Below are 144,179 nucleotides of genomic sequence, written 5' to 3' on the forward strand. Positions count from 1 at the left end.
CTTGAATGTGTTCGGTTCGGAAGCATTGACTTGACCTTCATCCACGTACTAGTATTACCTAAAAGCAGGAAATATTAACAAACATAAGTATATTAAGATCCTTAGAAGTTAGTATAATCGAAACTACGCTAAAAAACGAATTCGATTAACTAAAGTATACAAAATTCAACAAAAGTGTCTGGGCTCTACCGTAGCTTACGGTAGCCACCGTAAGCTACGGTAGCCACTGGGCGATATTAGGCTACCGTAAGGCAGTTGAAAACTACCGTAACATTTTACTCGCTACCGTAAGTTACGGTAGCTACCGTAACTTACGGTAGCTGCTGCATATTCTTCGTGTTTTGCTGTTTTGACCCGTTTGTTCCAGTTTCGCACTTTTAAAACATCAAAACACAATACGGGATATTACTTCGTAACAGAGTGACCCATCTTTGGGTTCTTTATGTTCAACACTCACGCTCCCATTACTGGTTTGCGTGTTTAATACGTTATTACCCGTCACCCGGGCTTATAGATTACGGATAAGGTACTCCCATTATCCGGTTTGTACCTACCCTTAATAACCCGTTTTATTTGCCATTATGAAGTCCATCATTCAAGCAAACCAAACCACTCAATGACTTAAATCTTCACATTCTTAATTACCAACAAATATCAATGACAAACTAATTTACAATAGTAATGAAGCGTTAGCCACATACCTTAAAGCTTTCCTTTCAAGCAAGTGTCCGCACCGGCTTGACTTCCCGACGCCTCACTCGTGTTGCCTAAAATACACAAGCCAATTATCATTAGAACCTTTCGGTTCATAACTTAAGCTTGTTAACTTAGCCAAATACCACAATTAGTGTCTATCAACTTCTTTTAGGCGTTTTATCAAGCATCTTGTGTGCATACTTCACAATTAGCCATATCATTCTTGTTATTGAAGTTTTGTAACCACAAAAACCCCTAATTAACAAGTAGAATGATTACTATTCTCTTTTTACATCTAATTTCTGATTATAACTTGTTTCAACATCATTATTTACCTTCAGATTTCATGAGTTCCGATTATACATCAAAAACCCTATTGTTCCTACTTGTGCATTCAACCGATTACCTAGTCATAGCGAATGTTCTACTCATATTTATCAAAACTTCACTTGAAATCATGTAGATTATAATTTTTTAACACAATTTCTGCAGATTATTACTCAATTATGCATCATAAACTTCATCAAGAATTCAATACACAAGTATGCATCAATTCCCAACATACCTTATGAAGAGAAAGTGTTAGGCACTCTAATTCAGCAACATGCAAATCAGAATCATGTGATTTAAGGGTTGAATTTGATGGGCAAGATCAAGAACTAGGGTTTTAGTCCCTGTTTTCTTCCTCTGGTCGCACACACCCACGCACGTATGTGTGTGTGTGTGATTTTCTTGATTTTTATTTATTTTACTAAAAGCCAAGTTTCCCACTTTTGCTGAATTAGTCCTTCTAGTTTTCTTTATTTGACTAATATTAAACTATCATTTTCTTTCTTACTTTTATTATATGGCATTTTAGCTATTAACTATTTTTGGGGTGTTACACGAGCTGTGTATCCAACCGTGGACAGTCTGATCAACTTTTCTTTCTAAAAGATGAGTTGTTGTAAATAGTCAAAAAAATAGGATTGATGTGTGTAAAATGCAACATATAAATCACATCAATTAAGGCATAAAACTAACCCTTTTTTAGTACTAATGTTGGTAAAAGAGTGTTTTTGTCTTCCTTTTGTATTTTCAGGATGAAATGAGCTCAAAATCACAAAAGAAGCAAAAAGACAGCTAATTCTACCATAAATACAAGAAAAAGGAACAAAAGTGGATTGCCCGGACCCTCAACGGCACCTCCCAAGGCAAAGGAGAAGAAACAGAGTCTGAACACGCCCCGTGTCCAGCGAACACGGGGGCGTGCCCAGGAAGCAGCAGAAAAGACAAACCAGTAGAAGCTTCCATTGCCCACCACGGGGCCGTGTCCAGCGGGCACGGGGGCGTGGTGAAAGTACAGCAGGCGCATTAATTGTAATTCGCAATTACAATTAATGAGGAGAGAGAGTGTTAGGCGGGCACGGGGCCGTGTCCAGCGGACACGGGGCCGTGTCCAGCCTTGTGTTCAGCCTATAAATAGAGGGGCTTGGCTTCATTCTCTCTCATCCCTTGGCACACCACCTCTCTCACACCTCATCCACCACCCACCACCACCATAACACCATTATCCACCACCATCATCCATTGTCCATCGTAGAGTGTGTGAGTCGTCTCGGGATCCAAGATTGATCGTAAGAGTTCTTGACAATCAAGGCCATGTTTGCCTAAGTCTCTTACATCACTTGGTGAAGACAAGTGTTTAGTATAATACTTTTTATTTTAAATCTTTTGCACTTTTTATTTGGTTTTGTATTAATGACTTTAATAACTAGTTACTTATGTTGAAGGTGATCTTTCCTTATCGTTTGTCCGTGGTGTCTTGGCATTATTTTACTGTCTATATAAAATAAAAGATTTTCACCATTCATATCTCCACGGTCTATATGGAGGTATGTTGGCTACCTGGTCGGGGGTTAAGGGAACGGTTTGGTAAGGGTCTTGCCCTTGTTCAGCGTTTAGAGGTCCTGCTTGGGACCTGGGTCAAATTTAGTAGGATCTCCTTCAATGCCCATAGGTATTGGATGGCGGGGATCCAAACTCTTTGACCCTCTCATAAGTTAACTACTATTAATACTATAACCCGGCTATTTAGGACTGTATCCCTGCTGACTCAGACTACTTAGCCGAGGGTAACGTCACCGCCAGAAGCGGGGCCTACCACAATTTGCATTAATAACTTAATTCATTATCTTTCAATAATCCGACCCTTTAGGATTGTATCCTTGCTGACTCAAATTACTGGGTTGAGGGTAACGTCGCCTTCAAAAGAGGGGCCTACTACAATAACTAAGATAATCTCTTAAACAAGTGCAAAAGTGCGAAAATAATCAAAGGTTATACTAATACACGTGTCGGATCCAAGTGATTCATCTTGTCTATCTGTTTTTATTTTATTTTTATTTTCAGCATTTAGTTAGTTTTTATTTTTCTTAGTTTAAACATTTTTCTAACCTTTTTGATTTGATTAGACGTTGAGGATAAACCGGTATTAAAAGCTCTTGTGTCCTTGGACGACCTCGGTATCTTACCAACACTATACTACGTCCACGATGGGTGCACTTGCCCATATGTGTGTTTAGTGTTAGTAAATATCGTGTTTTATAAATTTAAAACTTGGCTAAAAGTGTAAAAAGGGGCTTAAATATATATCTAAAAACATATATACACTGACACGCATCAAGGATTTACTGCCTAATTAGATCTTTATCAATGTGAGAATCAAGTCAAATAAAATAAGATTGCTCTTGACCATTAGAAGTAGATGGATGGACACACGCAAAAGCTTGAATAGTAAGTGATATTTTCTTGAACCTTAGTTTTGGTCTACATTCTTCTTTAATTAAGGGAGTGGCACCTGTAACACCCCGAAAATTTTAGATCAAATACTAACGTGACACGTGTCTGGAAACCTTCCACATAATTCACAGTGTTGAAAGGAAGGGTTAAAAAACCATAAAATTACTATAAATTTAAAAAATTGAGGGGCTAAATCTACCTTAAAGGCAGATTTTCTAATTCAAGGAGGTCCTTATGAACTGTAACCAAAACTCTTACGGTCCGTAAGGGGTATTCAAATATTGTGTGCGCCTGAGGTCCCTTACGACCGTAATGCATACCCCTTACACTCCGTAAGTGGTGCACTGACAGCAGAAACATGGCTGGACAGCAGCCTTTTTCATCCTTGTACCACCTTTCATAAAACTTGCCACACTGCACCACATCATGACACTGATGTGTGAAAAATGCAATAAATAAATTACATCAAATGAGGCATAAAACTATCTCTTTTTTTAGTACTAATGTTGGAAAAAGTGTGCTTTTGTCTTCCTTTTGTATTTTCAGGACCAAATGAGCTTAATTGAACAAAAGGAACAAATATGCAGCAAAATCTAACAAGAAGACAAAGAAAAAGGAATAAATGTGGCATGCCCGACCCCTCGACAGCATCTTCCCAAGCAAAAACAAAGAAACAGAAGGCTGACCACGGCCCCGTGCCCAGCGGACACGAGGGCGTGGCCAGATACCTGCAGAAAGGACAAAGCTATATAAGCTTCTATTCCCAGCACGGGGGCGTGCCCAGCTCAACACGGGCCGTGGTCAACGCTAAGATTCGCAGAATCTTGCAAATCTTAATAGTACAGATACGCTTCTACACACGGGGTCGTGCCCAGCGAACATGGGGGCGTGTGGAGATAGTGCAAACAAACTGCAGTTAATGAAGAAAGAGAAAGAGAGTGGACACGGGGCCGTGTCCGGGCTTCTGTGCAGACTATAAATAGTGGTGCTTCGTTCACATCAAAGGTATCCCTTGGCAAACCACCTCTCTCCCACTTCACCACCACTACAGCACCCACAACCACCATCATCCATCATCCACCTTAGAGTGTGTGTAGTAGTCTCGGGATCCAAGATTGATAGTAAGAGTTCTTGACAATCAAAGGCCATGTTTGCCTAAGTCTCTTACATTACTTGGTGAAGACAAGCATTTAATGTAATACTTTTGATTTTTAATCTTTTCGCACTTTTTATTTGGTTTTGTATTAATGACTTTAATAACTAGTTTCTTATGTTGAAGGTGAAACTTCCTTATCATTTGTCCGTGGTGTCTTGGCGTTATTTTACTGTCTATATAAAATAAAAGATTTTCACCATTCATATCTCTACGGCCTATATAGAGATATGTTGGCTACCTGGTCGGGGGTTAAGGGAATGGTTTGGTAAGGTTCTTGCCTTATTCAGTGTATAGATCCTGCAAGGACCTGGGTCAAGCTTACTAGAACCTCCTTCAATACCCACTGATATTGGATGGCGGGGGTGCGAATGGCTTGATCCCCTCATATGTAAACTACTATTAATACATTAACCCGGCTACTTGGGATTGTATCCCTGCTGACTCAAACCACTTAGCCGAGGGTAACGTCACCTTCAAAAGAGGGGCCTACCGCATTACGCATTAATAACTTAATTAATTATCTTTCAATATTCCGACCCTTTAGGATTGTATCCTTGCTGACTCAAACTACTGGGTTGAGGGTAACGTCACCTTCAAAATAGGGGCCTACTACTATAACTAAGATAATATCTTAAAAAGTGCAAAAGTGCGGAAATCATCAAAGGTTACATTAAAGGCGAGTCGGATCCAAGTGATTCATCTTGTCTATCTGTTTTATTTTATTTTATTTTCAGCATTTTTAGTTTTTATTTTCATGTTTAAAACCTTTTTCTAAAACATTTGATTTGATTAGACGTTGAAGATAAAGCGGTACTAAAAGCTCTTGTGTCCTTGGACGGCCTCAGTATCTTACCAACGCTATACTACGCTCACGGTGGGTGCATTTGCCCATATGTGTGTTTAGTGTTAGTAGAATATCGTGTTTTATAAATTTAAAACCTGACTAAAGTGTTAAAAATGGCTTAAAATATCAATAAAAATATATCACGCTACACACGCATCAACACCTAATATGACACTAATCATGCTCTAATCACACCTAAGGACACTTGGCACATTCTCAGGAATCTTGGATTGGTATAAATAGAAGTATACGTTGCACGTTTATATTCACGCCTTCATAATCCACTCTAAAACACTTATTGTGGAGTTGCTTATTGTCACACCCCAACCGATGGCGAAAACATCGGGATGAGACGAAGTGTGTATAGATTGCTAGAGACTTCATAACACTATGTGACAATATTTAATTAAATTCAAATTTCATTGCAAGTGCTAAATTGTCATACAATATTCAAAACAAAATACAACATTGTTTCAACAAATAACATAACATTAAAAGATAAATAGATTAAAGGTGTGTATCTAGTCCACCCTAAACTTGTTTCATCATTCATCCATACTTCAATAATCAACCTGCAACATGTATTAAAATAGAGTTTCAATGCAAAAGCATGAGCGAGTATACAAGTTTGTTTACATAGCATAATAGAATAAAAGGCTCAAATCCAACATGATTCATAATATGTGAATTACTAGTATGCAATTTTGGCGTACACTGTGATCAAACCCAAGAATCCAACGCATAAAATAACCTAATCCCAATTGATAGCGGGATGGTAAATGTTTAACTTAACAATACCCCAAGTTTAACGGGCGGTGCGTAAATCCTATAGCGCTATAATTGTTAAGGTGGGCTAGCAAAGTTAATGAGCATATACGTTCCAAATCGTTCAAATAGAGCATACAAGAATCATAAGTAAAGCACATTAGTTTCATGTTTGTACAAGGATTGAGTATGTTTAGTTTAGTTTAAAGATGTTTGCATAATTATACATGTTGCATCCCAAAGTGTAAAGGGGAAAAAGGGATCGAGTATACTCACGGTTTACAAGTCTTGACTTGAAGGTCCGAGAGTAAGTTTGGAGTGGATTAAGTTGGAGCACCTAGCCCTTCTACACGGGGAAACATAGGTGTGTGAGTTTGGCGTTCAACGGAAGATTATAAATTTGGAGTTTAACATAACATAAAGTATGATATTAAAAATAATCATCTTCAACTTATAACTCTTATATGACACTATGTAACCACTAGGGTTATATTGTATTTCATGGGTAGTACACCCATTAGAATCATATCGAGACTTTAGGTCTTAGATGATATCCTACTACTTTAACATATAAACACAAGTTTAACATTAAAGGTTCGAATTGGGGTATATATATTTAGGTTAAGTATTACGTATTATTTAGTCCAATAATTCATGTAGGAGGTAGAAGATTAGGATCTTCGTTTAGGCACCTCGAGTTAACATGGATGTCATGTATGGAGTAGGAAGACAAGCTTCCATTTAGGAACCCCTTGAACGTTCACCACTTCACTTGATGTAAAGACAACCAAGGAGGGTCAAGAACTAGGATTAATACAAATTTGTAAATAATCTAAACTAAGAGAAATCGTCAAATCATGTGAGGATTTTATGTTGGAGCAACCCAAGTTGTTCCACAATCACTCTACATCAAGATCTAAGCTCGAACATGACTTGTGGGTAAAATACCCTAATCAAAACAGAAAGTTATGAGATTTAATCCTCTGATTTCAAGTGTCTCAACCTTGCTTTTAAGCTTAACCAACCATGAGATAGGTTGTAAGCATTGGGACATAGGTATGAGATGTGTTAGACACAAGTTGGATAAGTTTAAACAAAGATTTCATGAAAACAAAAACAATCAGTGGACTTTGGAGCCTTTTTGCCGGAGTTCCAGGGACTTATTTACTGTGAAAAACCCATGGAATCAAAGTTAAGGTCAAACCAAGCACATAGGAAAAAGAATCAGCAAAAACGGACAAGAAACGAGTGAGATATGCTCACTTTTGTGAAGATGCAACAATCTGCTCGAACCTTCTGAATTAACACGAATTTGGGACTGATTTGGAGGTTTGAGAGTGTTTAGAAAAGTGAAATAGCTTGGATTAGGATTGGTATTTATAGGGAAAAAGTTAGGTTAAGTTTAGGTGAGTATTTAATGCCAAAATCGTGTTTAAAACTCAAAAAAATGTCAAAATCGCGCTCAAACAGACCCGCTGGAGGGTCTGTTCGCGCTGATCAGGCTTGAGTGAGGGAGTGCTTAAGAATTAAATGTGCAAAATAGAAACCATGCGAAGGCAGTGGTGGAGTGGTGTGCGCGTGTGTATTTAAGCCGGGTGACCCGGGTTCGAGTCTTGGCATCCGCTTTTTATTGTTTTGATTTTTTAAACAGTTTCAAAAATTGCAGAATCAGTCCCTGAAGTTTAGTTAACTGAATTAACTAGGTTTTAAACTCCACTAACTAGAATCCATTAACTACTTTAAAATAATGTAAAAGAAAATTAACTTTGCAAATGATTAACTAATTAACTAAATAAATAAATAACTATTTTATTAATTAAAATAAAAAAAAGAAAAAAAATGTTTCAACGGTAGTCTAATTCACGAAAATTTTCCGAGGTTTCAAAAATTAGGATCTAAAATTTAAAAACGAGTCGGATTTTGGGAATCAAATTTGACGGATGTTACAGTCTCCCCTACTTTAGGAGATTTCGTCCTCGAAATCTAAGAGGAAGATTTTTGAAAAGATGACATCTAAAGATTCAAAATAGAGTATAGATGAGACTTAATCATAATGTTTGTATAAGAAAATTGTTTTCATGAATATGTCACATAACATATAGTTTTCAAATAATTTCACATAGCGTAACATGAGTTTTCACATAGTGTAACATGTAAAATGAAAGTAACGTTCAAATATAAAGTTTAATTGAGAACAAAGAAGAGTTGGTAACTACGAAGAAGAGTTGGTCAACTAAGTGTGTTTACACGTAAGTAAGAATGGAAGATAGTTTAAAGCAAGGAAGTATTTTAGGTTTCGAATGTTTAAACATACTTGATTACAAGTTGGGTTCGTATAAAAGACAAAGGATAATAGAGAATAGTGGGGGTATAAAAAGGGAACGATTGACTCTAATAGATGAATGTGAGTATAAGAATGCCATAAGTATCTGATAAACGAAAGTAGTGTGTTAAGAATGAGGTCTCGTCGTGGATAATCGGATATAATGCGTTTGTGAGTTGTTTAAAGTTTGAATTAGGTCCAAAATGTCTGCAAAACACTGAATTTCTCACGACACGTTTTACGAAAGTTTGGTAACATGGTGAAAACACTTATGTATATAGGATGTACCAGCGGCGTATCCACCATGTTTCGACCATATTACGTCCGTTCCGTATTCGGTGTCATGTTACGTTCCGTGTCTTACCATTCGCAGTAGTACACTCTATGGTTCTCATACGCCCATCGCTATAATCCCGTGTGCACCCGCGATTATATTGATTGTCGCATGATCCGCATAGCTTGTACTAGTTGAGTATGAATCAGGGTATACATAAATTTTGAAAATAAAAATTGTATGTGTAGAGAAGTGTAGTATATAAGTGTGTTTGTGTTCCAAATAGTATAAGACCAACGCAAGCGAATCCCTCGTGTTTCATTTGCGTACAGGTGCGAGTGTATAAACTTTGTGTATAACTAAGGGCATGAGCATAGCATAAGTTTAAGTATGAATACGCATGTGAGTATAAACGTTAAACATTAGAATAAGAGCACGAGTATGAGTATAAATATAATCATAAGCATAAATGTGTAAATATGCATATAAGTATAAATGTAAAATGCATGAGCACGAGTGTGAATTTGAATATAATATGAGTGTAATGGCATGAGCGTAAATATGAGTATAAATGTGAATATGTATATAATTGTAAACATAAGTGTATGAGTATAGATGTAAGTATAAACGTAAATTACATGAGCACGAATATAAGTGTAAACATAAGTGTATGCGTATAAATGTAAGTTTAAACGTAAATTGTATGAGTATAAATATGAACATTAATATAAGAGTAAACATAAGTGTGTAATTATGAATGAAAGGTGTGAGTAGGAACATAAGTGTAAACATGATTGTATAAGTATGAATAAAATGTATAGGTATGAATATAAGGGTAGACATAAGATGTATAAGTACGGATATGAATATGAGTAAGAAATAATGGTTTTGTATATAGTATTAATCGAAATATACGAATTTAAGCACGTAAAAGATTAAGAAGGTTCGAGTAAAAAGGAGAAGAAAACGAGTGGTATGCGTGTGATTGTTTGAGATATACACTAAAACATGTAAGATGATGTGCGTATATAGTTGTTTGAGCAAACTGTGAGGTTAAAATAGATTGAGTTGTCATGGAATGTAAAATCTAGTTTGTAAAAGTAAAGGGAGTATAAAACATCCATTGACTATGTGAATTTTACCTTGTAGACGAATGGGAATGCTACTATGGTTTTAGAAGGATTGATATAGTTGAAAATCGTTGGTTTCTATGAAGTTTGCTTGCCCACAGGTTTAGAATTTAATTGACGTATCGAGTGAGGTTTTGAAAAGTTCTAGGGATTAATAAGTTTGTATTGTTTTAAGTAACTTTGCATAAGAAAAATTGAAGTTTAGAGATTCTTGTGAAAAATTTGTTCCTTAGAAAAAGGAATTTGGTACATGAACTTAGTGATTGTTGAAAAATGTTTCATTGGTTTTGAAAAGGAATTTTAGTAGATGATTAAATAATATTGGTAATATTTTATAGGTGTGTGCGAAAAAGTTGATTTGATTCTCAATTGAGAATAACAATCTCTAGTTTAATGGCGTGAGAGGAGCGTGTTTCAATGTTTACGTTGATTGGTGAATTTGTGGGCAACGGATTTATTAAACCGATTAGGCTGACAAGTAGTATTTCGTGAAATTTTTGAAATCGAGGAACACACGTTTATGGTAACATTTAAAATTTTTGTGTATGCGAGTGATGTGAAAATAGATTATAGAATAAGAGGTATGTTTAAATAAATGAAGTATTTTGAAATACATGATAAATGATTTAGGTATAAACATGATCGTGTTTACGTAATATAGTCTATTAAAGAAAGTATTGGTAACGATCACCTAGGTAAGGGAATCACCCCAAATCCGTTGGTGAGGTCGTTGTAAGATGAGAAAAGAAGCGGAGTTAATCGTCAAGGTAAGGAAATCACTCCTATCTTGATGATATGTCTCCACTCGTTGTTAAAAAGTGTAAATAAAATTACGTGAATTCATGCATGCTAATAATGTATAATCGTATGAAAAGTAAGAATATGATGTGTGCGCAAAAATGAAATCTCAAAAAATTGTTCTAAATTGACAAAAGATCGAAAACAATAAAGCGTAACTCGTGTAAAACTTAGATGGTTCCAAAGGGAACATTGACTAACCAAAGTAGTCGAAAGATCTTTTGAAATTGAGAAACATGCTTTGGCCTAATAGGTGGAATACTCTCGCCGATACCTCGGCTAACGGTACTCACCCTTCCAGTTACTACATGTTCCGAAATCCATCGAAAATTCGAGACTTGGCGGGACTTTTGAAAATCAAGGAGCGGAACTAGTCGACAAGGTGCGGGTTTCACCCCTAACTTGAGGATTTCGTAACCTAAGTGTGGTTGGCACTCGTCGAGTCAAAATTTAATTTCGAATCTTTGACGAGGGTCCACTGGAATTTGAAATGGAAATTCTCCATCAAGGTGGGGTTTTCACTCCTAACTTGGTGGCGAATTTCGCGTAAAAAGAATAGATGGATTGAGAGTCGTTCACCAAATTGTGGGTTTCACGCCTATTTTGGTGAAGTCGTCACGTTTGTGTATCACGAGTGGTTTTGAGTTTAGTATAGACGAGTAAAATGCCATAGGAAGGCGTATGTTTGAAATATTAAATCAAGTATAACACATAATGCATTTCAAAAATTTAACACATAGGGTACGTTTTCAAGAGGTTAACTCATAAGCAACATTTCAAGAATAACACGTAAAGATGTTTCATACAAATAGCATGTGAAGCAAATATGGTCGAATCTGGTGCTTAACTATAGACTAGGTCAAAAGCATGGCAATTTTCCTAATTCCCTATAGTTATGGCTCTGATACCAATCTGTCACACCCCAACCGATGGCGGAAACATCGGGATGAGACGAAGTGTGTATAGATTGCTAGAGACTTCATAACACTATGTGACAATATTTAATTAAATTCAAATTTCATTGCAAGTGCTAAATTGTCATACAATATTCAAAACAAAATACAACATTGTTTCAACAAATAACATAACATTAAAAGATAAATAGATTAAAGGTGTGTATCTAGTCCACCCTAAACTTGTTTCATCATTCATCCATACTTCAATAATCAACCTGCAACATGTATTAAAATAGAGTTTCAATGCAAAAGCATGAGCGAGTATACAAGTTTGTTTACATAGCATAATAGAATAAAAGGCTCAAATCCAACATGATTCATAATATGTGAATTACTAGTATGCAATTTTGGCGTACACTGTGATCAAACCCAAGAATCCAACGCATAAAATAACCTAATCCCAATTGATAGCGGGATGGTAAATGTTTAACTTAACAATACCCCAAGTTTAACGGGCGGTGCGTAAATCCTATAGCGCTATAATTGTTAAGGTGGGCTAGCAAAGTTAATGAGCATATACGTTCCAAATCGTTCAAATAGAGCATACAAGAATCATAAGTAAAGCACATTAGTTTCATGTTTGTACAAGGATTGAGTATGTTTAGTTTAGTTTAAAGATGTTTGCATAATTATACATGTTGCATCCCAAAGTGTAAAGGGGAAAAAGGGATCGAGTATACTCACGGTTTACAAGTCTTGACTTGAAGGTCCGAGAGTAAGTTTGGAGTGGATTAAGTTGGAGCACCTAGCCCTTCTACACGGGGAAACATAGGTGTGTGAGTTTGGCGTTCAACGGAAGATTATAAATTTGGAGTTTAACATAACATAAAGTATGATATTAAAAATAATCATCTTCAACTTATAACTCTTATATGACACTATGTAACCACTAGGGTTATATTGTATTTCATGGGTAGTACACCCATTAGAATCATATCGAGACTTTAGGTCTTAGATGATATCCTACTACTTTAACATATAAACACAAGTTTAACATTAAAGGTTCGAATGGGGGTATATATATTTAGGTTAAGTATTACGTATTATTTAGTCCAATAATTCATGTAGGAGGTAGAAGATTAGGATCTTCGTTTAGGCACCTCGAGTTAACATGGATGTCATGTATGGAGTAGGAAGACAAGCTTCCATTTAGGAACCCCTTGAACGTTCACCACTTCACTTGATGTAAAGACAACCAAGGAGGGTCAAGAACTAGGATTAATACAAATTTGTAAATAATCTAAACTAAGAGAAATCGTCAAATCATGTGAGGATTTTATGTTGGAGCAACCCAAGTTGTTCCACAATCACTCTACATCAAGATCTAAGCTCGAACATGACTTGTGGGTAAAATACCCTAATCAAAACAGAAAGTTATGAGATTTAATCCTCTGATTTCAAGTGTCTCAACCTTGCTTTTAAGCTTAACCAACCATGAGATAGGTTGTAAGCATTGGGACATAGGTATGAGATGTGTTAGACACAAGTTGGATAAGTTTAAACAAAGATTTCATGAAAACAAAAACAATCAGTGGACTTTGGAGCCTTTTTGCCGGAGTTCCAGGGACTTATTTACTGTGAAAAACCCATGGAATCAAAGTTAAGGTCAAACCAAGCACATAGGAAAAAGAATGAGCAAAAATGGACAAGAAACGAGTGAGATATGCTCACTTTTGTGAAGATGCAACAATCTGCTCGAACCTTCTGAATTAACACGAATTTGGGACTGATTTGGAGGTTTGAGAGTGTTTAGAAAAGTGAAAATAGCTTGGATTAGGATTGGTATTTATAGGGAAAAAGTTAGGTTAAGTTTAGGTGAGTATTTAATGCCAAAATCGTGTTTAAAACTCAAAAAAATGTCAAAATCGCGCTCAAACAGACCTGCTGGAGGGTCTGTTCGCGCTGATCAGGCTTGAGTGAGGGAGTGCTTAAGAATTAAATGTGCAGAACAGAAACCATGTGAAGGCAGTGGTGGAGTGGTGTGCGCGTGTGTATTTAAGCCGGGTGACCTAGGTTCGAGTCCTGGTATCCGCTTTTTATTGTTTTGATTTTTTTAAACAGTTTCAAAAATTGCAGAATCAGTCCCTGAAGTTTAGTTAACTGAATTAACTAGGTTTTAAACTCCACTAACTAGAATCCATTAACTAGTTTAAAATAATGTAAAAGAAAATTAACTTTGCAAATGATTAACTAATTAACTAAATAAATAAATAACTATTTTAATAATTAAAATAAAAAAAAATGTTTCAACGGTAGTCTAATTCACGAAAATTTTCCGAGGTTTCAAAAATTAGGATCTAAAATTTAAAAACGAGTTGGATTTTGGGAATCAAATTTGACGGATGTTACACTTCTGCTTAGGAGCCTCGTATTTTAAGTTCTAAAAGTGTTCTTCAACACTGGTAAGTTTTCTTCCTAGTCTATTTCATTTCATAGGCTAGCTATTAGCCGAAAGGCAAGCAAATTGACTTTTGTTTTGACTTTCAATTATGACCATTTTGGTTAAGTCAAAGTTCAAATTGAACTTTCAAACGTGACTGTAATAATGAGGGCATTAATCCTCTGAGATTATATGTAACAACTCCCCAACGAACAAATAGGCGAACCAGATTGCTCAAGAGAATCCATAACAACTATACGTTACCAATATTTTTAACATTCATTGTCCCATACCAACGACCAAATATTCAACACATAATTATTACAGACAACGACTTCTCAAAAGCAAAACAAGTCCGACAACCTATATTTCTATTAAATGAGTTTCTAGACTGCCTATCTTGATTCAGCATAGCATAACATCCAGTCAACCTATCACATACGTTAAAATAAAGTCAATACATAAAGTAATGGTGAGTACACAAGTTTGCATAGCATATAGTATAAAAAGCGTTTACGCATAACCAGCATGTAACACGTAACGGGTGAAGCATGTAACTATCAAACAATGATTACAACTTAACCACGAGACTGCGTTGTAGAGTATGCGCGACATGTGTTCAGCGAACACGTGAAGTAAAGTAATGTGATCCCTAGCAACCCCTGTCCACGACAGGTGCTGAGTCCAAACTATAGTATTATCGTTGCTAGAGGCGGTATAGTGTAACACTGTATAGCATAGTACAAAGTTCACGTATAGCATGCGGGAGCGGTTAGCGTTCATAAAGTGTTTGCGTTGTGTGTTGTGTTTTAATATAGAATGTATGTAACATCCAAAAGTGCGTTAAACGAAAATGGGTTCGGGTATACTCACAGTGTCTGTTTATCAAGTAAACACAAGCTGAATTGGACTGAAGGGAGCGCGTTGAGTTAGCCTGTGCACGGAAACAGTAGCATAAGTCGTTGAGCAGAGTGTTGAACAGTTTAAGTGTTCGACAGGTGATCCGAACGGATGGTCATCCGGGCGGATGGTCATCCGGGCGAATGGCCATTCGAACGGATGGCCATTCGAATGAGATGCGTTTGTTTGTAAATTGTTAAAGTTCAAAGTTTAGTCAAAACGTTTAAATATTGGAAATTATAAGGGACAGGTCATCCGGTCGGATGGTCATCCGAACGGATGGCCATTCGAGCGTGTTGATCTGCAACTGAAGTTTTGTAGAATTTTTCAAAGTAAAAGCTTTTAAGTTAACGGAGATGGCGTGACGACGTGTCAAACAACGGAAACATACCAAATCCAGTCCATTCAGTCGGATGGGTACCATCCCTTCGTACAGACGAGCTGTTCTTGGTGAAATTTCATGTTTAACCCGTTAATCGGTCCATCTCTTCGGTAGGAATCCGTTTTCAAGCCGGCTTTCGACTAAGGAACGAGTCGGGAGTCTGATTGAGTCCATATTCCATCAATTTTGTGTAGAAAAGTGAAGAAAAGTCGAAAACAGGTGAAAAAGTGTTGAATCTTTCAAAGCTTAGTTGAAAAGTGTGAAATCTTTTCAGATCTGGAACAAATCTTGATCAAATGATGTTCCACAACAAGTTGCATAAGCAAAAGGAGTGGAAAACATCTTCAAGAGGTCCAAATCAGTGATTTCAGAGGAAAAGTTAGTGTTTGTGTGTGATTTTGATGAAGAAGATGATGTAGAAGTGATTAGAGATGAAGATTGTACAAGATTTTAGATGAAAAGCTTACAAAATGGCCTTGATTCGCGATCGAAAGTGACTGAGAGCGTGTGAGCGGATGGAAGTGTCAAATCAGAGAAATGAGGGTGTACGGCGGTATTTATATAGTGAGGGCGGAGGTTTAAGTCGGTTGCGAGAAAGACGGCGTCAGATGGTTCATCTAGTCGAATGGCCATCCGGTCGGATGGTCATCTAAGCGGATGTCCATTCGGACGGCCTGGTTATGTTAGTTAGTTTTCCAACTTTCGTTCCGTTTATTAAGCGTTGCGTTGCGTTGCATTTAATCGAGTTGCGAGTAAGCGTTTGAGCGTATAAGCGTTGCGTTTATAACCTCATAATATTTATACAAATAATCACAAAATTAACACACATAACATAAGCAAATCCGCGTCTCGAGTTTGCGTTGCGATAGTGTTTAGTCTAAATAAGCGATGTAAAATGCGATAAAATGCGCTTAAGTAGTAAGTGTTGTAAAATAGCGTTTAAAATGTGATAACTGCGTTTCGAATAAGCGTTGTTACATGCACGACGAGACCCAGCACGAAAAACGAAGGAAACGATAACAGGACTCTTAGCTAGGCATTTCCTTAAGTTGCATGCATGAAACACATTATGTAGACCTGCCATTTCTTCTGGTAACTTTAGCTGACAAGCCACTGGACCAATTATGTTAATAACTTTAAATGGTCCAACATATCTTGGGCTAAACTTTTTCTTTCTTACCGAATCTGACTATTCTTTTCCATGAAGATACTTTTAACAGTACTTTGTCTCCAACTTGAAATTCTAATGGCTTACGTCGATGATCAACATAACTCTTTTGACTATCTCGGGTTGTCTTTAATCTTTCCTTGGCTTGAATTATCTTATCGGTTGTTTCTTGTGCAATCTCAGGACCTGATAATAGTTTTTATCCTATTTCTGCCCAACATACAGGCGTTCGGCATTTTCGTCCGTATAGTGCTTTAAATGGAGCATAATTAATGCTTGTATGATAACTATAGTTATAAGAGAATTCTATTAATGGCAAATGTTCATCCCAACTTCATCCAAAGTCTAACACATAGGCTCTGAGCATGTCTTCCAAAGTCTGAATTGTCCTTTCACTTTGTTCATCAGTTTGAGGATGATAAGTTGTACTTAAATTTAGTCAGGTTCCCATGTCTTTGGAAACTTTCCAAAAAATGAGAACTAAAACTACTATCTCTATCGGACATAATGGATAAAGGAACTCCATGTAACGAGACTATTTCATCCACATACAGTTTAGCTAAACGTTCCATGCTGAAGGTTTCTTTCATAGGTAAGAAATGTGCAGACTTAGTTAATCGATCCACAATCACCTAGATTGTGTCGTTACTTTTTCGTGTTTTGGGTAGTTTGGTAATAAGATCCACTGTTATCAATTCCCATTTCCAAACGGGCATCTCTAATTGCTGAAGTAATCCCGAGGGTTTCTGATGCTCAGCTTTATATTGTGAACAAGTTAAACACCTAGAAACGTAACTTGCTATGTCCTTTTTCATTCATATCCACCAAATTTTTTTCTATAGGTCTTGATACATCTTGTCACTTCCAAGATGCATCGTATACTTGGATTTATGAGCTTTTTTCCAGAATTCGGTTTCGTAAATCTCTTTGGATAGGTACCCAAATTCTTTTCTTATGGAAATTCCAAATTCCATCTATTCCTTTTTCTAATTCTTTCATCATTCATTTTAATCCTTCAACATCATCCTTGATTGCTGCTTCTTGAGTATCTTTCAATTGTTCCCTTAATTCTATCTACAGATTCAATTTGAGAGCGCGTACTCTTCTTAGTTTCTCATGATACTTACGACTTAAAGCATCAACTACTATGTTAGCTTTACCTTCGTGATATTGGATATCACAATCGTAGTCACTGAGAGCACTTCTTGTAACCAGAATTCACATTTTGAAAATTTAGCATAAAGCTTTTCCTTCTTTAATGATGTTAGAAGTACATGTAGATTCTTAGCATGCTCTTCCTTGTTCTTGGAATGAATCAGGTGTAGGAAGGAAGAGATAGATGGCAAAATCGCGATCAAGGTGGAGAAAGGTGAAAGTTCGAACTTTAATTCTCCATCACTACAACCTAAAGACCAATCACCTCATTCCCTTAATTGTAGCAGTTGTTTAACCTCCTAATAACCGATACGTTCATCTTAGTTTTTTCATTTTTTTTGAATCTTATTTAAATTTTATTATTGTAGTGAAATTGACAACCCCACTACATCACGTGGGTTCCATCTAGTACTATCAAAATGCTTAATAAAATACTAGTGGGGAACCCGCGCGTTGCGGCGGAGTTGATAATATGGGTGTGAATATAATTCAAACCTTAACGCGCTTTGTGGTGGGGTAAGTTTTCAATGGCTACAGGAGATGATTAAATTAGGGCATAGTGTGTTATGTACATAGTTTGGCATAACAAAATGTTTAGAGGGGTCTTAAGTTTTCATTAAACATAGGAAGAACAACTATTATAAAGAAATGCCCAGTCTCCTTAGATTTAGAAACTTTCGGCTAGAAATGCTGATCTTTCCAAAAAAAGCTTGGGCCTGTTTTTAAAGACTATAAATTTAAAATGTTAATACGAATTCAGAAAAGATAGAGAAAACAATCCACTACAACATATTAGCTAAATGTACGCGCATTGTTAACATTTTTACATAAAAAAGTGAATATAGTGAGGTTTCTTGACGCTTCTAAATAAAAATAAAACTAATTAACAAAACTTAAAAGAAACTTGCGTGTGCTTCGCCGATTCATTACTATAAATTGGAACCTCAGCTGAATGTTCCTCTAAATACAGAGGAGAGGATGATATATTAGATTAATTACTCGTATATCAACATAGAAATATCTTGATTAAACCCTACATGGAATGCTAGGATTCCCCTTTCAATCTGTAAAAGAAGAATAATAAGTTGCATAAAGGAATGCAAAGAACATAATTAGTAGTGCCTAGTTATTCTTTGAATCCGTTACAAGTTGCATAGAAAGCTAGTTAAGATGAAGCATTCAATAAATGCCAACCCTCAAATAACAGTTTTCAATCAACCAATCACAAAGTAAGTTTGGATTCAACAATAAGGCTAAATTTCATTACTTTTGGAATAGATGAATAAATGTAGACCAGCAAAGGCCTACTCTTAGGCTGCGAGGTATGGGGATCGTCCCCGGTTCGTTCTGGTCCAGCGCCGGGTCAAACACCGCCCCGCCCCCCCTCGCTTCGTCATCACCGTCCCTTTCCAGACGTTGGTGCCGGTCCACAAAAGGACAAAAATCATCCCTCCTCCTCTCTCACACACCTATACATACAATATATACGTATACGTTTTAGGTCCATCCCCCATTTCCATACCTCCATCCTCTTTGCCTCATCCTCACACCTATCCTACGTGGATCCTACATGGCGGATCATCCTCCAAGGGAGGACCATCACCATACCGCATAGCCTTATGGTATGGATCCATTGGTTATTTAACACACATTTTATATTTTAATTTTATATTATTGTTTCTACAGAATTTATTATGTTGCATTAAATTTAATGTTTTTTTTTTTGTTTTTGTTATCTTTTTTACTTTGAAACTTTAAAATTATGCTAAGTAATATTTGACTTCACATGGAGATTAATGGAAGTACTCTCGCAAGATTCTAGAACTAGATGAACATTTGTTAAGGACAGTCACTATTTGAATAGAACTTAGACTATCCCCGAACTTCGCGGGTAGAAAAATTTACTTTATATTAATCGAGTTATGTCATTAAATAAAATAAAAATACATGTTTTCAAACGTAATTTTTTTATAATTGTTTTGAATTGAAAGTTGTAGTCAATGGGTTGCGAGTAAGGTCAGAAACTTCGGGCAAGAATCGGAGGCAGAAACTTGCCTCTCTGAACGACCCATGAAACAAAAAAAAAACTTTTATTTTTTATAATAAAATATACACATGAAGTTGTTCGAACCTGCAAAACAAACTCATTTAATTAAATTTAGAAGTTAATTAAAAGTTTAAATTAGAAAATATAAACAACAAAAACTTTATTCATTAAAATATACACATGAAGTTGTTAACCTGAGCTTCTCCAACATCTCTGCATCATCGACATCGCAGAGTACATCCAAAATCATTTAACATCCTAAACCTGTAACAACCACCCAGATAAGAGACTTAATCTTCCAAGTACCTCGAATGGTTTGTCGGATCGTTCAAAATCCAGTATGTTTAACGCAACTTCACAGCTCTATGAAACAATCGGCTCTGGATCTTTGGAGAATTCCTCAAATAGAGATATACATTGGTCATCTACAAAAATGGTTTATTAAGGTCAGAAACATCAAGTTTTTCATAAAAGTGTCCCGAGTCAACCCAACACAGCCGTTTTGACCCTAAAAACCATGTTTGACTACCTTCCCAATATAGTCCATTTTCCACAAAATATTATTAAAAAGTATAGTAGATTTTAGAAACATGGTTACCTATATTTTTTGTTTTAAAAATGTGGCAACTCTCTCTCTATCCTCTTTTCTGTGTGTTAAATTATTCTTTTTTTCTTTTTCCTTTCAGTTTTTTGTTCAGAATATAATTCAGATTATAACAACCTCTCATTTTTTATACTTAAATGTGAATCTAATTGTTCAAACTTATTTGTCTACAATCAACAAAATCTCATATAACCAGCAATTTCATGCACAATCAAAGGTGTCACAATCAAACACAAACATAATTCAATCTACACATTTCTCAAAACACAATCTCTAACATCACTAACCTGTAGCAATAATTCAAAACCCTAACTAATGTGTTGTGCACTCACTAATATCGGCTACACATGTCTCACTTATTCATCTTCACAACTTCAAACACATCTTATCTAACACCTTATGCCAATCAACAAAATCTCATATATACATAAACCTTGAATATTACTCAAACACATCTTATTTAATGAATCAAAATAAAAACACATAAACCTTGAATATTACTCAATTTATGACTACTATCCCACAAAACAAAACTTTGTCAACAAATTATACTAACTTATGCAATGGTAAACCATAAAAATAACAAATTAATTTAGATGATTAGCCTTGCAGAAAACCCAAATCGGGAAAGTTTACCAGAATTGTTAACGAAAAAAGCAGACTCAGATTGGGTTACTCAAGCGGATATTAATCACGAAAAAAATCAGACTCAGATTGCCATTACTTCAAAATTTAAATTTAAAATAATGATTGAGTTCAAAATTTAAAATTTAAAATCTGAAAATCAAATCACTAATATCCAATCCCGTAAATCAAGCAAACTTATTAGGAAAGTCTAACCTTTCAAATTTAAATTCAATTTACAGTTTCGAAATTTAAAATCAAACACATTAATGGCAAACTTTCAAATCTAATAAGTTCTGTTCAAACTTATTTGTCTACAATCAACAAAATCTCATATAACCAGCAATTTCATGCACAATCAAAGGTGTCACAATCAAACACAGACATAATTCAATCTACACATTTCTCATAACACAATCTCTAACATCACTAACCTGTAGCAATAATTCAAAACCCTAACTAATGTGTTGTGCACTCACTAATATCTGCTACACATGTCTCACTTATTCATCTTCACAACTTCAAACACATCTTATCTAATACCTTATGCCAATCAAGAAAATCTCATACATCAATCAGCGATACAATGCACAATCAAATACCTCACAATCAATTTCAAACATCAATCAATATACAAAATTTCTCAAGGCACAAATTTTAATATCACTAACCTAATGCGCTACTACTCAATAATGTGTCGGTGCCATGAAAAAACATCATAACCTTAACTAATGTGTTAACTTACCAAGGATCAAGGCTGTATATTTTCCCAATGTTGTTTGTCCGACGCATCGTCACAAATCTAACAACCGAGTCAATCAAATTATTAGTTAAAACCCAATAAACAAAGTATACTAATATCCAATCCCGTAAATCAAGCAAACTTATTAGGAAAGACTAACTTTTCAAATTTAAATTCAATTTACAGATTCGAAATTTAAAATCAAACACATTAATAGCAAACTTTCAAATTTAAATTTAACATAATAATTGACTTCGAAATTGAAAATTTAAAATCAAACACAATAATGGTTTATTTCAAAATTTAAATTTAGAATAATGATTAACTTCAAAATTTAAAATTTAAAATCTAAAAATCAAATCACTAATATCTAATCCCGTAAATCAAGCAAACTTATTAGGAAAGTCTAACCTTACCAAGCAAAACCAACCGACATGGTACCAATTTACAGCAATAGCAAGCATATCTCTGTCCAACATAGTTGCAGCCAAAAACTCCGGACCATCCAAAATAAACACCTAATGAATCAAAATAAAAGCACATCCCTAAAATTACAAATAATATAGTCAAAGCATCTCATAAAAAAACATCAGGATTTCAAAGCATTCAAAATTTAAAATCAAACACAATAATGGTTTACTTCAAAATTTAAATTTAAAATAATGATTGACTTCAAAATTTAAAATTTAAAATCTGAAAATCAAATCACTAATATCCAATCCCGTAAATCAAGCAAACTTATTAGGAAAGTCTAACCTTTCAAATTTAAATTCAATTTACAGATTCGAAATTTAAAATCAAACACATTAATGGAAAACTTTCACATTTAAATTTAAAATAATGATTGATTTCAAAATTTAAAATTTAAAAATCAAATCACTAAGGAAACATACCAAAAATATAGGATCATATTACTCAATCAACTTTAACAACGAATGAGAGTTGTTTTTAGGAAACGAAGACTATTTAAAATTTAAAAATCAAATCACTAAGGAAACGAAGACTATTTACAGAAACCGAATCATAATTCCGAATACAAAAATAATCTTTAACAACAGTAATCTGTTTATAGAAACAAAAACAACTTTAAAATTGAAATCAAAGGCATCTTTAAAGAATTAACAACTAACTAAATACAAAATTTATAACTCAATGACTCACGATAAATCATCATCAATAATTTTAACACATTGACATATGGAAGTTGTTCTCCCCACAATAAGGTTGCAAAATCATATGGTATTTCCTATCAATCGAAACAAAAAAAAAACATATAAGTTGCAATAACTTATTGTGTGCACAAAACTGAAAACTTAAGAAACATACCAAAAATATAGGATCATAGTCCCCACTCAACTTTAACAACGAAGGAGCGTTGTTTTCATGATCCATAACTGCAATGGAAGTAACCACTGTTTTAAAAAAAATATAACGGTAATCTATTTATAGAAACAAAGTCTATTTACATAAACCGAATCATAATTTCGAATACAAAAATCATCTTTAACAACACTATTCTATTTATAGAAACAAAAACAACTTTAAAAAGAAATTAAAGACATCTTTAAAGAATTAACAATTAACTAAGTACAAAAATCATAACTAAATACAAAAAATTATAACTCACAAAACAAACCATAAGAACTTCAAAAGATAATCACATAAAATTTCAAATTAACACCTAAAGACAAAAATAAAAAAGAAAGACTATACATATCAAAAAACAAACAACACCAACAAAACTGAACTAACCTGTTTTTGGTCGATGAACAATTCGAAAAATATAGGATCATAGTCCTCAATCGACTTTAATAACGAAGGAGCATTGTTTTCATTATCCATAACTACAAACGAAGTAACCATTGTTTAAAAAAAATATAACGGTAATCTATTTATAGAAACAAAGTCTATTTACAGAAATCGAATCATAATTTCGAATACAAAAATCATCTTTAACAACACTAATCTATTTATAGAAACAAAAACAGATTTAAAAAGAAATTAAAGACATCTTTAAAGAATTAAAAACTAATTAAATACAAAAATTATAACTAAAATACAAAAAATTATAACTCACAAAACAGTGCAAGATATACCTTTTCTTCAACTTCTCATAGGAACCCATTCAATAGTTCCTTGTAGGGGAAGGAGTCTGAAAGAAGCTCTTCACCTAAAATTACAAAACACAAAAAGTTTGTGAGATATGCAACTCGAGTACAAAAACAATAGTCAAAGACTCGAAGCATCCCTAAAATTACAAATAATATAGTCAAAGCATCTCATAAAAAAACATCAAGATTTCAAAGCATACAAAATTTAAAATCAAACACAATAATGGTTTACTTCAAAATTTAAATTTAAAATAATGATTGACTTCAAAATTTAAAATTTAAAATTTAAAATCTGAAAATCAAATCACTAATATCCAATCCCGTAAATCAAGCAAACTTATTAGGAAAGTCTAACCTTTCAAATTTAAATTCAATTTACAGATTCGAAATTTAAAATGAAACACATTAATGGAAAACTTTTAAATTTAAAATTTAAATAGAAACCTTAATTCCAGAAAAATTATCATACTAAAAATAAATCACTAAAATTTAAATTTGAGGTTTCAAAAAAAAATCATTAACGAAATTTAATCTGTGACAATCAAAACAAGGATTTTTTTATTAGTACTCAACAAATGATCGTTAAATAATTAATTAAAAGCGTAATACCATATAAGAAAACAAATATTATATATATTTTGATAAAAAAATAAATTATATACATCAAAATTATTTGTCATTCTATTGTAGTTTCCATTTTACTTAAATATGATTGTTAATTAATAAAGAAACAAATTTATCTAAAATAACTTTGATATGTTATTGCATTATAAATGGAAATATTACTTTACAAAACTTTGGAAATTACGAATAGACAAAATCGACCAAATAATTTAACATAAATAAATTATCATTGTTTTGTTAATTATTATAAATTTTATAAGTTTCCTAAAATTAATAATAAGTTAATAAAAATATAAGATATACATCTAGAAATAAGTCAACATACAAATTCAAACATCAACTTATTTGGTAATTTGACTGTTATGTTTTATCGTGTGTAAGATATATTCAATTGTTGTATTTTTTAATAAAAATATATAAAACTAACATTCGTATTGAAAAAAATACATAAGTAACTATCATAATTCGAACAAAATATCAAATCAGAAATACTCACATCAGAAAAACTATGGAGGACAGACTCGGTTCAGAAATAAATATCTATAACTGCAAAGGAAGTAAGCAATTTAAAAAAAAAATATAACTGTAACATATTTATAGAAACAATGTCTAATTAAAGAAACAGACTTGTAATTCAAATTTCAAAAATTAACCTTAAAAAACAGTGGTCTATTTATAGGAAAAAAATAAATTTTAAAAAGAAATTAAATGTTTCTTTAAAGCTAAATTGAACAAATGATAACTGAAAAATCAAAGAATATGAACTTCAAAACATTGATAATTTAATAAGAATAAAACACACTATATATATAAAAAAAATATGATAAACTAACCTCTGTTGCTTGACGAATGGTGGGATTCAAATTGTTATAACGGATGTAAAGAATCACATGAAAAAAATACAACAACCAAAATCATTAACTGCGATAATTGTGGAATAGATGATTAAGAAAAACCCGGAAACTTGATTTTATACATAACAAAAATCAACAAAAAACATCTGATGTAGATTTTGGTTTAAGAAAAAAATAAACATGTTCAATCTCTTAGATTAAAGATGTATACTACATAAACAACCGAGTAAAACAACATACCTTCAAGATTTATGGTCTGATCTACAAAATCAAAAAAAAGAAGTTAATATAGTTAAAAAAATTAAACATGTTCAATCGCTTAGATTAAAGATGAATACTACATAAACAACAGAGTAAAACAACATACCTTCAAGATATATAGGCGGATCTACAAAAAATCAGGAAAAAAAAGGTTAATAGAAGTAGAAAGATTAAACAAAATAAAACATCATAAAATCTTTAAAAAATCTGAAATGACTATTAAATCCTGAGACTACTTTTCCAGCTTTGCTTTCAAATACAAACCTTCATTGTTCTCACAATCACCCATACGCGGTTTAGTGGAAGACTGAGAAGAACATAAATCCACATCATAAACGGCATCCAAATTACGCTTAAGTTCATTCTCCAGCATCTTCTACCCAATATTGTATTAAGATTCTGATAGTAGTTAAAATATAAATGAAAGCGTATTAAGATTCTGATAGTAGTTAAAATATAAATGAAACCATAATTTAAAATGAACAACAAAATATAAATAAAAATTTAGTTGATAAAATTAGAAAAATTAAAATAATAAATTTTGCTCACTTTTCCTTAAATGTCAGTATCTGATCAAAATTGTCGTTAAATGAAAAGCCGTGTACCATCAAAATTTGTAGATATCCCCCATTTACCTGTTATTAAGTAACATAAATACACATCACATTTACTCGAGATATTGAAGCTTAAGATTGAGCCATTTTCAAATTAACATGAGATTGAACACTTACCTTGCATAACCCAACTTTGATCAAAACAAAACCTCAATTGCAAATAGAAAACTGTGACAATCAAAATAAGGATTTTTTTATTAGTACTCAACAAATGATCGTTAAATAATTAATTAAAAGTGTAATACCATATAAGAAAACAAATATTATATATATTTTGATAAAAAAAAATTATCTACATCAAAATTATTTGTCATTCTATTGTAGTTTCCATTTTACTTAAATATGATTGTTAATTAATAAAGAAACAAATTTATCTAAAATAACTTTGATATGTTATTGCATTATAAATGGAAATATTACTTTACAAAACTTTAGAAATTACGAATAGACAAAATCGACCAAATAATTTAACATAAATAAATTTTCATTGTTTTGTTAATTATTATAAATATTTATAAGTTTCCTAAAATTAATAATAAGTTAATAAAAATATAAGATATACATCTAGAAATAAGTCAACATACAAATTCAAACATCAACTTATTTGGTAATTTGACTGTTATGTTTTATCGTGTGTAAGATATATATTCAATTGTTGTATTTTTTAATAAAAATATATAAAACTAACATTCGTATTAAAAAATACATAAGTAACTATAATAATTCAAACAAAATATCAAATCAGAAATACTCACATCAGAAATACTCACATCAGAAAAAACAATGGAGGACAGACTCGGTTCAGAAATAAATATCTATAACTGCAAAGGAAGAAAGCAATTTTTTAAAAAAAATATAACCGTAACATATTTATAGAAACAATGTCTAATTAAAGAAACAAACTTATAATTCAAATTTCAAAAATTAACCTTAAAAAACAGTGCTCTATTTATAGGAAAAAAATAAATTTTAAAAAGAAATTAAATGTTTCTTTAAAGCTTAATTGAACAAATGATAACTGAAAAATCAAAGAATATGAACTTCAAAACATTGATAATTTAATAAGAATAAAGCACACTATATATATCAAAAAAAATATGATAAACTAACCTCTGTTGCTTGACGAATGGTGGTATTCAGATTGTTATAACGGATGTAAGGATCACATGAAAAAATACAACAACCAAAATCATTAACTGCGATAAATGTGGAATAGATGATTAAGAAAAACCCGGAAACTTGATTTTATACATAACAAAAATCAACAAAAAACATCTGATGTAGATTTTGGTTTAAGAAAAAAATAAACATGTTCAATATCTTAGATTAAAGATGTATACTACATAAACAACCGAGTAAAACAACATACCTTCAAGATTTATGGTCTGATCTACAAAATCAGAAAAAAAGAGGTTAATATAGTTAAAAAAAAAATTAAACATGTTCAATCGCTTAGATTAAAGATGAATACTACATAAACAACAGAGTAAAACAACATACCTTCAAGATATATAGGCGGATCTACAAAAAATCAGGAAAAAAAAAGGTTAATAGAAGTAGAAAGAACAAAGATTGAACATACCTTTAAATACAAAGGAATAACATAAATTCAACATCAGATCTTCATTCGGAACATATAATAACGAAGATTTAAGTTCGATTTGGTGTACGGAATAACATAAAATCAACATCCGATCTTCATTCAGAACATATAATAACAAAGATTTAACTTCGATTTGGTGTATTTACCTTTGATCTTGATTCAATGTTGAAAATCCGGTGAGAAGATGACGATTCTAGAAGAAAGAGAAAAGAGAAAAGAGTAAAGTTGTGGTAGGTATGTATGATTGTTATGACAATTCACATAAGTTTTATATGATCCGAATATATTCCGGAAAAAAAACCGACCCAATACATAAAACGGATCCCGCCTCTTTTCTATAGAAATTGTGAATGTAGAAAGCAAAATGGGATTTCCCTCCCAAACCAAATTGCCACATCAGCCTACATGGCCAAAGACAAATGCCACATAGCCCAAATCCATCTCATTTATATATATATATATATAGATAAGTTTCTCTCTCTTCCACCTACACAACCCAATCCAATCCAACTTATCACTCTCATTCACAACCCAACCCAACCTAAACAAATATTTTATTATATAAATATGATAATAACTATTGTTTATTATACAAAAAAATGTTTAATTATAAAAAGAAAAAGAAAAACTATTATAATAATCACTTGTAGATTGCAACCAACGTTTGCAGCAACGACCTAGTTGAGTAACTATTCCATATTTTTACATTTTAAAAATTAAAAAGTTATTTGTCTTATATACAGGTGGCAACCGGTTGCAAAAATAAATCATGATAGTGGATAGTCTTAATGGCAATAATGTAATTTTGGCCTAGCAATAAATAAGTGGCATTTTATAATTTTTCATGGCATTTTATAATTTTTGGTTCGATATACAAAGTATTTACATTGTTTACCTATACAATCCACTTGGAATAAAATGACCGCCTATGCTACACACAATGATTTTAACTTAATCAGGTAGTTTTACAAACTCTCCTCAATTTTCATCATGAGTATTTTGATAAACTGGCAAGGAGAGTTGCATATGACAAATGATCTTGTTAAATCCTACATCTATGCGATGATATACAAGGTTTTATGCTTTTTTATCACTCATTGTGCCATCTATAAAAAAAAATTAATTCGGCCTTCTTAAGTGCAGTACCTGCATATCCTAGTAAGAGCTAATATAACAATTTGATACCTGACATAAGACGCAACAGCCCATACAGCAGCCAGAAACAAGTGCATCACACATCCGCAGCATGAATATTTCGTCATATAAAAGAATATTATGATAGTGTGAGACATGAGCAATAAACAAAAAACAGAACATTCTAGAATAAGTTCATAAATAAGTTTTCAGGACTCTATATTACAGCACAAGTGCCTTTTGTAATATATAATCTAACAGCCTATGAAGTATAAACAACAGTAACACGCATCCAGTAAACACCATCACCCTCCTATGGCTAACAATGATTTTTAAAACATTGCGAAAACAGAGTTACGTTTTAGACAAACAAAGGGTAGGCATCAGACGAGTTACACCCCCAACATATAAACATCATTAGTAGCTCAATTTGTTGTCTCAGATTGAATGCCTTTTTCAATTTTACCATGCTTCGCTATCAACTTCACTGCAACAGTTCATGGTAAAGAGACAAAAAGTAATCAGAAGAAAACAAATACGACTACCGGCTATCATATAACTTTTGTTTCTTAAAATCGCCCAAACATGACAGGGTATACGACATGACAAACATCAAAACAGGAAGTTTGAATCACTTAAAAGTAAGAGATACCTGGAACTGCAATAGCTGAACGTCAGTCAGATGGCCGGAGGAAAGAAATCCGAACTCCTAGACGCCGCCCCAGCAACCTTCTGTTTTCATCGATTGGGAAGAAGATCCCATCGCCTTCAGAAACCACCGTCCGCTTCCCTACTTCTCCCTCTCTCTCACTCCCGTTTCTCTACTTCCTTTACTGTACCTGGACCGCCATTTATATGCCTATGACCCGTGAAAAGGTCTGTTGTAGCAATCGATCAACCAATTGAAGCCCTTAGACAAATTCAATGAAAGAAAGCAATGGTATCAAATGAATAAACCATCTCATTTGAATATGATATATCCAAACCAGACAAAAAAATATATATAAGACAGATTGGTTCCACAATATATATGAGTTCAATTTACAGGTAGTGATGCTTACTTTTCATCGAAAAATCATAAAATAAATAAGAGAGATTAAAAAAACTTACTAAACATTAGAAGAAAGTTGTAATGATTGGGGTATGGAGATGGATTTCAGCATTAGTGAGTAGCTAATTTCCATCTCCAATTTTACCCGTATGTGCAGCTAATTTTTTACAGTTTACACAAGCCATCGTCATCACCAAAAACCTCTCATATCCCGGTCTCAGTTGTATGATCCTGTATTTGTATGAAATCAAAGTAACCAAGTCAGAATCACACACCTAAATCTCATGGACGAATGGCAGAAGAGAAGAGCAAAACTCAAACTTGATAATTGGGAAATCAAGTAAGAACTTTGTGGCTGATTTCAATGGTCGACTTCTTAATATGAGGGGTTAACAAAAACGGACAGGGCCATTGAAGGAATGACGATTTAACTACTAGAATTGATAATCACATGTGAGTGTAGGGTTCAATTGAATGCGTTTAAGGGTTTCACAATCAATTGTAACATTAATATACGTATGTATTATAGATCTTATTGTTATTATTAAAACTGTTATCTATATACATTGAGTTGTTGAGTTATGAAGAGAGTAGGGGTAGAAATGGAACAAAATGGTTAAAAAATAGGCATTTTAACTTGGCCTTTCATATGCCATCTTACAAATTGCAAGGGAAATTACAATTTTAGACATGGGAAATGCTTATATATAGTATATTGATATTGATATATTGATTGGTGTTTTCTATCACGTATCAAATGCATTTATATATGCATTAATGATAATAAATTTCCATACACGAATATAAGTCGATAAGTTATAATACACGAATTCTGAGTCACATAACCTAATTGCTATTTTTATTAAAGATAACACTAGGCCGTCGAGAGTTCATTTCGTCCCAATATGACAAAAAGTATGAGTCAAACCATTAGCTATAGTTTCAGATAACTGATATAGGTAGGTCGTATGGTTTTAACGGTTTGAATATTCTTTTTAAACCTTTGGTCTGTATTTTTTTTTAAACAATAAAGATAGTTTAATAACATGATACATATATAAATAACTACATATTTCATTAGTGAAAAAAATAATTAAAGAAGGTTTGATTGAATTAAATCGTCGTAAACCATAAAAAAAAGAACCACATAAATCATAAACATCTAAATCAGCCGACTTAGTTTGATTTAAGCGTTACATGTAGGGCTGCAAACGAACCAAACGTTCGGCGAACAGTTCGTGAACCGTTCGACAGGCAGTTCGTTTGTGTTCGTTTATTAAACAAATGATCACGAACAATAAATTTCGTTCGTTTAGTTAAATGAACAAACATGAACAGAGGCCACATTCGTTTATTTATGTTCGTGAATGTTCGGTAACACGTTCGAATGTGTTCGAAAGTTCATTATTGTTTTTAGTTTTTATATTTTATTTAAATACTTCAAAATTCCGACAAATAAAATATTTAATAAGTGTTAGTATATTATACATTATGTTGTTCATGAACGCTTGCTTGTGTTCGTTTGTTTCCATTTGTGTTCATGAACAATAGTTTGTGCTCATTAACGTTTGTTGCCTAAAATTAACAAACAGACACAAACGAACACGAACAATTTCATTTCGATAACAAACGAACACAAACATAAAATCTTGTTCGATAAATGTTCATGAACAATTCGTAAACACATATATTCGTTAACAAACGAACACGAACAAGATATTGTTCGTATTCATTCAGTTTGTCTGGAGCCCTACTTAACCTAACATGTAAAAAACAGTTTTTGATTTTCTTAAAATTTATTTATTTAATTATTATTATTCCATATATAAATTAGCAACTTTCTTGTGCATTATGACTTGTACATCATGCTTTCGAACTTTTTCAAACAAAAAAAAAACTTCATTTTCCACTTTAAACCTTAAAATTTTTTCTTTTACATTTTAAGCCATTTCAAATTTTTACTTTTAACTCAAACTTTTTCATCCTTTACAATTTAATATAATACTTTATTATTTACAACTTTGGTCCTCCATACTTTTTGTCTTTCGCAAGTTTTTCGTTTTACGTTTCGTTCTAAATTTTGCGAGTTAACATGTCGTAGCGACATGTGAGGTTCAATTTTTTTGCTCTATTTTTCCATATTTGACAAACCCGTCGCAACGCGTCCATTTTTTCCTTTTTGAAAAGTTCGTCGCAACGGGCGGGTCCTAGATCAACTAAGTTATTATTTTCTACGTTTTATGTTTCTGATTAATTTCTTCGCATTAACACACTGTAACGGGTGTGCGTGGTTCAACGATTTTAGTCTGCTTTTCGTTCAGTGTAATTTTTACCATTTTATCTACTTTTTTTACGATGTTGAGAGTCGATATCGTTGTGGCATTGGTGCTACTTGGCACGGTTTTACGAACGTTTTTAACCTATTAAATTTTTTACTAATATTTTGTTTCGGTTTACCCGTATACTTCCTTTACTTAAAACTATTTTGTACATGCATATTTTATGTACGGGTATGCATAAATATGATTTGTTCTACATTCCGACGTAAACTTTTTTTTTTATAGACGAGTCAGGTCAAATGTAATACGTTTTTTGTTTAAAGAAACCATTTTTACGTGCATATTTTTATGTACGTTTTGGTATAAATTCAAGTTGTTCTACGTTTCGACGTAAACTTTTTTGAGAAATGATTCAGGTCAAATATAATATGTTTTCGTGTTTATTTTATGTATGTTTCGTAAAATTTGTTTTGAACCGAGCGGAGTCAAATTATGGTTTCTTTTTCTCCCCTTTTTTCGAAAGCTCTAATTAATCCCTTTTGATTACATGTGCATATTTTCCTTCATACCCGTTACATTTTCTATGTATGAGTTGGGTCACATATAATACGTTATGATTGTTCGATATGAATTTGATTTACTTTACGTTTGATCCAATCACAATGCTTATACAGGTTACATTGAGTTCAACTGGATATGTTGAAATGTGTGTTTTCATATGGTTAATGCATCATATAACGTTTTGAGTAATCCATTCAATGTTTACGATGTATCCGCTCCGCAACGCGGGCGGGTCTTAACCCTAGTTATTAATTAATAATTAATTTATTTTGAAAAAGGTGAGGAAGCTAACCTAAACCAACGGCGGGTATGCCACCAGCCTTAAATCGCAAACCCTAACTCACATCTTATATATGACATCACCTCAACCCACATCAAACGTACATACATTTTCTAGAGACAACAAACAAACCTTTCGTGTTTCTGCATCTAATCTAGGGTTTCACCTTCATCAATTTCCCCCAAATTTACATCTATAATTCCAAATCTATAACTACCGATCGTCTACCGTCATCATCTCCGTCACAGATCTAACAAATCTCGCCCTAATTTTTGCTTTTTCAAACAACAATTTTGTGCATAAATTGATAAGATGAATATTCAATCAATCGAACGGAAAAACTTGATGATTGTTCACCGATCTGTATGTATATGAATCTGTAAACAACAACAACGACCGGAATAAATCGAAGAAGACGAGCGATAAATTTATAAATTATCGGAAAATTATCATAATCGTCCGATAATTTATTTTTATTTTTACATTTTTTATTGATTTTTTAAACATTTTTGAAGGAAAATGTATAAATCGGTGGTGGCTGTGTATGACGGTGAAAGAATGCTTGGTGATGTTGAGGTTTATTATAATCCTCATCTGATGAATCTGAACATGAGAGAGAAATTGAAGGATAAAATCAGGATATCGTATTATTCTACACCGAGTGAGAGATGCTCGCCACTTGCTGTTCTGCATACAATCACTTCACCGCCAGTTGGAGTTTGCTTGAAATTGGAGTGCGTCAACAACATCAATTTGAACTCGCAACTGAGTGTTTTGCACTCTACTTGTCTCAGGGAGAATAAGGTATATTTGCACAACCTCAAGCAGAATAACAAAAAGAAGACATCACTACATTCAAATTCAAATTATAATTGAAATTGAAATTGAAATTGAAACCCTAATTTGAGTGTAAACTTTTTATTGTGAGGACTTTGGTGGACAAAGATGAGACTCTTGAAGAAAACCTAAAATTGGAACTTTGAACAGTTTTATATATATTTACTTTGGATTGACTAGATGAAGAACACACATAGTAAAGTTAGGGTTTCTGATTTTATCTGAATTTTGGACTGGTGTTTATGTCTATCATGATAATTACAAATATAATTGTATTTCAATTTTAACCAAGCACTGATCTTGGCTATAATTTTCAGTTTGGGAAGAGAAACAAATGGAAACAAATGAAAAACTAGTTTATAATTTTTGATTGGACTGTAATAGTGTAATATAAGTGAAGAACCAGTTTATAATCCTGTAAAGGACTGATTTGACTTGTAACTTGCAGTTTTACTTCATTTGGACTCATGGATGTTACTATCTAGAGAGAACTCTTGATTGAATGTTTTGTTAGGAGTACATGCACTTGTAATCTGGTTTATTCCTCTTGGAATAATTTGGTCCTGAAGAATAAACTATTTTTTCTTCAGATTATGCTGAGTCTAAAGAAGACTCTTAATTGGTTTACTGGAGAAACATTATCCAGCCATGTTTTATTTTATTCATTGACACATTGAATCAGGTTGAACAATGAAATTCCAAAAGAAATTAAGTATGGATATTTTTTAAAAACAGTCCCCTTCTCTTTTATTTAGGCAGTGTCATGAATTGGTTCAACCCGTTTTCCTGATACTTCGCTGCAATACAAAATATATTTAAAGCACAAGCAGGGTTTTATTGACTTCCTATAATTACTAGCATTTATACGTTATTTGCATTGATGTTCGTTTCACATATTGTGTGCGATCTTATTTAGTTATTAGGGCGTAAATGTGTATCTTTTTTTCGTGTTGTGCGTATCTTGAAATTTATGCAAGTGTATTTTTAAGTGATTTTGTAACATTAAGTGACATTATTATTATTATTATTATTATTATTATTATTATTATTATTATTATTATTATTATTATATTCTATTTATTTGCATCTGAATGTGTTGTTTACTATGTGCCCATATGCAGACTGCTGTTGTTTCACTTGGTGGGGATGAACTACACTTGGTAGCCATGCGTTCTAGAAGAAACGAATTATTACCATGTTTTTGGGGATTTAGTGTTGCACCGGGACTTTATGAGTCATGTCTTGTCATGCTAAACCTAAGATGTCTCGGCATTGTTTTTGACCTTGATGAAACTCTTATAGTGGCCAATACTTCAAGATCATTTGAGGATAGAATTGAAGCTTTACAAAGGAAAGTAAGCTGTGAGATTGATCCACAACGGATTGCTGGTATGCTTTCCGAGATTAAACGTTATCAAGATGATAGAAATATCTTAAAGCAATATGCAGAAAGTGATCAAGTTGTTGAAAACGGCAAGATAATTAAAGCACAGTCCGAGGTTGTCCCTGCTCTGTCAGACAATCATCAAACCCTTGTTCGCCCACTTATAAGATTGCAGGAGAAAAACATCATTCTTACCCGTATCAACCCACAGGTATATTTATTTATATGTACACATGATCTTGCTTATTTATTTATTAAAAATATCCTGATTGAACTTTTGTGCGTTTAAGATCCGCGATACGAGTGTCCTTGTGCGATTGAGACCTGCATGGGAGGATCTTAGAAGCTACTTGATAGCAAGAGGACGAAAACGATTTGAGGTTTACGTTTGTACAATGGCTGAAAGAGATTATGCTTTGGAAATGTGGAGGCTTCTTGATCCAGATTCAAATTTAATAACCGTAAAAGAGTTACTGAATCGTATCGTGTGTGTGAAATCTGGTTAGTTTGTGTTTCTTCACTCATTTTATGTAATTGCTATTTAAGCAAATAATGGTTATACTTATTTCTTATTCTAGGTTTGAAGAAATCACTTTTTAATGTTTTCCAAGATGGAAACTGTCATCCTAAGATGGCATTAGTTATTGATGATCGTTTGAAAGTGTGGGATGAGAGAGATCAGCCTCGTGTTCATGTTGTTCCCGCCTTTGCTCCATATTATGCTCCTCAAGCTGAAGTATGCGCTAACTACACTCTTCATTTATTATTTATTTTCTTCCTTTAAAATGAGAATTGTGTTTATACTTATAGTGTCCTTATTCTATTATATTCATTTGTTATATACTTATATTTTTTAGGCAAACAGTGCTGTTCCTATCCTTTGTGTTGCTAGAAATGTTGCTTGCAATGTCAGAGGTGGTTTTTTCAAGTAAGAAAGTGATTTTTGGTTAATATTCACTATTCGCTAATGCTATAAAGGTATTTCTGTTGGTTAATAATAATACGTTCTTTCTTTGAACAGAGAGTTTGATGATGTTCTTCTGCAACGAATCAATGAAGTTGCACATGAAGATGAAATCAAAGATATATTGCCTCCAGATGTGAGCAACTATTTGATTTCTGAGGATGATGCTTTGGCTTTAAATGGGAACAAAGAATCACTCGGTTTTGATGGAATGGCTGATGTTGAAGTGGAAAGAAGATTAAAGGTAACTCATCTTTTCACAACATTGTTCTTTTCATTAGATGTGTCATTTTTGTTTTCGTAAGTAGGGCTGCAAACAAACCAAACGAACACGAACAAGAACTTGTTCGTGTTCGTTTGTTAAGATAATTTGTTTTCACGAGCACTTACCGAACGAGATTTTATGTTCGTGTTCGTTTGTTAAGGAAATGACACAAATAAACGTTGATGAACACAAACTAATGTTCATGAACACAAATGGAAACAAACGAACACAAACAAGCGTTCATGAACATATATAATACACCGACACTTATCAAAATTTAATTTCTCAGAATTTTGAAGTATTTAGATAAAAATTAAAACTATAAAACTAATGAACTATCGAACACAATCGAACACGTTACTGAACGTTCACGAACATAAATGAACGAACGCGGCCTCTGTTCATTTTCGTTCATTTAACTAAATGAACGAAATTTCTTGTTCGTGTTTGTTTGTTTAATAAACGAATGAACACAAACGACCTTCCCGCCGAACGTTTCATGAACTTCCCGCCGAACGTTTGGTTCGTTTGCAGCCCTATTCGTAAGTAAAACTTGTTTTAACGTTTGCTGTTGTGAACCATCCAGGAAGCTATAGCCTCATCAAATATAGCTCCGGCTATTGCTTCAGCAAATATAGCTCCAGTGATACCTAAACTTGATTCGGTACTCAAGACAACTTTCCAGTACAATACCACACCTGCATCAATGCCTATTGTGCCTCCAGGTCCAATCGTCCAATACCCCAATAAACAACTGACACCTGTACTCGAACCATTAACTCAAGTGACCCATCAAGAAACAAGCTTACACAGTTCACCTGCACGGGAAGAAGGTGAGGTGCCAGAATCTGAGCTAGACCCTGACACAAGACGCAGACTTCTCATTTTACAACACGGTATGGACATGAGAGAACCAACCACCACTGAACCACAACCACCTCAGTTTCCTGTAAGACCACCACCTCCAATGCAAGTTTCTGCTCCTCGGGTTGAGCCACGTGGCGGTGGGTGGTTCCCAGTGGGTGAAGAAATGGGCCCTAGACAGTTGAACCGGATAGCACAACCTCCTAAAGAATTTCCTTTACATTCTGAAGCTATGCATATTGATAAAAAACACACTCTTATGGCACCACCCTTTGTTCATAAGGTGGAAGCTTCTGTACTGCCTGAGAGAATTCTTGAAAATCAGAGGCTTCCTAAGGAGGTAGTTAATGTTTCTACTATTTTTATTCATTTAGTTTATCATGCTATATATATTTATATATGAATATATACATATGTGTATTTTCAGGTTCTTCAGAGAGATGATAGCTTGAGGTTAAGCCATTCACCTCCTGTTTACCCCTCGTTTCCAGGTAAGCTAAATGATTTTTTTTTTTTTTTTTTCTAATCTGAGTTCAGGTTTAGCGATGTAAGGTTCGTTAAGACTAGTAATTAACGAGGGAGTAGAGGTGTACAAACCGATTTTTTCCAAACCAAACCAGGTTTTTTTTGTTGTGGGCAAACCGGTTCTTTTTTTCAAGCCGGTTTGGTGATAAAATCAGTTTCCAGGGTTCAAACCCCAAACTGGTTAAACCGATTTCGGTTCGGTTTATAAACCGGTTTGGGATAAAAAACGGTTTTTAACCGTTTTTTACAACCAGTTCGGTTTTGAAACTGGTTTCAAAGATCGAGAATACGAACCAGTCTACAAACTGCCGGGTCGAATCAGGTTGAAAGTTTTTTTCTGGTTTCGATCCTGAAACCGGTTTTTTTACATGTCTATGAGGGAGTAGAGATGGTGAGACTGACATAGCGACAATGATTACTATCTTGCTTCAGGATCTTGATAACACACTTTAGAAACAAAAATTCTACAATCACCCTAGGTTGGGAAAGAATCTCGATCTTGTAGTTGCTATTTTGTTAATTCTATGAACTTTTGCATATTATTTAATTAATTAGAAATGTACCAAGATGTGGAAATAAGTGTTTTTTTTTTTTCGAATAATGGAATTGTATTTTGAAGGAGAGGGAAGTTCTATGGGCCAATCATCATCCAGCAACAGAGATATGGACATTGAAACAGGTGGCAATGATACTTTTGCAGAATCCCCTGCTGAATATCTACATTTTATCGCCTTCAAGTGCGGAGCCAAGGTACTAGAGTAACGAATCATTGTTTACCAAATGTGTTTCAAATATCCGTTATGTTAACGATCATGATATTCAGGTGGAATTCAGGCCGGCTCTTCTCCCTAGCATTGATCTGCAGTTTTCTTTTGAGGTATTGGAAGCCCATTTTAAACTTTTAATGTGCTATGTTGTCAAAGACGCAAGGCACAGGCGAGGCGCATCGGCCTCGCCCGGAGCCTAGGCGCAAAAAAAGCGTGGGCTTTTTTAAGAAAAGCACACATAGAGAAAAAAACATAAAAAATATGTTATGCTTTGAAAATAAATAAGATTCCACATATAAAATAAAAAAAAACTATTATATATGCCATTTATAGTTAGTAGCAAAAGTTTAGGACTTATACACACGTAGTGATACCAAAAGTTACTTGGACTTATACAAACGTTTGCGGTTACTAAAACATTTAAACTTATAGTTCATCATCAATCATCAAGACCATCATCAAAGTCATCAGAACTTCCATCAACATCAATTGGATATTCAGCTTCGGATTCATCAACATCGTCTTTTTCAGAATCTTCATCCACAAAAGCTCTTGGAGAAGAAGAGAGCATTTGGGGTTTTTAATTTTCAGAAAAGATCGAGGGTCTGGTGGCTGATTAGGGTTAAAAAGGATAAGGAAACACATCTTTATCCAATGGTTAAAAGGAATGGTTTACAGTTGTAAAAAAAACTTAAAAAATAACATTAAAACAGAAAAGTGCGCCTGATAGAAAAAAAGCCTGCGTTTTTACTCGTTGCGCCTTATTCTGGGCGCGCGCCTGAGCACCGTTTTTACAAAAAAAGGCCCATATTTGCACCTAAGCTACCACCAGGCGCTATAGGCTCGCCTCGCTGCGCCCGAGCGCCTAGGCGCGCGCCTTTTGCGCTTTTGACAACTATGTTAATGTGTAGTTATGAGACAGTTCTTGAGTCTTTAATTTTGGGTCAAACAATTAACCGCCTTTTACAGGTTTGGTTTGCTGGAGAAAAGGTCGGCGAAGGAACTGGAAGGACCCGAAGGGAAGCTCAACATCAAGCCGCTGAGTCATCTCTTATGAATTTGGCAGGTATAAATATTTGTCACTAAATTTTGAGTAAAATGCCATTTTGTCCCTGAGGTTTGGCCAGTTTTGCGACTTTCGTCCACAAGTTTGTTTTTCCGCATCTGGATCCAAAAGGTTTGAAATCTTGCCATTTTCAGCCGGCTCGTTAATTCCATCCATTTTCTCCGTTTAAGTCATGGGTATTTCTGTCTTTTTTATTAACTTAAAGAGCAATTTTTTTCACTTCATGTACAAGCATTTAGTATAATGGAAGTATTCAAAATACCTTTAATGTAGAAAAAGACGGAAATACCCCTGACTTAACGGAGAAAAATGGATGGAGTTAATGAGCCAGATGAAAAGGGCAAGATTTCAAACCTTTTGGATCCAGATGCGGAACAACAAACCTTTGGACGAAAGTCGCAAAACCATAGTTATCAAAGTCGCTCTCTAGGCGCATAGGTCTCGCCTGGGGTATATTATGTATTGAAAAAAAATATATCTTGTAGGTATATAAAATTAGAAAAAGTGTATCGTACAATTGGCCATAAGAACATACCTGGGGTATATTATGTATTGAAAAAAAATATATCTTGTAGGTATATAAAATTAGAAAAAGTGTATCGTACAATTGGCCATAAGAACATTACGTACGCGATTAGAAATCACATGTTATACACAAACTCGGACATGTCATAATTGCATGTTATACAAACCCGGACATGTACAAATTCGCATGGCTAAATAACTCGGACTCCCCATAATCGCATGTTATACAACCCGGACATGTATAAATTCGCATGGCTGATAAACTCGGACTCCCCAAAATTACAAAATCGCATGTTAAACACAAATCGCCTACGTAATGTATGTTAAGGGATATTGTACAATAACCGGCCTCTATAAAATTCATATTACACTCTAAATATATTTATATAGCTAATATAACTACATATTAATATCATCTAACTAGGTTAAACAAATTAAAATTTTTTTAAGATAACTGGAAATATTTTGAAGTAAAAATTAGTTGAGTACTTGTTGTAATAACTGAAAATATTTTGAAAGAAAAATGAATTTTTTTAAACTATGTGGTGTCACTGTTTGTGCACAGTCTTCTTTCTGCAAAATTGTGCATCTTTTCTGAAAAAAAAAACTCAGTTAAAGTAAGCTATTAAGCCAAGTCCTTCGTTTTCTCATCATCTTCTTCTCTCTTCTTCAACTTTCTGTCTCCGGTGATGCATCCACCAACCACAGATCTGTCCAGACGAAACTTGGCACTAATTTGCAGAAGTTCGTCGGAAACTGGGGCTTGAATCTGGCCGGAAAAGTCACCGGAAAGTCGATTTTTGCCGGAAACTTACTGGAAGCGCGCCTTTGAAGAAATAGGGCGGTATGGTTGCGCCTCGCCTGAAAATTGCGCCTAGGCGCACAGGCGAGCGCTTTTGATAACTATGCGCAAAACTGGCCAAACCTCAGGGGCGAAAACGGCATCTTACTCCTAATTTTTTTGAAAGATAGTTAAGGCCAAGCTCTACTTGACCTGATAACACCAAGGGCTGTTTTTTTCCGTATCATGGACCAAGAACCGTTCACACCTAACCAGCCTCCAGGCTCGATTTCCAATTTGTTTTCATGTATCTTGTATGTTTTGATGTTTTATCTGATGACAGTCGGGATATATTAACTAACACGTGCCAACAACGATTCTAACCATTGTAGGCAATGTTGGTGCAGATAAGTATTTATCTCGTCAAAAATCAGGAGACGATGGAAGGTTTATAAATGACGGAAATTCTTTCGGGAATTTAAGGGAGGAATCTATGGCCTTTCCAACTTCTTCTGGACCAGCTAAGCTAGAGATTCCAAGAAAAGGGTCAATTGCTGCACTTAATGAATTAGTAATATTTCATTTCATTATATATTATTAAAAAGCATTAGCCACTATGTTCGATATGGTATTTATTAACCAAATACCTAATCTTTCATTTCAGTGCATGATGGAAGGTTTGGCTTTGACTTTTCAACCTCAGCCTCAAGTCTCAACTAGTATGGGCCAGAACAATGAACTATATGCACAGGTACCGACCTGATTTATGGTTCATACAATCAATTATATTTTATGCTCATTTATGGTTCTTTTTTTTAATTCAATTCGTATTTTGGTCATGTTTTCAGGTTGAAATAGATGGGGAAGTGTGGGGTAAGGGAGTTGGGTTAACATGGGACGAAGCTAAGATGCAGGTACATAACTAAATATCTCTCCTTTTGTATTATTACAAGAGTAAACTGCCATTTTGGTCCCTGTGATTTGGTCACTTTTGCCACTTTAGTCCAAAACTCAAACCTTTTGCATCTGGGTCCCTGTAGTTTCAGTTTTATTGCCATTTTGGTCTAAAAATGAAATCAGATCATATTTGTCTTATAAAATCCTGCTATTTTGTCTTTTTTCTCAGAGGCAAAATGATCATTTCTTTTTTATAAATAAATACCAGATTTTATAAGACAAATATGACCTGATTTGCCCCTGAGGAAAAGGACAAAATTGCAGGATTTTATAAGACAAATATGATCTGATTTCATTTTTGGATCAAAATGGCAATAAAACTGAAACCACAGGGACCCAGATGCAAAAGGTTTAAGTTTTGGACTAAAGTGGCAAAAGTGACCAAACCACAAGGACCAAAATGGCAGTTTACTCTTATTTTATTACAATAATGGAACTTTTTTTTAGTAAAATAATTTATGAGGTCTTATGCATTAAAAATACACTTTGGTTGACCAATTTTCATGTTTCACAATTTTACTTTACTTTCAGGCTGCTGAAACTGCTTTTGTAAATTTGAAAGCGAGAATCGGGCAATACCCTCAAAAACGTCAACCTTCTCCCAGGTCACTTCACTTAAAATATTTAACATTTTAATGTTTTATTTCCATTTACATTTTCAAAGAAATGTAAACCCACTGGTTTTGTTTGTTTATATGGATCACAGATCATTTCAAGGAATGCCAACGAAACGGTTTAGACCAGAGTACCCAAGAGTTTTGCAAAGAATGCCTTCTTCCGCAAGATACCCCAAGAACGCTTCACCCGTTCCTTAACAAATCTCCTTCTTGGTACAGATTTTCCAACAGTATTAATGGATTCTTAACAACTTAACAACAAACTGCCTTACCATGATCGGTATTTAAATACCTGTTTGTGAATGAAATCCTCCGGACCAAGCCAAGACCGTTTGGTTGTATATGAAATTCGATACAATGATGTGGGGAAAAGCAAATTGTATCTGATGGGCGGAAAACTGCCAGTAGCTCCACCAATGTTGGAACGTAGGATTGACAATTGAAATGGAATCTTGATTTGGGGTGAATGGTGAACGGTGTTGCTTGATGTTATGAAGCGACCGTCGCGCCAAAGATGATTGCTGAATTTAAGTTGATGATGATGATGATGATGATGACTGTAACTTTGTAATTTGCAGAAGCTGCCGTTGGAGGTCGAGGTTTTTTTTTTTCTTTTTTTGTTTACATTTTTTTTGCTTTTGATTATTTAAGGCATGCTTCCCAACGTAAATCCTTTTATTTTTTGGGAAGAATAGAATTTGTTTTGCATTTTGCCTTTGTTCTTGCGTTTATACAAGGGTGAGCAAAATATATTTTGGTTCAATTCTTTATTTTTATTTATTTAAGAAAATGGATTTTAGTTGAATACAAGAGAGTAGGCAAGACCTGGAATCCTTTACACAAGCTTAATTAATATTAGTTAGAACTTGAATTACAAATTGTGATATAAAACGATTTTAGGCTCGACGAATTGCTAATGAGAAACAATGATTACAGTTCTCATTTCGAAACAGAAGCAGAAGAAGAATCAAAAGAAATTAAATTAAATATGTTATATAATGATTCAAGTTATCGAAGTAGAAAGGGTAACACAAATCAAACTAAAAAGGTTTAGGAGCATGTTTTTAACAAGATTCCGGTTTTAAAAACTAAACTGGTTTGTTTAACTAAAATACGTTTCAAAAGCGATATAACGCTTAAAAGCATGGGTTTACAATATCTTCTTGTGGGTTCATAATGTTTGGATGAGCTACTCACGTTGCGATAACATGTTATGAAATATAGTCATGTTGAGAGATGGCTTGCACTCGGGATGGGTAATTATTTCTTGTGAGATTAGAAGTTTGGTGTTCTTTAGGATATGTATACTTTTAACAGATGTTCTCCACGTTCCAACCATTTCAAATGGTGTAAGATATGCTAACAAATTCGTTGTAATCGATGCATTCATATCTTTGAACACACACAAATAACGGTGTGAATGCGAGACCATTTAGACATTCTTGTATCTACATATGAAGAGAGCATGGTTGGTTAATGACTTATCATTTGCATGACGTGCTACCCCACGAATAACCCCAAACCTACAAATGATTAGCAAAACTATTGAACTATGAATTTTCATTCAAGCTTCTTTTTTTTTTTTCTAGGTTACAGAGTTTTTCTTCATCTATATAAGCATTCCCACTATAAAGAAAATGTTGATACGTTAAAGTTGATTTGTAACCTTTTTATATAAATACAGGATAGGTGAAGAGGTATGGTCCCAATTCTCTGCCTACATGGCAGGGACCACACCACTTTTGAGCATACAAGGCGTCCACATCAGCGGAGCAATCCAGAAGCTTCTAGAAACTTCTAGAAGATCCGCAGGTTGCACCAAAGATGCTCTACCAGACATAAAGGACAACACGTGTCACCACTCGCAGGACGCCACATAGGCCTGCGACAAATCAGGGAGCAGAGCTGACAACACCGGTACGAGGTCTCCAGCGTGGGCAAATGAAAGAACGCCACGTGTACCACTACACCTGCCGTGACAGAGCAGACCAAGAGGATATTCCCCTTGGTCGGACAGCTGGCACGCGCCCACAGCTGGCACAGCTGCTCCTTCCTTCTTCACCCTCCGGCTATAAATAGGACCCTTCATCATTCAGGTTCAGGATCTTTACACTCCATACTCACTCTATACACACACTGTTTAATTCTCTCAGAACAGTACTTATTCTCACGCCGGAGCCTGGTTAAGAGGGAAATCCCCTTTCTCCCCATCTTAACGAGACTGACGGTGGTTACTGTTTTGCAGGTTTCGAGCTATTGTCACGAGTAAGGAAAAAGGTTGAACCCATAGACGAAATAACCCCATCGGTTAGCCTAGTGTTAATCGGTGTTTCATCATTGGCGCCATCCGCTTTTTGCAAAACCAATCTCATCTCTTTTCTTTCTTGAAAAACACTCGTCAAAAATGGCTGAACAAAATCCCTCACACCCAGTCGATGGAGAAGTTTCTTCTTTCGAACTCGTTACGGACACAGCACACGTCCAAAGGGGTCAAAGGAACGAAACCATCCAAGAGGGACAACTGAACAACGATTTTCCTCCTATCTTTGGAAGTGTATCCAGGGTTGTTAGCCAAACCACAACTGGACCCACTTTCCAAACTCCAGCAAGGATCATCACTCAAACCACAAACGGAGCCGCATTCCAAACTCCGACCGGGGTGGTGCACCAAACACCTCCACCAATGCTGACACCAAGCCATGGAGCTAGCCCCTCGGCTCCATCGGAACAAGCACAACTCAATTACTCCGCACTTTTAGGGCTACCCGAAGGAAAAACTCTAGCTTCCTGGTATGCCGAACAGATGGCGCCCATAAACTTCGTTTATATGCAATTCAGCGCACAGCAAGCTCTGCTCCAAGCACAAGCTAACCAGTCAGCATTTGTAACCCCACAACCAAGGTCTCTGAGTACACATACAACTCAGCAGACTAACGCGTGGAACCTACGTCCGGAGAAAGGACCAGTTCAAAATGTGAGAAGACCAAGCGCACACGACACGCGCGACACTTACGGCGAAACAGAAAGCAACTTTGTACAAAACTCCAATTTGCAAAGAAGGCCGATCCAGGCTCGTTTGGGCGCGCGCAATATGAATACAGAATGGGATGAAGAAGAAGACGACCCAACATACAAAGGGGAAACCACAGTGTTTAGCAGACTTCATCCAGAGCACGAAGCATACAAGCCGTCCAAGCGCGCAGGGTATAACCCAAAGGCAGAGCACGATTACACCTTGAGCTATCGTCCTGATGACATGGCTGAAAACTCAAAATTCATAAGAGAAATCGCCTGCGCCGCCATCGACAAAACGAAATTACCACACAACGTAGGTAAATACAACGGGTTGACAGACCCAGATGATCACCTCCAGTTTTTTAATGGCGCTGGAGCAACAGGTGGATGGAACTTACCAACTTGGTGCCACCTGTTCGCTCAAACTTTCGTCGGCGCAGCGCGCATATGGTTTGACAGCCTACCAGCAGGCAAAATCAAGTCGTGGATTGATTTCCGAGAGAAGTTCCTAGCACACTTCTCTCAGCAACGAAGACAAGCCAGAGATCCCGGCGATTGTTTAAACATATGGAGAAAAGATCACGAAAGCGTAGAAGACTTCATTACAAGGTATAACAAAGAATGTTTAGAAATCAGAGACTTACCCGAAAAGATGATGCGCGCACATTTCATGAGGGCGGTCAAGTGTGACGATTTAGTAAAAAGAATCAAAGGGCGAGGCGGAGGACCCAAAGATTGGGAAACCTTCATAGAGGCAGCAAAAACCATTGCGCAGACCGATAGACAGTTGACCGGTGACGATCACCGTCAACGCGTACATAACCACGACGACCGACATAACAGAAGGGGCAGAAGTCAGCCGTGGAAGGCTTCTGGCCATAGAGAAAGAAGCCCACCAAGGGAAGACGCGCGCCACACAATCAACCAAATAGCTCACCGAAAGGAAGTAAAACGAGAAAACAGAGAAAAACAGTGGACACCACTGACAAAAACCCCCTCTGAAGTCTTAGCCACCGAAAATCACCAGTTCAAACCACCTCTACAGATGCGCAACAAGAGGGGTCAAGATCCAAATCTTTTCTGTGAATTTCACAAAGATACGGGCCATCTAACTGATGATTGTTTCAGTTTAAAGCAAGAAATCGAAAGGGCCCTGAGAGATGGAAAGCTCACCCATTTGGTAAAAGGCGGAAATCGCGACTACCGCCAAATCCAAAGAAGAGATGAAGGGCCAGATAACAAAAAACTCAGGAAGTTGGAAACCCACATGGTGCAGGGGGGTCCACGAAGACCAAGGAAAAACTACAACAAGCGCACGCAAGATGATTCATGGCGCGAGAAGCAAGTTATTTTCCCAGTTGTTAGAGGAGGCCCGAGGGAAAAACGATCAATAGTCATTCCAGGGGTGATTGGCCACTACCAGAAAGACTACATCTTCATCGACACGGGGAGCACCGCGGATATCATATACGAACAATGCTTCAATCAATTTGATCAGGAGGACAAGGCGCGCTTGGAACCAGTCGACTATCCACTAACTGGTTTCTGCAACGAAGCCGTCTTTCCCCTGGGACAAATATCATTCCCGGTGTTACTTTCGGATGGAAGAAATTCAAGAACTGAAGAAGTCACATTCATGGTGCTACCAGCACACTCAAGACATGACATCCTCCTAGGAAGAGAATCCCAAGGGGACTTCAGTATGATATGCTCTGCACCACATTCCGCCATCGGATTTCCCACCGAAACAGGCATTGCGCTGATATACGCAAGCAAAGAAGTCTTAGCAACAGATGAGATCAGGCCCGCAAAAACAAGCAAGCCAGCACCGCGCACAGAAGCAGAAAAATGTGTATTGAACTGTGCATACCCAGAACAAACAGTCACCCTAGGACCCGCGATGTCCGATTTAACGCGCGGGCCGCTCAAGAAACTGTTGCACGAAAACATGGACGTGTTCGCCTGGACACCAGCTGATATGGTTGGTGTTCCACGACATATAACAGAACATCGTTTAAATGTCTCAGAAGAAGCAAAGCCGGTGGTACACGCCAAACGCCATTTGGGCGATATAAAGCACGACGCCATGAAAGAGCAAGTACTGGAATTGCTAAATGCAGGCATTATTAGAGAAGTCAGATATCAAACTTGGGTGGCAAGCCCAGTGATGGTAAAGAAACCAAATGGCAGCTGGAGAATGTGCGTCGATTACAAAGATCTAAACAAGGCATGTCCGCGCGACTGCTACGCCTTACCAGACATAGACGAAAGAATCGATTCTCTGGCAACATTCAGGTGGAAATGTTTTCTTGATTGCTACAAGGAGTATCACCAGGTTCAAATGGCAGTCCAGGATGAAGATAAGACCGCATTCCGCACGCCGACAGGGCTGTACTGTTACACCAAGATGCCTTTCGGCTTGAAGAATGCGGGCGCGACCTACTAAAGATTGATGAACGAAACGTTCAGCGACGCCATCGGCAAGTACATAGAGGTGTATATGGACGATCTGGTGATTATGAGCAAAGAAGAAGGCGCGATGCTGGCCAACATCCAAAAGACTTTCAACACGCTGCACAGCGTAAGTATCAAGTTGAACCCAGCAAAGTGCTCATTCGGAATGGAAGAAGGAAAGTTTTTAGGTTTCATCGTCACAAAAGACGGTTTTAAGGTGAATCCAGAGAAAGTCCAAGCCATAGAAAGGATGCCTTCCCCGCCAAACATCAAAGACATGCAAAAATTAGCTGGGCGACTAGCAGCGCTCAATCGTTTCCTAGCTAATCACGCTGCAAAATCCTTCTCGTTCATCAAAACCTTGCGAAATTGTATGAAGAAAAGCCAGTCTCAGTGGACTCCGGAAGCAGAGAGCGCGTTCCGCGAGATGAAAGATTGTCTCATCAAACTGCCAACATTAATGGCACCAAACAAAGGAGAACCTTTGGTACTCTACCTATCAGCTTCCGATAGGGCCGTCAGAGCAGTCTTACTTGTCGATCGTCAAGGTACACAGACACTAGTTTACTATGTGTCACGAACCTTGACCGACCCAGAAACCCGGTATGCAATCATGGAAAAGTTAGTCCTTGCACTGATTCATGCTTCAAGGCGGCTGCGCAGATACTTTGCCAATCACGTCATCCACGTGCTAACAAACTACAACATCGGCAACATCCTTGCAAGGCCAGAAGTATCAGGAAGGCTAGCCAAATGGGCGATAGAACTGGGAGGTCACAATGTGGTTTTCAGACCACGACCATCAATCAAAGGCCAAGTCTTGGCAGATTTCATGACAGAAGTTCCAGATGACAAAGATAGAGAATGTAAAGCAATGGAAAAAGCTGAGAAAAAGCAAACAGAAGAGCCATGGTTGTTATACACCGACGGAGCGTCTAACGAAGACGGAGCAGGCGCAGGGCTAAGGCTGGTAAGCCCCAACAAACATGAATTCACGTACGCCATACGGCTGGATTTTAAAAGCACAAACAACGAAGCCGAGTACGAAGCTTTCCTGGCTGGCTTACGATTGGCGATCAAAATGGGGGTCCGACACATCGAAGCGCATGTGGACTCCATGCTGGTAGCGGGGCAAATCAACGGCCAATACGAAGCCAAAGGGGATATCATGGCACTCTATCTCAGTTAAGCAAAAACATTGCTGCAAACCTTCTATTCCTACAAAGTGCATCACATAAACAGAAGCGAGAACAAGCCAGCAGACGCGCTGAATAAACTCGCATCAACAAGTTTCCAGCACCTAGCAAAGGATGTGCGCATAGAGGTTTTGAGCAACCCATCCGTTCCACTCAGAGAAGTAAGCGTCATCCAGACAGGAACAACGTCCTGGATGACACCGATAATCATGTACCTGCAGTCAGGGATACTTCCCGAAAACAAAGCCGAGGCGCGAAAGATCCAATACAAAGCAGAACACTATCAGATGGCAGATGGAATACAGTACCGAAAGTCGTACCTCGGTCCACTGCTGAGATGCGTTGACGCCGAAGACGCAAACTACCTAATCCGAGAAGTTCATGAAGGAATTTGTGGTATTCATGCCGGGCCTCGAATGGTGGTGGCAAAAGTGATGAACGCCGGATACTACTGGCCCGGGATGCATCTAGATGCTGTGAAAGAGCTGAGGAAGTGCAGCGGATGCCAGAGACATGCGCCCAAGACCATGCGCCCCAAAAATGAACTAGTACCAGTCACAACCGCATGGCCCTTTCAACAATGGGGCATAGACATGGTAGGTCCTTTCCCGGAAGCACCAGGGGCGGTCAAATTCATAATAGTCGCAATCGACTATTTCACCAAATGGGTAGAGGCGAAAGCACTTGCATCAACCACATCAACAGTCGTCAAGTGGTTCATATGGGAACAAATCATATGCCGTTTTGGCCTACCTCTCAGAATCATCACCGATAACGGTACTAACTTCGCAGCAGACGACTCGAACGATGGTTCAAAGAACTACACATCGAGCACACCTTCTCTTCGGTTGCGCACCCGCAAGGGAACGGTCAAGTAGAGGCATTCAACAAAAGTATCGTTGATGGTATCAAAGCAAGGTTAGGTGACAAAAGAAGAGGATGGGTAGACGAACTGCCCAGCATATTGTGGGCCCATAGGACAATGCCAAAGACAAGCAACGGTGAGACACCGTTCAGTTTAGTCTATGGGTCTGAAGCAGTCATCCCAGCAGAAATCGGACTGCCATCTCCACGAATGCTCTCAATGAACTTAATCAACAATGAAGAAGAAAGGAGGATCGATCTGGACCTCCTAGAAGAACGGAGAGAGATGGCAGCAATCAATGAGGCCAAGTACAAAACGAAGCTGGAGAAATACTACAACTCCAGAGTCCGAGTCTGCACTTTCAATCCGGGTGATTATGTCCTAAGAGACAATGAAGCTTCCAACGCAGAAAAGCCCGGAAAACTGGCCCCCAAGTGGGAAGGCCCATATATCATCGATGCAGTATTCGGCAAAGGAGCTTACAAATTGCGCACCATCAACAACAAGGAAGTTCCGCGAACCTGGAACGCTCAACAACTTAGGAAGTGCTACATGTAAAACAATTATGTAATCGCAAAGGCCTAATCGCCAACACATTTACTATAATACAAGAAGTGTTTGGCTACTTTTACTTCACGCAAATTTCTTGTCACAACTGCATTTATTACTTTGGGCGTACACGAAAACATCGGATGGCTCGACTATAGGAAACGTTGTAGACCTCCAAGGCTCGTCACAACCAAGTGCACAGCCAGGTCGGAAACACAACCAAAGCCTACAAAACGCCAAAACTAAAACTTCGTGCCCACATAAACACGAAAATATCGATAACAAGGTAACTAAACATTGTAAGGCTCCCAAGGCTGAACACAGCTGAGCTCACACAATAACCTGCAACTCGATCACTTCGTAAGTCACAAATCAGCGCGCGCATTAAAACGACAGAATAAAACGTTGTAGTTAACACAACAACACCTGTCAGCGCCATCATTCCTTCGTGACACCTAATCAAAGTAATTCCACATGCACATATTATGACGATAGCAAAATTCGTATAAACTGAAAAACAACGTTAAAATATCCACCGACAAACATGTTCAAATACCCGCACGCATAACAGGTAAACAAAAAATGAAATTGTCTAAACAAACAACCAACATTACAGGGCCACTCAGGCCCATACGCGGCGCACAGGCCGGAATTCACACATCAAGTATGACTAGTGCCAACACCTCCTGCCGCACCACCATCATCTCCAAGAGCCTTCTTCAGTAAGGCAATCCCATCCGCTTTGCGAGCCAATTTCTCTGCAGCTCGAACAACAGCAAACTCAAGGGTCGAAAACTTCTTGCGCTTAGCAGCAAATGCACCGTCACAATCTTCCTTATACAACTCGAAACGATAATCTTTCTCTTTCTCGATAGCTGCCGCTTTGCCCTCAGCATACCCAAACTTTCGACGACTATTGTAAGCAGCCCGACCCAACTCAAACATATACCTTGCAAGTTCAGGTGAGTTTAAAATACGATCGGCAAGCTGTGGAAAAAGAGACGATTAAATGAAAGAGAAGTCACAAAAAATAAAAGAAAAGGAAGGAGCAAGGCAAACGTAGAAAATCACCAGAGGTACACCACGCGAAAGTAACCACTTGCTATCAGCAGATGCCTCCTCGGCAAGGAGTTCAGAAGCCCGACACTCAGCAGTCTTGTCGTCAAGAAGGCGCTGTGCAGTTTCACACTCCGACACCTTCTTCTGCACAAGAACCTCTAGCTTATCAATCCGATCAACATATTCTTTCTCTTTCTTCTCGACCGCAACGCGCGCCTGCTGAGCCTCTTCAGCACGTTCTGATTTCTCACCGGACAACCGCACGATCGCATCACGCTGAGATTGCATCTCAGCATTAGTACGCTCGCACGCGGCTTCCCAGTCTTTCTGTTTTTGAACATTAACTTGCTTTTGCTCCTCGAGTTTCTGTTCAGCATCGGACACCCTCCACTGCAACCCTTTCTTCTCTGCATTGAACTTCTCCCTCTCCTCAGCAAACAACCTCTTTGCATTCTCAAAATCGGCAGTTTCTTCTCCCATCAACCGCCATTCACGAAGAATTTCCTGAGAAGTGGCAAAGTAATTAACTCCAGCACGTACATGGTCGTCCAACAAAGCAAACCGATTACGATTCTTCTGGAACATCCTTTCAGCAGGAGGGAGCGACATAGAAAAGAATTCATGACAATTGTTCACGTCATTCATCCTGGAACCCTGAGTAAGGTTCCAGCGAGGGGCGTGTGGTAAGTCGTCACAAGCAGGATTCTGGGTACCCCAAGAATCAGCAGGGTTATGTTCAAATTGCGGACTACGCACCACACCAGAAGTGGCCACGTCCCCACCAGAAGGACGCTTGGTATAAATGGTTTGGCGTGGAGTAGCTTCACTGGACTCCATCTCCGCCTCAATACCCTTACCCTTATCAGCTACACCCTCACCATCAACACCTCCAGCATCACCACCACCTTCACCCACGTTTTCAGCAACCCCTTCTCCTCCCTTCTTCTTCGCCTCAAGATCATCACGGGGAGGAGTTAAACCAACCGTCATTGACGGAGGGGAAGCAGGGGGCGTGATCTGGGAAATATCCACCACCCGAGGTTTCTTGCCAATCTTGACCACTGTCACGAAACAAGAATTAAAAACAACTCGAAGAAAAACGAAAGAAATATACAACTAAAAGCAAATTACCAGCAGGAGGAGCAGATGCAGCAAATATCTCCTCCAGAAGGTTCCCGCGACCCCCACTAAAGACACCTAGATCAATCTCAGATTCTGAAGGTGCGGGAGGAGCCTCCTTATGAAGTTTAGCTTTTTTGGAAGCAAGAAGAGCAGCGGACTGCTCATCAAGCTTGCGCTTATGATCCTCAAGGGCTTTCTTCCTCATGTGCTCAGTCAAGGTAGCACTATCATCCGGATCCGACTCTCGAACTTTCTCACCAACCCCTAGGCCATGCAACGTGTCAGAGACAACCACATAATCTAGACAAGGAAGAGTAGAGGGTTGCTTACGAGAAGAACCAGCAGCTTTGCCCTCCGCCTTTTCCCTTTTACTCCCAGATCTATCCATCCTCGCCTTTTTCCTTGTCTCCAACTGAGATGAAGGATCAACAGGCTCCTCCGCACCAGCAACATCATCAACAATCTCGTGCACATGTTCTGCCGCAACACCCGGTGCAGTACCTGCACGCGCGCAACGAGTGGTTAGACCTTCAAGGGTTTGGTCAGAACTCCCACTTGAAAGAACAACGACTTCCTCTCGACCCGAGTCGACAGGGTCATTCCCAACATCTTCACCTAACACATCGTTGGCATATCTACTCAGGATTTCATCAGATGGGTGCAAGAAACGACCCCGGATTTGGTCTAACCATGTGGGTTTCCCATCCTCTTGAATAGCTTCAACCATGGCAACCGCCGACCTCGGGTCCAAAACATTTATCAAACTATAACCAACTGCAAAAGGACAAGAAAATAAGAGAACACACAAAAGCATAACAAACATAAGGAAGAATAATTCAGAAGTAACTTATGAAAGTAACACACATTTGCCCTGATAACTGTAAACAGGTTGACCTAGCGGATTCTTTGGCACCCACAGCAAACTCATCCCGGCACCAACCAAAGCCATCTCCTCCAACTGGGAAATGGCAGTCGCTTTGTGGGTTATCTTTTTGTACCAATCCTGAGCAGCATAATCTCCCATCACGTCGACCTTCGGAATCCCTTGGCTCACCTGCCGATAAGGCATATCTATCGGAATCACACCACGACGGATGTAGAAGAACTTCTGCTTCCAGTCGTGCAGGCTCTTTAACGGCACGGAAGACACCGGAGCAACACCGGTCCGTGCTTGAAATGAATAAAAACCATTAGCATAGGTAACACTATAGAACACGTTGAACATCTCAAAAGGAGGCTCAATGCGGTAAGCCCTACAGACATACTCAAAATGAGTAATGCGTGGAAGCCCAATAGCATTAATCTGTGAAATATGCAATCCATAACCCCTCAAGACGGCGGCAGTAAATTTCGTTATAGGTAATCTAAAACTCCCTTCTCGAAAAAATGCAGCATATAGAGTGATATAGCCCGGAGGAGCGTCCAAGGCAGTCGAACCAGGAGGAGGATACTGGGCTCCCCACTCGGGGCGAAAAGCCATCCCCTGAACAATATTGTTGAACTCTTCCTCTTTCCACCCAATAACCGCCTGATCAGGACCAAGAGGAGCTCTCCCCTTATACTTTCTCTTCCTTTGGGAAGGATTTGTACCAGACATGGTGTAAATAAAAAGAAGTCGGAAATAAGAACTCAATAAAACTATTGAAACAAAGGAGAATAAATGGAGAAGATAGAAGAAAAGAACTTCGAATTTGAAAAAGTGGAGAGTAAGAAGTAACCACCTCCTATTTATACCCATCGCATTTAATGCGATGGGTAGTGGACCGTCAGAGCACAGGAAAAGCAAGCAATAAGAGAGTGCCACCTCAGAAGAAAGAGAAGACGTCACCTCTTTTTTCGGGAAGCATGGGCAACAGAGCCTGCTGACATGACAAAAAGTAACTGAAAAAGCAACTGTTCACCTCCGATAAGACAGGGATGTCAGGCAGTCACACCAAACACTTCCCCAAGGCCACCAAACATCCATCAGAAGGAAACAATAAAGTGCCAAGACCCATGCGCCATGCGTCCACTTGGCTCATTTTTTGCCAAGACCCATGCGCCGTGCGTCTACTTGGCTCATTTTTTAACAAAGTGCCAAGACCCGTGCGCCGTGCCTCCACTTGGCACATTTTTCAATAAAGTGCCAAGACCCACGCGCCATGCGTCCACTTGGCTCAATTTTTATAATGTGCCAAGACCCATGCGCCATGCGTCCACTTGGCTCATTTTTTGCCAAGACCCATGCGCCGTGCGTCCACTTGGCTCATTTTTTAACAAAGTGCCAATACCCATGCGCCGGGCGTCCACTTGGCACATTTTTCAATAAAGTGCCAAGACCCACGCGCCATGCGTCCACTTGGCTCATTTTTTTATAAAGTGCCAAGAGCCGTGCGCGGCGCGTCGGCTTGGTTCAAATTTTTTCTTTCAGATCACCAAACTCCACGCGACACAAAAATCCACTACTCTAATAAGTCCAGAATCCCTCCTAGACGATCAACTCAACTAGAAGGCACACTGGACTGGGGGGACTTGAAGAGGTATGGTCCCAATTCCCTGCCTACATGGCAGGGACCACACCACTTTTGAGCATACAAGGCATCCACATCAGCGGAGCAATCCAGAAGCTTCTAGAAACTTCTAGAAGATCCGCAGGTGGCACCAAAGATGCTCTACCAGACATAAAGGACAACACGTGTCACCACTCGCAGGACGCCACATAGGCCTGCGGCAAATCAGGGAGCAGAGCTGACAACACCGGTACGAGGTCTCCAGCGTGGGCAAATGAAAGAACGCCACGTGTACGACTACACCTGCCGTGACAGAGCAGACCAAGAGGATATTCCCCTTGGTCGGACAGCTGGCACGCGCCCACAGCTGGCACAGCTGCTCCTTCCTTCTTCACCCTCCGGCTATAAATAGGACCCTTCATCATTCAGGTTCAGGATCTTTACACTCCATACTCACTCTATACACACACTGTTTAATTCTCTCAGAACAGTACTTATTCTCACGCCGGAGCCTGGTTAAGAGGGAAATCCCCTTTCTCCCCCTCTTAACGAGACTGACGGTGGTTACTGTTTTGCAGGTTTCGCGCTATTGTCACGAGTAAGGAAAAAGGTTGAACCCATAGACGAAATAACCCCATCGGTTAGCCTAGTGTTAATCGGTGTTTCATCAATAGGTGACGAAACTTATGAATAATAGTAAGAGTTAATTTACATGGATAATGGTGGTGGACCATGCTTTTTGTTTTCTTTTTCTTTTTTCTTCTGGGGTGTAAACGAGGGGTTCAACCAAAATTTCAAGAGGTGCGGTCAGGATTTTTGCCTATAAAATATACTAAAAATTTTTGTTCAAGGGGTGCGTTCGCCCATCCACCACAATACATAAGTCCGCCCTAATGGATAATAAGGGGCTGTTTGGCAACTTCTGAATGGGTAAGTACTGAATCAGTAAGAGGTCTTAAGCATTAAGTGCTGAACCAGTAAGGGGCTATTTGTTTACCTCTTAATGAGGCTCTTAATGGTTCAGACTTCTTACTGGTTCAACACTTAATGGTTCAGAGTGTTTGTTTCACGAGCAGATGTATGAATGGTTCAGACATTTGCCTCTGAATGGTTAAGATTTATACAGAGTCTAAATGGTTAAAACCTCTAATCTGAATTGGTCAGACATTTGCCTCTGAACGGTTAAGCATTATACAGGCTCTTAATGGTTCAGACCTATTACTGGTTCAACACTTAATGGTTCAGACCTCTAATTGGTTCAGCACTTAACCATTCAGATGTTGCCAAACAGCCCCTAAGATGTTTGAACCATTAAGAGCCAGTATAATGCTTAACATTCAGAGGCAAATGTCTGACCAATTCAGATTAGAGGTCTTAACCATTCAAACTCAGTATAATGGTTAACCATTCAAAGGAAAATGTCTGAACCATTCAGGCATCTGCTAGCGAAACAAACAATCTGAACAATTAAGTGTTGAACAAGTAAGAGCTCTGAACCATTAAGAGCCCATTAATAGCTAAACAAACAGCCCTAAGTGAATAATTTTTGGACTTTCTACATATTATACTCTTATACAATTACCAACTTGAGACATATCTTTTCATTTAACAGTCACATCGTTTAGGGATTATATATATAGCGTACGTTTTCCATACATCAACTACAATGCATCAGAGCGGTTGTTGCGGCTGTTAATCAGACTACTGACGCCGGTTCGATTCCTTTTCACAACGTTTTTCTCGAATTTCTTCCTTCCCTTTTCTTTTACCCAACCCTATGGTATATCATCCACGGTAAATTATGTTTCTCCATCTTAGTGAATACAAAATTTATGTTATATACATTACAGAGCGCCGCTTCAACTACAATCAAATCGACAAACCCCTTTAACATCGCGCGTTCCGTTATCCTTTTATCAAACCCGTTCTAAATAGTCATTCACAAATCATCGCTATCACCGATACCGAATCAATGATGTGTTTTCCCATGATTTTCGTTTTTCCTTCTTGAATCGCGATTATCATATTCATCGCTATTTTACTTCTTGAACTTGCATATTCTTTCCTGATTGTCGTTTTTTCTTCTTCATATACTTCCTCCATGCCCAAATATATCACCCAGAATTTGATTATGATCAATTTGTGTCTTCACTATGAAAGGTAATAACAGAATTAATTTGATTCATATCATGTTATTATAACATGAACTGATTTGTTATTTGCATCTAGAGTAAAATGCCCGGATAGTCCCTGTGGTTTTGTAAAATAACACATATAGTCCAAACTTTTGGAAATTACACTGGTGCTCCCTGTGGTTTGAAGAGTTGTTACTCAGATAGTCCCTGGAGTGGATGTCCGTTAGTTTTCTCCGTTAAGTCCATCTAAAATTACTTATTTACCCCTTCCTTTAAAAAAACAAATATCGATTATTAAAAGTGTGGGACCCACCACTCAACCCCCCCCCCCCTTTTCATCTTCAACCTCTACCATCACCATTTTCTCCATCAATAAAAGGATTCACCTGCTAAGAAGTTGAAGTCTTTGTCTGTTAAGAACATTTACTAATAAAAATCTATGAATGTAGGAAACTGGGAGATATAAAGTGTGGAAGAAGCTTGTATTCTTCTGCAACTTTGACTAACCAATCAACCAATACACCCCTCATATTAAGAGAGGACGGGGTGGTACGTTATGGAGCTCCATAACGCGTTGAAGCATCACGCAACACCGGCGCCGGCACCATCCATCACGCGTTATAATTAAAACGCGTTAAACGTACAACGCGTTGAAGTTTTGAAAATTCGACCGTTTGATTATTTTTGACCGTTTAAAAATGGTAATATTGATTAAAAAAAAACCTTTAAACCATTTATCTATTTATATCTCCATTTTAAACCATTTTACACACACCAATCTATATCTTTTAAACCATTTTAAACCTATTTCACACAATTTTTATATCTTTCTCAAATGGAATTCCCTACGGATTCGACGTTTCCGATGTCTAGCGATAGTGATACCGAGTCGTCTTCCGACAACGAAACGCTAAAATATTTTGTGTCGGTGTATAACGAGCTTGATGCCGAGTCGTCCCACCCAAAGAAGAAGATGGTCGACCGTGATCATATACGTGCCAACGAAGTTTTGATGAACGATTATTTTGTGGAAAACCCGCTATACAATGCCGAAACGTTTAGAGATCGGTTTCGTTTACCCAAAGAATTATTTTTAAAGATTGTTGGAGACATCGAAACAAGCGAGGAATGGTTTCAAGAACGTTACGATGCGAGGGGCAAACCAAGTTTCACGCCGATACAAAAATGCACGTCCGCCATTCGCCAACTAGCGACAGGTAACCCACCCGATCAATATGATGAATACCTAGCTATGTCTGAAAGAACTTCACGTGAATGTTTGCAATTTTTTTGCAATGCAGTCATTAAGTTGTATGCAAACGAGTTTTTACGTAAACCGACGAGCCACAACATCTCACGTATTTACGCCGCACACGAGGCTAGATGGCATTTTCCCGGGGTGCTCGGTAGCATCGATTGTACACATATCGAGTGGAAAAATTGTCCAAGAGAGTTGCGAGGGGCGTATGTTAGGGGAGACATCAAAAGACCAACCATCATACTAGAAGCGGTGGCGTCGAATGATTTATGGATTTGACATTCGTATTTCGGTGTTCCAGGTTCAAACAACGACATCAATGTGTTGCACACGTCGCCGTTGTTCCAAAGCGTAACGGATGGTACCGCACCTTCCTCTCCCTTCTATGTTAACGGTCGGCATTACAGACGAGGTTTTTTTCTTGTGGATGGTATCTACTCGTCTTGGTCTGTTTTTGTGAAAGCTCCCCCATTTCCTGTCGAGGCTAAAGAAAAGGCGTTCAAAAAATTGCATGAATCGGCAAGAAAAGATGTTGAGAGGGCATTTGGTGTTTTAAAGAGTATATGGGGTATACTACACCGACCGGTTCGTTCGACGACCAAGAAATCAATACATAGCATAGTGTATGCATGTATCATATTGCACAATATGCTGATCAAACAAGACGGACGTGCAATATCCCCGGATTGGGTGCCGGATCCTCCTACACAAGTTCAAGTTCCACAAAATATCCAACTAGAATTGCGTAATGAAGAAACTCACTTTCGGTTGAGATACAATTTAATCGAACTAGTAGGTTCTCTAGGTTTGGAGTTTCCGGATTCGGACGAGGAGTAGGTTTTTTTTTTTAAATTGTATGTTTCTAGTATGTTAAATTGAAGTAGTATGTTTTAAATTTAATGAAATTTTTAATTTTAGTGTTTTATTGTTAATTTCTAATTTAAAATAAAAAATTAAAAAAATTAGTGAAATTTATAATTTAGTGTTTTAAAATAAAATTAAAAATTTCTAATTTTAAAATGAAAATTAAAAAAAAAATGGGAGTGATAGAATTCCAACACTAGTGATACCACCCCCCTACATTTCTATCACTAGTGATAGAAATTTGGTTGATGACATGGCATGATTTTATTGGACAGTGAGAGTGATAGAATCTATCACAAGTGAACCACCCCTCCTCCCCTAACTCTTACATCTTTTTGCACTTTCTCAATGTAATTTGCTAGTGGTCTTCTCTTTACCTCCATCTAAATTAAAAAAAATAAATCACAACTTTAATTCCCAAATAAACCCATCGATTTAACCTTAAAATCGATTCTCACTGAACAATAAGCAGATTCACCTGCTTCTTTTTTCACTGAACAATAAGCTAATTCATTAATCTGCTTCGATAATTCCTCATCGGAAAATTGTGTAAGACCCTAATTCGTATTTGACAAAAGTCGCAGCGGAAATTCGTGCCATAAAATTTCTTTCATTACAAACGTCTTGACTTACTTGAAAGTTCGTTTTAATATGTATCTTTTACAAAGATAAAGCATAAGTCATGTTTACTAATAGTACATACTCAATTATTCCCGTACAATCTATCTTGTGACTCGGTCTTCGATCTCTAATCCTTGTGATAATCGCCCGTTATCCGTACAACCTGCACTCACCACATACATTCATAACATTAGCACACATTATATAAACAAGATTCATTCGCGTACACTTCACATTTCGTCATCTTTCAAACTTTAAGCATTTCATCTGCGTATCCATTTCCTGGTGAGGCTTCAATAATGTACCTGCATTACTTTTCATTCTCAAGGTGCACCATTAATAACGTTAACCCTCAACGTGACTAAATCATGCATACATACGTACTTACATACATACATACATACATACACATCTACATACGTACATATATTTCCTACAATTTTACATACGTGCATACACTCATACATGTCTTATTACATACATACTTACACATCTACATACGTACGTACCTTTCCTACATCTTTACATACATGCATACGCTCGTACATATCTTTATACATACATACATGCACATCTATATACGTACAAACCTTTCTTACATCATTACATACATGCATACACTCGTACATATCTTTATACATACATACATACACATCTACATTCGTACATACCTTTCCTACGTCATTACATACATGCATGCACTCGTACATATCTTTATACATACATACATACATACATACACATCTACATATGTACATACCTTTCCTACATCATTACATACATGCATACCTTTACGTACACGTGCTAGATCACGCGTACCTCTTACATAATCATACATTATTTACATGGGTCTTAGACTTAGATTTATAGCCCATAAACATCTAAGGAACCATCAAAATCATGTTTGGAAGGTCCGGCGTAGACCACGGATGACAAACCGAAGCCTACGATACATAAATCAACTTCAATAACAAGATTTCAGCTTTTGGAACTTGGGGAGGCCGTCGCCGACGGCCCTAGGGGCGTCGGCGACGGGCCTTGCATTTGCCCGTAGCCAGAAACACCCGTAGACAGGTAAATAAGGCGTCGAAGGAAAATTGGTTTTCTAGAGCCCGTCGGCGACGGCCCTAACCCCGTCGGCGACGCCCTCTAGAAAACCCCTTTTTCTGCAGATCCGTTTCGTCGTTCGTACGCACAAAAACGCGCATAACTTTTGAACCGTTTACCCGTTTAACCTCCCGTTTCTTCCTACATGCTTGTAAATTCACATTCTATCATATGAACTTAAAATCCCATATCTGGATTAAGGAAATTCTTAACTTACACGCTATCGGCTTATTATTCATGTACGATTATTCGACCCGTTCATGTTTTCATCAAACATTTCATTCGTTTTAGCCCAAAACTTACACGAACCTTATAACCATAATACTTTTACATTATCCGGGGTTTCGTACTTGGGATTTACGTACCCGATACCCGGTATGCGTTAAACGTATCCATTTCATTCATTTATACGAAAACAACTTGGTTAATACAATTTCAGCTTGCTAATTTGTTTGTCCATTAACCACAACTCACAACCGGGTATTTATACTATTAATTCGCGCCTCTAATTCTTGATTAGCGTGCTTATGTACCATTCTACCCATACCCGGTTATAGCACCGTATTCATTACTTACGCAACCCTTCCGGTATAGTAGTAAAACCACATTTTGATCCATTACATCTACTTAGCGAAAATCATCGATTTCATACGAACCATCCTTAATTGTCCTCAATTATCATACTTAATTAACTAGCACATATCTTTACGTAAACAACTAAGAAGTGACTACGGAAATCACTTACCTTGTGCGTCCATGTTCATACTCGTTTCTCGCCACTTCTTGACCTATTAGCCTTCCGTGCTTGATTCCGTCTCGACATAATTCCTATACTTCCATGTCATCGAAATCACATTCTTATTAGCATACTCAATTGTACATGCTAACGATCATATCGATCGTATAATTCACATTTGACGTTCATAGTCACTTCTAACAAGCATAATACATGTAACCAAATTCATATCATTTCCAACTCGTGGAATCCGTCATGTCATCGCATTAAACACACATACGTCTAACACGCATCGTATAACTTACTTTAATCTTACAATTATGACAACATGTCTAACCATTCTTCTTATACACAGTTGACTTTTAGAAGTCAACGGTCCATTTACTTTAACTTTCGACTTATCATTAAATACCCGTAACATCATAATCGATTATACGGACAGCACTATATACATATCATCTTTTACTTACATACAATTTCGTCTATTAAGCTCACCTAGGCATTTCATCAAACACTTGGTGTGCGTACCACTTTCTAAGCATAATGTACAAGTGATTCAAGCATGTTCTTCCCAAATTCATCTCATGAACCATTATATTCACACAAATCACATTGTCAATACTTCCACATCATGTCTAACTATCATAACTATCATGTAACATCTCATGTATCAACAAAATCACAATTTAACATCTTCACCATTCTACAATTACAAGTGGGTTTTACCATAAATCATCAATATGATCAAAAATAAGTACAATACAACTTCTACCATTGATATTATCTAACATTCATGTTCAATTTCATAAAATATTTACGAATTGCACATAATCCACTTCATCAACATTCACCAAAACATAAAATTTAACTTACTTGATGATAAGAACACTTAGATGATCATAATTCTTGATCCATGCATACAAACAAGCTTCAATTTCCTTCTAATCTTACTGATTTTGTTATGTTAGAGGGTTTCCTTTCTCCCTCTCTTGCTCATGTCGACACCAACATACACACCAGTGTGTGTGTTTGGGTTTTTTGTTTTATTTTTATATAAACTCTTTCAACTTGTACAACTTAGGTCCCTCTACTATGGAAATTGTGTTTTAATGTTAAAAATCTATCCTTACTTGTTTAATTAAGTAAATAACTAGGTTAAATAGCCTAGTTATTTTATTTCATGCTATAACATGGAAAACATGCTAGCGAATATAAAATTTCGGATATTGGGGCGTTACAAGTCCACCCTCCTTAAAAGAGGTTTCGTCCCTGAAACCTTGCTCATTCTCAAAAGACCAACACTACTCTCACTTTTTCATCTTATTCATTCACGACGCTCATTACAACATGAATACATTCGAGATCTTGGTCAAAAGTTTGTTTCATACCAAAACATGATTGTACGCATTGTCCTTACGTTCTTAAATTATTTAATTTACTTTCATAATCACATAAAACTCAGAATCTGATCCAGAGTTCTTATTAGTGTCGATACACTTTATAGTGCTAGTTCCTAGCACATTTCATTACTAACGGTTCGTTCATCATTCTACTGGCTGCACAGCCTATGTTTACGACTTGTGTCTATCCTTCTAATCAATCATAATACGCACATGTTTCTACTTATTTGAAATATTTCAATTCATTTCATTCTATTCGTATCTCATGTTATATCCTCCATGATATTTCATTTTTGATTACCATAAATAAATCCCAACATTCCATACCGTTCCATACCTCTTCAACACAGGTTAATCATTTACTAACCTCGATTTCATTGCGTAGACTAACGACCTGCAAACCAGATCGGCCCGCTTCTGAATGAATCCTTGTCAAAGCCGATTCAATTCCTTCCTTTCATGAAGTGGGTTTCCGCTCATGAGCATCCTTCCATCAATATCTTGTTTAGATGAACATGGCCAACAAGCCTAGCATCAAAGTTAGCATTTTCCATTGGTACTTGTCATTATTACTTTCTCTCCAAATGTATTTTATTTGGGGTTTTAAATGCTCTCAATTATTTCCTTCTTATAATTATTTCATTAACCTTTTTGCAAAACTTTCCCTTCCCGTCCATACTTAAGTTATTGTTCGGGTCGTAGCCCGTCATTCATTCCGACTCCCAAGAGTCATTTACCAACATATCTAACATGTAGCTTAATCAAAATTTCTTTCCTTAATTCAATTTTTAAGTTCGCATGCCATTTATGGTCATTCTTTCGTGCTTAAATTCGTCTTCGAATTCATACATATCACCCATACACTCCATTACTTTTATGTTTGAATCCGTATCGCGGGTCCAAACATATCATTAATACATTCCATTACTTCTATGTTTGAATCCGTCTCGCCGGTCCAAACATTGCATTCACACATTTTTTTTTCTTTGAATTCGTCTCTCGGATTCAAACATTGCATTTACGCCTTTCATTCCTTGAATCTGTCTCGCGGATTCAAGCATTGCATTCATATCTTTCATTCTTTGAATCCGTCTCGCGGATTCAAACATTGCATATACGCTTTTCATCCCTTGAATCCGTCTCGCGGATTTAAGCATTGCATTCATATCTTTCATTCTTTGAATCCGTCTCGCAGATTCAAACATTGCATATACGCTTTTCATCCCTTCAATCCGTCTCGCGGATTCAAGCATTGCATTCATATCTTTCATTCTTTGAATCCGTCTCGCGGATTCAAACATTGCATATACGCTTTTCATCCCTTGAATCCGTCTCGCGGATTCAAGCATTGCATTCATACATTGTTGATCCGTACTTTCTTACGGATTCAACATTCTTCGTTCTTATCATTCATGTTTTTCATTCCTACATAGTACTCTCAATTTCCCGAGAGTCTTACTACCCATTTCACCCACACGCCCACCTTCCACCTAATTCTAACGGACATACCTGTAACAATTATCGCGGTCTCACGAACGTCATACGTTTCTTGTGTACTGGCCAGGTACACAATCCATGTATCAGTTTCGTGTCTTCGCGTAATCGCCACCTTATGTCCGAAGAATTAAGTTTCGGCACGTGTAACATTTTTAAAACTTCTTTACCATGTCGTTATTATATTCAATTAAAATTTTCTTTCACTTGCTTAATTATACCATTTCATACGTCCACACGTTAAGTTTACGTACCTGGGGTCAATTCGTCTTATTACTTGCCTTGATGCCGGTCCTAGACCGCATTCACGGATCATCCCTTCCGAACAAGTGCGCTTACCCTTAACATAACGTACTATTAGTCCCCTTCAAATGCATAATCTAATACATACATACCTTTACTTCTACCTTTAGATCTTGATCGAGTCTCGGATTGTACGGGTTTCTTGTTACAAGAGCACACAGGTTTGAGTTCAAGTATTCATCTTCTCATACTTGATTCTCTCAAACCAGGGCTCTGATACCAACTTGTAAGACCCTAATTCGTATTTGACAAAAGTCGCAGCGGAAATTCGTGCCATAAAATTTCTTTCATTACAAACGTCTTGACTTACTTGAAAGTTCGTTTTAATATGTATCTTTTACAAAGATAAAGCATAAGTCATGTTTACTAATAGTACATACTCAATTATTCCCGTACAATCTATCTTGTGACTCGGTCTTCGATCTCTAATCCTTGTGATAATCGCCCGTTATCCGTACAACCTGCACTCACCACATACATTCATAACATTAGAACACATTATATAAACAAGATTCATTCGCGTACACTTCACATTTCGTCATCTTTCAAACTTTAAGCATTTCATCTGCGTATCCATTTCCTGGTGAGGCTTCAATAATGTACCTGCATTACTTTTCATTCTCAAGGTGCACCATTAATAACGTTAACCCTCAACGTGACTAAATCATGCATACATACGTACTTACATACATACATACATACATACATACACATCTACATACGTACATATATTTCCTACAATTTTACATACGTGCATACACTCATACATGTCTTATTACATACATACTTACACATCTACATACGTACGTACCTTTCCTACATCTTTACATACATGCATATGCTCGTACATATCTTTATACATACATACATGCACATCTATATACGTACAAACCTTTCCTACATCATTACAAACATGCATACACTCGTACATATCTTTATACATACATACATACACATCTACATTCGTACATACCTTTCCTACGTCATTACATACATGCATGCACTCGTACATATCTTTATACATACATACATACATACATACACATCTACATATGTACATACCTTTCCTACATCATTACATACATGCATACCTTTACGTACACGTGCTAGATCACGCGTACCTCTTACATAATCATACATTATTTACATGGGTCTTAGACTTAGCTTTATAGCCCATAAACATCTAAGGAACCATCAAAATCATGTTTGGAAGGTCCGGCGTAGACCACAGATGACAAACCGAAGCCTACGATACATAAATCAACTTCAATAACAAGATTTCAGCTTTTGGAACTTGGGGAGGCTGTCGCCGACGGCCCTAGGGGCGTCGGCGACGGGCCTTGCATTTGCCCGTAGCCAGAAACACCCGTAGACAGGTAAATAAGGCGTCGGAGGAAAATTGGTTTTCTAGAGCCCGTCGGCGACGGCCCTAACCCCGTCGGCGACGCCCTCTAGAAAACCCCTTTTTCTGCAGATCCGTTTCGTCGTTCGTACGCACAAAAACGCGCATAACTTTTGAACCGTTTACCCGTTTAACCTCCCGTTTCTTCCTACATGCTTGTAAATTCACATTCTATCATATGAACTTAAAATCCCATATCCGGATTAAGGAAATTCTTAACTTACACGCTATCGGCTTATTATTCATGTACGAATATTCGACCCGTTCATGTTTTCATCAAACATTTCATTCGTTTTAGCCCAAAACTTACACGAACCTTATAACCATAATACTTTTACATTATCCGGGGTTTCGTACTTGGGATTTACGTACCCGATACCCGGTATGCGTTAAACGTATTCATTTCATTCATTTATACGAAAACAACTTGGTTAATACAATTTCAACTTGTTAATTTGTTTGTCCATTAACCATAACTCACAACCGGGTATTTATACTATTAATTCGTGCCTCTAATTCTTGATTAGCGTGCTTATGTACCATTCTACCCATACCCGGTTATAGCACCGTATTCATTACTTACGCAACCCTTCCGGTATAGTAATAAAACCACATTTTGATCCATTACATCTACTTAGCGAAAATCATCGATTTCATACGAACCATCCTTAATTGTCCTCAATTATCATACTTAATTAACTAGCACATATCTTTACGTAAACAACTAAGAAGTGATTACGGAAATCACTTACCTTGTGCGTCCATGTTCATACTCGTTTCCTCGCCACTTCTTGACCTATTAGCCTTCCGTGCTTGATTCCGTCTCGACATAATTCCTATACTTCCATGTCATCGAAATCACATTCTTATTAGCATACTCAATTGTACATGCTAACGATCATATCGATCGTATAATTCACATTTGACGTTCATAGTCACTTCTAACAAGCATAATACATGTAACCAAATTCATATCATTTCCAACTCGTGGAATCCGTCATGTCATCGCATTAAACACACATACGTCTAACACGCATCGTATAACTTACTTTAATCTTACAATTATGACAACATGTCTAACCATTCTTCTTATACACAGTTGACTTTTAGAAGTCAACTGTCCATTTACTTTAACTTTCGACTTATCATTAAATACCCGTAACATCATAATCGATTATACGGACAGCACTATATACATATCATCTTTTACTTACATACAATTTCATCTATTAAGCTCACCTAGGCATTTCATCAAACACTTGGTGTGCGTACCACTTTCTAAGCATAATGTACAAGTGATTCAAGCATGTTCTTCCCAAATTCATCTCATGAACCATTATATTCACACAAATCACATTGTCAATACTTCCACATCATGTCTAACTATCATAGCTATCATGTAACATCTCATGTATCAACAAAATCACAATTTAACATCTTCACCATTCTACAATTACAAGTGGGTTTTACCATAAATCATCAATATGATCAAAACTAAGTACAATACAACTTCTACAATTGATATTATCTAACATTCATGTTCAATTTCATAAAATATTTACGAATTGCACATAATCCACTTCATCAACATTCACCAAAACATAAAATTTAACTTACTTGATGATAAGAACACTTAGATGATCATAATTCTTGATCCATGCATACAAACAAGCTTCAATTTCTTTCTAATCTTACTGATTTTGTTATGTTAGAGGGTTTCCTTTCTCCCTCTCTTGCTCCTGTCGACACCAACATACACACCAGTGTGTGTGTTTGGGTTTTTTGTTTTATTTTTATATAAACTCTTTCAACTTGTACAACTTAGGTCCCTCTACTATGGAAATTGTGTTTTAATGTTAAAAATCTATCCTTACTTGTTTAATTAAGTAAATAACTAGGTTAAATAGCCTAGTTATTTTATTTCATGCTATAACATGGAAAACATGCTAGCGAATATAAAATTTCGGATATTGGGGCGTTACAAATTGAGCGTTTAAACTGGTGGAAACAGATCGTTTGATTGGATGATGTATTTTTGGTGTCTTAGATCTGTTCAATTTGGTTCCGATTATTGCTGACCGGTAGACGTTTGAGTCGTGATTTGTTTGAATTTACAAAATTACAGAACAGAGCAATGTACTGATCAGCTGGTACGTCACCGGAATGCTCGTCGTGCGGTAGGGTGTCGTGGAGGTAGGGTTTCAGGTTTGGGTGATGCTTGATGGAGAAAATGGTGATGGTAGAGGGTTGGTGATAGAGGTTGAAGATGGAGGTGAGTAGTGGGTCTCACACTTTTAATAATCCATATTTGTTTTTTTTAAAGGGAGGGGTAAATGAGTAATTTCAAATGGATTTAACAAAGAAAACTAACAGACATCCACTCCAGGGACTATCCGAGTAACAACTCGTCAAACCACAGGGAGCACCGGTGTAATTTCCAAAAGTTGGGGACTATATGTGTTATTTTACAAAACCACAGGGACTATCCGGACATTTTACTGTTGCATCTATAATAGTTATAGAAGATGTTTTCAGGGTTTAGTTTTTGGATGATTACATAAACAGATGTCAAATGTGATATTAATTACTAAAACACGATAAGTTTGCATTGGAAGTTAGATATTTAAACCTTTAATTAAATTCTGATTAATGATGAATAGAAACAAATTAGTATGAACTTTGGGTCTAAAGGATTAATATTATTAGTTATTTAAGAGCATGAGTTTAATTACTAAAGATCAAGATTGCTTGAAAATTTTGATACTCATCAAATTAAAGACACACAGTTTGATTTCAGGGATTATATGATATTACGAGAAACAAATGATTTGGATCACAAATATTGCATGATTTTAATTTTTTTTGAACTTCGAAGGAATTGCTACATTCAATTTTGGTGTTCTGTAGAATCTTATATAATAAGTAGCCAATAGGCACTACAATTTATATTTATTTATTATTTCCAATAATTGTGATTGAAAATTTTAAAACTGACAAACGTTTACATGATCAGAAGTAAGATAACAATTTGCACATATATGCTTCTGCTTTTAATATCTGCAATGTGCTTCTCATATTGATAATGGCCATTATTGTGTTAATTTTTATGGTAGGTATATGTATATAATAACACGAAAGCATAATGGAATTGATTTACATTTTACTTCCTGTATTACTTAAGTCTTAAGGTGAGTGTTTTATTAAGCATTTCATTTTTTATGTTTTTAGAACAATATTCATTTCTTTTGAATCAACAATCGTCGATTGATGAGAAGAACACCGATGTGATCGTCACAAAGGTGAGTTTATATTTAATTCTGATGTTAGATCATGATGTTCATTTTGATAAATTGAAGATTGATTGATGGAGTCAAGAAAAAAATAAGATGAACCAGATGATGATAACGTTGACTAATAGAATAGTTAGATTGAAGGTTTGATCTTAACGGAAGTGCCCGGATTTTAGGTTTGGTGTTTTGAATTTGATTTTTTTGGATTTGTTAATAGGAAAAGAATGCAAGGTGGAGGCCAGAGCCAATGGTGTTCAGAAAGCATTTGTTACAAAATGTGTCTTCTTTAGTTGAATCTTACTTTTAGATTATATGAAGCGGATAAATCATTTTAGGACACCTGCTAAATAAGCTCAAAAGAGGCTTAAAAACATGAGGTTTGGGAAAAAGAGGATTTAGCAAGCAAATAAAAGTGTTGGTGCAATAATTTCTTTTACAATATTTGATGAAAATGTGTTCTTATGAAGTAGAATTCCCATGTCAAAGGTAACAACAAGATCTTATTTAATTTTTTTTTTTTTAAATTATGTTAGGGGCATTTGTATAATAATTTTATATAATAGTCTATGCTGAAATTGAAAGATGTACAGTAACTACCCACTTTAGTATGTTTAATATGCAAACCAAGTTTGATGCAGTAGTGAGGATTGTGCTCGATTTTGAATGCAGATTATACAGTTGTTGGATTTTCTTGATTAGTAAATGGTTCATTTGGTTGTGCCTAAATGTCTAAATTGCATTGGGTTTTGAAATTGGGCCATTCCTCACTTTCAGTATTGTAAAGTAAAAAACGATTTTAGTGTGCTGCAGAAGGGGATAAAACAAAATGAAAATAATGTTCGCATCCCATATGATGATAAAAAAACATTTATAATCAACATCCCGCTGCAACGCGCAGATTAACGTCAACTCGTTACATATTAGATGCTAAGTTATATCTAAGTCTTAGAATATTATAATAACAATTAATTAATAGTTGATGCGATAAAGGTTATATTGCAGTTGGGTACACCTTTATACAAACATGTACGTTCTCCTGATGGTCATTTAGTTTATATCACACTAGATTATGGCCCCGTGTGTTACACGGGTTGATTAATGAAAACGATATACTTTATCATTTGTAAATACTTATTATTTTTAATCTACTTTTGATGGTTTTGATTGAACATACATGATAAATTCATAAGTTGTCATTAATAACATTGAATTTCATGGGATAAACCTCTAATAACATAACATTGAATTTCATAAGATAAACCTCCTAAAATTATAAAATAAGAAACAAAGTCATCAAAATTCACACCAACAAAACTTGGGAAAAGTTGAATTAAAGAAAAGGAATATTAGATTTTAATAATCTCAACTATTCATCACAGGCCGCTAATTAAAAAAATAACCACTGGCAGTCCCAACTATTAACATATTGGCCTCCAATGGACCCTGACTAACAGAACTCTAACACCGTTATTCTTTATTTGAATCTTATTAACAAATATTATCTATATCTGTTTGTTTAGGGTAAAAGATAAAAAGATAAAATTTATGAATTAAAATAATGTATTTTTTATTTAAATTTTATTAACAAATATTATCTATATCTATTTATTTAGGCGGGAAAAAATTGTTAAGATCACCCTATAAAGCGCCATGTGTCCCCCATATGATTTACTTTTATTATATGTATAGATTTGGGTATGAGGGACATAGTTCTTAAGGAAGTTCATTATGATTGTGTTATTGCTTCAATGAGGACAAATGCATATGACTATTATGTAATTAATCACAGACCATATTATTTGTGGTTAACGGTAATCATTCCATTCTACGCGTAATCTTTGATAACATATATAACAAGGCCGTCCCCGAGAATGATAAAATACTTTTAGGCTCCGTGCGAAACAAAAAAAAAAAAATAGGCACCTCCCTATAATATAAACTCATCAATCATATATTAAAAAACCATAATACGACTATAATTATTATAAAATAAACAAAACAAAAGTAGCGTAGCAAAAAGAACGGAATATATGTAAAAATACCCAAATTAGTTTGGCAACACAAACGTTTTCGTATAAATTAAAGAAAAATAGAACTAGATACTGAGTTTCTTTTAAGTTTATATTGTAAATGGTTAAATGAGAAATAAATAACCTACAAGAAAACATCTAAAGTTTGTTACGTAAATGATTAAACGAGAAGAAAAAATGAATGAATTTGCAAATTTGTGGAGGCCTAAATTTAGATGTGAAAAATCAAAATTAAACTAAAAAATAAGCTTGCAAAGTTGTAATTGGTGTGAGCATAAATCAAAATTAAAACTAAAAAAAGATTGCAAAGTTGCAATTGGTGTGAGGGTATGGGGCTTTCCCTCTATTGATAAAACAAGCTAAAATCATCCCAAAACAAAAACAAGAATTAAAAATGAAAAACAAAAACGAAAGATGAATTAAAAATGAAAAAAAAAACGAGATTCGAACCCGGAACGTTCTGCTCTCAGATTAACTGATGCATCCATTGAGCCAAATGACTAATTTGTACATTTCTTCCTACAACAAGTTTATATATAAAATAGATTTTAATTTTTAAACGATTTTGGGCCCCTAAATGATTTGGGCCTTGTGCGATGGCACCTCTTGCACAGGCCCAAAGCCGGCCCTGATATATAACAACAAGATTGCTTTATGTAGGTCGACATGTGCTAATAGTTTAGTCCAACTAAGCTCAAGCCAAGAAGATTGATACCCGAGTACGTGGCACGCCTATTCTCTCCCTCCTCTCCAACTAAGCCTGACAAAACAAGCAAGTTGGGTAATGAGTTGGGTTGGCGTAACACATAGCATTTTGTTGAAAAAAAAGTAAATATTTTTTTAGGTCACAACGTTATATGACCAAATTGAGCTCTGATTGAAATGAGTCATCTAATTATTTCTATGAAACTAAGCCAGGGGCGGATCCACATGGTCCGGGTTAGGGTCCACGGACCCCAATCTTTTTTTAGAAAATAGTAGAACCGGTACGTTAAATTTTTAAAGGACCCCATAAAAATAATTAATTGGACCCCATAATATTAAAAGCAAAGATGTTGTGGTGGTAAAACCCCTTGTGTTCCAACAAATAGATCCCAAGTTCAAGTCTTACGTGTCTTGTTTTTTTAGTTTATTTTTTCCCATCAAAATTAAAATAGTGTTTTAAAACAACACAACCACCCATTGACCCTCTAATTTGCTTCTTTAAAATGATAAACTAAATGTCGATTTTATTTAACACTTAATTACCAAACAATATTTAACACTTGATTACCAAATAAAACTTCCAACATATAATGTAGTGGTTTCATGTCTACTAAATGCTTCAACATTATTTCCTAGCCCCGACTAGACTATGATGACCGACCCGAAAATTTTAATTTTTTGTTGTGAAAAATTCTTACACCATAAATGAACCCCAATGAAAAAAATCCTGGGTCCGCCACTGAACTAAGCCACCTACTATATTTTCTTACGGGAAAGAGTAGCAATATGTGGAGGTTCTGGTAATAACTACGACGTAGACATTGTAGGTAGTGTCGCAAACTCGCAATGGCTAGTGGTGGAGATGATGAAGATAATGATTATAGTGTAGGTGGTGTCATTTGTCTCGGTGGTGGAGTCGACGGCGGTAGTGTTGGCATTGATGGTAGAGTGTCTATGGTGTAGTGTCATTTGTCTCGGTGGTGGAGTCGACGGCGGTGGTGTTGGCATTGATGGTAGAGTGTCTATGGTGTAGACGGTATTAACGGTGGTGTAGATAATGTTAAAAGTGCTGAGCAATGATTATATTGACATCAAGTCGTCTGCCAATAGCATACGATGATAATAGATAATGTTAATAGGTTGTGCTATTACATTTCAACACATTTGAAATTACTAGGTTTGATATTAGTCACTTATTTTGACTAGACCAACATTTTTAGTAGATACAAAACATCTCTATACATATAAAAAGAAATGTAACTTTTGTAATTCGGCCAATAATAGTCAAACACCAAAGTGGCCAATATCACAATCTTGATTATTTACGGACACAAAACAAAAATCAAAAGCAGTATATAAAAAAAGGTTCATCCATGAAAACAGTCTAAAGAAAGAAGCCACACATTTTACAGAGAGATTGAGGAGAAAATCTAGAGAGAGAAAGTAGAGAGAGAGAGAGATAATTCATACAACAGATATGTCGTTCGATACGTTCAGCGTCGACGGTGAAGAATCCACCACCATCCCTCCCTCCGCTGGTCAATTCGACGAATCATACTTCGATAACAACAACGATTCATACTCCAACTTTTCCACCGCCGATACGCCGTCGTATCAGTTCCCCGCTGACGGCGACCACGTGGACAGTCCAGATCCCTACGGATTCGGATCCAATCCGGATCCAGATCAGGATCCGTTCTCTCAACCGCCTCAGTCCTCTTCATCGATTCCGATCTCTAACGGCGTCAATCAGAGTTATGATTTAGGTGAAGATGCTGACGGAATATTCAGTTCTGACGGTCCGGTGCTTCCGCCGCCTAGTGAGATGCGAGAAGAAGGTTTTGCTCTTCGCGAATGGAGGAGGTGAGGTTTTTGACTTTTAGTTTTGACTTTTAGGTCTCTGGATCTGAGTGTTTTTAATGTGATTTTGTTTTTGATCTGTTGTAGATCGTCGAGTAGTTGATTGATTAGGTTAAATTGCTTCAGATCTGATTAGAATTCTGCTGTTGAACGCGATTTAGTGAGATATAGGCTTTGTGTAGCGATAGTGATGTTCTGGAATCTGGAGTTTATGATCTTATTGTATTGATCTGTGTTGCATTTAGGTTTGGCAATTGAGTTGTATTGAGATTTGAGAACTGGATTTATAAGAAGTGTGTGTGGTTTATGCTACCTAGGTTTAGAGGGAGTTATATGCTTAGACCACCCGTAGTGGAACTATCATCCGGCGTGATCCCCCCCAAACACGCCCAAAAACGCTGCCCTCCCCACCCCCCCGCCGGCGTGATCCGGCAAAATCCCCCGCAGGCGTTTTTTGAAACATGCTTGGATCAAGTTGCTTTGGCCAATCAAAGCTTTTCTTCCTTTTTCATTTATTTAATCTTCCAATAGGCTTTTTTTTGTTTTTTTTTTTATTTTTATTTAATTCTTTACACCGTTTTATCATAATGCCCACATCCCCACTACACCCATTTTAGAAAAAAAGGCCCAATAATGCCCCTTGCTGACTGGGCTGCCACATGGCGCAAAATGCCCAAGGGTGGATCTTGCCCACTACGCATGGTATAGAGCTATTAGGTTAAGGAACTGATCAATATATTTTGGAAGATTGTGAAAATTGTGTGTTGGTGATCTTGATATTCATAAGGTTACAGATTTTGCAAGTTTAAAGGTTATGTATGCAGCTTGATCTTGATTATAGTATTTGGATTTATAGGAAGTGAAAGACTACATATAGAATAATGGTAGGTTAAAGAACATGAGATGATGAGAGAAGGCTATAATTTATGGAAGGTTTTGTAAATGGAGCTATACTGCTTGCAAGTTTCAACATACCTTATGATGATGTGCGAATTATGAAAACAGCAAGTTTTTCATCAATTAGATTTAAATACAGATCACACTTGTAGAAGTGGATGTAAATATTATAACCTTTAGGGTGCTTACCCAAGTGACAACGTTGTGTGCGTAGGGGTCAGTAGGTCACAGATAACTGATACCTCATGGTCTCTCATTTAAGAGTGAGAAGTGAATATCGTACATTCGTACTAAAAGGTAGAGTCTATAACAGTACTAAAGGCACGGCATTGGTCAAAATAACACATTCAGTCGTTCATACGTCATTAGTCTCTGTTACTTTATCTAGTAATGTTTATTTGTACAAGGCATAAAGTTCGGGTCGGGTCATTGGTTTTCTCGGGTCGGCCCGAGAGTTGCTCACTCCTGGTTTTGGCAATAAGCCAATAATACAAGTATAAATCCTAGATTTTAATAAGTTTGGGTGGCTATTAATCTGGTTTGGTTTTAAGTTAGCCTGACCTAATTTTTGGCAAGTCTTGGTGATTCCTAATCTGGCTTGGGGATGATGAACAAAGGGTTAAGTTTTTAATCATAGAATGCCTTGGGTCTCTTGAGCATTGCAATTCATAGTTAGATAAAAGTATTCAGGGAAGCCATAGCTGTCAATAGCGTCAATAATATATTTTGTTAGTAACGACTAGTGAGCTGACATTCACCTGGTTTTGTCATTTATAAATAAACTAGGTTAGAACCCCGTGTACTACACGGGTTGAATAAATGTAATTTATATACTAAGTAAAAAACAATATATTTTTAAAAACCTCATTTATTACACGTGCTGAGTAAATATAATTTTAATATATTAAATAATAAAAAAAGTTATATATTTAAGAAACTTGTTTATTGTGCGGTTTGAATAAATGTAATTTTACATACCAAACAATAAAAAAGTTATATTTAAAAAACCTTGTGTATTCACGGGTGGAAGAAATGTAATTTTATATGCTAAATAATAAAAAGTTATATTAAAAAAAAAAACTCCATGTATTGTATGGGTTGAATAAATCTAATTTTATATAGCAAATAATAAAAAAATGTTATATCTTTAAAAACCATGTGTATTACACGGGTTTATCTATTGTTAAAAAAAATCTTTCTAAATCAAAATGGATTTTTTATTATTTTTTAAATTAGGTTAATACTATTTTAAATTTTTGGTTTGATTAATAAGTTGTTTAATATAATTTCTCATAGTTAACAATAATAACATTAACAATAAATAATATGCATGTTTATCTATGCTTTTTAGTTTAGATAAGAATTTAAGATTTGAAGTTAAGTTTATGCCAATAATTTAGAGTTGATAAGATTTATATTAATTTAATTAATATTTAATAATTTAAATTAAATAATAATTATCTACAATTAAGGATGGTCTAGAATAATGACAAATGTCCCTCCATTGATTTCTTTTATTATATAGTATAGATGAGTAGTTTTACAATAGTTCATAACATCACTACATCGTCCAACAAGATCAAAATATATTCATTTTTTGAGTGTCTGGTAACTATTGCAGCAGAATACATTCTTTTTGGCAACTTTCTAAGCTCAACATGATGATAATAGTTCAGCCCATTGCCTTTTCACTTTTTTTCTGAAGGATATGTAAAACATGTGATGGGTAGAAATTTTGTGTTAAACCTTATGCTGTGCTTTAAAGATTGGATTCTCACTAGAGAAGAAATATATTTTTAGCACACATCATCTTTTTGTTTTATGCAGGCTGAATGCAATTCGACTAGAGGAGAAGGAGATGAAAGAGAAGGAGTTAAGAAGCCAGATCATTCAGGAAGGTGAAGAGTATATTAAAGCTTTCCATGAAAAGAGACTGAAAAACATTGAAACAAACAAGCTCACCAATAGAGAAGGCGAGAAGGTAATTCATTTTTATACAATTTAAAAACTTGTTTACTACATTGCATTATTATACTGAACTTCAAGAGTCTATGGGTGGGAAAATAGGTGGGTTGGTCCGTGGGTAAATTTATGTTTAGCCGTTTAGGCGGATTAGTTAGCACTTTTTGTCATTTTCTAATTTCTTAAATGACTAGTATATAAAATATGATTATGAAAGCTATTATTGGGGGTGTTTGGGATTGCTGTATCCATAAGCAGCTTTTCTGCTTACTGTGCTCTTTTCATAAAGCCTATAAGTACTTTTGAGTATATGGATGGCGAAAAATGCTTATATGCTTTTTAGGGTGAAATAAATGTTTTTAATATGTGATTTCAGATTGCTTAATTTAAAACTGATGATTGTTTGCGCATTCAAAAAATTAGGGGGGATTTCATTTATCGCATTTTAAACTTGCAATATAATCTGGATTGACTTGTTTTCATAATAGGGGAAATTTCATATATACCCCTACAAACTTTAAAAATATCATATATACCTATAAAAACCTAAAAATGTCATATATGCCCTTACAAAGTAGTTAAAATATCATATAAACCCAATTCATTAAAAACAATTTAATAAAAGACCATTTTACCCTTAGCTTTCTAAAATTTAAATTTTCATTCATGCCCATCTTTAACATTGTTAACATTTAAGTTATCTTAATAACCACTCTTAATATTTAGTTATCTTAATAACCACTGTTAATATTTAGTTAAACCATCGACTTTGAAATTGAAAAGTATTTAAAAAAAATAACTATTGAAGTTGAACCATTGAACTTTAGCAGAGTATTTGATTCACATTCAGTAACATATACATGATGAATTCATCGAAGTTGGGTGGGTATATATGAAATGTTTCGTTTTTGTTGGGTAAATATGAAATTTGTCAAGTTTGGGAGGGTATATATGAAACTTATACTGGTTTAGAATTGATTACGTGGTTTATAATCTGTTATTGCATTTCATGAGTAGCACCGTGCAAACAATCGATGCATGGATGTTTTACACTTAGAAATCAATCTCTGTATTTGTAATAGATGTATGTCGCAAAGCAAGAAACATTCCACAAGGAAGCTGATAAACAATACTGGAAAGCAATAGCCGAGCTGATTCCTCGTGAGGTTCCTAACATAGAAAAACGAGGCAAGAAAGATAAAGACAAGAAACCGTCGATTACCGTTATTCAAGGACCCAAGCCCGGAAAGCCAACTGATCTATCAAGGTTGCGTCACATCTTGGTGAAACTGAAGCACACCCCACCCGCCCACATGGTCCCACCACCACCACCACCTGCCGCCGCCAAAGACGGCAAGGAAGGTGACAAAGATGATAAAACAGTTGCTAAAGATGGAAAAGATGAGGCTAGTGCTGCTTCGAACGGTACTGTTGAAGCCCCGGCTGCCGCACCTATTGAACAACCTGCCGCCTAAACACAAAATCTTTTTCTGATATGAAAGATTTTAGATAGTTTTTCGTCATAATTTTTCATCTATGTGTGGACGCAGAGGATTAATCGGCTGTACTGTGTTGCTTTGTTTGGTAGAACCGGGTGTTGTTTCAAGTTTGTTATTACTGTTTGTTGCTTTTGATGTTAATGGTGTTAAGACATGATTTTTTTTACCTGCTTTAAATTTATTTTTAATCTTAGCTTTACAAAGTTGGAAATGATTATTAGAATGATAAACACCACGGAACTAATTAGTGTCGTATTCGAGTCTGGAAGTCATCCACACAAGAGTTTAGTAGCATATTGGAATATTGACAAATAAAGTTTCACTAATCATTGGTGTGAGTTTCAAAATTTCACCATCATTTATTTAGGCAACCCAATCAACACCAATTCGGTCATTTTATATGGCCGAATTGCCCTTCTAGTTAGCAGAAATACATAAAAAATGACTAAATTGCACTTTTTATTCTTTCGTTTGAAGATTGGTTCAAACTAGAATAATTGTGCATACATGACTATAACTATAGTGTCTAGTTTGACTTCATTAGTATTTAGCAGTTTTGTCATGTGCAGTAGAATTGTAAACATGTAATGTTTGATCATCTTTGTAACTCTTTTAAGGAAAAAGTTAACCAGTGTATTCATTGTATTATTATAGTATGTTAACATTTTTTTACTTTTTATTCTTTCGTTTGAAGATTGGTTCAAAGTTTGGACCGGAATCAGTTATATCAGTTTAATTAAATTTGAGTCGGTTTTATGGATTTCAAATCGAATTCAAGTCAGTTTTCGAATAGGGCATACAAATTTCTCAACGTAATACAAGAACCTGAAAATCTACCGATGAAAAGCCCTAGAGGCCATGACTCATTCACAGAAGCTGTTTATCACATACACAATAGTTGTGACAAAACAGTTTACTCTCATACCATTTATATAATAAAAAAAGAAGTAAACGTAGATAAGAGGATACTATACACTGTTAATAAACATATAAAGTCAGGTATGAAGTAAAAGATTAGTAGAAAAAATATATATAACATAAATAAAACGAAAAGAAATGTTATCTTCAAATAAATGTGAGCATATAACAGGTGTGTAATTGTGACGGCTTGGTTGGTTGGTAAGTCAACGGGTTGTGGGTTGCATTGTATAACCCAAACATGACCCATTTTTTTTTCTTATTCGTGTACAAAACAAGCACCCTAACTCGCATAGTCACACATACTTAAAACTGTGTAACCTATGCACGACCTATATAACCCATCAATCTAAACATGTCAAACAAATTAGCGAGTTGGCTGTAATAATCAACTTATAAACGTGTTAATCAAGTTGGTGAATTATAAAAATTGGTTTAAGGGGTCATTAACGGGTTAGTGAGTTGACCTATATAATTAAACATATTGATGGGTCGACCTGTTTAACTAAGCAGGTTAAATTAGGAGTTATATTTTGGAAACCGGGGTTTACAGTTGACACCCTAATTAATATCTATTAATAAAGCCCTGGAAATGAATAGTGATTCTGCGTCGTGGTTTGTTCCTATTTACCTATTTGGCCGGTCATCCCCTCTTCAGACACGTGTCTTCAATCTTTTAACCCCCTTATATGCCGCAGAGAGAAAAATGGATAAGAGAGAGGGGCGGTGACCACCGGTGACCAGAGGGTCACCACCGTCACACCACCACAACGATCACCATCGGGTGTCTCTCTGCTGTGGGGTTTTCTGAGAGTGTGGAAAGACATGGTTGTTGATCTATAAAACTTGGAGCTGGCCGGAAAGACAGTGCGGTGGGATGGTTCGTTTCTCGGCTATTGGACACAAGGCGTCGCTCTACTATGTCTCCCTGTCGGCGACCGATGACCCACCCACCACCAGAGAACCGCCGCCGCTCGACCGTTTGGTTCGTTCACTCTTTCATACTTATTTCTGTATTCATGTGAGAAAATCACAAAATTTGCTATTTGGGGTTTCTTGATCTTGCAAACAAGAAATTGGGTTTGCTTAGGTTCTCTTCTTTGTAAGTGAAATATTGAGTTTGTTTTGGATTGGCGTTGAATCTTCAATTTGGGGGTAATATTTACCGCCATTATCGAAAATTTTAGGATCCGTGATCCACATAGACTGTATACAGATAAAATGATCTTCAGTTATACTCTATTAATAGAGTAATACAAATGAACGGTGGTTTTGGTCTTGGTTTGTTCTGATTGACCTATTTGGGTCGTCATCCTCCCTTGAGATGCGTGTCTTCCAGCGTACACCTTACCCATATTTAAGAAGAACGAGGGGCGGCTACCAGAGGGTCACCACCGGCGGATTCTGGCAGTCTTGGTGGTGGCGAGTTTCAACATAAAACCTTAGCCGACGTTTTAGGCGATGGGGGCTGGCATTCTTGCGAGGTTTCGGCCTTTTGTCTACCAGACAATGATGCTGGCTTGCTACATGGCATGGCAACTCCGTTGCAACCGTAGCGCCAGTGAGCGGGTTCGATAATGATGATCTTTTCGGATCTGAGTCGATTGGTGTTCGTGATTTCGTTTTTTGTTTGCTTAGATTTCCGAGATTGATTGATTAAACGATTGTGTTGGTAGTGGTGGTGGAGTTGGAACTGTATGATGAAGGTTGAGTTGGTGGTGGTCAAATATTTTGGTGTCCTAATTGTGTTGGTAGAGGTGGTGGAGTTGGATGTGTTGGTAGTGGTGGTGGTGGAGTTGTAGCTGTATAATGTACGGGTTATATTGATGGTGATGGTGGAACCGTTTGATGATATTCGTGGCAATCGTTTCCTTCGTATTAACGGCTGATTGACCGCATCGCGGAGCGCGGGCGAAAAAAAATCTTGCTTACATCTTTGGTGTTAGATGGTGCCGGTGGTGGTCGGCCTTGTGTTGAGGTCGCTGACACCACCTCTATTTGTCAATGTGTGGTCGGGGATCTGTGTCATGGCTGCGTAACTCGGCAAAAACCTTATTGCTGGTGCACGGTGTCGATTAAATCTTTATCTAACTCATCAAATTTTTGGTGGATATGGTTGGCTTGGGTTTGTCGTTCGTATCACCTTATATATGTCTTATGGCTGTCATGAATTCATACATATGACTCTAAATTGGATGTTGAAGTTGTCTTGGCATGGCAGGTATGGATTTTGTTTTGTTTTTTTTTTTTTTTGTGCTTTCTGTACTTTGAGAACATGAACATTGTACCAGAGAAAATTGAATAGGCCGTGATGATAATGATATATAAGAAAAACCGTCTATCTTTGTTGTTTTGGCGTGGCAAGGCAAAAGATCAAATACAAATAATCTTAACATACTAAACATACAAATTGAAGGAAAACCCAAAAAGACAAGGTGGCATTTTTGTAATTACCACCAACTATCAAAGTTACAACCAAAAATACCTAAAAAAACACAATTTTTTTTAACATTTTTTATTAAAAAATCGCTACATTTCGTTAGCAAAAAAAAAAAAAAAAAAAAAAATTTTTTGGTTGCTACTAAAAGTAGCGATTTTTTAATAAAAATGTTAAAAAAATAAAATAAAATAATTTGTGTGTTTTTTTTTTTTTTTTAGATTTTTTTAGGTTTTTTGGGGGGTTTAGTTTTTAGCATTTTAGCTTGGGTGGGGGGGGGGTTAGGTTTTTTTAGGTTTTTGGGGGTGGGGGGGGTTAGGTTTTTTTAGGTTTTTGGGGGGTGGGGGGGTGGGGGTTTAGGTTTTTTTTTGGGGGTGGGGGGAGTGGTTAGGTTTTTTTAGGTATATTTGTAGAGTAACCTTGATAGTTATTAATAATTACAAAAATGCCACCTTGTCTTTTTGAGTTTTCCTTCAATTTGTATGTTTAGTATGTTAAGATTATTTGTATAAGAACTTTACCCGGCGTGGCAATCCGACGATTTGCAGCCACGATGAGGTAGTATATCTGAGCCTACGAATACCCATCTAACCAAATCAGATGTATTCATATTGGAAGTTCATTGTCGATGATATTGTTGTTGGTGCTTCTCTTTAAGAGATTATTTGGGTTTGTTTCTTTCTATCAGTTTTGTTGCTTTATGTTATAGAGACTTTTGAGGTTTTTGTTATGGTTATGTTGAATTAATCAGTTTAACGTGTTTTAGTTAGTGTATTTAGTTGTCGACGTTTTGGTGCAAGTTGTATGGACATTACCTTAGATGCTTTGAAAACATAATGAACATGAACATTTTAACAGAGAAGAAAATTGAATGGGCCATGATGAGATAAGAAAAATCATCTATCCACGTTGTTATGGCGTGGCAATCTGATGATTTGCAGCCACAATGAGGTGGTATATCTGCGCCTACGAACACAAATCTAACCAAACCTGATGTGTTCATATTGGAAGTTTACTTTTGATGATGTTGTTGGTGCTTCTCTTCAAGAGATTGATTTGGAATTTGAAATTTTCTTTCTAACTGTTGATTTTTAATCCTATCATAAGAGAACTCAGAACAGTGACTTCTTGACGTGACAGTTTAATTGAATTTGTGATGACTTTTTCAAACTTTCTCCAAAATTTTAGGTGCAAGCTACAAATCCGAAGAAATGTTGTGTTCGACCTAAATATTGTGTTCGGCCTAGCTCTGGGTATGTGTTTCCTAACTTTACCTGCAATGTCAAATGTTTCTTTTGTATGCCTTTTGTTTTTATAAGAAAAACCCAACACCGTTTTACTATTGTAAATGAATTTTTTACTGCAGGTTTGTTTTTTTTTTATGGGATTTGCACCGGTTTGATAATGGATAGTTCAGGTGGGTAATTAGTGTTAGTGGTTTGATATTGGTCACTTTTAGAACTATTTTGTGTCTGCTTTAATAGAATTATAGAATATTTGGTTCTTTTTAAAAAAGTTATCTTGCTGAAATTTACAATGTGTACAAATCTGTCAAGTTGAGGAAACCAAGCGTGAGTTGCTTCAGCAATTATGGGCAAGTCTTATGATAATAGACCCTACATGTTGAATAATGCACATCAGGTGATTGTTTAATGAATACATCATCTTGTATGTTTTGCACAAATCTATTTTTTAAATCACATGATCTCCATCAGACTCTTGGTAAATAGGGGGAAAAACTCATACACCATTACAATGGATTCTCTCTAATTCAAAATTTTATAGAACGCTAAAGTATTATGTCCGTTGCTTTTGTGTTAAAAATAAATTATTTTTTTTGGTTTTAATAAAATCACCAAGTCAATCACATGATGACATACTCCATTTTTGTTTAATCCACTGAGGGAGCCAATGATATCCATAACAGACCATAGCTTTAGTTGACCTGATGGACTTCATTTGTGTAGGACACAAATTCAGTTAAACTTTTGGAAGGTAAATAAATTTCTCTTTTAACAAGATTTGCTTATTCGATTTAGTGTTTTAGAGCTCAAATTTTCGATCAAAGGAGTTGTCCATCGACCAGTAGACGAGTTTTGTAGCTCTTCTCCAGGCATGAATGCCTGTCCAAGTTGAGACGTTCATTTAGCTTTTTCCATCATTACCTAATTTAAAATTTCGTTATGCTTTATGTTGTAATAGGTTTTTGTATATCATATGGGTTAAAGTTTTGATACTTGCATATTGAGGTTTTTGTGTAGTTAAACTTAAATGACAGTAGCTTTTTACTTTTGTTGAATTTAGCGTCTCCTTTTTTGTTTGCAAGACTCTTATCATCAGCCGTTCTTACATGATTTTCAAGATAACCCTTTCCGAATCACTATTTTAGCTAAAATTCAAGCAAACAGAGACCATTCGAGTAATTTACACCCGTGAACTGCGACTCCCTATTTAATTAACCCGGTTTACCCCGCGCAACGCGCGTAGAGGAATAACCCTAGTTTACTATAACACTACAAAATATTGAACCCGGGGTTAACATCCCCAATTTTTATATATTGAAAAAGAATCTTTAAATACTCCATGATTATGCCCATCCCATATCAACCCAATGAATTTAGACAATATGATACAATATACTCATAATCAACTCCATCCGAATTTCGACCTCAATGCCGGTCGAAAGGCTGCTGTTGTAGAAACAGAGTTCCATTGCCACATCAGCCGTCGGCTACCAATGACAGTTAAGACAGGCATCCCGTCTTAACTAACTCCTATCATTCTATATATAATTTCAGCTTATAAATGTGTTCATCTAGGGATTACTTGTGTAATGGTGCTAGGAAAAGAACTTATTAGACGGCTCGTGGACGCACCAGACGTCTTTTTGTTGTCGTTAGAATCTTGGAAAATTGCCGGTGGTGTAAGTTCCTTTTCGTTAAGTTTAATGTTTCTTGACAACATGTCGACAACTTGGCTCATCAATGGCCTTCGGTTTGCCGTTGCTTGAGTACAAAAAAAGGCCACTTTTATATACTTAATGACATCATCCTCGGGATATGTTTTAAGGTCGGGATCTACGAGCTCTAGAAGTCTCCCCTCTTCGTAGAGCTCCCATGCCTGTGTTATGCGGAAATTGTTAAAATTCATATATATAGTTTTTTGAATTTTTATAAATAAATGAGTTAATTACTGTTTTCGTCCCTGTGGTTTGTCAAAAATCACTATTTCAGTCCATTAGTTTAAAATTTGCGATTTCAGTCCCTGTGGTTTTACTTTCGTAACCATGTCAGTCCCCGTGGTTTCACTTTCGTAACCATTTCAATCCATTATTCTGTTAAGTACCGGGACTGAAATGGTTACGAGGTGGACTGAAATGGTTACGAAAGTGAAACCATAGGGACTGAAATCGCAATTTTTAAACTAATGGACTGAAATAGTGATTTTTGACAAACCACAGGGACGAAAACAGTAATTAACTCTAAATAAAAAAATATGGTTTCAAGACGACTTACCCATTCCAATAGAACTTTCTGACTTATACCCCAGGTTGATAGTGAACTGCTTCTGCCGCTTATTGTCTCAAGCATGAGGACCCCAAAGCTATACACATCGGCTTTCAAAGTCAACCGACCACCCAATACATATTCAGGGGCCAAATAACCGCTGAAGGGTAATAACGGAATTTCATCAAACAAGATTCATGTAGTAAACAGAAAAAAAAGCCATTCCTAATGATCACAAAATTGAGAAACTAGCATTTTAGAGTGTTTGACTTTGTAAAGTGTCATGTTTTACTTTTCATTAGAAATTAACCATCATTTAATATGAATCAAAATTTTCAGAACTGGTTGACCCGTGAACCAACTACATAACTAGTTCAAAGGTTTATTATTCCGCATCTGGATCCAGAAGATTTGAAATCTAGTCATTTTCATCCGACTCGTTAACTCCATTTGTTAACGTTAAGTCATGGGTATTTTCGTCTTTTTAGACATTTTTTGTGATGATTAAAAGGTTTGGCTGGGGAGAAAGTCAACAAAGGTGAATATTTATTTCTTATAGTGTTTTTTATTTTAATAAAAATGTCTAAAAAGACGGAAATGCCCCTCATTTAACGGAGAAAAAAGGATGGAGTCAACGAGTTGGATGAAAATGGCAAAAATTCAAACCCTTTGGATCCAAATGCGGAAAAACAAACCTTTGGACCCAAGTTGCAAAACTGGCCAAACCTCAGGGGGACAAAAATGACATTTTACTCTAAAATTTTAAAATCATTTATGGCATCATCCGATTTTTGAACCCACTCCGGCCGGTCCGTCCAGTGGACCGGTAAGTTGGCCGGCTCATTGACTGGTCTGGTTATAAAATCATAGGTATGTGCAACTTTGGACAATTTGAAGAAATGTAAATGCATAAAACTATAAAAGAATATGATATTAGTAATACTAACTCACGTTGTTCCGGCTAGTTTTGTGCTTATATGAGTGATGCTATCAGGGAAAAGTCTAGCCAATCCAAAATCACCAATTTTTGGTGTGAAATCCTTGTCTAGAAGTATATTACTAGCTTTAATATCTCTATGCACAATATGTGGGTCAAGTTCTTCATGAAGATATGCAAGCCCCCGTGCTGTACCAATCATTATCTTCGATCTTTGTTCCCAATCGAGCTCTATAGTATTGCTTTTTTTCCCTGTAATAACGTTATAGCATACTTAACAGTTAACACTAAACTGAAAGAGCAAAAATCGTTGTATAGAAGTATATTATTAAGCTTACTTAATAGTGCATGGTCAAGGCTGTTATTTTCTACAAATTCATAGACTAAAATCCGATGAGTTCCTTCAACGCAACATCCGATCAACTCAACGAGGTTTTGATGTCTGACATTTGATATCGCATTAATTTCTGCTAAAAATTCACGAACCCCCTGTTTGGATTCAGCAGAAAGTGTCTTTACAGCTACTTGTTTTCCATCCTTGAGGATTCCCTAAAGTTTCGATCAAAATTCGTTATTAACTAATGTGTTTAATATCATTACAGTCTGATAATTTGAATAATGCGATTTAGGGTCTTGTATGCATTATTAATACGCTTTTGAGATAAGTGAGTTGAGATTTTCAACTCCCGTTTACACCGAAAGTACATTGGTATTTGGTAATAAACGTGCGCAAATAATATGAAGAAATGACTAATGGAGAAATATAATAGAATTGAGAGTTAAATGCCATTTTAGTCCCTGTGGTTTGGGCCATTTTGCCAGTTTAGTCCAAAGGTTTCATTTTTAACCTGTGGGTCCAAAAAGGTTTCACAGTTACCATTTTAGTCCACTGGGTTAACTTCATCCATTTTTTCTGTTAACGAGAAGGCCAATTCGGTCATTTTATATGGCTGAATTGCCCTTTTAGTTAACAGAATTACATACAAAATGACCGAATTGGCCTTCTCGTTAACAGAAAAAATGGATGAAGTTATCCAAGTGGACTAAAATGGCAACTGTGAAACCTTTTTGGACCCACAGGTTAAAAATGAAACCTTTGGACTAAACTGGCAAAATGGCTCAAACCACAGGGACTAAAATGGCATTTAACTCTAGAATTGAGTACCTTATAAACCACCCCAAAACCTCCTCGCCCTATCTTGGTACTTCGATCAAAGTTATCTGTTGCTAGTCGTAATTCTTTATATGAAAAATTCCTGACATTATCAAGAGAATAACCTGCACAACAAGTCAACAACTTAACGTTAGCTTAACGCTTTTTTGATAAGAGTCCACTATACACGTAGAAAAATTCCAATCTTAGCCGACGAAACAAAAGCATGTTGGAGTCTTCTAAATGAGATTTTATCACTTCAAATCATCAAAATTTTACCTTCCAATTCCCTATGAGTACTTGTCTCTTTCTTTTGTACACGCGAGGAACCAAAGCAGCTACAACTCATGTCTGGTTGATTTACAATCCAAATCTCACCCTGGTACAATAAGAAACATTTTAATTAGATATACTTATGGATAAAATGTATGAATATTTGTATGGACTATGATGGTTTTATAACCATTGGGTGTCAGCCCAATGGCCACCAGCCCGCATTCTAACCCGGAGGTGGCGGGTTCGAGTCTTGCTCGTTCCCAATGCCCCTACGGTAGCGGATTTACCCCCAGACTCAGGCTTGCCGGGTGGCGGTCTGCGAGGTGGGATCACCTCGGCGGTTGGGAGGACCGTGGAATTCCCCCCCCCCCCCCCCACCCCCGACTATGATGGTTTTATAGAATGTGATTTGGAGGAGTTTGTACAAGTACAATTTCTATATTGCAAGTTGCAACAAGCCAGATTACCCTATGTTTCAATTATTACTCATTTAAAGCAACCAATAACTTAGCTTCTCTTTCATCTACTGCTTCTCCTTTCATCCATTATTGTACACTGGCTTTACTAGCTTCCATTAAAAGTAGCATCACCACAACAATTGAAATATCTCAGTGGAATCAAACCGATACCTATTACCTATTGCAATTCGCAATTCATCCTGTGATCTAACCACTAAATACCTAAATCTGTAATCGAACTGAACAAACACGAACAAGGCCATGTTCGTGTTCGTTCGTTAAGGAAATTAACATATTCACGAACGCATACCGAACATTAGTTTATGTTCGTGTTTGTATATTAAGGAAATTCAGTTGTTCGCGAACAGTTCTTGAACACTGGTCTCGAACACAAACGAATAAAAATGAACATAAACGAACATTTAACTTGAAAATAAAAAATAAAAACATTGTTAACCTTAAACATTGGACATAAGTAGTTAAATACAACCATCAAATGATAAATCAACACACAAGAAGTCTACTACAACCACCAAACGATGAATCAAATTTAACTAACTTAGACATAATTATTTCAAGTTTAACTAACTTAGACATAATTATCCCAAAAAAAATTGTTTTAGCTAACTTAGAAAAAAACAGGGTTTCAAGTTTTCAATATGTTTAGATAAAAGGTTTACTATTTATTATTTTTAACATAATCAAACTAACACTAACGTTAACAAACATATTACCCGAACGTTCACGAACGCAGTCAAACGAACGAGACCTTAGTTCGTGTTCGTTCGCTAAGCTAACCAAACAAATTTTTTTGTTCGTGTTCGTTCCTTAAGGTAATTGAACGAACATAAACGAACTTAACGGTTCACGAACTATTCGCCGACCAGTTCGTTTACATCACTATACCTGATTGATCAACACAAATCAAGCACTTAATACGGTTAAATATCTAATTGATCAACACAAATCAAGCAGTTAATACGTTTTTTTCAAGTTAATCATCTCAGATCTAAGTTAGGGTTTCAATCATCTAAAATTCGACACGAACAAGCTCGTGGAAGCAAAATCAAGCTTAGATTCACAGTTTCTAACTTGAGGAGCTAGTTAAAACGAAGAGGAATCATGAAACAGATTATGAATTACTTTTTTATGCATGAACTGATCGGAACATACCGGAATTATGAACGGCGATGACCGGAGAAATTTAAGGAACATGACAGTTGCAGTTGCATTCCATCAGATTAAAGCTTGATTTTCAAATATAATAAGATTAATTGATGGATGATTTGGGCGAATGCATGGTAGAATCTTTCAATTATTGAAATGGTTTGATTGTTGTATGATTGTAACGTTTGCAGGAAACGGTCATACGGTGGCACAGTTGGTCTTTTGCACGCTCTCTTTTCCAACCATAACAGCTCATCCTGTACTAATACATAAGTTTATAATTACAAGTTTTGTCCTTTATGTTTGCATCAAATTTCAGGCGCTGTCCTTTAGCGCAAAAGTTGACAGGCGGTGTCCTTTACCTTTCAAAATCTTGCACGTTTTGTCCTTTAGGCCAAACCCAGTTAGATTTTTTGGTTAAATCTAGTCATGTGCAAGGCACATGAGGGTACTATTGTAATTTCAGCATTCAAGGGGTTATTGTGTAAGATAAATTATATCAAGGGACTATTACGTAAAAATAAAACAAAATAATTTAAGATATTATTTTCATAACCATATATATATATATATATTTCTGAAATTAGGAACCACCTATCACCACCATCCTCCACCTCCACCACCACCACTACCATCCTTCATTATCTACAACCACCATACAATCAGACCAAATTTGCACTTTTTTATCCCAAAATAAAATATTGATTTGTGCATATCAAAACCCCAAAACAAATACCAGATTCAGCCCAAAAACTTGTGCAGATCAAAACCCCAAAACAAAACAAAATATATTTCAAACATAATTGAAGCTGGTCATAATTGAAGTACCACAAAGAAGCTGGTCATAATTGAAGTACCAGAAAGAAGCTAGAAGCTGGTCATAATTGGAGTGAGCTCAAACATACATCTCAATGGTGTTTTGTGGCCAAAAAGAAACCAGGCAAATCACTCACCGCCGTCGATCACAACATCCCACCGTCGCCGCACCTAACCCACCACCACAACCACCCCTTCACCTCCACCCACCACCCAACGACGCCGCACCTAACCCACCACCACAACCGCCCCTTCACTTCCACACACCACCCAACGCCGCCGCAACCAAATCACCCACTGCCGCCGCACCTAACCCACCACCACAATCACCCTTACACCTCCACCCAACGCCACCGCAACCAAATCACCCACTGCCGCCGCACCTAACCCACCACCACAACCACCCCCTCACCTTCACCCACCATTAAATCACCCACCACCGCCCCTAACCCACCACCACAACCACCCTTCACTGCCGATTGTGTTAGAGAGAGAGAGAGAAGAGAGAGATGGGTACTTGTCGTCGCCCCTTCAGATTGTCTTAGAGAGAGAAAAGAGAGAGAGAGATGGACCTTAAGTTTAGAGAGAGAGAGGGACTTTCAGGTTACGTTTGAGAGAGGGAGAGATATTATATTTTTTTTTATTTTTCATTTTATTGCAAATTAGTCCCTAAACATAATTTGTTTTACACAATAGTCCCTAGAAAATGAAATGACAACTGTACCCTCATGTGCAAGGCACATGACCAGATTTAACAAAAAAATCTAACTGAGTTTGGTCTAAAGGACAAAACGTGCAAGATTTTGAAAGGTAAAGGACACCGCCTGTCAACTTTTGCGCTAAAGGACAGCGCCTGAAATTTGATGCAAACATAAAGGACAAAACTTGTAATTTACTCTTGAATTATTGATAATAATATGTTTATGTCACAATCAATGCTCTTATAAAGTTTTCAACTTTCTTAGGGTGAGAGGGGCACTCCTCTCTTAGGAGAGTCCCATCTCTTACACACACCCAATCAGCACATGTCACGTCAACTCCCATCTTAAGTCCCCATTTTGCACTCAAACATTGCATCACTCCACTCACACAATTATTTTTTTTTATATAAAAGAAGAAAACAATATGATTTGTGGAAAAATGGTGGACCCACATTAACAACCAATCACCCCCTCTCTCTCTCCTCTCTCTCAAGCGGTGACCACTTACCGCTCCAAACACTCACCACGCGGTAAACCTTTGTTGGTGGCGGTGTACCCGCATGGTGAAAGGAGTCCCCGCATGGGGTCACCGAAGGTGCCCCGCTTACCCTTACTCGTTTATTTGGGAATTGGGGGACCAGTGGTGGATCTAGAAAATTCGCCAAGCCGTAGCGTTTTATAAAAAAAACAGTAACGAAATCGAAAAAACGTCAAATTTTTCCTAAATTTACACTCATTTTACACTACCGCCGGAGCGCCAAGCCGTAGCGGGGGTTTCCCCTTGTACCATGCTGGATCCGCCCCTATGGGGGACTAGTTTTAAAAATCGAATGGTGTCATTAATAATTTAGTAATATACCAAGGTTATCGTCAATGTTTCAAAAATCGAATAGGATTTTGAATTAGTCTTACTATCGGCCTATGGTGGTCAGGTTGATCGAACCGGATGTAAGAACCGAAAAATGTTGTAAATACTATAAAAATAAATAGTGTAAAATTAAAAATTTAAATCAAAACCTAGTTCAATCTCCCAATAAATCCAGTATAACCTTTCGGTTTTCCGGCTTGACTTGAATCAAGACTGATGGTGTAAACCGGACTATCCAGACCCCCGGTTCCCGGTCTGACCGTCAGTTCGGTTTAGTTTTCAAAACAATGGTTATATTGAAAACCTTTTTATTTGCATAGCACAATAAGAGAAGTAGATGTGTCTGATAACTATCACACAAATTTGCAATCTTTTGCTCATAGTAATCATTACTCACCTTGGTTCTAAAGTGCTTAATCATCGTTATTTAGGTTGCTTCTTAATTAATTTTACATCATGTAATTAAACATTGAAAAAATATTAAAATAATCAAAAAATTTATTCGTTCATATTTTCTTACAATTAACCTATCTTGTGTCACATATAATTTCAAAAAGTATTGGGCTATAATGATAAATGTATACATTTATTCTCATACGCTTGATCTCATGAGAAATTGACAAGGTTATTTGTAAAATGATTAAAGGTATGTTATAACCTAAGAGGGAAATAAAAACGATAAAAAAACAAATACGATTATATATTTTCTAACCTACATGTTATAATTATAAATATAACAATTGAAGAAAGCCTTTTCACTGTAGCGAACTTTTTATTGCTAAAGTGGTCCACATGTCATCTCTTTATTCGTCCAATTGTCCAAATTATTGTATGTTTTCTTTCTGGGTTTTGTTTACTGAGTTATTGACAAACACCAAAGCCTCTTCAGTCCCACACACACTAAAACACATACTAGCCATGCTGCCATGGTTCCGGTCTGAGATGTGGTTGCATGATGGTGGTTGGGTTTTCTTACTTTTCTGAAATCTGAAATCCGGAGTCAATATTGATAAGTTTATATTTTAAGCAGAAACAGCTGAGCGAAAATATAGTCTTTTTTAATTATATAATTTGTATTTATTTACATTTAGGGGCTGTTTGGCAACATCTGAATGATTAAGTGCTGAATCAGTAAGAAGTCTGAACCATTAAGTGCTGAACCAGTAAGAGGTCTGAACCACTAAGAGCATGTATAATGCTTAACCGTTCAGAGACAAATGTCTGATCAATTCAGATTAGAGGTTTTAACCATTCAGACTCTGTATAAATCTTAACCATTCAGAGGCAAATGTCTGAACCATTCAGACATCTGCTCGTGAAACAAACAGTCTGAACCATTAAATACTGAACCAGTAAAAGGTCTGAACCATTAAGAGTCTCATCAAGAGATAAATAAAAAGCCCCTTAATTTACTATTATATAATATGTTTTAGAAGAAGTTAAAATAAGAAAGGATAAACAAGGGCTAATGTTATGTAATTTTTTATGTTATGAAAAGCCTTTCAACTGAATATTGGTATATCAAAGTTTTTAAACTTGTCTCAGATATATGTATTTTTAAACTTTTTCTTTAACTTGTATGTAATGTAGATTATTTGGTGACATGAAATACTGCATCAATTTTTGACTTATTTAAATACAAATTAATATTTTCTCATATGATAAAACTATAATTGTTCATGTCTATATTACTTAATCATATTGTGACACTTTAAGGGACAATAAGTTATTATTTTATTTTCATAAATACATGTATTTAAAGTAAGTTTAGTAATTAATATACAAAAATCGGACTGAGAGATCATTTTGTGTAAAATAGCAACCTGTGTTGGTTTTTAATAGTATTAACTCAATCGAATAGTTATGACCTACAAAAATTTAACTTTTTAGCCTTTCATTATGATTTTTTTTAGTTTTTATGTATTCTAGCAGAATGATAAGAAGTGCTTGTAGAAGTTTTTTACAGAAGTATTATGGTTTTTAAGGAGTTCGTCACCCATGGTGGCGGACACTTGAAAATCTGACAATATATATTCACGTGGCAAGCAAACTCTTTGAATACACAGACATATGGACTATTAAAAATCTGACAATATATATTCACGTGGCAAACAAACTTCTTGAATATGCTGACATAATAAAAGTAAAAAACGAGAGTTTACTCATTTGACACGTGGCAAACAAACTCCTTCAATAATATGCTGACATAATAAAAAAAAAAAAAAAGAGTTTACTCATTTGATTAGTGATCTCCAATTGAGTGTGCTCATTTGACTAAGAGAACTTGAAAAAACAAAATAAAAAAGGATCAAATTATGATTTTTCTAGACCATCTAGAAACTAAAAAAATCCTTTAACTATGAAATGGGTAGAAGGAAGAACAAAATATGAAATGAATATTTCTAACCATGTACTAAAATATAAACATAACTGCAGATATTAAATGGTGACAATATGTTATTATCTTTTCATGATGATTGTATCCTTTAATAATAGCACTGACTGCCAATGATCTCTAGATCAAGTGGTGGAGAGTTTGTATTTCTCTTGAAAGATACATGTTTAACTCCTATTTGGTGCAGAGTGAGATACTGGTGGGCAACGATATGAAACCCAGGAAAAGCTGGGTTGGATCCTTGATCCAAACGGATTTTACCGGTAATTTCACTGTCATGTCTACAGGCGGGTAAGTTACCAGGTTTTTCCCAGAATTGATGGTGGACTCGGGATACTCTCGGAGTACTCTATTGTCCAGTGGGTGCCCCAAGAGTGCTCGGGCTTGATTTTGTTGGCGTTTAGATAAAAAAAACATACGGATTATGTGAGGACAAGATGGGATGTTTGGTTAAGAATTTAACATGTGGTCTAGAATTTTTGTTCTTTGTACCACAAAATGTCAGTTGACCATTCAAAAAGTCTAGTTGGTTTTAAGGCTCTAACCAATGCAGAAATCCTATAGCTCCACCGTAAAAGGACAAAGCCTTTTGTTGTTGGGTTCACATTTTTACATTTTTAATTTTTTTAGATATAGTATTTATTTTCATTTCATATTAAAACTAACCATCACAATCTTTGTTTTTTATTGACCGACTCTTTAAAACGCACACTTTTGAAGACAGGGCCGGAACCAACTACCTTGGTGGTGTAGGTTTTGTATTTCAACAAGACTGTGATAGTTTTCTGAATCGTATAAGAGTTCATGTTCAAATTAAAGGATCTCATGTACATACATAATAAATAACCGGATAACACACAAAAGTAAAAAAAAAAGTTCGTTAAAAAGTTACTATGGCGGTATGGCCCTACATTACTATTGCGCATAGTAAGACTATTCGTAGTGGAGTAACGTCTCGAGTCACATCAGCTTTGAGGGGCGCCATACACCAAAACGCGGGTGCCAAAGAGGATTTCGCCAAGGCCTAAATAGGTATGATTGGAAACGGAAGATGGGGCCACCAACTCCAACCAATCACCATTTTCTTTATTTTTATGCTTTAATTTTTAGTCAAATCAATACACTCTTGCGAACAAGGGCGGACCCACATAGAGTGGTCGGGGTCCCCATACCCCAATGCTTTTTAAAAAATACTAGTAGATCCAGCATATTAAATTTTTCAAGGACACCATAAAAATAATTAGGTGGACACCATAAAAATAGGAACATAATGAAAACTAGTCTAGTGATAATTCCTCCTCTTTACAAACAAGAAGCCACATGTTCAATTCTTGTATAGCCCTTTTTGTGTGTTGCTTTTTCTTAACACCAAAAAACAACCAAAACAAACATCCAGAACACAAACATGCACACACCACCAACACAATGAATTTGAATTTTAAAAAAATGCAATGTTTTTTTTTTCTAATTACATTATATATTTGTTACATGTTTCTTGCCCCAGCCCGAATGATAGCCGACCCGAAAATTTTAACGTTTCGCCGTGAAAATTTTGAACACCGAAAAAAGTGGACCCCATTGAAAAAAAAAATCTTGGGTCCGCCACTGCTTGCGAATGTGTAGTTTAGTTAAAGCCTTACTGTCAACGGGACATTGACGTGGCAAAAACTTTTGCACTTTTTAGTTAAACCATCACAAATAGTCTAAGTACTGAGCATATCAATATGATCGTTGTTAGTTTTGAGCAAAATTACAATGCTTGGTAGTAACGTAACACTGACCGTATCATTGTAACCCCTGTTAGGGGGTCTACACTTTGGCCTTAATTGATCTTAAGTGATTTCGGATATAGTAAAATGACATTGATGAGACTAAAATAAACGACTATTGTCACACCCCCAAAATACCACCTAGGGAAAGTCCCTGTTAGGCGTGCGGCATACCAATAACGAGCCACTAATTACATTGAACGCGCACAAGTTTCAAAATAAAATCTGTTGATGCACTTGTGTCTGTACTTTGTCTGTATTTGGTCACGATGTAAACGATGTCCTTGTCAGTCCTGTAAGTTGACCAAGTCAACCGTCCTCCTGGTTTGACTTGGCCCAACAGTTAGAAATATGTTTGTGAAGTGTCTGAGTCGAAGGATGAGCAATCGAAGGATTATGTCTATCCTTCGATTGGCTCGAAAGATAAACCACGAAGGATACGGATGGACTTCGAAGGATAAGCTATCCTTCGAAGTATATATAGATCCTTCGATGGCCATTGTGGTCGACAGATGGTCCTTCGGACAATCTGTCTAATCTTTCGGTCAGACCTGCTGTGTATGGGTATAAATACCCATGAAGTGTGTTGTTTTTAGATGAGACTTGAGAGACTTGTGAGATAGATGCACACATAGAGAGAGTTTGAGAGCATTCTATCAAAACACACACACACACACTAGAGAGTTTGCAAGTTAGATTTGTAAACATTGTGCTTGTAACCGAAACCTTCATTCGTATTAATACAGTGGTGTTAATCGGTGAACCCTTGTGTGTTTGTGTTTATACTTGTCTCATCCCGGTTTGCTTGCTAGCTTGGATTCCGCACTCGCTAGTGGGTTTGTATAACAAGGTTTAGGTTCGTCATCCTCCGGAAAGGGACCTACAAGTGGTATCAGAGCTAAGGCTCTTTACCTTGTTTAAAACCGGTTTTTGTTCAAGTCTTGGGTCAGTTTTCGTCAAATCTGCAGATCTAACAGTCACCGTGTTCTTGCTGTGTTCATAATGTTCTTGATTTCTTCATATCTCGAAAGATCACAACAGAATCGATAGATCAAGCAGTTCTTCGAAGGGTCATCCTTTTATTATTCGAAAGATCATTCTATTTCGAAAGGTCAAAACTGAATGTGAAAGGTCACTACAACAGAATCGATAGATCATCTATTTGTTCGAAGGGTCAATTTTTGTTTTTCGAAGGATCAAGCTAAACTTCGAAGGATCAAGATAATTGTTGTTAGTGGTGCACCTCCCAAGGTTCACTGTCCAAGGAACCGCCAAAATAGACTAATCAATTTTGTTGTTTGCTTTTTGTGTTTTGAAAAGAGTTACAAGAATATTATATTTGCATGCCATACTTGTTTGGTGGATACTACATACTTTTAGCCGAAAGTGGGTATGACAAAAGCAACTATGTGTCAGTGAAGAGATAAGACTTGAAAAGCATGTCCATAGTGTCAGATGATGGAAAGTCAACTTATTCTTGTTTTCGAATGATTATTAATTATTTCGAAGGATAATTCCCCCCAACATACTTCGAAAGATATCTTCATATTTCGAAGGATCAGTTATCACAGATTGTGGGGTCCGCCAAAAACAATTGATCTAATATTAAAATCACAGACACTTTCTTGTGAGATAGTGCACCGCCCAAAGGGACTGTCTTTTGTTGATTGGTGTTGAAGAAAAAGGCCAACGGCCATGTGCCTCAATTAAAAGATATTTTTTTGTGTGTGTGATCACCTCACAAGGCGCCGCCCCCAAGTGACCACTAATTTTTGTTGTTTGTTGTGTGTGTTCTCGGCCCAAGTCTCGGCCCAAGTCACCGCCCCAAATTTCGTTGGTTGTTTTGTTTGTGATCACCACCTTTTGCACCGCCGAAGACTCTTGTTTGTTTGCTGTTGGTAGTCACGGCCCAAGGCACCGCCTTCCACAATAATTAATAATTTTCAAAGGCCCCAAGTGACCAATAAAATTTTGTTGGTTGGTGATCACCGCCCAATGGTAACCAATTAATTTGGTTGTTTGTAGTTGGGGTTTACGGCCCAAGGAACCGGCTCCACAAGAAAATAAATCGAAGGATTAGTCATTAAATGGAAAATATTTGTTGTTGGTTGTTTGTGTTCTCAGCCCAAGTTTAGAAAATCACAAAGCCCTCGATTAGAAAATCAACTTACAAAAGATCATCTTTCGAGACCGGTTTGGTGTTTATCTTTCGTGTGATCTTTCGGTTGATCCTTCGACAGTGGAAAATACACGTGTACAAATTTTATCTCCTTCAAGGGCCGAATCTCACACACCATCTCGAATTACTGCAGAAATGGGAACAAACGGTCAATGGGATCCATCCGCGTGGACTACAACATCCTTGGCTCCGCAATCATCTGATACGCAATCATCTGCTTATCAATCTGAAATAGATTTCAGGAATACTTGGATACAGGCTATTGCCCCACGTTCAGCTGCCATGATATCTGCAAATCAGTGGGCATCAGTTACCAATCAAAGGCAAAGTGAACCGAAAATAACAACAGATTGGTTTGGCAATCCAATACAAGTTCCTGTAAAGCCGACTCCAACCACAGACTTGTATGGAAATCCATTACCCCCAGTTGGTTTACAACACCATCGTTCTACTGTAGAACCATCATCTCTTGATCCAAAGAACAGTAGTCAGACAAAATCGGCGTTGTATGCTGAAATTGTCAAAGATGCAAGCAATGGTGAATCCTCGGGAAATGATGACAGTTCTGAACATGACAGAAGTTCAGATGAAGATGTCTCAACTTCAGTTGAGGGTGATACAACTTCAAGTTCAAGTTCGAGCGAGGATGGATCTAAATGTGAATCGTCAAGGGAGGTTATTAATTCTGATGCAGAAAGGCCAACACCTGAGAGTGATTCCAGTCAGGTATGTGATTCTAAACCTGATTCTATTTCTGCTGTCGTTGAATGTGCTAAATGTCTAGAATATGCAGAAAAGGAAAGTCTTTTTGACATCACACACAAACACAATCAAGAATTGATTGTTGATCTGTCTAAAGCAACTGAGGCTAACTTGTTTTTAACAAGAAATGAAAAAGAGTTTAAAGCAACAATTGCGTCATTAAAATATGATGTTTCTGAACTTCAAAAGGCTGTTTTGAGAAAACAACATGCTAATAATAATTTAATTGACACAATTGAACAACAGATGGTAGAGTTAGCCACAGTCAAGTGTGAATGTGAAACAATCAAGCAGAAATTGGAAAGCTATTCCAATTCCCGCTATGTTTTGGATCACATTATTGATGTCCAAAGGAAAAAGGGGGATGCAAAATGTATTGGTTACAAATCATGCCCTCCCCCGATGAATCACAATTATTCCAAATTGCCTAATGACGAGGATATGCCCCGTTTTGAACCTACTGTGCCACTCGGTCTAGATGACTTTGCAGCAGGCCTCGGGTTCACAACTGGTACATCATCCTCGGGGCAATCTGAATCTGAGAATGTGAAAAATTCATCGTCTGTTAAGGAACAGAGTTCTCCAATTATTGAGGATGCTGATTCTTCGGACGATGAATCTGAAGAAAATGAGAAACCACAGTCTAACTCGGTTACACCAGACATTCCAATTGAGAATCACATCTTGTGTGATCCACCAGTGAAACCGAGTAAGGCTGAAACACCAAAGGCAATGAAGCCCAGTGTACCGAGCATTGAAAAGAATAACTTGTTGTATACGCTCAAGGGAGACAGCAAAATCTATTCTGACAAAGATTTTCCAATCAAAAATGTAAATCAAGATTTAATTGAGAAAATTTTTGAAGGACGAACTGATAAGTTTTTGGGAAACAAAGGTAACAAAGTGACGGTCACTCAATGTGAACCAATTCCGTGTGAACTAATTAGAAAACAATACGGAAACCAAAAACTGCCAGTTGAGCGAAAACAACAAGTGAATTCTGGAAAGGGTAAGGGCCAGGTACAAGAAAAGAGGGCTCAAAACAAGAATGCTCAAGCACCAAAGGCTCAGCAGCCTAAGACTGAACAACCAAGGGTTCAACAACCTAAAGTTGAGCAGTCTAAGGCTCCTCAACCTAAGGCTGCACAACCTAAAATTCAACAATCTAAGGTTGAGCAACCTAAGGTTCAAAGGGTGCAAAACAAAAGAGCTCCAGCTAAGAAAAGAGAACAGAAAGTGAACTTTGTTGGATCAAAGGGTACGGACAAACTTGAAACATTTCAAAATAAATCTAACATTGATTTTGTAAAACAAGTTAGAATTTTAAAACGAAATGATCAGAACAATTATACCCAACACACCAATGGATGTGACTTAGGTCCAAGCACATCTAGATCACAAAGTTCAGTATCTGGTTCTTCGTCTGGTCATCAACACGTTTCTCCGAGGTTTGTAGAGCGGAGAATGTGTTTTGAATGTGGTACAATTGGACATATAATTCGAAATTGTCCATATCTTCATAAGTTGAAAGCAAAGGTTGATGATCCCCGTGAACAAAATCATGCCGCCCAAGAGAATAGAAAAGGCAAACAGGGCGAAAACAAGAAAAAGGATCGGAAGATAAACTTCGTGAAATCAAGAGGAACTGATAAAATTGATACTTTCAAAAGCAAATCCAATAAGGATTTTGTTAAACAAAGTAAAATTTTGAAAAGAAACAGTCAAAACAACTATACACAACAAACAAACGGTTGTGATGTAGGACCAAGTACCTCAAGATCACGAAGTTCATCATCCAGCTGTTACAGTTATGATACTCTGAGGTTTGTTGAGCGGAGATCATGCTGTGAATGCTGTGAGTATGGACACATCATTAAGAATTGTCCATATCTCACCAAGAGAAAGTCAAAAGTTGATGCCCCCCATGGTAACAATTACCATAAAAGACCTGTTTCACCAAAACAGGACCCTCGTTTTGTTAAACAACGAGAAAAGAAACAGAAAAAGAAACAAAGAAAAGAAGTTGAAAAAGTTTTAAAACCGGAGGTCATCCAAACAAAATCTGTTAAATCGGATGTTAAACATGAAAAACAGAAACAGATTTGGATACCAAAACCGGTAACTGTTTCAGGGGGAGCTACATCAATTCCGAATCATCGGGAAATGGATGTTACAATTCTCGATGATGACGGACGACCCAAGTCTGTGAAGGCTTGGGTCCCCCTCTCCAACTAATATCTGAATGAGTGTGCAGGATGTTCCAGGAGGAACTATTGATAGTTTTAGGATTGTTGATAGTGGAGCGTCCATGCACAAGATTGGCGACATATTACTCCGAAATATTGTTATATCTAGGAGAATGTCGTTGCCATTGATGGAGAGAGAGAGGAAAGAAAAAGAGAAAGAAGAAGAACGTGGTTGAATGAAGTTGCAAAATTCGACCAGATGAAGAACGCGCCAAAATTTGGTTGCTATGGTTTTTAATCGGGTTCTCAGGAAAGAATACAATGAATGATGTGCAGATGCTGTGGTGTAGATTGAACATCCGCACACCGCTTCTGAAAGAGAAAGACAAAGACCTTTTGCTGGTGCAATGTGGAAGACCAGCCGGAACCAAAGGTTTTTGATCATGTTGCTGTGAAGAGATTTTTCAGTAGCTACAAAATTGACTTTGAAGTCCACATCCAGTGGATGTCCAGTTTGGGAGAGTGCTCAGATTCCTTGCAATGCACGAAGCAGTTGCAGTATACGGTTTTTAAATTTCTAATTTCTCCTATACTTGTTGATTTTAGGCTGCTATATGAATTATATCGTCTTGTACAGCACTCTTTGGCCTGACACGTTGATCTCGAATATCACCTCACACGGGATTGTTTCTTTATGAAACTCGTCAATGTTGTTATGGTCCGCACCGCTTACCGACGTGCCAACTGATTTTCCCAAAATTCGATAAATCTTTTCTGATTAAAATTTAATTTTGGTAAACGGCATTAAGGTCAAGCAAGAGTAAAACCAACATCGGAAAATCATTTTTGTAAATACCTTTGTGTTTTTAAATTTGTCTTCGTTTATTGATTTTAGGGGGAGTAAATCCAAAAATCTGAAAATCCAAAAACATCGAAAAATTTCAAAAACACAAAAACAATAGAAAAACAAAAATGAGTTTCCTGGCGAGCAAAAGAGAAAATGATAGTACATCAGTGGTCTATCCAAACCTCTTTAAACCTTAAATGAAAAACGATAAGCAGCTCTATATAAGATGTATCGGTAGGCTCACAATCATTTTAAAGTGTGCAGGGTGATATAAATCTTAATCGACTGAAGACCAGGTGGGAACCATTCATTGGCATATGGTCTTAGTACCGAAATTTCGTTTGAGAGATTGCCGAGGTTCTGAGATATTCGGTCTTTATGCTGCTTATCATCTGGGTATCATGGTTGCTTCTATAAATAGACTAAGTCTAAGTTCTTCCATGATACTATACATACGTGTACATATTGCATACTGCATTCGACCTCAATAAGTGATAAACAATCACATGTCCATATCAAATAAGTGATAAAATATCACATTTATCCGGGAGTCAAGTTCGTCTCTCTGCTGTACGAAAGTACTGACCTGTTCACGGACTTGCACCTGTGCCCTCATGCATCGAAATTCAAGTTCCTCATCAATAAGTGATTCTATCACATAGGGCTTGTTTTTCAAATCAAAATAAGTGAGAATCTCACATCATATACGGTCAAACAGATGATAATCGGTATACTCACCGGTAAGATGAACCCTCGTGCATACCTTGATACGGGAATGTGTCGTGATGTGGATGAACACCGGTTGGTAAGTATTAATCATACCCTAACGTATCTCCTAAACATGATTACATCTGATAAGTTGAGCTTAAGTGGACAACAATACCGATAATTGTTATAGGATGCTTATCTTAATGTTAACTAACTGAACAACAAGAGCGTTTTGGCGTGACCGTACACTGATATGATTCTCTTACCCTCGAAACTCGCAAAAAGAATGTATGTATATATTTATTTACTGCTTTCAGTATTTACAGATAGAAAAGTCAAAAATACCAAAAAAAAAAATTTTAGGTGTGTTTTAATTTAAACTTTATAAAAGCCAAAAAGATTTTACTTCTATTTTATTTTCGATCGTACGATGTTGGAACTCGAGTCTTCGTTGCCTGAAACCTGAACGAAAACTGAAATGACTAAATCTTCATAAACGGTCAAAATTTGCATGTTTTGAAAGTTGAAATCTGAAATTGATAAATTTGAAAAACTTTCAAACTGTCGGACGGTGTTTGATTGTGACATGGTCATCCGTGTGTCACTTGTTTATGATTAACTATATTCCAAGCTGTTGTTCTCATTACGCGTTTAGATTTCTTGCATGTGCAGATTCTAAAGGCTAGGAGAACATGGTCGATGACAAAGCTTTGGAATGAAGACACGACATGAAGGCACTCAAGTGATGAAGATGATCGAGTTGCCGCTGACCATCATCAACACCACAAGGATCTCACTTCATAAAGATAAAGTATTTCACGAGCATAACTCAAGGGGGAGCTTATGTTAAGGGGGAGTTTGTTAACACACTTCCTACATGATACGGGTAGTTTGTTGATACACTCTCTGCTTTCAATACGTGAAGACTTTGAAGATCCTCCGGCATTGAAGACTTGAAAGGACATCAGAGTTTTGAGAACTCGAAGACCAAAGACCATCGAAGTTCGAGACGAGTCTACAACTATAGAAGATAAAGACAAAGCTACAGCCAAGGGGGAGTTTGTTGATGCACTTGTGTCTGTACTTTGTCTGTATTTGGTCACGATGTAAACGATGTCCTTGTCAGTCCTGTAAGTTGACCAAGTCAACCGTCCTCCTGGTTTGACTTGGCCCAACGGTTAGAAATATGTTTGTGAAGTGTCTGAGTCGAAGGATGAGCAATCGAAGGATTATGTCTATCCTTCGATTGGCTCGAAAGATAAACCACGAAGGATACGGATGGACTTCGAAGGATAAGCTATCCTTCGAAGTATATATAGATCCTTCGATGGCCATTGTGGTCGACAGATGGTCCTTCGGACAATCTGTCTAATCTTTCGGTCAGACCTGCTGTGTATGGGTATAAATACCCATGAAGTGTGTTGTTTTTAGATGAGACTTGAGAGACTTGTGAGATAGATGCACACATAGAGAGAGTTTGAGAGCATTCTATCAAAACACACACACACACACTAGAGAGTTTGCAAGTTAGATTTGTAAACATTGTGCTTGTAACCGAAACCTTCATTCGTATTAATACAGTGGTGTTAATCGGTGAACCCTTGTGTGTTTGTGTTTATACTTGTCTCATCCCGGTTTGCTTGCTTGCTAGCTTGGATTCCGCACTCGCTAGTGGGTTTGTATAACAAGGTTTAGGTTCGTCATCCTCCGGAAAGGGACCTACAAAATCCTTGATTATTAGTAAAATACCATCAACAAGTCTAAGTGAAAACCAAAGTATTCAGCGGAAGCAAAATTTAAACAGTTTCAAAACCCAAGTATTGTATCAAGAAATCAATAACATAAATCCATCCAGTCGACCCATGACCACTCCAGCTACTCCAGACAGCAAGCCCCAATGCAGAATATCAAACGACCTACAAGCATGCAAACAAGTGTGTCAGACAACGCTGGTGAGTTCAAAGTTTTGTTACCGAGTTCAGTTTACCAGATACATGTATAAAACAGTTTAACAATTTGATTTGATTTGATGTTGTTATTACTCGATTACCGTATGTGGCGACTAGATGTGAATGCCCAACCCCAATGCCTCCATTTAGGCATTGGTCATGAGGTCAAGGTATCAAACAACCTTGAATAGATGTAAGGGGTCTTATATGTACACGATGAGAATGCCCAACCCCAATGCCTCTAACTAGGCATTGGTCATGAAGTCCAGGTAATTAGTTCACGCCCGTCCTTTCGGCCCGGTGTGAGGGTGCCAAACTTAATAGCGCTATCAACTAAATACCTCGTTGCTTCTTCAGCAACACGGTAGATGTACGGGGTCTTACATGATTTATACTGTGTTCAATAACCAACATCCCAATTAAACAGTTTACCCAATATTCCCTTCAGAAACGTTTACCAGTTGTCCCAAACCACCGGGACGCATGCTTAGAAAAGTGCAGTGAACTCACCTTTGGTTTGCTCGGTAAGATTAATTACTCGTCTATCAGTTGAACACCCCAAACCCTAGTATGGTTCCAATGATAGTCAGTTTCGTTTACATAGAATTCACTTATATATTTTCCACGTGTGATAGGCAAATATGGCACACATTATCATACAAGTTATAACGAGAAATCACGCATCACACTAGTTACAACATTCATTGAGGAATCAATTTCGTTCTCATTGATTCGCTTTGATCACATGTACATTTACCATACTAACACTTAATAAAACCATTCATGCATTCGACAATTTATACCTTAAGTACTCACTAACTAGTGCACTATAACCATTTAATCCTCAGGTAACAATATATTACAATATTCCACACAAGTCACTACTTTCTATCCCATAACATCGCGTCTCGTGTTGTGCGGCCCAGTTGGTGTTGGGCCCCATAAAGTAGTGTGCTGCCCCGTTGGTTTCAGGCCCAATCCGCATACTGTGATTCGTTACACGGCCCGGCACCAAACAGAGATGTGTGGCCCAATGCTACGTGCCATCTAACAAGTGTGTGTGTGTGTGTGTGCGAGTGGCCCAATCGGAGCCCAGCCCATGCGGATATGTGCGGCTGTCCCACCCTATCCGAAACAAACCCGACCCAATGGTCTTAGATTGATCATTTTATTTTATTTTGTTGACAAATGTAGCCCGGTTACCCCCTAAGCCCAATCACCTTTTTACCTTACCCAATTAATTTATTAAACCCAAAATAACTTATAGGTTAATAATTCCTTATTAATCAGTAATCATGCAATTACCATCTCATGCCAAAACACCTACATACCCTCCATAATCATCAATCATATAGTATCCATTTTTATGAGACCATTATGTCAGCTAACAAGTAAGTTATCATAACAATCACTATTTTCTCTTACCATACAATGCCCAATTCGAAACAATCAATATAACTACTACGTATTGTGACATAGTTCATCATTTAACAAATTTTAACCCTATTTCATGTTTCACACTATTATTACTATTAATCAAAACCAACCCCACGCAAGTACAACATAAACAATCAGCATATTAATCACTCAAAAATCTAACCATAATTCCTACACATCACCTACCCTAACGTCCACACAATATTCAAAAGCACACATATTGCCGTTGCACCATATTAAAACCTTATTATTAATAACCAACTATTTTTTGCCACGTAAACATTACACTAGACTCACGTAAATCAAGATCACATACCGAATGCAAAAAGTTTGTTGAAGCTTGCTGCCGTTGCACCCTCGAGGGAAAAGAAATCAATGTTTAGGGTTAGTTTATGTGATATTTGTGTGATATTTTCTTTTTATGGCCATTCACCCCTCTTCAATCGAATATATGAGCCCTTACACTTCTGGGCCTGACCTTGGGCTGATTATAAGGAAAATGGGCCAGCAAAACTGGGCCAGCTCTTGGGCTATTAAAAGGATGCATAGGTGGGTTATATAGTGGGGCGTATGGTCTCCAGCCCTAATGTGTAACTAGGCAAAGCTCACAGCGTTTTATTTACTCTATTACGTACATACGACTACGCCATTGCGACATAAGTATTTAGTTAACATGTTTAACGGTTTAATGGTTTCATGTTTAGCTAACTTGCACACATAAATATTTAGCGATGTACGAGTGTAACCCACTAAGTCTCGTATGATCGTAATATAAAAGCAATTGAACGTATAGACACACGCCAAACATTGTGGAGTTTAAATAGTGCTGACCTTAATTATTCGGGTTGTCACATCATCCCCAACTTGAAAGAAATTTCGTCCCGAAATTTGATAAGTAAGCACAGAGAGATGAAGTGACGGATCAAGATTGCTGCTGATTTTTCCTCAGGTGCCACATCATCCCCAACTTAAAACGGAATTTCGTCCCGAAATTCACTAATTTCACCAGAATTAGATTTGTCCTCAGGAAAAAAAAAAGTTGAGGATACTCGAGCCTCATCTGATCCTCGCGCTCCCACGTGAATTCCGGTCCACGTCTTGAGTTCCAACGAACCCTAACGATTGGAATTGGACTGTGTTTACGAACCTTGACATCCTGGTCCGTGATTTCTGTAGATTTCTCAACAACTGCAACTTGTCATTAGCCTCATACTCCAATAAGGGTATTACAAGCGTTTCATCGGACAAACACTGACTTTGATTTGTGACATAAATGGCATTGTGCACGTTACCTAATTCGTCAGGTAACTCAAGTTTGAACACCACTTCTCCAGTAGGTTCCAGAATTTTGAACGGCCCAACATAGTGCGAAGTAAGCTTGCCACGCTTCCCAAGCGTACCACACCCTCCCAGGGTGAGACTTTCAATATGATACGATCGCCTACAGCGAACTCCCTGTGTTTCCTAAGTTTATCATCTTTCCTGACGGTCATGCGTTGCCGCCAAACGACTCCCGATCCAAACTACCTTCCCAAGAGTTTCGAGTACCAGTCCTGGACCAGTAATTAAGTTGTCAACCATCTTAGTCTAACAAGAAGGTTGGCATTATCGTCTATGTAATGCCTCAACATAGCTTTCTGGTTACCAAAATGATAGCTGCCATAGTAGTCCTCAACAGAGCTTTCTGTGTTGTGTATTGCCTGACATAAATCATGCGTAGATCAAATTCAGAGGTAACAGGAGTTGGCACCTCGTGCCTAAAAGCCGCCTCTCTCAGATGAACATTCACAACTGTGAAGACTCGTCAGTTTTCTTGGTTGCAAGAAAGTGTGCTGGTGATAATGTTTCCGTTTCGAGTTGTAAGTAAACTAGTGACAAAATCCATGGCAGTCTGTTCTCATTTCCATACATGTGTTTCTGGTTGCTAATCTCCCACCTTGACCTTCCCACATGTCAAAACTCAGATGAATAGGATATCGAGGCCCGTGTGCTTCGCCTGCACCAGTTCCCTAAGGTTGTTGTATAGTGAGGTCCATATTCGTTCCATGAAGTAGCAAATATCGTCCGACCTGCCAAAAGTTACTTCCCCATGCCCCACCTGGGGTCAATCTTGAGAACTCTCTTCCTCCAGGTCTTCAATTTGAACAAGGCGAGTCTGATCAGGTATGTTAAAGTCGATAGCGAGCTGCAAAGCTCGTGCACGTCCAGGTTTCATGGTCGTATTCATTCAAAGTTCCATCCAGCGATGCCATTAACTGATTTAACTCTCTCGTAGCCAGGGTACACGAGAGGCCCTTGTGATCGGTCTAGGTAGTGCATTTGGTACCGTCCAAGTAATGCCTCCAGCTCAAATCTAAGATCGTGGCTTCTACCCTAGGTTGTGACTCGTGCAATTCTTCTTGTAACTCCACTACGTAAGCTATCACTTTCTTGTGTTGCATCGATGTGTAACTGAGACTCTGATTCGTGCCATCAAAGTATACCACCAGATCACCGGAACCCTAGGGTAGAGACGATGCTCAGTACATTGCAGAGTTGGGATTTGAAAGCTGAAAAGTCGTCTTCCTGTTTTGTCTCCCACAAACACCCTGCTGTGCTAAAGAGGTTAGAGCTGCGCGTTCTTCGAAAATCCTGTTATAAATCTGCGATAGTATCAAACGAGACCAAGAAATTGCTATATCCCCAAAGGACTCTTGGTGCCGATCAGTTTCTAACAAAATGGATCTGAGCAAGATCCATGTGTATCCCCACTTCGTTGGTTACATGCTCAAAATGTATCTCTCGAATCCATATGTTACACTTGAAGAGACTTCGCGTGTAGTGGCTTCTCCCTCGGGAACTCTAAGATAGGATGCAAATGCCGCCCATGGTGTTGCTTCCGCCTGGTAATGATTTCAAATGTCCTCAATAAGCACGGTCGTTTCATCTAATCCATAAAGCTGCTGGTGTTTGATTAACCCCAAGGTCATGGAATACAAAGTCGTATGGCCGAATTGCGTTTGATAAGCCGCTTTAATAACATTCTCCCCGTGAATTTCCATCTGATAATAGTTCGTTCGTAATTCAATCCTCAAATGAAAGCTTGTCCCTTGCAACTAGTCAACAGGTTGCCACTACATGGTCGAGGCAAACGGTTCTCGACTGTCACCTTGTTAAGTTCTTGATAACCAGCACACGTACGGAAAAGCTTGTTTTCATGGGTGTAATTGGGGCTCCCCAAAGCAAAATAAATAGTTCCGCCAAAACTCCTGGCGTGAGATCAAACTGAGTTTCTGCCTAACAGTTGTGGAAGTAATCTCGGAAGTTCTTCAAGTAGTTCATCGGAAGAAATCATAAACAACTGGTGGATCCTCGATCCTCTCTTCCTTAGCCTTTCATCAGTAACCGTTGTTAGCAATGGCGAGGTAATCCCTCCGTAGACACTTCTGGGCTTTCATTGCAGAATTGATGTTAACCTTTACACAACTCTAATATTCTGGAACAAATGACGATTCTCCACGGGGGGGGGGGGGGGGGTTACGCAAAGTTTTCATCTCACAGGGTATATCTGCGCGATGTGTGGATAACCAATCCATACCGACTACTGCATCAAACTATTAAGGGTAGTAGAAGGAAGGTCGACGTCGAACACTTGTCCCACAAGGTCGAGTTTGCATCCCAACAATCATATGAGGTTTCAGTTGACTTGCCATCAGCCGAGTCCACAACAGGTTCGTTTTCAAGAAGCATCAGGGTTAGTAGAAAAGTGACTAGAGTGATTAGTTACCAAGAACATGTAAGCCACCATGTTGTTATAATCCTGGCATCGCCCACTGCCATCCTAAATGCCCTTCCACGAGTACCACATCCAGTGTTGTTGCTACTGCTACTAGAACTCCCAAAACTGTCATTGTTCCCTAGGTTGTTGGCGTCTTGCCTTAACATCGGTCATTCTTTGTTGAAGCCACCATCATTTTCCATACCGAAAGTCATGATTTGCGAGTACCTTGATGTCGTCGTGACTGTTGCTTCTAATGTCGACGCTCGAAACGGAGTCCTGCGGCCTTTTACCGACAGGGTCCACCTTTTCACATTCTGTGCCACGTCCTAAGGTGCTAATCATTGTGCTGGCAGTTACACATTCTACACCATGGCCGACTGTCATCGTTTATGTCCCGATTGATTCGTGAGAGTTGACTCTCATAAGTCGTTGTCTTAGGGTTTAAGGATTCAGTTGAAATCAATTTGCTGGTGTTCGCTGCCGATAATCAGGGTCTAACTAGTACTGAGGTTGGTAAGGCACTACGCTCATCCTCTTGTGCATCGTTCTTGCATGTGGACTGAGTACTACACGATATGTTTCTAGAGTGTTTGCAGAAGTGATCGCACGTCGGGGTCTAAGACGTTAGTACAGTGAGTTCCAGCAAAGAAAGAGGAGTGTGAGAGGTATAGACCAATCATTTATGTTGCAACATCCAACTCAGGGACGTTCGTACAAGCACCTGACATTCTACACAGTTCGCTAGGCGTTCAGATGAGTGTTCAGGTGATACTCGATAACATCGAGATTCGTAAGGATTCAGAGAGGAGTGAAAAGATCACGTGCGAGTAGGAGACAATTAATGCTATGACTCTTATAGATTGTTGTGTTTCACACTGATCAATTAACGGGACGGAACACCTTTTTCACTTGTTAAGCCTCATTGGGACTCACATGCACCCCACATTATTATTATGTGTGCACCCACAATAATACTGTGATTTGCATGCTCATCTCAGTTCCTTTTAACTCATGTCAAATGGTTCCTCCAACTCGAGTAGCAAACAAAGAGCATCACGAAACGTGAGTCATGAATGTTTAGGGAAATACCACCCTATAAGTCACATAACACAGACAAGTAACGCATGAATTCATACTAATGTGCTAAACGTGCAATCTCATGCAATGTCATATATAAGTGTTCACTAGTTATGCAGTACAATGAGTATACGAGAGACGAACCTTGCAATCTGGAGCTGAGTGTCATGGTCGTATTCAGAACTGTTTGGTTATAGTCTGGTTTTACGAAAAAAAACGTTTTAAAACCAAGTTCACTATAACCAGTGGCTCTGATACCAAACTGTCACACCCCCAAAATACCACCTAAGGAAAGTCCCTGTTAGGCATGCGGCATACCAATAACGAGCCACTAATTACATTGAACGCGCACAAGTTTCAAAATAAAATCCTTGATTATTAGTAAAATACCATCAACAAGTCTAAGTGAAAACCAAAGTATTCAGCGGAAGCAAAATTTAAACAGTTTCAAAACCCAAGTATTGTATCAAGAAATCAATAACATAAATCCATCCAGTCGACCCATGACCACTCCAGCTACTCCAGACAGCAAGCCCCAATGCAGAATATCAAACGACCTACAAGCATGCAAACAAGTGTGTCAGACAACGCTGGTGAGTTCAAAGTTTTGTTACCGAGTTCAGTTTACCAGATACATGTATAAAACAGTTTAACAATTTGATTTGATTTGATGTTGTTATTACTCGATTACCGTATGTGGCGACTAGATGTGAATGCCCAACCCCAATGCCTCCATTTAGGCATTGGTCATGAGGTCAAGGTATCAAACAACCTTGAATAGATGTAAGGGGTCTTATATGTACACGATGAGAATGCCCAACCCCAATGCCTCTAACTAGGCATTGGTCATGAAGTCCAGGTAATTAGTTCACGCCCGTCCTTTCGGCCCGGTGTGAGGGTGCCAAACTTAATAGCGCTATCAACTAAATACCTCGTTGCTTCTTCAGCAACACGGTAGATGTACGGGGTCTTACATGATTTATACTGTGTTCAATAACCAACATCCCAATTAAACAGTTTACCCAATATTCCCTTCAGAAACGTTTACCAGTTGTCCCAAACCACCGGGACGCATGCTTAGAAAAGTGCAGTGAACTCACCTTTGGTTTGCTCGGTAAGATTAATTACTCGTCTATCAGTTGAACACCCCAAACCCTAGTATGGTTCCAATGATAGTCAGTTTCGTTTACATAGAATTCACTTATATATTTTCCACGTGTGATAGGCAAATATGGCACACATTATCATACAAGTTATAACGAGAAATCACGCATCACACTAGTTACAACATTCATTGAGGAATCAATTTCGTTCTCATTGATTCGCTTTGATCACATGTACATTTACCATACTAACACTTAATAAAACCATTCATGCATTCGACAATTTATACCTTAAGTACTCACTAACTAGTGCACTATAACCATTTAATCCTCAGGTAACAATATATTACAATATTCCACACAAGTCACTACTTTCTATCCCATAACATCGCGTCTCGTGTTGTGCGGCCCAGTTGGTGTTGGGCCCCATAAAGTAGTGTGCTGCCCCGTTGGTTTCAGGCCCAATCCGCATACTGTGATTCGTTACACGGCCCGGCACCAAACAGAGATGTGTGGCCCAATGCTACGTGCCATCTAACAAGTGTGTGTGTGTGTGTGTGCGAGTGGCCCAATCGGAGCCCAGCCCATGCGGATATGTGCGGCTGTCCCACCCTATCCGAAACAAACCCGACCCAATGGTCTTAGATTGATCATTTTATTTTATTTTGTTGACAAATGTAGCCCGGTTACCCCCTAAGCCCAATCACCTTTTTACCTTACCCAATTAATTTATTAAACCCAAAATAACTTATAGGTTAATAATTCCTTATTAATCAGTAATCATGCAATTACCATCTCATGCCAAAACACCTACATACCCTCCATAATCATCAATCATATAGTATCCATTTTTATGAGACCATTATGTCAGCTAACAAGTAAGTTATCATAACAATCACTATTTTCTCTTACCATACAATGCCCAATTCGAAACAATCAATATAACTACTACGTATTGTGACATAGTTCATCATTTAACAAATTTTAACCCTATTTCATGTTTCACACTATTATTACTATTAATCAAAACCAACCCCACGCAAGTACAACATAAACAATCAGCATATTAATCACTCAAAAATCTAACCATAATTCCTACACATCACCTACCCTAACGTCCACACAATATTCAAAAGCACACATATTGCCGTTGCACCATATTAAAACCTTATTATTAATAACCAACTATTTTTTGCCACGTAAACATTACACTAGACTCACGTAAATCAAGATCACATACCGAATGCAAAAAGTTTGTTGAAGCTTGCTGCCGTTGCACCCTCGAGGGAAAAGAAATCAATGTTTAGGGTTAGTTTATGTGATATTTGTGTGATATTTTCTTTTTATGGCCATTCACCCCTCTTCAATCGAATATATGAGCCCTTACACTTCTGGGCCTGACCTTGGGCTGATTATAAGGAAAATGGGCCAGCAAAACTGGGCCAGCTCTTGGGCTATTAAAAGGATGCATAGGTGGGTTATATAGTGGGGCGTATGGTCTCCAGCCCTAATGTGTAACTAGGCAAAGCTCACAGCGTTTTATTTACTCTATTACGTACATACGACTACGCCATTGCGACATAAGTATTTAGTTAACATGTTTAACGGTTTAATGGTTTCATGTTTAGCTAACTTGCACACATAAATATTTAGCGATGTACGAGTGTAACCCACTAAGTCTCGTATGATCGTAATATAAAAGCAATTGAACGTATAGACACACGCCAAACATTGTGGAGTTTAAATAGTGCTGACCTTAATTATTCGGGTTGTCACAACTATTAATTCAGTTTGCATGGTACGAGACATCAATGATAGAACCATCTAATTCTTTGTTTTTTTTTTTTTTTCATATGAATAACGGTCTAACCGTTAAAAAATCTGATTCTATGTCTGAAATTTTATGCTTAATATGATTCTATGTTTGCGTTACTTATTCTAAACTTTTTTTTATGCTTAAGATGATTAATATTTGAATTTATTTATGTTTGAAGTTATCCTTTTTTCATTTCTTAATATCAAACTACAATTTTAAGTATTTTACAAATATAAAATTTACGTTCAAATAAAAAATTACTAATTTTAGTATTTTACAATTTTAAGTTTCAAGTTTGACCTTTTCACCGATCCGAAACTAGAGATCGAGCTATCATCGGATTCTCTAGAACAAATAGGTTGTTACTTGACAGTTAAAAAATAAAAACCAATATTATACACAATCAGTCATTGTAGTATCAAACTACACAACTTCACCCCCTAAACTTCCCATTTTATTCCACTCCCATCCCAAACCATCGTCTTCAACATGAGCAGCACACAATCGTTGCACTCGCTGGCCTTCAGGGTAATGCGGCTATGCCGTCCGACATTCCACGTCGAAACTCCTCTCCAGTTCGATCCTTGCGATCTTGTCGTTGGCGAGGATCTGTTCGACAGTCCTTCAGCCGCCCCTCGCCACCTTCTTCACTCTCATTCCGCCTCTAATGATTCGTCATCTGCCGATCTCACCTACCGCAACCGCTTTGTTCTCGGTGATGATTCCGATGCCATGGGGCTCCCTGGTCTCCTTGTTCTCCCTCAGTCCTTCGGGTTAGATTGATCTGTTAATCATGTATGCGAGACGTTCGTTATTAAAAAAATACTAAACAATTATTTAATGATAAAAAGTTTAAACTTGTCATCTTCGGGCAACATGACCAAACATGAGAAAGTGTGCATTGACTACCAGCACGTGTTTATCTCATTTGCTTTTGATACTTTTGGTTTCCTTGCGGAGGCTGTGGACATACTTAGTCGAGTTCAAAGGGTCATGCATAGTAATGTTACGATCCCGAGATCTATGGATGTAGTTTTTAGAGTAAATTGTCATTTTAGTCCTTGAGTTTTTGTCCAAATTGTCATTTTAGTCCAAATAGTTTTTTTTTCTCCTTTGGTCCCTGACTTTTCCTTTTTCTTGCCATTTTGATTACATTGCCTAACTTAGTCTAAAAACCATGTTATAATCAGGGGTATTTTTGGCATTAAGTTATTATGAGGTTTATAAATTATGTTGTAAACTACAATGGTTATCACTACACAACAGTTATGCCAAAAATACCCCTGGTTATGACCAGATTTTTAGACTGAGTTAGGCAATGTGATCAAAATAGCAAGAAAATGGAAAAGTCAGGGACCCAGAGGAGAAAAAAACTATTTGGACTAAAATGACAATTTGGACCAAACCTTAGGGACTAAAATGGCAATTTACTCTAGTTTTTAAAAGACTTAGTTTTGCTATTCAAAAAGGTGTAGCGGTGCAGCTTGTTGCCCGTTTACCTTCTATCACGATGTAATTTCCATTTGGAAACTTCGTATCTATATAGACGGAATTGCAATATAAAATATTTTATTAATATGTAGTAAGATTTTTCAGTTGATGGTCTAATTTGTTCAAATACTCAAACTCATTGCTCAATCAAATTAATGATCAGATTTGTTCAGTCAGATTTGATGATCCAATTTGTTCAAAAAATGGTCAACCGCATAAGGCGCCACATGCGATCTAATTGCCACATCATGTGATGCGTGGATTATGCGCTCCTGATGCGCACATTTTAAAACCAAGTGCAAAATTGGTATAGATTTTGCTCATATATTGAGATATGGTTTTATGTGTGTTCTGTGTAGGGCAATATATCTTGGGGAGACATTTTGTAGTTATATAAGCATTAACAACAGCTCAAATTTTGATGCCAGGGATATAATAATCAAGGTGACACTTGTTTTACTTTTGTTTTAGCTATTAAATTTAGCTTCCTATTGTATTAAATTTATTTAGAGTCAATTTTACTTTTGAAAATGATTGTTGGCCTAATGGATATTTGATCTCTAGACAATCGAATAACTTGAATATAAACTAAATTAAATATCTGAATACATGAATGAATTACAATTGAAATCTAAAGCCCTATTTATAGTTTCTAATGGGTGCGATCCAATAGACGTGTCCTTTCACGAACGGGTGCGTCTCTTGAACATGTGGATGTAATTAAACATGAAGGGGTGTGTCTCTAGAATCAAAAGTCGTGTCCCTTCCTTCTTCCTTTGCAGCCATCGATCAAGGGGTGTCTCCCAAGGGATTTCGCCACCCTTGGGGTGGTGGTTACCAAGTTCTGTCTTGTCACAAATAGCCCCTCAACTTTGTAACCGCCAATCTTTATACTAATTACCATATAACCCTTGAACTTAAGGATGTGTAGGGATTATAACTTTCAATGATTGATTTGAGTGCAGTCTGAAATACAAACAGAAAGGCAGAGAATAATGCTTTTAGATACATCAAAATCACCTGTTGAAAGCATAAGAGCAGGAGGACGCTACGACTTCATCGTTGAACATGATGTGAAGGAACTTGGTGCACACACGTACGTACGAACGATATACTACAGTTATATTTCTAGTTTCACTACTTACGTATGCTTAACAATCTTCAGATTGGTCTGTACTGCTCTGTATTATGACGGTGATGCCGAACGCAAGTATCTTCCACAGTATTTCAAGTTCATGGTTTCAAATCCCCTTTCTGTTAGGACAAAGGTACCACTTTTTGTCAATTAAGTGTTATCGGATGTTTAGAATTGCGATCTGAAAGTGATCATCTGATGATGAATAATTGGGATCATATAAGTACCTTTTAGAGTAAATTTCCGCTTTGCTCCCTGTGGTTTGGTCACTTTAACGGTTTTGCTCCAAACCTTTAAAAATAGCCATTTTGCTCCCTGATGTTTCGGTTTTTTTGCCAGTTTGCTCCCCGCCTCTTAACTCTATCCAAATTGTTTGTCTGTCCATTTTGCTCCCCGCAGGGAGCAAACTAGCAACAAAACCAAAACATCAGGGAGTAAAATGGCTATTTTTAAAGCTTTGGGGCAAAACAGTTAAAGTGACCAAACCACAGGGAACAAAACGAAAGTTTACTCAACCTTTTATTTTGTTACATATAAATTCAGTTTCGAACATATTGATCATTTATGTTTTTTCTTGTGCAGGTCCGCGTTGTGAAGGTGCGTTAATTAACATTGACTGAACATACATGGTCCACATCTTTCATACATGCATAGTCAACGACATTTTTAACTTATGGTTCTTCATATAATGTTATTTAGCCAAGATACCTAACTTTCAGCATCATATGTATAAGTTTGAAGCCTGCATATGAGATTATAAATTGATAATAATACTTGTGAATGTATATATTCAGGACACTACTTATCTGGAGACTTGCCTAGAAAATAATACAAAATCAAACCTATTCATGGACCAAGTTGAATTTGAGCCAGCTCCACGGTGGAGTGCGACAATACTTAAAGCCGATGTCCACCATTCAGAAAAGGGTGGTTCTACTAGGTTATGTATTACTTGAACAAAGTTTTTAGTTTTGAACGGATTGCGTGTCATTATCTAAAATGGTTTTAAAGTAATGTGTAATCTTATTGTTTGTGTATAACAGAGAAACATTCAAACCACCTGTTCTTATTAGAGCAGGTGGAGGAATTTATAATTATCTTTATGCATTGAAAATGTCATCTGCACCTACAAAAGGCGAGGGGAGTAATATTCTTGGTAAACTTCAGATAACATGGCGTACAAATTTGGGTGAACCCGGGCGCCTGCAAACACAACATATAACTGGCAATGTAAGTTAACCAACTTTTCACAATCTTTAATGCCAACCACAAAATTTTGTTTCTATACGCTGCTGTTTCTTAAATGATGTATTTGCTTAAGAGTTCTCTTGGGCATTTGATTACTTTTTTCGTCATTTGTGTAGCCCATCACGCGAAAAGAGATTGATTTGAAGGTAGTAAAAGTGCCATCTGTTATCATCTTAGAAAAACCCTTTCTGGTAAGTGTTATATTTATAGGTTATATAAGTCATAAGTGCACATCTAATTGTTAAGTTTGTAGAATAACTTTATCATTAAGTGTTAATTTGTTATCCAATATAGAGATATAGAAAGTGACATTTTTAAATCTTTAGAATAAACATAGAGAACAAATTGGGCTGATCCATAGTCGGGGTAACGTTTCAAAAAAAGGGGTAACGAAATCGAAAAAGCGTCAAATTTTTCCAAAATTTACACTACCGTCGGAACGTCACCGGAGTGTCAAGGGGCAACGGAGGTTGCCTCTTGTAATACTATAGGTCCGCCCTTAGTCCATACTGCTAGGGGTGTGCATGGGTCGGTTTTGACCAAAAACCATAACCATAACCGCGATGTCGGTTATTGGATAACCATAACCATAACCGATCGGTTATGGTGGTTATGGTTATTTGGTTTTGATGGTTATAGCGGGTCGGTTATGGGTGGTTAACCGTTTATTTAGATTAACTAAAAATAGCTTTTTTTAACATGGAATAAATTGTTATTGCATATTTGTGTATATTAGTATATTACATAGTATTATGGAATATTCAAATAAAGTGATATGATACATTCCATAAATTCAAATAAACATTCAACCAAAACCACAAAATTATATGAAAACCCCAGAAGTATTAAAAATCTTCAATCAAAAACATCAAATATTAAAAATATGGTGAAAAGTCCAAAATCCTACAAAGATTTATTACATGTCGGTTCGGTTCGGTTATGGTGGGTATGGAAAAAATGATAACCATAACCGACCCGCTACTTTCGGTTTTCAAAAAAATCATTAACCGACCCACCGTTTTTTATTTGGTTTGGTTTTTTCGGTTCGGTTTTGTCGATTAATTCGGTTTTGGTTCGGTTAATTTAGTTTTTTGCACACCCCTACATACTGCCATACGGCATAGTGGCATACCCATTTTTTTTTGTCTTTTCTTGGAATTCACCGGAAAATAACGATTATAATTAAAAAATTTATATTATTGCAACAATATTCTAACTACTGAAATGAATCAACTTAGGGGGTTTTATGCCTTTCGAATACATTTTGTGTGATCTAATCGTTTTTTGAAATTTAAGATTTTAACATGTTAACAGGCAATGTATAACCCAAACTAACCCATTTAACCAGAAATGGATTAATACCGTATTAATCCATTTCTGGTTAAAACGGGTGCCTCTAACTCTATCTAATGTTTCCATAGGTGCATTTGAGTCTCACAAACTTAACTGGAAAGAAGCTGGGGCCCTTTGAAGCTTGGTTATCCCTCAATGATTCAAAAGAGGAAAAGGCTGTTATGATTAGTGGACTTCAAAGGATGGTAAGTCAATAAATGTTCAGTTATATGCTCTTCTTTGCATTTTTTTTATTAATTAGACTTTAATAGTTTCATACTAGATCATGCATTGGTTCATGATCTTGATGATAAACTAAGGTTATATTTACATGTTCTTCTGCATTCTCTAGGTCTTATAACTATTTCGTAACGGGACTCACAGAAATCATATGTAACTCATGTCTGCAGGATTTACCAGCGGTGGAGGCATTTGCATCGTTGGAGTTTCAACTGGTAAAGATACCTTGTTTAAAACATCATCTTATTGTAAGATAGGATGAAGTTATTCTATAAAGGCTTCTAATTGTAAGAAGTGTAAGAAGGATTTATAGAGTGATAAGTGTCCAATAACCTAAAACTAAACCCACTACATCACCACCAAAAACCTAAACACCCACCCCCACCCCCACCCCACCCCACCACCACCCAAAAACCTAACCCCCCCCCCCCACCCACCCCTCAAAAACCTAAAAAAAACCTAACCCCTCCCCCCCCCCCCCCCAAAAAAAAAAAAAATCTAAAAAAAACTAAACACCCACCCCCACCCAAAAACCTAAACCCCCACCCCTTCGGCTAAAAAAAAAAGTTTTTTTTTTTTTTTTTTTAACGGTGGGTGATGTGGGGGGGGGGGGTTTAGGTTTTTGGTGGTGGTGGATGTTTAAGGTTTTTTTTTTTTTTTTTTTTTGTAGTGGGGTTTTTTTGTGTAATGGGTTTAGTTTTAGGTTATTGGACACTTGTCACTCTATAAATCCTTCTTACACTTCTTACAATTAGGATCCTTTGTATTTGATCCTAATCCTTGCAGGATAATATTAATAACTAATAAGTTGTAACCTCTTGATATGTTAACGAGTAAATTGCTAAAATCGTCCCTGAGGTTTGGGCATGTTTGTCATTTTCATCCAAAACAACTTTTTTGTACCATATAGTGCTTCACTTTTGGGATTTTTTTTTGCCATTTTCATCCAAACGTCTAATTTGCTTTATTTTTTTTTATCAAATATTTGGATGAAAATGGCAAAAAATCCCAAATCTCAGGGACGATTTTGGCAAAAAAGTTAGACGTTTGGATAAAAATGGCAAAAAATCACAAAAGTGAATGACTATATGGTACAAAATAGTTGTTTTGGATGACAATGGCAAACATGCCCAAACCTCAGGGACGATTTTGGCAATTTACTCTATGTTAACTATAGGATGTGTTAATAAAGACAATCATTTGTGTGAATTCTAATATTTCCAGGTCACTTTTTTTTTTGTAGAATTTGATCTCTGCCAAACTTGGAGTGCAGAAAATCAGTGGCATTACGGTGTTTGATACGATGGAGAAAAAAACCTATGACCCGTTACCCGATCTAGAAGTTAGTTTTGTGTTCATTTTCAAACTTGTCATGCATCATATTGATCCTTCCAAACCTTTGATATTGTTCTCATTACACCCTTTTGTATAACTGCAGATATTCGTCGATACAGATCTATAAGCTACCAACATTTATAGTCTTTCTGAAACGATTAAAGCTACGAAGATTAATTAAAGACCGGTTGCAGCTATGTTTTCGCATTCATATTATTCACTGATTATTTGTACATTGTACAAAGGCTAATGATAATAATTATAAGTTGTTTGAAAAATATAAATTATTATAATTTAATTCTCTTGAATAACTAAGCATTGTAATGGATACTTAAATAATTTATAAGTCTTTTGAATTTGATTAAGTATTATAAATAAACTTGAAAACCAAATTTATATATCATTATGTTGCTCACCAAAAAAATTTTAACTTATTTATATTATATAATCCAAAAGAATCTTCATAAATGCACTTAATATTTTAGAAAAGAAATTCATATGCGTGCAATGTTCAAACGCCACCACTTTCTTTAATTCAACATTAGCTTATTTTATAGATATATTACTATTTGTAGAGGTAGTTAACATATCTGGTTCTATGGTGTAGTGGTTAGCACTCTGGACTTTGAATCCAGCGACCTGGGTTCGACTCCCGGTAGGACCTTTTTTTAAAATAATTATTATTTTTTACTTATCAAACCAATTGTTCAGTGATTGAATTTTTATTATATTTTTTAGTCCATATTCTAGTAAAAGTGTTTATTTAATATAAGCAAAAGGCTTGTGGCTTGTAGGAATCGCTCGAGAAAAACTCGCTTTAAATTGGCTTTATATGTAAACGATCCGAGCTCAAACCAAGGTCTACTCGTTTAAACTAATATCAAGTTTCAATGTTTAAAAGTTATAACCCTAATAACAGTCCATCATAATATTTCTAAGCCCTAACTTTTGCATCAATATAACGTTGTTAAATCGTTCATTTACTCGTATACAATGTATAAATTTTGCATTTATGTAAAAAGTCCTATATTTATTAAAATTAACAAGTTGCGTCGACAAGACACAATTAGCTGGAACCTTTTACGAGCCGAGCTCCAGCCAATATATTAGCTCGTTAAGATAAACAATCCTACTTGATTTGTTTAACTACGAGCCCGAGCCCAATTCAACTCGTATCATCACAACAGTCAAGCAATCTGTCTAAATATTATAACTAAAATCCGCAAGTTACAAATTAAAAAAAAAAGTAAACAAATGAAGTCTAATAATTCAAAGAGTAAACTGCAATTTGAGTCCCTGAAGAATGTTAGCGCTGTCAAGTCGAGTCCCCAAGATGAAAATTTTGCTATCTGGCTCCCCGGTGTTGTAAAAGCGCTACATGTTGAGTCCCTGGCCTAACTTCTATTAGTTTGACCGTTAAGTCCAAGGGCATTTTGGTAATGTCAAACTAACAGAAGTTAGGTTCAGGGACTCAACATGTAGCGTTTTACAACACCGAGGACCCAGACAACAAAATTTTCATCTTGGGGACTCGATCTGACCAATGAAGTACACCCTCTGGGCCTCTGGCATTATCATATAATGTATGATATTCAAATCGGTAACAACGTGCAAAATGAATATCCGATTAGTGGGACTAGTCAAAATATATAATCTAATCTAATAATAATAACTTAAAGAAATCAATTTAGTCCTCTTTGAAAAACTGCAACTGCCCCGGGTTGAATGTCAAATACTTTAATGTTGCTGGTTTTGAAGTTCTTTCTCAAATTGAAAACTTCATGACAAATCAATGCCCATTTTTAGACATTGTATATTTTTTTAGAAATAAAAAAAGACCAAAATTAAGGATCAAAACTCGTCATCCAACTTATGTTTGGCTTGCATTTTTGTCATGTTATACAACCAAAACACTTTTAAGTCTCTTTGATCCATTTTAAATCAATGCCCATTTTTAGAGATAGTATATTTTTATATGTGTGATTGAGTCAATGTTATTTTATTAAATTCATTATAATTATATATAAATTAGACTTATGATCAAACTTATCACTGTTAATCAATGCATTTAAGTCATTAACAAACTTTAAAAGTCTTTAACAAACATTATTATCATCACCATAAGTCATGAAAAAATATATAAAATTTCACACACACGTATATTTTGACTTTTGTAATAGCTAGCATGTTAAATTTCCATTTTTTAATATGATGCATGAAGGATCTATTATGTATTTAAGTTCTCGTATTTTGATATTTTATTTCATGTTTAAACAAATTTATGGTGCCTGAAGGCTCTATTATGTATTCAAGTTCTCGTATTTTGATGTTTTATTTTATGTTTAAACATATTTATAAAAAATATAACATGAATCTTTATAAAGAACATTCAAGACTCGTTCTCTGATGCTTGTAAAGTCGGGATGCTCTATAGTTATTTCGTTGAGTTTGTTGTATGAAGAGTGGGTTAACTAGCAATGTTACTTTTATATCGACTATGGATTGAATGTCTTGAGCCTACTTGACTATTTAGGTATTCGTTTAAACATCAGGTAAAGATGAGGGGTCTTTTTTGTAGCTCACTCAAAATAAATTTAGGGGTACAAACTATTAAATCACTCACGTGACACCAAGCACCTCCATAATTTAAAATAATATGAATAGCCCTCATAATTATCCAAGATTCGAATCTGATATGGTACACTGGTACCTACCTCTCCCAAATACCATACAAATCCCATAAACCACGAAAACCAAAATATGAAATACCTTGGGTTTTATTAATCAACCGGTAACTAAAATAAAATAGAAATAAAGCTCTTTTATATATAACAGAACAATCTAATTTGGCTTTATCTTTTTGAGTTTTCCTTGAGATAGGACTCGAAGAAAATCTACGCTTCAACTCTCTGAGTTTTTGGAGAAATTTATATACCAGCTAATCCAGTATTTCATTTACGCGCTATCACGTAAAGATTGATTTTTGTTTTGTTATGTGCGAAAGTGGCTGGTAAGAAGCTTTAAGTTTAGTTCATATAAGCAAATGAGCAACTAGCCTCTTCTTACGACTATGCAAGTATATTTACATTCCAAGCTACATATTTTTTTGACGTTTTACCTCAATTTGTAAGGTGAATTAAATGTAAATGGTATAAACATGCTAGGTTTTGGTATTGGCCCATAGAACTTTAGCCTTTAGATTATTCACGTCCCATTCTTTATCCTTATCCATATATTTTAACTAAAAGTCATCATTTCAAAATTTTATTTCTTATTTTTTTAAACACTCTCACATCGCATTCTTTATCCATGTAAATATAAGGTTTTGCTTGAATTTTCCTTAAATATAAGAATTCACTTAAGTTTTCCTTAAAAATACGTGGTAAATGTATAAAGGTAAAAAAATGGGATGTCGAGATGTTTTTGGGTAGCCTTGTTAAATTTTATGGTTTGAATGAATATAAGAAATGTGATATTCAGTTTCTCTATCCCCATCCATATAATCACACTAAAAGTCATTACATTTTCTCTTATCTTTTCAATTAAATAATTTTTTATACATTTATTATTACGTTTTCCCTCTCCTCCACTAATAATTATTTTAAAAAAATATTAAAAAATAATTGTGGGGGAACAATATCTTCCCAAATATATTGTGCATGCTCTTAGAGACAGACATAATAATCATCTTTAGCATTTCAACCCTTTAAATAATAAAATAAAAAAAAAAAACGGTTCAAACTATTAAAAGCAAACGGTTAAACCAATAAAAACCAGTCAGTCCTTGCTGACTCACCAAACCCCGACCAATTAATTTATCGTTTCCCGAAACCATAATTAGTGGTTCACCTCGAACCATCCTTCAAAATCAATCACATCGGACCATGACACCTATGAATACTCTATCCTAACGTATATTCGGGTCATGCAAAAACCTAATCGTAATCACATCACTTGAAATAACTACAAAATTGCCATTAACAAACTTCATGGTAGAAATTGCACAAATCTAAAGAAGCAAGGACCGGAATTTACGGATCACCCAGAATTCTCTCCGAATCTCCCTCCACCTATAAATACCAAAACTTTCAACCCATTTGAGCAGAAAACGCATATTCCGTATTTATCTGAAACCCTGACCACAAATCAACCTTCATTGTATGGCAATTAGCTTTTTCGCAACCGAAATATCCGATCTGTGCCTTGGAAAGCCGCCGTTAAGGCCGTTACCAACCACCGCTACCGTCGCTGACGCCGTGATCTCACTGAAACAATCAGGCGAGATCTATGTAAGTGTATGGAGCTGTGATTGTTGTCGATGTGTTGGCAAGATCTCTATGGTTGATGTCATTCTTCATCTCTGTAAAGAGGAGAATCTCTTGAATCCGTTAGATGCCCTTCAAGCAAACGTTCTGGTTTTGATTCCCAAGGTGAAATCGCAAATTAGGCATATGGAACCGAATTCGAGGTGGGTTTTTACTTATTTTGTTAATTTAAAATGATTTTATTAATCTGTTGAATTATGTCTAGAATTGCATCTGGAATGATACAATTGAATTGAATGACTTAATTTCGGTTTAATTTAATTTATTTTCTCGGAAAGGAAAGTAAGGGTATTTTAGTCATTTTGTAAAGTAACGCAACTCATTCGAAAGACCACTAGCACGGGGAATAAACATGTAATTTTAGAAAATTGAGGACTAAAATCCGGATAGTTTACTCGGTTTTAATTAAATGGATTAAGTTAAACTAGAATTGTTTATGAAAATTGAAGATTGGTGAGTTTAAATGGTATAGGTTTTATTGTAATTATGAAAATGGATCAAGACACGATGAATATGTTGGTAAGAAATGAGGTGATTACCGTGATTCATATAAATGAAATAGAAATTCTAAATTCAAAGTCAAAGTAAAAGTCAAAGTCAAAGCAAGGGTTGATATCTTGAAGTGTGAGCTGATTTTTCCAAAATCAAAAAGTGTAGGGGACAAGGGGGGTTAGGTGGTTGTTGCCGTGTGGGTCGGGTTTAATAATGGTTCAAATCTTACTTATTTATTATCCGTACAAAAAAAGGCATAACTGGATTAGTTATAGTAAAATTCATAAAGTAATATCTTTTGTATGTTTTTCTTTTTCCAGTCTGTTGGAGGCAATAGATTGCATACTTGAAGGGGCTCAAAATTTGGTTATACCAATATACAATAACTCAAGAAAAAACCAACAGTTTTGTTGGCTAACACAAGAAGACGTCGTTCGGTACCTCCTGAACTCGATCGGTATCTTCTCCCCTATACCCACATTCACTATTGAAGCTTTAGACATAATCGAAAAGTCAACGCTCACGGTCAACTACAATGACCCTGCAATTACTACATTACCCCTGATTTCATGCTCATTATTAGACCAAACCTCTATAGGTGTCGTTAACAAAGATAACCGTTTAATAGGTGAAATTTCCCCTTTTACCCTTGCTTGTTGTGACGAAACTGTCGCGGCAGCAATAGCTACCCTCTCAGCCGGGGATCTAATGGCCTATATTGACTGCTCTGGCCCGTCAGACGATTTGGTCAACTTGGTCAAAATGAGGTTACAAGAAAGAAACTTGACCTCAATGTTGGATCTTATGGATGACTACTATAACCCATTATCTTCATCATCGTCTTCGTGTTGCTCGTCAGATGAAGAATCCGGGTCTGTTAAAAATGGTTGTGTGGGGCGGTTTTATCCTGGGAGGCGGTCTGAGGCGATTGTTTGCCATCCATGGAACTCATTGATCGCGGTTATGGTTCAGATGATAGCGCTTCGTGTTAGTTATGCTTGGGTGGTTCAACAGGATTATACCTTGGTAGGGATTGTGACGTATGCAGAGATTTTGAAGCAATTTCGGAGCATCGCTGGCACCCGTAGTAGTAATAATAATAATTTGATTTAGTAACAAAAGTTGTAACATTTTTCTAAGATGTAGCATTGTTTGTAGTACTTTGATATCATGTTAGTTTGAACCTTATTTGTTGTAAGTTGTAACATCAACTTATGGAGTACTTGAAAGGAAATTTTGGTTTCATATCATTATTGCTAGGGATGGCAAAAATACCCGAGCCCGACGGGTATACCCGAAACCCGACATAAATGGGATGGGTATACCCGATACCCGATGGGTATTGGGTCGGGTATGGGTTAAGTTTTAAAAATTTTCGCGGGTATGGGTCGGGTATGGGATTAGGTGATACCCGACCCGATTACCCGAAACCACATACCCGTTTACCCGAACTATATACCCGATCATATACCCAAAGTTTTTAATTTATATTTTTATTTTCCATTACCCCTTATCTATTAGTGATTTATTTTAGTATGTTCATAATGTGAAAAAATAAATTTTCTTTTAGCATATGTATTTGATGATAGTATTTATATTTTGTATGTTGTGAAGTATATACATATAGGGGAAGGTTCATTTGAGAAGAAAATTTTATTAAGAATAAAAAGAACAAAAGGGTGCAATTGTAAAATATTAAATACTTTTTTTCTCATTTCATTTATTATTATGTTTGACTAATTAATTAGTCATCAAGACCATCATCCTCTACACTAAAAAATTTTGCCTACACACATCAAAAGTTATCCTATACATTTCGAAATTTATCCTACACATATTGAAATTTATCCTACACAACTCGTAATTTATCCTACACGCCTCGTATTTATCCTACACTATAAATGAATTTTAATTTTATTTTTTGAGAAAAATATATATCTTAAAAATAAGTTACACATTTAATATAGTTAGTTATTAAAGATGAAACTACCAATTAATGATGTATGTAAGTTTACCAATATACCCTTATAGTTACATTAAGTACAAATATTAAATGAAGTCTAATGAAGCATTTCTATTGGTTGAAATTTCTTATTTTTTCTTCTTGCAAAGAATTTCTTCTTATTTGAACTCTCCACTATACATATAAGTGTATAAATATTATAAAATTACTTATTAATTTATGCTAAAACTTATATCTATGTAATGTATATTTTAATTTATAATAGTTGTTGCATAAATAAAATTATATAATAATTATAATAGTAAAAAAATGTATTTGAAAATCTCAATGTATATTTTTTAACAAACTAATGGGTATACCCGATACCCGCGGGTATGCCCGGTACCCGACGGGTAATTACCCGACATATACCCGACGGGTATTGGGTCGGGTATGGGACACGGTTTTACAACCGGGTATGGGTATGGGATTGCCAATACCCGACCCGAACCCGACCCATTGCCATCCCTAATTATTGCCTTTGATTCTTAGCACCCCATTTTGGTATCTTACCACATAAGACCATGTGTAGTGGTTAAACAAAATAATGCCCTCACCATGAGACATTATTCGACACGTGACAGTCCAGTCAGCATGGGGCGTTATTGCAAAAGTGTCGTAGTGGGAATAATGCCTGATAATGCCCCTTCCAATCATTAAACAAAAAAAAAGCAAATTATTTTCTCATTGGTGGGTCAAACCCAGTCAACCATTCCACAAACCATGTTAGGCGTTTTATATATAATGCCCCACCAATTTTTTTTCAAAAATAATGCCCTATGTAATGGGGAAGGGGGCGTTTTTTTTTGCCTTATAATGTCCTATAATGCCCCACTACACATGGTCTAATAAAGCTCTTTTAATTAGTTAACTAGCCCAGCTTTATTTATCGAGATCGTTTAAGCTATGAGACCTAAACGAGACCTTTAAAAAGTTAAATGGCCATATCCAATGTGTATGTATCGAGACTAAGTGATAACCAACCCAATGCCCACGGGCCCATCTATGTCAACGTAAGTCTGAACCCATGGCCCTTTAACCCTTTTACCCCTTCCAAAATAACTTGTGTTAAAACGAGTGTTAGAAACTTAGAATCAACGTTAGATGGTAGCAGAATCAAAACTGTTTGGTTATTGATAGCTTTTTTATTTCTATATATTTTGTTTTGTTTGTTGTTGTTGCTGTAGCAGGGACGGTCCTGGGAATTCAGGCGCCCTATGTCCCTTAGAACTTAACGCCAGATAACACGCAAAATAACACTTAACTAGACAAAAGATCAAATACAAATACCCTTATCATACAAAACGTACGGATAGGGTGAAAAGGTAAAAAAAAACACGGTGATATTTTCGTAATTATTTACTCGTAGAGTAATTATCAAAATTACCCGACAAATGATCTTGTAGGGTAGTTTTGATCTTGTAGGGTAATTTTGTAAAATGTCCATGTTGGGTAATTTTGATCTTGTAAGGTAATTTTGTAATGTAGGGTAATTTTGATCTTGTAGAGTATCATAATTACTCTACAAATGATCTTGTATGGTAATTTTGATCTTGTAAGATAATTTTGATATTGTAGGGTAATTTTGTAGAGTATCATAATTACTCTACAAGTGTTTCAAAATTACTCTGCAAGTTTTAAAATTACCCTACAAGAATATTTTACAAAATTACCTTACAAGATCAAAATTACACTACAAGATCATTTGTAGAGTTATTTTGATAATTACACTACGAGCAAATAATTACGAAAATGCCACCACGTTTTTTTGCTTTTTCATGTCTTTCGTACGTTTTGTACGATAAGATTGTTCGTACGTGAACTCAACTCTACGTAAATCATCGACAATTAATGCCAAATAACACAAAAATAGTCGACAATCATAAGCCAAATAACACCTAACTAACCATACCTGGTCAGTGCCGCAAAGCCTTGCGAGTCGCCGGGTCGGAGTTGCGTGCAGTGATGGAACCAGATTCTTATGACCCGGGGTCGCAATGTATATTTTTATACATGTGTTTTTTTTTATTGTGATTGATGTACTATAATCACTACAACACTTTAAATTGCTAAGCTAAACACTTTGTCAATTAGTATTTGTTTTGAGCTTTTTTTATGCAAGTTTATTGTAAGATATAGATATCTACATTAAATTAAATTAAATAATGTATTAATTAGAAATGGTAATAATAAAGCAATTAAATAAAATAAAAACATTAACGAAACAAAAAAAAATAATACTAAATTAAATAAAGTAGTGAGTATACATAAAAGTTTAAAAAATTATTTGATATAAGACCATGGGGTATGGTGGGGCTTGGGTTGGGGCATTTGTTGACACGTGGAATGGGAGCCCCCCACCGCCTGGTTACGTGTCCCCGGGGTATGGCGGGGCGTGGGTTGGGCTTGGGTTGGGTGTGGCAGATTGTTAAAAAAATAATACAAAAAGAGCAAGCCAATAAGAGCAAGCCAGCTAGCATGTCCCCCCGCCCCACGCCCGACTTGAAAGCCAAGCCCCAAAGGTCACGCCCCGTCCCAACCCAAGCCCACCCGAGGTAGTGCCTTGGGTGTTTTCCCCCAACCCACGCCCAAACCCCCGCCCCATACCCCATGGCCTAAAGCTGTTGTTTTGGGTGTTTCAACCCTATTGTTTTGGGTGTTTAACTCTACACTTTTTTATAAATTCTGAACTGGGCCACAAAATTAATGTTTAAAAAGCCCAATATTATAAAGTCACATAAGGTCTACCCTATTTTTGGGATTTTTACATATTTTCCCCTCCTAAGCCTCTTTATTACGTATTTACCCAAACCAAAAAATCAATTACATATTTTCTTTTTTTTGAGAAATTACCTAACTACCCTCAAATTAATCAGCGTGTATATCCCCATTCGTATACTGAACGCATCCAAACCCCTACACCCAAAGACGTTTCTTCTCCCCCACAAGTCGACGTTCATCTTCATCAGGTTTGTTCAAAATCCTTCATCTTCTTCATCGATTGTTCATATAGGTTGTACATTTATTCAAAATCGTTCATCTTCTTCTTCGATTGTGTTTTTTTTTTCGGTTCATCTATTCATCGATGAACTGTACTGGTGATGTTCATCGATTACTTGTGTGTTTAACTGGTTTGATCATAATCGATTATACCTGTTGCGTATCATAACTGTTCATCGATCATAACCGATGTTCATCTTCTTCATCGATTGTTCATCTATAGGCTGTACATTTGTTCAAAATCGTTCATCTTCTCCTTCGATTGTGTGTTTTTTTTTTCGTTTCATCTGTTCATCGATGAACTGTAACTGGTGATATTACTGGTTCGATGCTAGTGTGTTTTTTTTTCTTCATCGATTTTATTCAGTTTATGTCTGATATTTATGTGACAATGAATAATAATTTCGAGACAAGCTCGGTGCAAGAAAGGTAAATATTGGTTTAGATGCATTTTAAATATGTTTAGATACATTTTAAATATGTTTTTATAGGGAATCGGATGATGCTCATGATGAAGAAGATGAGTAGGATGAATAAGTAACTTTTAGTACAGATGATGAAGTTGAGCATGCAAGTTCCAAACCGGTAACTGTATAAAAAAGACATGCAAAAACTCAGCACCTGAAGATCCTACTCAACAAGCCTCAACAAGTAAAAGGGGACGTGGAAAAAGTACAAAAAAGACGTGAAAGTAATTAGTCAAAGATGAGCGGTTGATTTCGAATTTTTGGTATCGTATTTATGTTTTTGACCGGAAATTATTATGAACGGAATTTATGTTTTTATTATTATGAACGGAAATTATATTTTGTACTTTTTGGTTTTATGTTTTTATCATTGTAAATAGGGGCGAAGTATAGAAGAATTGGGGTGATAATACATAAATTGGGTAAATATGTAATTGATTTTACATATTAGAGTGGGGAAATATGTAAATATTCATTTACTAGTTCATTAAGGGTAAAATAGTCATAAATAAGGGTCATTTTAATGAAAAGGGGAAATATGTAATATATATCAGTTAGGGAGGGGAAATATGTAATTGATTTTATGGTTTGGGTAAATATGTAATAAAACAGCTTAGGAGGGGGAAATATGTAAAAAGTCATTTCTTCTTTCATCTTCAACATTCAAAATTAAATAACAGTCCCACTAAAATTGTCGCCACATCTTACCGGAGAAAAAGTAATGATTACCTTTCCTTCTTTTCTTCTATTTGCTTTCAATTATGACGATAATTAAAGGGTCAAGGTATCATAAACGTTATTGTTGGATCTTGGTTCAGCGAAAAATTTGCTTCACCAGACCCCCCGGTTTAAAAAAATGTGCCTTGAAAAAACACGGTCCCTGGCCAATGGTCCTCTCCGTCCACCCTTGGAGTTGTTTGTTTGCTTTGTAGCGGAGTGGCTCTTTATCCCATGGATGGGCTTACTCCCCCGGTTTCTACCGCTAGTTTTGCTATTTGTAGTATGGTTGTTATGTAGAATTATCCTATCATGGTAATATTACAAGATAAAACCATAAAAACTATAATTATTAGTTGAACAAAGAAAACCAAATATTGGATGAGAGTGACAAATTTCACAAATTCATATGACGAAAATGAGAGTTTACTCTATAAAATTTTAATATTTTAAAATTTGGTAAAAGAAACAATTTTGTGCCAATAGAACAAGCAGACAACAGCCCCAATGAGATTACGGAATTTATAAAACCAAACAAAGAAGTCCAACAAGAGGCTGAAACTAGGGGTGTAAACGAGCTGAGCCAAGCCCAAGCTCGATCAGGCTCGAGCTCAAGCTCGTTTAACACATGAAAGCTCGAGCTTTATTTCTAAAGCTCGAACTCGGCTCGAATGTAAATTTTAAGCTCGGCTCGTGCTCGACTCGTTTAGTATTTATTAATTAATTTTTATTAAATATAATTACTATTATACATATAATTTAGTTATTTTTTATATTTATATAAATGGTAATTATTATTATATAAATATATGTTTAATATATTAATAAAAATATATAAACAGAAAGCTCGTTTAGGCTCGCGAGCCGGCTCGAGCTCGATAAGCGAAGCTCAGGCTCGGGCTCGTTTACTAAACGAGCTTGTTTTTAGGCTCGGGCTCGAGCTCAAGCTCATTTAAGCTCGGCTCGTTCGAGCTTTTTTTTCGAGTCGAGCTCGAGTAGCTCTCGAGTAGCTCGACTCGTTTGTACCCCTAGCTGAAACACTTCCTTCACTACTTCAGCAACCAAACAAAAACGCACCACACACATACCACAACAAACAGACTGGTTACACCCTCATGTCAACAACACGCCAAATTTTCCACACCATCCCTTTTCTACTCATTTATATTTTGACATCATGTATTGCCATTTGCAATCCTTTTTCTACTCATTCGGATTTTAACGTCATGTATTTACCTCTTAAAATCCCAAGTGTGGTTTCACTTTTTACTCTCGTGAAAACAGCTACCCAAGCAGGGGCGGATCCAGGGATGTTTTGGGGGTTCCTAGGAACCCCTCGGTTTGGAAAAAAATGAAAAAAATTAGTGGAAACCTTATATGATTTGGAAAAAATAGTGAGAATTAACCAAAAGGAACCCGGTGAAAAAAATTTCTGGATCCGCCACTGTACCCAAGGCCATTACACCATGTTTCCATGATTTTTCATTTGAGGAGCCAGTGGCGAATTCAGTAATTTTTTTCAAGGGGTTTACTTTTTTAAATGTTCCAATATCATATGTCGGAACATAAAAAAATACGGGTCGGTTCGACAGTTCGGGTCGGATAAGGTTCATCACATGATAAAAAACAATACAATAATAAAAAAAAAACATCGTCATGAAAAATTTAAAAACAAGTAATATAAATAAGATGGTCTTTACATATAAAAAACTTTTTTTTGAGTGCAAGTAAAAAAAATATGAAATTTGCCATGAATGGGTTTTGAACAAGGTTGGAGAACTCGCTAGTCGCTAGCGGGTCGGTGAGGTAGGGACTAGCGACTACTCGGGATTAATCGGGATTAATCGGATCGGACTTTTATATATAATTTTAAGTTTTTTTACATATATACATATAATTTTATACGTAATTTTTTTAAGTGGACAAGTTTTGACCGGAATCTGGGAGGTTTATGTGTTTTTTTCCGATTTTTTCTGATTTTTTCCGATTTTTTTTTTGTTTTTTCCCGATTTTTTCCGATTTTTCCCGACCGACTAGTCGCGATTAGCCCCGACTAGGGCCGATTAGGGCCGACTAGGACGACTAGCGATTTTTTTACTGATTAGCTGAAAATTACTCAGTTGATGGGCGACTAGCGACTAGTCAGCGATTAATCGCCGACTAGTCGCGATTTTTGCAACCATGGTTTTGAACCCAGACACCAACTTTATAAGTACGCAAATGGAACCACTACAGAGCTGCGTAACCTTTGCTAATGGTTTGGTACAATAATCATATTAAGCCATGTTTTATAAATAAGTATTATTTTAGTTTAATCTTTTCTAATTAATTATATATAATCCTCCTACTAAATATTATTTAGTTTAATTTCTTATGGATAATTATTATTTAGTTTAATCTCCTTCTCATTTATAATATTATTTATTTAACTAATCGAGTAAATTACGATTTTGGCCCCTGTGGTTATATCACTCTTACTCTTTTAGCCCAAAAAGAATTTTTAACATCTCAACCCCCAACGTTTTTTTTCTAATCTTTTTGGCTCCTAACGTCTTTTTTCTAACCATTTTGGCCCTTAACATTTAATGGATGGGGTTAGTGTTAGGGGCCAAAAGGGTTAGAAAAAAAGACGTTGGGGGCTCAGATGTTAAAAAATTCTTTTTTGGGCTAAAATGGTAAAAGTGATATAAGCACAGGGGCTAAAATCGTAATTTACTCTAACTAATATTATTTATCATTTATACATTTACAAAGTTTTAATTAATGGGTTAAATTTATTGAGACTTCGTTAACAAATTTTGCTACAACAAAATAATCTATTTATATCAATCTAAATTTTTATTTATACATACTATATAATAAAACATTAATGTGTGACACATGTCGTTCATTGTAAGTATTTATTTTATGATTTTCTCGCCTCACTTCCAAACTTATCTTATATTAATTAAATAAATAAATGAATGATGAGCTAATATTAAATTTTATCCTAATTTAAATTTCGAATACCATTTTTCTATTTTTCTAATAACCAAAATTGTAAATTGTTAATTTAAAACATTTTAAATAAAACAAATTATTTATCACGAAAATCAAACTTTGTATTAATATATTAAATATTTTTTTTCACTATATAAAATTACATTTACTAACTTTTTTACAATTTGGTATATAAAATTACATTTATTTAACTCATGTAATAAATGAGGTGTTTTAAAGATGTATTATTTTATTATTTGGTAAACAATATTACATTTATTCAACCCGTGTAATACATGTGGTTTTAAAGATATAATTTTTTTTATTTGGTATATAAAATTACATTAAATCAACCCGTACAATATGGTTCTTATATATATATAACTTTTTTATTATTTAATATATAAAATTATATTTATTCAACCCATGCAAAAAAGGAAGTTTTTAAAGATATAACGTTTTATTATTTAGTATATAAATTTATTTACTCAACCCGTGTAATACACGGGGTTATAACCTAGTATATATATATAACCTATTAGGTAAGCGAGAAAAGACAAAAAAAAAAAATGCAGCCGCTATACATGCGTATTGATCAATGTTATAGACTAGTGGTATGCAGCCCGCGTTATGGGCACTAAACCGAATATTTCTTAATTTCATAACATGTACGCATGTATTTTGATTACTTACACATACTACTTATAACACGATCTCAATAAAAAATATATCGAGTCAACCAATTAAACCAAAACACTACCATAGTTTTGTAAAAAAAGAAAACTAAAAGGATGACAAGCCTGTAATTTTGAGCTGGGGGGCAAAATAGTAATTTGTTAGAACCAATGAACGAGTGCTAGACAGCTACTTGACACAAAAAGTTACATTAAGTCAACAAAGTAAAATAAAACACTACTGTAGTTTGAAAAAAAAAAACTAAAACGATGGCAATACTACAATTTTTAACAGGGAAAAAATCATAATTTTTGAAATTGGGACAAAATCATAATTTTAAACTGAGTGCAAATTCGTAATTTTAAGCTGGTGGCAAAACCATAGTTTTATTTTGAATTTGGGGCAAAATCATAATTTTGAACTGAGAGCCAAATTGTAATTTTGAGTTCGTGGCAAAAGCATAATTATATTTAGGGAAATTGGCCTGTAATAATCTCAACTAGAGGTCATTGGCCATTGACAGTCCCACCTTTGAGTATTCCCCCCACCAGTCCCACCTTTCACATATTTTTCCTACACAGGGCCCCCGTTAAAAAAAAAACTTAATGGAGTTAAGTTTTTTTTCCAAATTACAAACAAATTTTTTAAGGCTTTTGATCAGAACGACGATACAAGTCCATTGATGTAAACTTATCTCGAAACGGTGCTTCAAATGACTTGATTTTTGTTAATTGGAAATTTATACACCCGAATTGAAGCGTCGTTTTCATCATTTGGAGCACCGTTTTGAGGTAAGTTTTACATCAATGGACTCGTATCGTTATTCTGATCAAAAGCCGTAAAAAACTGTTTGTAATTTGGAAAAAAAACATAACTTCGTTAAGTTTTTTTAACGGGTGACCAGTGTAGGAAAAATATGTAAAAGATGGGACTGGTGGGGGGAATATTTAAAGGTGAGACAATCAATGACCAATGATCTCTAGTTGGGATTATTACAGGTCAATTCCCCTTTTATTTAAAACCGGGGGCAAAAACTTATTTTTAAGCTAGGGGCAAAAACATAATTTTATTTTGAACTGGAGGAAAGAACGCAGTTTTGAACTGAGGACGAAGCCATAATTTTAAACTAGAGATAAAATAGTAAATTGACTGTATCAATGGGGAAGTACTACTGGCATTATTCCCCCAACTTCTCTTTGTATACTAAAGTATAGTATAGTATAATTAATTAAGGGAAATATGGCATGTAATAATCCCACATATATCTTATTGGCCATTAATAATCCCACCTCAGAATATTCCCCCCACTAGTCCTACCTTTCACCTATTTTTCCTACAATAGTCACCCGTTAAAAGAACTTAACGGAGTTAAGTTTTTTTTCAAAATTACAAACATATTTTTTAGGGCTTTTGATCAGAACGACGATACGAGTCCATTGATGTAAAACTTGCCTCGAAACGGTGCTCCAAACGATGAAAACAACGCTTCAATTCGGGTGTTTAAATTTCCAATTAACAAAAATCAAGTCACTTGGAGCCTCATTTCAAAGTAAGTTTTACATCAATGGACTCGTATCGTCGTTCTGATCAAAAGCCCTAAAAAATATGTGTGTAATTTGGAAAATAGCTTAACTCCGTTAAGCTTTTTTAACGGGGGACCATTGTAGGAAAAATAGGTGAAAGGTGGGACTGGTGGAGGGAATATTCTGATGTGAAATTATTAATGGTCAATAAGGTCTAGGTGGAATTATTATAGGCCAATTCCCCATTAATTAAATAGTCATTACTAAAAACTGGGGCTGTTCATGAGGTGAGCTGAGCCGAGCCGAACCGAGCGGACCTTTGCTCATGCTTGGCTTGTTTACAAACCGAACTGAGCGGAGTGGCTCATTTACCTCAAATCAAGCGAGCATTTTCCGAGCAGTAAATATTTCAAGCTAGCGTCGAGCGAGTTGGACAACCGTGTCACCCAATTTAAATTTGCTAAGAGATATAGTGACAACGTTGGGCCCCAAGTTTTAATGTTTTTAAAAACAGACACATTTGGCATAACATTTTTCTTATGAATAACAATGTTGTGGCCGACGAGGCGAGGATCATATTGCACTAACAATGACGTTGAGAGCAGTGGACGATCGACTTAGGGCAACGATATGAAACATTGAGACGATGAACAGACTGTCGTTTTTCGGTTTAGGGTTTGACTTTAGATTTGATATTTTTTTTTACTGGCATGATTGGACTAGTACGTATAGATATAGTTGTAAATTTGTATATAGTGGACCAAAATCTAATAGAGTGATATATATATAAAACTATAAACTTAATTTATATTTAAGTATATATGTATATGTGTCTATATTTAGGTGTGTTTGTGTATATATACATGTATAATTCATATTTGTGTATATATGTGTAGATACATGTTTATATATGTATACGTATATATATGTATATATATACTAACTGAAAGTAATAATTCGAGTCGAACGGATCTTTGCTCATGCCTGACTCATTTACAAACCGAACTGAGCAGAGCAGCTCGTTTACAACCGAGCGTTAAATCAAACGAGTATTTTCTGTGCAATTTCCGAACGAGTGTCGAGCGACGAGTGGTTTTAACGGCCCTACTAAAAACACAAATTTGAGATGGGGATTTAGCCACACTTTGCCACCCTAATCATCACACATACCCTATGAATAACGATCCTTCAGGAAAACTTCAAAGCTCTACTAGGTGTTACACCATACTCACCTCCACGTGGCATCTTAACACTGACACAGTTACCCTTATTCGATGCTTTCGTGAATAAGACAGAGACAGACAGAGAGAGAGAGAAACAGAAACCCACACTCCCGTTTCAACTCATGTTTCTAGACCGATAAAGTGATTACATTTACAATTTATATCTAGGGTTTGGTTTATACATAGCAATCAAGATTCAGTAGATGGTTTTGTTTGTGTAGGTTCAATGAGAACATCTTTTAAGGATTCTCTCAAAGTTCTTGAAGCAGATATTCAACATGCGAATACCCTGTAAGAACCCAATCATTTTCCTCTGTTTATGTGTGTGTGTTTTCGTTGAGGTTTGATGAAATTCATGGTGTTTTGATGTATTATGTGTATATCTATTTGTGGGTTTTTGATTTTAGATGGTTTAGAGCAGTTCATGATCTGGGTTTGTTCTAATCTGTTGTTAAGTTTTGTTATATTATATGTTCCTAAATTTTAATTGCCTTTATGTGGGTTAAGAAGAAACTTATACTGATAACTGATAAGGGTTTATCCTTTGTGGGTAGGGTATTTTGTAGGGCTGTAAGCCTGTAAACGAACCGAACGAACACAAACAAGACTATGTTCGTGTTTGTTTGTTAAGAAATATATGTGTTCGTGAACCGTTCACGAACACTTATCGAACGAGATTTTATGTTCGTGTTCGTTTGTTAAGGAAATGAACTTGTTCGTGTTCATTTGTGTTTGTTTGTTAATTTTAGGTAACGAACAAAAACGAACGATGACGAACACAAATGAGCACAAACTAATGTTCATGAACACAAATGGAAACAAACAGACACAAACAATCGTTTATGAACAGAATATATAATACATCGACACTTGTTAGATATTTAATTTGTCGGAATTTTGAAGTATTTAAATAAATATAAAAACTAAAAACACTAATGAACTATCGAACACAAATGAACACGTTATCGAACGTTGACGAACATAAACGAACGAACACGACCTCTGTTCATGTTTGTTCATTTAACTAAACGAACGAAATTTCTTATTCGTGTTCGTTTGTTTAATAAACGAACGGACACAAACGAACTTCCCGCCGAACGGTTCACGAACTGTTCGCCGAACGTTTGGTTCGTTTGCAGCCCTAGTATTTTGGTTTGTAATTTTCTAGCACATAACTACTGTTATATGTGGTCCTTATGATTCCCAACAATGAGATTATAACAACTTTTTTCACAAATCCTACACGGGCCGATGAATAGGAGAGATGTCGGGTTCATAACTCAAATATCATCGATGCTGTGGATGAGGGTAGAATTTCATAGTTTAACGTGCCAAGGTGGGGTAAAAAAAACAAAGTTGTGAGCTCCTGGTGCGTCAAGCGAACAACGCGATGGAATTTGGGGTCGGGTATGTCTTGTAACGACACATCTCAATCCATGGCTGATGTGTGATATGCCTAGGGTGTTACCGAGATATGAGATCAGTGGCCCAGCTTAAGAGGGGCTGGGGGGGACCCCCGAACTTTTCGCTCAGTAGTGTTATATATGTAGTTTTCGTATAGAAATTTTTGGGTACATACGTTTTCGACCCCCCGGTTCTATAGAAGCATCATTCATCTGTTCATAGATTCATTAGTGTTTCCTAATTCATATGTGAAAGGACTAAAATGACCTTGGGATTGATTTATGGCTGAATTTATGTCATGTTATTTTTCTTAAATCTTGAATTTTCGTTATATTTTGCAGAGCATCCGATTTACGAAGGGAGTATGATGGTGCATGTGTGCAGATGCGAATGTCTTACAGTGCAGCTGCACAATTTTTGCTTTTCTTTGTTCAATGGTCGGATTGCCACCTGGCAGGTGCGCTCGGACTGTTGAGGATCCTGATTTACAAGGTCAAAAATCCATACTTCATAGTTGATAGAAAAAAACATATAACTAATTATAATTTATCGATTGAATATCGTATCTTTCTTGGTTTGCTGCACTACAGGTTTATGTTGATGGCACCACAACGTTGTCGACACATGAAAAGAAGGCAAGCATTAGAGAATTTTATGGTATGTTCCAACTGAAATTTAATTATCATTTTTTTTTTGGTATAAAACTTGTTACCAAAAGGTGTTTGGACTTTTGGTCATTGTTTTCTACTTTATTTTGTAAAAAATTTATAAAAACCGTTTACATTACTGAAGTCGAAAACAGGTTTCATATATCCATCACTAATGCAACTTCAAAGCGGAGTGACTAATTCCGAAGATAGAAAGCAGAAGAAGATATGTGACGAAAGATATTCAAAACAAGACGACAACGATGGTGATGAAGAACGTCGAGGTTCGGATCTTGATATCGAATCAGAAGAAGAATGTGGTATTTGTATGGAAGCCAATGACAAACTTGTACTACCAATATGTACCCATGCCATGTGCTCTCGTTGCTATAATGACTGGTATGATTCTCGATACGATTATTGATACTTGATACTTCACCTTAGCGCATTTGTAACCTATGCAGTTAATATCGGTGATATATCGGTTATATCGGTCCCCTAGTAAAATATCGGTGTTAAATATCGGTGAGTATATCGGTACCGATATTATCGGCGATATTGACCGATATAACCGATATATCACCGATATATCACTGAATTATTATTTTTAAATTGCTATATATGTAAATTTTGCATTATATTAAAAATTACAGATATACCACCGATATCTCACCGAGATAACCTATATCTCAAATATCGGTCCTTGACCGATATCCGATATTTTACTGCATTAACTGCATAGTTTGTAACCGTGCGGTAAAAGCATCGCTATGCATTAATCTACAATCTGAACCTTCTTGTGGAACAATTTGCAGGCGAACAAGATCATTGTCTTGTCCGTTTTGTCGCGTCAGCCTTAAAAAAACCGACCCGGGTGAGCTATGGGTGTATGTTAACAGAAAAGAAGTGACGGATATGGCCACGATAACATGGGGAAATCTTAAAAGATTCTTCATGTACATCGATAAGCTTCCTCTTGTTGCCCCCAACTCGCCCTTTGATTCCTATTGAGGTAGAAACTAGCTCGAAAATATTATATAAATCTAGGGTTCATTTCTTGGAGTTTATAAAAGTGAATTTATGATAACCACCAATATTCTATATGAACATTGGTGGTCGTCGTGGATTCGCTCGACGACTTGCTTGTTCTTCTTGTTGGGTGAATGGATCGGCGGGTTTTGTAGCCGATGTAGTTCACTTGCTAGAAAGTGGTCTTGCAAGCGAATTTGTAACGGATGTGTAAGTGCATTTTGAGTGAGTTTGTTTTTACTTTGTTTATTTGTGGAGTTGTATGTATATTTTCTCATTTGAATATACAAAATAAAAAAAAGAAAACACGATATATACGTGGATTTACCTTTTTTAGGGATTTCGTCTACATGTTGCGCAAATCAAAAGCGTATTACATGTCGTCTAAGTATCAAATTTGTCACCTAAGAAACGCGAAGGATTTTTGTTACTTGCATTGAATTTGAAACCTCTCTCTGTTTAATATAGTACATAACAAAAGTTAACCTTAAGAGACAACAACTGACATAGCAAAGGACCACTTTCGTAAAAGTTGACCTCATTGCGAAATGCTAAGTTGAATACGAGCTAATTGTCGTCGAGTTGAGGGCTGGCTTGACTTAAATACGGGCTAAGTTGTCGGCTTAGTTGGGCATGCTTACTCGAAGTAGCTTGATTCCCATTGTTACTGCTTTAGGATTGTATTTATATAACAAAAGTACAATAACAGGTTTTGGGTTGGGAGTTAAATGTCATTTTAGTCCTTGTGGTTTGAGTCATTTTGTCAGTTTAGTCCAAAGGTTTCATTTTTCGCCTATGGGTCCAAAAAGGTTTCACCGTTACCATTTTAGTTCACTGGGTTAACTTCATCTATTTTTTCTGTTAATGAGAAGGGCAGTTCGGTCATTTTATATGGCTAAATCGCCCTTCTAGTTGAATTACATATAAAATGACCGAATTGCCCTTCTCGTTAACAGAAAAATGGATGAAGTTAACCCAGTGGACTAAAATGGCAACGGTGAAACCTTTTTGGACACACAGGCGAAAAATGAAACATTTTGACTAAACTGCCAAAATAACCCAAAACACAGGGACTAAAATGGCATTAACTCTTTGGGAAACACGTTTTGTCGTGCTTTTCTTTACGGTGGTTTGTTTTTCCTTAATAATGCACATATTTTCTGATTGTTACGTTTTGATGCCAAAATCAAGTAATTACACCTAATAGTAAACCGACACAATGATAACAATAACGCAAAGTAAAAAAATGTGTCAACATAGTTTTCAACTTAGTGATTGAAGTAATTGATGATGGTCTCTTTTCTTAACTTACCAAATCTCTACTTCAATTTGGTTAACCTACAACTATCATCTCTTATCGTACCCATCACGAATCATCGTATAAGGAATCATTTCTTTTGTCAAGAGCTGAGAGTAACAAATATTGGAGTAGTTTGGTGTAGGGGTGTTCTTTATTTGGAATAGACTCGAAAAAAAGGCAATTTCGACAGAACCAAATTCGAATTACAAATTTCGAATTTTCGAACAAGGTAACAAGGTTACCATTTGTATTGAATTGAATTCGAATTTGAGATTTTCAAACTATCAATCCGTATGAATACTCGAATTTATATAAATATTATGTTTTTGTAAAGTACATATACTTCTTAACCCAAATTCATTTCGGTTTTCGAACTAAACTCCAATTCAGTTCCAAGAATTCCAAATTCATTTTATTAACAGAAAAGATTTTACGATTATAGAATAGGGCCATCGAAACTGTAAAACCCAAAAAAGAGACCGGATTGGCATTATGATATGATACACATAATCCACCATACTGGTGACTGATGAGTGGTTCATGCACTTGAACTACTTTCACATGATTCAAGATACTTTATAAAATCCTACCTTATATAAATTTATTATGTGTGTACCTACTGGCACACCCAAATGCCTATATGCACACTAAAAAGGGTTTTTTGTCCTATATGCACACCCTGTAGTGTCGAGCTGTGGCCAAAGCGCGGCATTTTGGTACAGTCTACCAGACAAAAGACTAACGGGTGTCTGACGGGTCTGTTGACCGGATCAAAACACCGAGCTTTGGCAGCGTTTTGGTCCTATCAACCAGACAAAAGACTGACTGGGTGTCTGGTTGACAGGACCAAAACGCGGTCAAAGCACGGCGTTTTGGTCCGGTCAACAGACCCGTCAGTCTTTGTCTTGTTGATCGGACCAAACCGCCGTGCTTTGACCAAAGCTCGACACTACAGAATGTGCATATAGGACCAAAAAAAAACCCTTTTTGAGCTGACTATCTACACACCAAGTGTGCAAATAGTCTCCCCCCTTTATTTATTTTTCTTAAAAAAAATACATTTTTAGTGCTGACAAAAGCCAAAAAACGAAAGACAGAGGATAACATAAAATAGCATAGTTTTTTGTCATTTTCTTTTAAGATGCAAGAATCAAGATGATGTCCCACTAGACCACTTGTGCATTGGTACTCATCTCCCATTGGTCACTTCTTCCATCAAAATAAATCCAGATTCCCTGAATCTTCTTCTTTCATCCTCAAGATTCCCCTTTTTTTTCCGGCCAAACTTTGAGATGGAGTCAGGAACATGGAGGTTTCTGATGTCTTTTTTGCCACTGGTTATATATTTACTATTCATCATATACTCCGGTTATAACTCTCCACAGGTTTGTTTGTTTTTCCTCTTTTCAGTTCTTCTGATTAAACCCTA

The 144,179-nt window shown here is 36.4% G+C and overlaps 7 protein-coding genes, 3 long non-coding RNA genes and 1 other non-coding gene across 22 annotated transcripts in view; 8 read left to right on the plus strand and 3 right to left on the minus strand.

Annotated features, from left to right (window-relative positions):
- The first annotated feature begins 33,181 nt into the window (after window positions 1–33,181).
- Window positions 33,182–43,454, plus strand: LOC110937878 (RNA polymerase II C-terminal domain phosphatase-like 1). Of its 3 annotated transcripts, none has more exons than XR_004890827.1 (16): window positions 33,182–33,901; window positions 35,056–35,529; window positions 35,609–35,819; window positions 35,897–36,054; window positions 36,176–36,246; window positions 36,340–36,526; window positions 37,134–37,751; window positions 37,839–37,902; window positions 38,556–38,686; window positions 38,760–38,813; window positions 39,136–39,769; window positions 41,483–41,646; window positions 41,740–41,826; window positions 41,924–41,989; window positions 42,564–42,637; window positions 42,739–43,419. XR_004890827.1 is itself a non-coding variant. In XM_022180335.2 (16 exons), the coding sequence occupies exons 1-16, from the start codon at window positions 33,617–33,619 to the stop codon at window positions 42,845–42,847; spliced, it is 2,850 nt and encodes a 949-aa protein (XP_022036027.1). In that variant the 5' UTR covers window positions 33,183–33,616; the 3' UTR covers window positions 42,848–43,454. The 3 variants fall into 3 exon arrangements, 2 of the variants coding, with proteins under 2 accessions (XP_022036027.1, XP_022036026.1); XM_022180335.2 differs by having other exon boundaries at window positions 33,183–33,901; window positions 39,673–39,769; window positions 42,739–43,454; XM_022180334.2 differs by having other exon boundaries at window positions 33,183–33,901; window positions 39,673–39,769; window positions 41,468–41,646.
- A 16,839-nt stretch (window positions 43,455–60,293) lies between these two features.
- Window positions 60,294–63,090, minus strand: LOC110935262. The gene is made up of 3 exons (XR_002588994.1): window positions 62,993–63,090; window positions 62,129–62,211; window positions 60,294–60,439 (listed from the first exon to the last, which is right to left on the minus strand). It is a non-coding gene; the product is annotated as an uncharacterized LOC110935262 (long non-coding RNA).
- A 2,541-nt stretch (window positions 63,091–65,631) lies between these two features.
- On the minus strand, window positions 65,632–68,408 carry LOC110935261. The gene is made up of 3 exons (XR_002588993.2): window positions 68,336–68,408; window positions 67,471–67,554; window positions 65,632–65,777 (listed from the first exon to the last, which is right to left on the minus strand). It is a non-coding gene; the product is annotated as an uncharacterized LOC110935261 (long non-coding RNA).
- A 5,691-nt stretch (window positions 68,409–74,099) lies between these two features.
- LOC110937877 (clathrin light chain 1) lies at window positions 74,100–79,149 on the plus strand. Its single transcript, XM_022180333.2, has 3 exons — window positions 74,100–74,606; window positions 77,328–77,481; window positions 78,545–79,149. The coding sequence occupies exons 1-3, from the start codon at window positions 74,221–74,223 to the stop codon at window positions 78,935–78,937; spliced, it is 933 nt and encodes a 310-aa protein (XP_022036025.1). The 5' UTR covers window positions 74,100–74,220; the 3' UTR covers window positions 78,938–79,149.
- Window positions 79,150–80,408: 1,259 nt separating this feature from the next.
- On the plus strand, window positions 80,409–83,900 carry LOC118491208. The gene is made up of 3 exons (XR_004890828.1): window positions 80,409–82,100; window positions 83,505–83,569; window positions 83,683–83,900. It is a non-coding gene; the product is annotated as an uncharacterized LOC118491208 (long non-coding RNA).
- A 937-nt stretch (window positions 83,901–84,837) lies between these two features.
- Window positions 84,838–91,022, minus strand: LOC110937875 (putative serine/threonine-protein kinase). Of its 10 annotated transcripts, none has more exons than XM_022180330.2 (8): window positions 90,671–91,022; window positions 89,820–90,070; window positions 88,192–88,297; window positions 87,925–88,037; window positions 87,098–87,308; window positions 86,774–87,011; window positions 85,832–85,982; window positions 84,838–85,436 (listed from the first exon to the last, which is right to left on the minus strand). In XM_022180330.2, exons 2-8 carry the CDS (start codon window positions 89,859–89,861, stop codon window positions 85,128–85,130), a joined length of 1,170 nt encoding a protein of 389 aa, XP_022036022.1. In that variant the 5' UTR covers window positions 89,862–90,070; window positions 90,671–91,022; the 3' UTR covers window positions 84,838–85,127. The 10 variants fall into 10 exon arrangements, with proteins under 10 accessions (XP_022036022.1, XP_022036023.1, XP_022036021.1 ...); XM_022180331.2 differs by having other exon boundaries at window positions 89,820–90,075; XM_022180329.2 differs by having other exon boundaries at window positions 90,642–91,022.
- A 23,632-nt stretch (window positions 91,023–114,654) lies between these two features.
- Window positions 114,655–121,202, plus strand: LOC110935259 (trafficking protein particle complex subunit 13). Its single transcript, XM_022177728.2, has 12 exons — window positions 114,655–114,959; window positions 116,037–116,121; window positions 116,643–116,773; window positions 116,843–116,945; window positions 117,395–117,409; window positions 117,607–117,752; window positions 117,856–118,042; window positions 118,177–118,251; window positions 119,482–119,598; window positions 119,803–119,847; window positions 120,876–120,974; window positions 121,071–121,202. The coding sequence occupies exons 1-12, from the start codon at window positions 114,676–114,678 to the stop codon at window positions 121,092–121,094; spliced, it is 1,311 nt and encodes a 436-aa protein (XP_022033420.1). The 5' UTR covers window positions 114,655–114,675; the 3' UTR covers window positions 121,095–121,202.
- Window positions 121,203–121,559: 357 nt separating this feature from the next.
- TRNAQ-UUG lies at window positions 121,560–121,631 on the plus strand. The gene has a single exon. It is a non-coding gene; the product is annotated as a tRNA-Gln (tRNA).
- A 3,365-nt stretch (window positions 121,632–124,996) lies between these two features.
- On the plus strand, window positions 124,997–127,029 carry LOC110937874 (CBS domain-containing protein CBSX5). Its single transcript, XM_022180327.2, has 2 exons — window positions 124,997–125,435; window positions 126,105–127,029. The coding sequence occupies exons 1-2, from the start codon at window positions 125,128–125,130 to the stop codon at window positions 126,895–126,897; spliced, it is 1,101 nt and encodes a 366-aa protein (XP_022036019.1). The 5' UTR covers window positions 124,997–125,127; the 3' UTR covers window positions 126,898–127,029.
- An 11,290-nt stretch (window positions 127,030–138,319) lies between these two features.
- On the plus strand, window positions 138,320–141,786 carry LOC110937873 (E3 ubiquitin-protein ligase AIRP2). Its single transcript, XM_022180326.2, has 6 exons — window positions 138,320–138,511; window positions 138,592–138,661; window positions 140,116–140,266; window positions 140,365–140,431; window positions 140,577–140,820; window positions 141,237–141,786. The coding sequence occupies exons 2-6, from the start codon at window positions 138,597–138,599 to the stop codon at window positions 141,430–141,432; spliced, it is 723 nt and encodes a 240-aa protein (XP_022036018.1). The 5' UTR covers window positions 138,320–138,511; window positions 138,592–138,596; the 3' UTR covers window positions 141,433–141,786.
- A 2,141-nt stretch (window positions 141,787–143,927) lies between these two features.
- The window catches only part of LOC110937872 (allantoinase), a 7,602-nt gene continuing 7,350 nt past the window's right edge, over window positions 143,928–144,179 (plus strand). The window contains exon 1 of the mRNA XM_022180325.1: window positions 143,928–144,135. Coding sequence (XP_022036017.1) covers window positions 144,043–144,135 — 93 coding nt within the window. The 5' untranslated portion in view covers window positions 143,928–144,042. The remainder of the gene's footprint in view (window positions 144,136–144,179) is intronic.

Source organism: Helianthus annuus, chromosome 4 (assembly GCF_002127325.2).
Source record: "Helianthus annuus cultivar XRQ/B chromosome 4, HanXRQr2.0-SUNRISE, whole genome shotgun sequence".
Taxonomy (NCBI): domain Eukaryota; kingdom Viridiplantae; phylum Streptophyta; class Magnoliopsida; order Asterales; family Asteraceae; genus Helianthus; species Helianthus annuus.

What these genes read in the sequence shown, in the direction of transcription:
- LOC110937878 (XM_022180334.2), top strand. Translation starts at nt 33,617, where the DNA reads ATGTATAAATCGGTGGTGGCTGTGTATGACGGTGAAAGAATGCTTGGT. An exon ending in CTTGTCTCAGGGAGAATAAG is followed by an intron (nt 33,902 to 35,055) that starts GTATATTTGCAC and finishes GCCCATATGCAG; the next exon opens with ACTGCTGTTGTTTCACTTGG. An exon ending in TATCGTGTGTGTGAAATCTG is followed by an intron (nt 35,820 to 35,896) that starts GTTAGTTTGTGT and finishes TTCTTATTCTAG; the next exon opens with GTTTGAAGAAATCACTTTTT.
- LOC110937877 (XM_022180333.2), top strand. Translation starts at nt 74,221, where the DNA reads ATGTCGTTCGATACGTTCAGCGTCGACGGTGAAGAATCCACCACCATC. An exon ending in GCTCTTCGCGAATGGAGGAG is followed by an intron (nt 74,607 to 77,327) that starts GTGAGGTTTTTG and finishes TGTTTTATGCAG; the next exon opens with GCTGAATGCAATTCGACTAG. An exon ending in CCAATAGAGAAGGCGAGAAG is followed by an intron (nt 77,482 to 78,544) that starts GTAATTCATTTT and finishes TATTTGTAATAG; the next exon opens with ATGTATGTCGCAAAGCAAGA.
- LOC110937875 (XM_022180330.2), bottom strand. Translation starts at nt 89,861, where the DNA reads ATGTTCCTTAAATTTCTCCGGTCATCGCCGTTCATAATTCCG. An exon ending in GTTTTGGGGTGGTTTATAAG is followed by an intron (nt 87,309 to 87,924) that starts GTACTCAATTCT and finishes TCGAAACTTTAG; the next exon opens with GGAATCCTCAAGGATGGAAA. An exon ending in ACAAAACTAGCCGGAACAAC is followed by an intron (nt 85,983 to 86,773) that starts GTGAGTTAGTAT and finishes ATTACCCTTCAG; the next exon opens with CGGTTATTTGGCCCCTGAAT.
- LOC110935259 (XM_022177728.2), top strand. Translation starts at nt 114,676, where the DNA reads ATGAGCAGCACACAATCGTTGCACTCGCTGGCCTTCAGGGTAATGCGG. An exon ending in TTAGTGGACTTCAAAGGATG is followed by an intron (nt 119,599 to 119,802) that starts GTAAGTCAATAA and finishes TCATGTCTGCAG; the next exon opens with GATTTACCAGCGGTGGAGGC. An exon ending in ACCCGTTACCCGATCTAGAA is followed by an intron (nt 120,975 to 121,070) that starts GTTAGTTTTGTG and finishes GTATAACTGCAG; the next exon opens with ATATTCGTCGATACAGATCT.
- LOC110937874 (XM_022180327.2), top strand. Translation starts at nt 125,128, where the DNA reads ATGGCAATTAGCTTTTTCGCAACCGAAATATCCGATCTGTGCCTTGGA. An exon ending in CATATGGAACCGAATTCGAG is followed by an intron (nt 125,436 to 126,104) that starts GTGGGTTTTTAC and finishes TTCTTTTTCCAG; the next exon opens with TCTGTTGGAGGCAATAGATT.
- LOC110937873 (XM_022180326.2), top strand. Translation starts at nt 138,597, where the DNA reads ATGAGAACATCTTTTAAGGATTCTCTCAAAGTTCTTGAAGCAGATATT. An exon ending in TGAGGATCCTGATTTACAAG is followed by an intron (nt 140,267 to 140,364) that starts GTCAAAAATCCA and finishes GCTGCACTACAG; the next exon opens with GTTTATGTTGATGGCACCAC. An exon ending in AAGCATTAGAGAATTTTATG is followed by an intron (nt 140,432 to 140,576) that starts GTATGTTCCAAC and finishes AGTCGAAAACAG; the next exon opens with GTTTCATATATCCATCACTA.